Below are 137,836 nucleotides of genomic sequence, written 5' to 3'. Positions count from 1 at the left end.
CCACTAGGGGTGAGCTAAATTCCTACATTGGTCTGAAGTATTTCTCCCAGAAAACAGTCTGCAGAGGTACACCTCTGTGGCCCTACTACAAAGATGACCTTTCAATATATTGTGCAAGACAGCCTGGCTTCTCCAGGTCACAGCGCCTCAAACCTCTGCACACTGGAAGAGGGTCTTTGCAGGACTTGTGCAACTAAAGAGCTGCAGAGAGATTGCTCAGGACAAGGAGGAGAGGTCACAGGGCTAGCTTCTTACACTACAAACTGTTCTGCTTGTAGGTCCAAAGGTACAAAGTTTGGATTCTGACAGGCTTGCTGGTTCGTATTTTCTCCAGCAGAAGGAAGGACTGATTGCTGCTGTTAGGTATCTATGGCTGTATATGTATGCTTAGAGAAAACTCCAGAAGGCAACACAACAAAATGTTAAAAGTCGTCATGGCCAGGGCTTGGAATTAAAGTATTCTTATTTTCTTTTATTGTCACCTGCGTTTCCCACAGTAAATGTTCTTTCTCTACTTTGCCACAGAAATCAAAACCATTGTCTTGAACTGCCTCAAAGTCCTGTTGCCTTCTACCCACCCCATGTCTATACCCACCTCTGTGTCCATATTCGTCCTTCCCTCCAACCCTCCAAACCAGAGCCCAAGGCAGACTCTCCTTCTGTGTCCTTACTGCCTCTTACTGTGTTCTTACTGTCCCCAATATGTAAAATTGGTTTATTAATACACTACAGACATGTCATCAATAGCCATACCCCAAATAAACAAAAAGTACTCAGTAAATAATAATGATGATAGTTGTTTTGACGCTTGGTACCTCAGTTTACCTCATCTGTAAAACGGGGCAATCATAGTACCTACCTCATAGGCTTGTTGTGAGGATTAAATGAGTTAAATTTATGTTTAGCACTTAGAAGAGCCCCTGTACCTAGTAGGTGCTCTGTAGTGTTTGCTAGTGTTAGTATCACCAGTACTAATTAGTATTGTTAGTACTTGTGTATTCCTCCATTTCTGCCAAAACTTTGACTCCTTCGTTATCTCTCCTCTTTTTTTTTTTTTTTTTTTGTCTTTTTGCCTTTTCTAGGGCCGCTCCTGCGGCATATGGAGGTTCCCAGGCTAGGGGTCAAATCAGAGCTGCAGCCGCTGGCATACACCAGAGCCACAGCAACATGGGATCCAAGCCGAGTCTGCAACCTACGCCACAGCTCACGGCAACACCAGATCCTTAACCCACTGAGCAAGGGCAGAGATCAAACCCGCAACCTCATGGTTCCTAGTCGGATTTGCTAACCTCTGCGCCAAGATGAGAACTCTGTCTCTCCCATATTTTAAGCCACTCTCTGTCCTCAGATTCCTTCCCCTAGTTTATTCAGAGTCATCTATGTTCCCACCCCAAATCCACCCTGAAATTCCTGACCTATCTCTGTCCACCCTTCAAGTCCAGGCATCTGAAGAAAGCGGGTTTGGAGATCCAGTCTTCCACACTGGCTCACAGTCCGTTTCCCCATTGCTCCGTGACCTGGTGCAATTGTACCCTGCCCTTTACTTTCCTGGTGAAACTCCTCCAGCAAAGACAAATGACCTTCCTTGTCCAAACTCAAAAGACCCTAGTCAGTTTCTACCTTTCTGGACTTTTCTTCCTTATCCACTGAACTGTCTTCCCTGAAACTTTTCTCCTTGTGGCTCCTGTGCTCCTTCTCTGGACTCAGCTTCCTTGCCTGGGTTCTTTCCACTTTGTCCTTAAACACTGATGCTCCCCAGGGTTGATCTGCCACTGCCGCTGCCCCAGCAGCCCCAGCGAAGCGCATGCACTGCCACGTGACTCATCCTCTTTCTCCTGTAACAAACAAGTCGGCACTTCCAGCTCCAGCATCTCCCCTAAGCTGTAGACCCATATATCTTAGCACAAGCTGGATACTTACACCTGGAGGTCTCACATTACCGTCTGAAATGACACTCATCATCACCTTAAACCTATGTGTCCTTCAGGGTTCCTACTTAAACAGGTAAAATATTAGGTGGTGACTCCACCATCACCATCCTCCAGTAGAGGCTCAGAAAACCTCCCCAGCTTCTCCCTCTAATCATGCCTCCACAAGCATAGCTCATTTTCCCAGCTTTTCTCAAGCTTGTCTACGTCTCTCCACAGTCCATGTCTGAAACAGGCGGTAGAAGCATGGCCTCAATCTCTCTACCCATCCTCCTCCTAACCTTCTTCCTTCCACATTCCCCTCTGTTTATTCAGTCAGTTATTCAGTCAGTGCAAGTGGCCATCACCAACCCCAGTGTCATGAAAGATGGACACACAAGGAGTTCAAGAGTCCTTCTGTCTGAACTGAGTTATGTAGGTGTGGATTATAACATTTTTACTGTAATATTGCAAATAAAAGACATCAACACATCTAACATCTAGGCACCTAACACCTAGCTTTATGAAATTCTGATACTTATCTTTCCCCTGTGTGTTTATACTGCACTATATACATATATATACATACCATATATAATAACCATGTTTTCAAACTTCTTCTAAAATGTATCATACTCTACATGTCATTTTATAAGTGATTATTTTCTCAACATGATGTTTTTGAGATTTTTCCATATTTATATATGTACATTTTCACTGCTCTGTAGTATTCCATTTATTTATTCCTTCTCATGGTGGTTAATATGTAGATGATTTCTAGTCTTTCCCCAATATAAGCAGTGTTGTAATGGATTCCTATACATGTCTTGCCCTGTCTCCTTGTGCACATGTGAGGATTTCTCTAGAAGTTGATTGCAGGGTTGAAGGACCTGCACACCTGAAGTTTATCAGACATGACCAAACAGACCTTCGAAGTGATCGTACCAGTTATTCTCCTACCAGCAGCCTATGAGTTTGTCTCCACACCCTTGTATTCACTGGGTAGTGTGCCCTCCACCCCTTTTTTATTCTCTGGCCATGCCTGCGGCATGTGGAAGTTCCCAGGCCAGGGATCAAACCGCACCACAGCAGTGACAACACTGAGTCCTTAACCTCTAGGCCACCGGGGAACTCTGGTAGTCTCCCTTTGTAATTACTTTCCCAATCTGATGGATGTGAAATGGTATTTCATGTTGTTTTTAATTTTTTTTTAATTTTTACTTCCTTGATTATCAATGAAGTTGCCCATTCAGATTTTCTTTTCTCTTAATTGCCTTTTCACACTCCACATGAATTTTTCTGTTGTGTTATTTATCTCTTTCCTATTTAATTTGTAGGATTTTTTTTTTTTTTTTTTACTAATTCTAGGTACTAATCTTTTGCCAGGTCTCTGAGTAGCAAATACGTTCCCCTAATCTGAGTTGTATCTTCAAGTTCCCTTAAGATGTCTTTTTTGAAACAGAAGTTATTAATTTCAAACAGGTAAGATGTCATTCATCCCTTTTATGATCCAGCTTTGTGTCCTGTTTAAGAAATCATTACCTGCCCAAAGGTCATAAAGATCACTGCATATTTTTTCTAAAAGCTTTAAAGACTAGCTTTTTAGTTATTTATATTGGAGTATGAAGCTAGGAGTCTAATTGGATGTTCTCCCATGTAACCCATATTCTAAGTATCATTTATTTTTAAAAATAATTCCTTCCCCCTACTGGTTTGAAACGTCAGCTGTCATCTCTCATCTCCATCTGTGCGTGGGTCTCTTCCCGGCCTCTCTGCACTGCATCACCACCCAACTCCCTAATTACTATTCCTTCACTGTACCACCAAGTCTTCTTATCTTGTAGGTTAAGTTCTCCTTCCATCCCACCTCCTTGTGTTCTTTTCCAAAATTATCTAGCTCCTGCTCTTCTATATGAATTTTAAGATCATTTTGTCAAATTCCATCAAAAAAAATAACTTCATTGAAATTTTGATTGAAATTTAATAAAATTTGTAGATTATCTGGGAGAAACTGGCATGTTTAGGACACTGAGTCTTCTGTTCCGTGAACATATGTCTCATTTATTTTCAGGTCTGTTTTGGGTTTTTTTTGGGGGGGGGGGATTTTTCTCTCAATGCTTTGTCATTTTCTTCACGAAAATGCTCCTGTCTTCTGTTAGATTAATCACTGGGCACCTCACACTTTATCTTGCCGTTATGAATGAGATCTTTGTTTTTCGCATTATACTTTCTAACTGGTCATGACTGATGACTAATCTTGGAAGACTAGCAATTTTTCTATGTTGACTTTGTCTCTAGCAGCATAGCTGAATTTATTTTGTACTTTAATAGTTGATCTGTAAATTCTTTTGAATTATCTATGTAGACCATTATAGTCTGCAAAAGCAAACACTTGCATTTCTTCCTTCCCAATTCTTATGCTCTTTCTTTTTCTCCTTGTGTTGTTGCATGGGTGAAGTTCTCCAATGTGGAAAGGAAGTGAGGAAAGTCTTGTCTTACTCCCAAGTTTAAAAGAAATGCTTCTGAAACTATGCTATGTGAGTATGTGTGCTCTTGATTATTGACATGGTTATTAATTATTGTCACGTTCAAAAACTTTCCCTCTCTTCCCAGTCTGCTAAGTTTTATCATGAATGGATTTAAAATTTCACCACATGCTTTCTCTGCATCTTTTAAGATGATTATATATTTTTTTCTTTAATTTTTAATATGGTGAATCACATTAATAAATTTTCCCAAGTTAAACATCCTTGCATTCTTGGATACACTCTAATGATATACCACTTAAATTCATTTTGCTAGTATTTTATTTATGACTTTTGCATCTAGGTTCTCAAGTGAGAGTATCAGTTTTCTATTGCAATAATAGCAATTATCCCAAATTCATTGATTAAAACCATAAACATTCTATCTCAGTTTTTGTGGGTCAGGAATATGGGAGCAACGTAGCTGGGTGGTTCTGCCTTGGGGTCTCTCAAGAACTGCAGTTAAGACATTGGCCAATGCTACAGCCACCTGAAGGCTTGATTATGGCTGGACAAAACACTTCTAAGATGACCTGCTCACATCACCAGCAAACTAGTGCTGGCTGTTGGCAGAAGCCTCAGTTCTTCCTCACGACGACGACCTCTCTACAAGAATGCTTCAGTGTGTTTATGACATGGCAGCTGGCTTCCTCCAGAGTAAGCTGTTCAAAGAGTAAGGCAGAGAAGCTCTAGGGGCTTTTATGAATTAGCTTCCAAAGTCATATTCTGTTACTTCTGCCACACCCTAGTGGACACATAGACAAGTCATGATTCAGTGTGGGAATCTACAAAAGGATGTGACTATCAGGAGATCAGCTACCAGTGAGACTGGTTTATGATGTTCTTTTCTTTTTTTTGAATTTTTTTTTCTTTTCTTTTTTTTTTTTTTTTTTTGATTTTTAGGGCCACACCCACAGCATGTGGAAGTTCCCAGGCTAGAGGTGAAATGGGAGCTGCAGCTGAGACCCTACACCATAGCCACAGCAATGCCAGATCCAAGCCACTTCTGTGACCAACACCACAGCTCATGGCAACACTGGATCCCCAACCTACTGAGTGAGGCCAGGGATCAAACCTGCATCCTCATGGATACTATTTGGGTTCATTACCTCTGAGCCACAATGGGAACTCCTTTTTAAAATTTTTTTAATTTTATTTTTTTAATTGGAGTATAGGTGATTTACAGTGTTTCTTGTTTGGGGGTTTGTTTGCTTTTGTCTTTTTAGGGCTGCACCCATAGCAAATGGAGGTTCCCAGGCTAGGGGTCAAATCAGAGCTGTAGCCTATACCACAGCCATAGCAGTGCAGGATTGGAGCTGCATCTGCAACTGACACCACCGTTTACAGCAATGCCAGATCCATAGCCCACTGAGTGATGCCAGGGATGGAACCTGCCTGCTCATGGATACTAGTCAGATTCATTTCCACTGAACCACAATGGGAACTCCTACAATGTTATATTAATTTCGGATGTATAGCAAAGTGATTCAGTAATGTACATATTACTGAAAAATAATATATGTAAAACCTTTTTTCAGATTATTTTCCATTATAGATTATTGTAAGATACTGAGTATAGTTCCCTATGCTATACAATAGGTCCTTGTTGGAATAATTTTCTTTTTTGTTGTTGTTGTTTTTGTTTTTTTAGGGCTGCATCTGGGACATATGGAGGTTCCCAGGCTAGGGTCAAATCGGAGCTGCAGCTGACAGCCTACGTCACAGCCATAGCAATGCTGGATCCAGGAGCCACGTCTGCAACCTACACCAAAACTCATGGCAAATCTGGATCCCTAACCAACTGAGCAAGGCCAGGGATTGAACCCATGTCCTCATGGATACTAGTCCAGGTTCATTACCAATGAGCCACAACGGGAACTCCGTTTTTTTTTTGTTCTATCCCCACTCACAGCATGCAAAAATTTTCAGGCCAGGTATAGAACCTGTGCCACAGCAATGACCCAAGCCACAGCAGTGACAATGTTGGATCCTTAACTGCTAGGCCACCACGGAACTCCTAATTTTATTTTCTTAAATTCATCTCATTTGGTTTGTATCAAGAATGTACCAGCCTTGGAGTTCTTGTTGTGGTGCAGCAGAAACAAATCCAACTAGTATCCATGAGGGTTCGGGTTCCAACCCTGGCCTCACTCAGTGGGTCAGGGATACAACATTGCTGTGGCTGTGGTGTAGACTAGCAGCTGTAGCTCCAATTCGACCCCTAGCCTAGGAACCTGCATATGCCATAGGTGCGGCCCTAAAGCAAAAAAAAAAAAAAAAAAAGAATATATACCAGCCTCAAAAATTAATATCCCTTGTTCAATACTCTGAAGCAGTTCTTGGAAGGTTCAGTAAAGCCTTCCTGTAAAATTCATGTCTTTTGAAGGGAGAGATGTTTGATTAACTGTATAATAATTATTGGTTATTTCAAACTTTCTATGTCTTCTTGGGTCAAATCTGATTATTCATATTTTTTTAGAAACATATCCATTTCCTCTGTTTTCAGTTGCATTGACTTGAAGTTGTTCTATTGTTCTCCTACGATTTTTTAAAATTTCTACTTCATATCTAGGTAGGGCTATTTTTTGTTTCTAACATTATTTATTTATGGCATTTTTCTTTTTTTCCCTTTGATGAACCTTGCTAAAAGTTTGTGTGTTTTGCTTTCTTTTCTTTTCTTTTTTTTTTTTTTTTTTTTGCCTTTTTAGGGCCGCACCCACAGAATATGGAGGTTCCCAGGCTATGGGTCCAGTCGAAGCTATAGCCACCGGCCTACGCCAGAGCCACAGCAACGCCAGATCCGAGCTGCATCTGTGACCTACACCACAGCTCGAAGCAACCCCAGACCCTTAACCCACTGAGCAAGGCCAGGGATCGAACCAGTGTCCTCATGGATGCTAGTTGGGTTCATTAATCACGGAGCCACAATGCGAACTCCTGTTTTGCTTTCTTTTTAACTGAACTACCTTGGCATTTTGTATCTTTGTGTTCTACTTTGCTAACTTCCATTATTTTTATTATTCTTCTCCCCTACTTTCCTTAAGCTTCCTCTGCTGTACTTTTTCTAGCTCCTTGTATTGCATGCTTAATTAATTTTAAATCTGTCTTGTTTGTAGTAAAAGCCTGAAAAGTTAGAATTGTTTTGGCTTCATCCTTTGAGTTCTGATATAAAGTATTTCTGTTATCATTCAATTCTAACTACTTGGTAATTTCCATTGTGTGATCTTTTAAAACTCATTTATTCAGGAGTGACTCCTTACAGTACTAAACATGTGGGAAATTAACATTTTTTTGTTGTTGTTAATTTCCAATTTACTTGTTTGGTGGTTGGAGAACACAATATGTGTAATGTTGACTCACATCGTTTTTCACCTAGTATGCAGTTAGTATTTCATAAGTATTCCATGTGTTTACACGCTTTTGTTCAAAGTCTCAAAAATCCAACCTGTATTGCACTGTAAGTGTAATACAGCTCACTTTTGACCAGCCACATTTCAATTGCTCAATAGCCCTATGTGGCTAATAGCTACCATATTGAACAACGAAGGTCTAAGGTTTTATTTTTACCTGTTATTTAGGACGAGAAAGTTGCAAATTTCCAATTACCTAACTCCTTCCCAATCTCTATGTTAAAATTTCTAAAAAAGTTGGAAACCGGAAAGTAAGTGGACAAGGAATAGCAGACCCAATATGCCAGAATAAGCTGACATCAAAGCCAACGGTATAGGAAATTCAAGAACAAACTGGTATGAGGGGGAGTTCCCGTCGTGGCGCAGTGGTTAACGAATCCAACTAGGAACCATGAGGTTGCGGGTTCGGTCCCTGCCCTTGCTCAGTGGGTTAACGATCCGGCGTTGCTGTGAGCTGTGGTGTAGGTTGCAGACGCGGCTCGGATCCTGCGTTGCTGTGGCTCTGGCGTAGGCCGGTGGCTACAGCTCCGATTCAACCCCTAGCCTGGGAACCTCCATATGCCGCGGGAGTGGCCCAAGAAATAGCAACAACAACAACAAAAAAGACAAAAGACAGAAAAAAAAACCTGGTATGGTATTTAAAGGGCCTTTGTGAAAAGTCACCAAAATGAAGACACCAGCTATTCCTGAGATGAGGGATGTCCGTGGGACTAAACAAAGCATGACTGATTTAAAATCTGTATGAGAAGGATCATCCCAGTGGGCTCCCAGAACATGGCAGCTAACACCTCACAGTCAGCAGAATAGAAAATTTCTCCCTGGGGAAGCTGGCCAACCCTAGAGAAAAGACCTACAGGAGTTCCCTGTTGGCTCAGCAGTTTAAGGACCTGGCAGCACTGCTGTGGCTCAGGTCGCTGCTCTGGGTGCGGGTTCAATTTCTGGCCTGGGACCTTCCTCATGCCAAGGGTGTGGCCAAAAAATGTTTTCAATTAAAAATTTAAAAAGTCTTACGTATGTTGACATTGGTGAACCCCTGAGAAAATGGGCCAGCCAGACAATCCTAAAGTGAAACCCACCTGGGACAAACCTTACCCAGGTACACAGAGCTTCCAGTCAGATTTTTAACATTTATCCTAAATATTAACAAGTATCCCCAGACATTTGAGCTTGCTTTGTGAAGAAACAAAAACAAACAAGCAAATACAAAGGAATTTTGAGGAAATAAAGGCAATTTGAGAACAAGAAAAAAAGCTTTAAAATCTATAATTAATAACCTCAGAAATAAGCAGAGATGTGTGGATAGTAAAAATAGAAAATAAATGAAAGGAGGTTTAAAAATAAAACCAAGGAATCTGAAGTTTCAAGAGCAAGAGAGAGAGACAGAGATTAAAAATAGAATGGTGGGAGTTCCCATCGTGGCACAGTGGTTAACGAATCCGACTAGGAACCATGAGGTTGCGGGTTGGATCCCTGGCCTTGCTCAGTGGGTTAAGGATCCGGCGTTGCCATGAGCTGTGGTGTAGGTTGCAGACTCGGCTTGGATCCCGCGTTGCTGTGGCTCTAGCATAGGCCAGTGGCTACAGCTCCGATTCGACCCCTAGCCTGGGAACCTCCATATGCCGCGGGAGCGGCCCAAGAAATGGCAAAAAGACCAAAAAAAAAAAAAAAAAAGAAGGGAATTAGTTCTGGCTGTGGCTCAGCAGGTTAGGGACCCAGCATGGTCTCTGGTCTCTGTGAAGATGCAAGCTCGATCCCTGGTCTTGCTCATAGGTTAAGGATACGATGTTGCCACAAGCTGCAGCATAGGCTGCAGATGTGGCTCAGAACCAGTGTTGCCATGGCTGTTGCATGAGCCAGAAGTTGTAGCTCCGATTCAACCCCCTAGCCTGGGAACTTCCATATGCCAAAGGTGCAGTGGTATAAAGAAAAACAAAAAAACACCATATCAGCAAAGTGCAATAATGCAAAGTGCAGTAAAATGAGATACACATGTATTAATTATCTGTTGTACAAATCATCCAAAACTACTCAGCTTAAAATAAAAATAAACATTTGTTATCCCATTTAGTATCTGTGAGTCAGAAATTCAGAAGTTTAGCTGGGTGGTTCTGGCCCAGATCCTCTCATAAGATCACTGTCACATCCCAGCCAGGGCCATAATTATCTGAAAGCTTGACTGAGGCTGGAGGACAGCTTTCCAAAGTTGTCCACTAACATGCCTATAATTAGTGCCGGTTGTTAGCATGAGGCCTTGCCACACAGACTTGGGGCTGCTTGAGTATCCTCAGCACAAGGAAGATTCCTTCCCCCAGAGCAAGTGAGCCTAGAGAAAAGCAGGTGGAAGCTTCCATCATTTAACCTCAGATGTCACAGACCATAATGTTCTGCAATATCCTAACTCTATTCAGTGTGGGAGGGTACAGCAGAAGGGCATGACTAGGAGGCAAGTATCATTGGGGGCCATCCTTAGGACCTTTGAGAATTAAATGGCTTTTAAATGTATATATACACATATAACTTTTTTTTTTTTTTTTTGGCCATGCATGTGACATGCAGAATTTCTTGGGCCAGGGATTGAACCCTTGCTGTAGTTGTGACCAGAGCTGCTGCAGTGACAACACCAGATCTTTAACCCACTGCACCACAAGGGAACTCCTATATATGTACATCTTTAACAAAGATAAGAATTTTTTAAATTTTGTTTATAGTTATTGCTCGTTATTATTATTTTGGTCTATTTTTTAGGGCCGCACCCATGGCATATGGAGGTTCCCAGGCTAGGGGATCTAGTCAGAGCTGTTACTGCCACTTCACGCCAGAGCTACAGCAACGCCAGATCCTTAACCCACTGAGAAAGGCAAGTGATCGAACCTGCATTCATGGTTCCTAGTGGAATTTGTTTCCTCTGCGCCACGACGGGAACTCCATATAGTCATTGCTCATTTAGAGTTAACATATCTTTATCACTTTTTGTCCTTAACTTTGTTTCTTGTACCCTTCCCTTTCTTTCTGGATTCATCTTTTATTCCTAAAGTATATCCTATAATAATTTCTTCAAAGAGGGTCTGTACTTCATATGTATGGAAATGCCACTTTTTCTTTTATTTTTAACTGTAAGTTAGCTGGGTATAAAAGTCCAGTTGGCACTTTAAAGATACTACTCCAACATCTCTGGCCTTGGTTTTTGCTGAGGCCTTTGTAAGTGATATTTTTTCTCAGGTCTGCTGAAAAAATCTTTTTCTCTTTGCATTTGCTTATCTGCAATTTTCCCCAAAATATTCTCTGCTACTACTTCCTCATGTATTGCTTCATTGTGATTTCATTCATTTTCTTCTTCCAAAACTCCTATTAGACTCGCATTGTCCTTCATGCAAACTATCCTTCATGCCTCATAGCAAATTTTATATTTTTTAATCTTTTCTCTGTGTACTTTATTAGCATTCATTCCCAGGTAATGTCTTCTAACTCCCTAACTCTCTATTGTAGCTAATCTACATTCATTCTGTCTACTATGTTTTTTTAATTTTTAATTTTAATTCAGAAAAAAATTTTTAATTCAGGTGTAATTTAAAAATAAGAAAACGCACAGTTATCTGCTCACTTTCATAAGTTTTGATGATTTTATGTACCCGTGTAAACACTACCAAAACAAGGTGCAGAGCATTTACATCACACTAGAAAGTTCACTTATGCCCCTTTGCAGCCAGTCCTCTCCCCCAACTATTCTATTTTCTGTCAGTTCAATTATGCCTTTGGTGATACTTTTGGTAGGCTGTATTTGAGAAAGCTGTATCAGTTATATCTGCTCCAGCAATGAATGAATTTGCTGGACTCTCCTTACTCTAGGTATTATGTGAGTATTTATGTGTTGTAATATATCCCTGAAAAAAGACACAGTATTCTTTGCCAGTTTCTACTTTGCATTATTTTGCATTTCTTTGTTCACTGGTAAAGTGAACTTTTTAAGTATGTTAACTGGCCATTTATATTTCATTATTTGTCCACTATGTTTTTTAATGACCGAAGTTCTTATTTCCAAAAGAAAGACAAATACCATATGATATCACTTATATATGGAATCTAAAATATGACACAAATGAATATATCTGTGAAACATAAACAGACACACAGACATAGAGAACAGACTTGTGGTTGCCAAAGGGGAGGGGGAAAGACTGAGAGTTTTAGATTAGCAGATGCAAGCTATTATATACAGGATGGATAAACGACAAGGTCCTACTATACAGCACAGTATGTATATTCAACATCCTGTGATAAACCATTATGGAAAAGAACATGACAAAGAATATATATGTATATATATTTGATATATATCAAATATTCTTCGATAAAAATTTTTTTAAAGTAGTTTCCAAGATCTTGATTCTTTTTATCTCTCCTTTTCTCATTTCATTTCTATCTGCCTCCGTTCATTTCTTACTAATGTTAAGCCTTCATTTGCCTTTTTAGGCAATCTTAACATTATTTTTAATTCTTTATAAGATTTTCACAAAATTAAATTAATCTGGAATGAAGTCATATTCCAAATGTTGATTCTGTTGACTGTTTTTCTTACCATTAAGTATTTTTTGTGTATTTTGACTTGACTCTCAGCGAGTTGGAGAATTTTTTAATTTTGTTTTCATATCTATGTCTCACTCTGTCTCTGTCCTGAGATGAGACCCCAGGCCCAGTTGAAAACCGGGTCCTAGAATAGCACTTTAGGGCTCCCACTCAGCTGTGGTATGAGGACATCACGGACCCAGGCACATAGCCAGAGGGTGGCTTGGCTCAGCTCCTGGGCAAGAGCCTATCTTCATCTTCCCACATTTCAAGCCCCAGGCTGTACATGGACAGCAGGCTTTTTTTTCCCCTTGCCTCTTTTCACAAGCAGAGGGAGTCTCATTCCACCCCTGACTTCAAGGAGCCCGGCTATTGTCCCCTGTTTTAGCTTGCAGCCAGGAGCTATGCCTCTGGCAGCTACCACTGCTTCTAGACCCTGAGGCCACCAGGCTCTCAGGCCCACTCATCACACTGCATTTTTGATCTGCTTCTGGTACACAAAGATATGTATCTTGGTTTAGGGCCCAACTATGTCCTTTTGTTTATCATTTTTTCTATTTTATTTATTATGGTTATGTGCTTGGAACAGAGGGCGTAGGCCACGGCATGAACTCACCATGCCATCTCAGCTGGAAGTTGAGAATAGAGTTGTGTGGTTGCCGTCCATAAAAAGAAGTCTCATGTTTCATTTTATTAAATGTAAAAGAGGAGAGGTTTGTTTTTTTTTTTTTAATTCAGTAGGCTCTTGTGCATGGGGGCTTTGCTGTGAATAACTATCTGTGATTCTCAGAACACGTTGCTCCCTCAGGATAAAGGAGGTAGAGTGTGTGTGTTCCCGAGGCCCACTCCACACACATACACTCTGCAAGTTGTTCTTTGAAAGGGGAGGCCACAGGACCCGGAAGAGGCCTTATTAGCATCCACTCCTCTCTCCTAAGAGTGGAACTGGGCCTGAGCCCAACAGCAGTGGCCCTGGGACCACCAGCCGCTAAAGGGGGACCCAGGTATGTCTCCCCCTAGTGGCCACAAGAGGAAGCTGCTGCCCCCACAGCCAAGGAAATGCCCAGGGGAGTTAAGTTTTCCCCACATGTCCAATCCCAGCGATGGCACAGGCAGCCCCAAGGTCTGGCTTACAGTGGCCTCAGGGTGGAATTCTCTCTACTTTCTCTCCTGCTGTGCCAGAACATAGCCCACCCCACTCAGGCCAGTTCTGTAAAGGCAGCTACTTCCTGCCTGGCACTTCTGAGCATCAGAATTGACTCTAGGTACCACTTGGTCCAGATATCTATTGGAATGAATTCCTTAGCTCTAATGCCCAGCAGAGCCCCACCCTCACTGAGGCCACCCAGAGGACTATGGGAAGGTAGTCTGTGCAGGGGTCAAAAATGGGTTTGGGATTACATAGACCTGAGTCTGAATCACCTCTGTCACTGACTAGCTGTGTGTCTCTGGACTAGTTACTTAATTTCTCTGTGCCCCTGCTACTTTATCTATAAATAAGGGTAATAATTTCCTGCTTTAATAGGTTGCTGTGAGACTAGAATTAGGTAATCAAATAACTTCTTATCTCCCCTAGATGTGGCCCCTGTTTTGGAGGTCCCTGGGCTCTTAGAGCCCCTTCCTATTTCTGGGAACGATAAGCTTCAATCAGCCTCTTCTGCACCTTGGGTAGCAGCGATGGGGGGGTTTTTTTGGAGGAACCAGACCCCAACAGAGTCCATACAGCAGAGGAGGCCCCACAGGAGGGCCAAAGTTCTTCAGCCTAAAGCTGTCCCTGAGAATCACAAATTCACAAATATACCCTCTGGCTCCTAGGGCCTGGGACGCTCCTGTTTAACTATTTCCCATCCAGTGGCCTGTAGACCATACTCTCAGGGACCACACGCCTGCCAGAGTCATAATTCAAGAGCAGCCAAGCTGGGCATTCACCTGGTCAGTCTGTGAATTATTAGGTACCTGCTGTGTGCTCAGCACCGAGGTTCTAAGGGATCCCTGTGCTGAAGGCATCCGTAGCAGGTCAGGGAGGCTGAGTGCAGACCCTCTCAGCAGGCCTCTGATGATGTTGTAAAGAGAGGTTCAGCGCAGAGTAGAAGCACCGATCAGGGTCAGCCTGGGATCATCAGAGACCGCTTCCCAGAAGAGAGGCTGCTGGCTGGACTCTTGAATAGGCAGTACAAATGTGCCAAGAGCAAACTTCATCAATTCATTCAACATGTTTTTGCTCAGCCCTTGCCACCCTCTCCTCCAGCACCTGTTCTGTGCACTAGGGATTCCATGATGCTAAAGAGAACAGCAGTCTCTGCCATCCAAGTCCTGTCCTGGCATCCACACCTAGGCTGTGGCGCTCTCCAGTGGAATATAAACAACTCCACAGAACATCAACCTCAGACAAGGCCACTGTGTGACCGTGATGGATCTAGATATAAACAAGCCCAAACCCTGTAAGTCCTTTCTGACACCCCCACACTGAGACCTTGCCGCTCCCAGTGGTGTGTGTTCTCCTCCACTGCAACAATCAATAAACCCAACTTGCTCCACTGCAGGTGAGTTCCTGGTGGTCTCTGGGTGGAGGCTGTTACGGTAATGATATAGAGGTAGGATCTGAGTGGAGACATGGAGGAAGAATGTTCCAGGCAAATAGAATAGCCAATGCAAAGGCTTTGAGGAGAGAAGATGACAGACATGTTTGAAAAATAGCAAATGGGCCAACCTAGCTAGAGTAGGAAAGTCAGAGTAGGTATTCCAGGCAGAGGGAATAGAAGATACAAAACTGCATGTAAAAGAAAGTAGGGCAGGAGTTCCCAGGTGGCTCAGTGGGTTAAGGAGCTAGCATTGTCACTGCTGTGGCACAGGTTTAATCCGTGGCCCAGAAACTCCCGAATACCATGGGTATGGCCAAAAAAGAGGGAAAAGAAAAGAAAGTAGGCCATTGCCTGGCAAGTTCTATGTGGTTGAACAGGACACAGTCAATGTATCTTTGTGGGGCTGCATCCCTCAGGCCTGCAAAACCAAAGCTTTCCCAGCTTCCCAATGGAAGAAAGAGTCTAGAGTCAATGACAGAGGCATAAATGGGTTTTTTTTTTTTTTTTTTTGGTGTTTGCTTTTCTTTTTGCAGCCTCACCCGTGGTATATGGAAGTTCTTGGGCCAGGTGTTGCAATGGAGCCATAGCTGTGACCTATACCACAGCTTATGGCAATGCCAGATCTTTAACCCACTGAGCAAAGCCAGGGATCAAACCTGCATCCTCACAGAGACAACACTGGGTTCTTAACCTGCTGAGCCACAACAAGAACTCCTCAATGGTTAATCGATGGGGGGACTTATAGGTCTGAAACAAGGTCCTGCAGCAACACCCCACCATGTGTGGCAGACAGCAGGCAGGACATTTTCAGGGACTTTTTTGCGTTTCTAAATAGCTAATTCATTTTAAAGGAATAACAGTTACAGACAATAATACACATCATTCACTCACATGCACATGCCCGACTTTTAGAGGAACGGGAATCAGCATTCAAGTTAATCTTCCCCTCACTGTTAGTTCATCCTCTATGGACTTTTTTTTTTTTTTTGTCTTTTTGGGGCCACACCCACAGCATATTGAGTTTCCCAAGCTAGGGGTTGAATCAGAGCTGTAGCTGCCGGCCTACACCACAGCCACAGCAACATGGAATCCGAGCCGCATCTGTGACCTACACCACAGCTCACAGCAATGCTGGGTCCTTAGCCCACTGAGCAAGGCCAGGGATTGAACCTGAATCCTCTTGAATACTGGTCAGGATCATTACCACTGAGCCACAGTGGGAGCTCCACCTCAAGAACTTTTGAAACCAAGTCCCCCTAAAATCGAGCTCCTCTGCCAAGTTTATGACTAACCTCTCTATCCAAAATGTTATTCCCTTTCTTGTTCAACATTTGTTCCCCCCAAAATTTTTAAAAATTTTAAAAAATTTTCATTTTTAAAAATATTTTAAAAAAGAGGGGATTGAAACTAAGCAGGACCCAGTGGGGCCCTCCTGGGCACAAAACCCATTCCATGTCCCCTGTTCCCCTGTCTCTTTCTGTCCTTTTTTTTTTTTTTTTTTGTCTTTTTAGGTCTACACCCGTGGCATATGGAGGTTCCCAGGCTAGGGGTCAGATCAGAGCTGTTGCCACCAGCCTACACCACAGCCACAGCAACACCAGACCCAAGCCATGTCTGCGACCTACACCACAGCTCATGGCAACGCCAGATCCTTAACCCACTATTGCAAGGCCAGGGATCGAATGTGCATCCTCATGGATACTAGTAGGGTTTGTTACCCTTGTTTCTTATCTGCAGGAAAAAGGCTTCAGCCTCCTAGACCTTCCTGGTTACCAAAGAGCAGATTCAAACGGTTGCTAATCAGGGAAGTAAGGGAATGCAGAAACAAAGGAAGAGGAATCAAGAAACAATAGTTTAGCGCTTAAAGTGGGGTCCTAGTTCCTCCTCAAGGAATATGCAGAACAATATCTTTGAGATCTTCTGCAGGAACGAAGGCCCCTACCCAGGGGGAGGATGGTAACCTCAGGCTGAGCACCAGACTCCTGTTACCTCACCTCCAACCGATCAGAAGAAAGTCACACACCCTGCAGCACTCACCCCAAATTTTGCCTCTAAAAACTTTCACCCCCCCAAAAAAACCATCAGGGAGTTTGGGGTCTTGAGCAGGAACCACCTGTTCTCCTTGCTTAGCCCTGCAGTAAACATTTCCCTGCTACAAACTCCCATGTTTTGGGTTGTTTGGCCTCACTGTGCATTGGGCACACGAACTTGTGTTCTGTAACATGTTGGGGCTCCACGTGTTAGCAGACGGCCCCTGCAGGATGACCCTTGCGACGGTCATGCCCCATGCTAACAGCCAGCGCCCCCAACTTTCCACTCCCCGTCCCTATTTCCAGACATTGCGCTCACAGGCATTTCCTCAGTCTCCTGGCGGCTCCACCCATAGTTGGGCTGCACCCCGCAGGCCTACCAGCCCTGTGCTTGCCCAGCTTCAAGTTCAAAGAAAGAGACCGAGTTAGTGAGAGACATCGGTGGCTGAATGGATGGGGGAGCTTACATGTCTGAAGCAAGGTCCTGGAGAGACACCCCACCACATGCAGCAGGCAGGACTCAGTGGGGGTGGGCTTCACTCCTGCGGGGGGGGGGGGGAGGTTACCAGTTAGGGGGGAATTGACATCAGGTGGGCTCCTGCGTGACCTGGGAAACTAGCAGAAGGGCATGCCCCTCACCGCCCCTGGGATAAGCTCTCAGGTGGAGATGTTCTGATCTAAAGCTACAACAGTCACCGGCTGGGGCAGGGGCAAGGATGCAGGAAGGTCCATCAGGTGAGTAGGGCGTAGGCGAAGCAGGCACTGGGGGAGCAGGGGATGTACAGAGAGCAAGAGAACAGCCATCTTGGGGGGGCCAAGCCTATATTCTTGTTTTGAGGAAGAGGGACAAGAGCCTTTCCAAAGAGAATTTTTACAAAGTCACCATGGGTCCCAAGGCTCTGTTGGAGCCACTCATGATAGCATTTTTCTTTGCTATGATAAGAGAGTATAAATAGGTAGATATGTTCTGTCTCTGAGCATGGTCCACCAAAGGGAGACCCCCCCCCCACATTTGGATGATCCTGCCAGGTCACCCTGTGGATATATGTCTCTCTAACCATCTAGGGGAAAGCCTGTCCCTTTGGAATAGCTCTAATGGGCTAACATAGGCCAAGCATTTGTGTGGTCCAGTGTGATTTAAGCGTGCAGTGGAGTGAACAAAATTTTATCACCAGCTGCAATTTATGCCCCGGAAAGAATACCAAAAAAAGAGTCTGCCTCCTCATTGCTGGCAAAGTAAACCGGAAATTCCCTGCACCAACTCAGGGCTTCGGGCCACAGGTGTGAACACATACACACACCCCACACACACCACACCATCACTGAGCCCCAACCCCAGCCAGTTCAGGGCTCAGGACCACTCAGCAACTAAAGTTCCTCAGATAAAAAGGGCTTTAGAAGTTATGCAAGTAATAGCCAAGTACTGTTTTAGCTTTGGCATGTAACAGAGAACAAAAGTGAACTTTGAATTCTTTCTCTAGGTCCTGACACTTGTTTCATTAAAATTAATAGAATTAAGTATAGTCTAGTCCATGAGAAGAGTAAACTCAGACTTGGGGCAGAGCCTAAAAAATGCCATGCACTAGATTTCTATTTCTGAATTTGCGGTGAATCAGGAGCCATGGAAGTATTTTTGAACAGAAGGGAGATATTGTCTTTAAATGTTAGAAAGATCACTCTGGTAGCTTAATGGTGGTGGGTTGGGCCCACGCATTCAACTCCACTGCTTTTTGAAACCCTTTTTTTTAAAAAAACATTTTTAACTCAGTGGGTTAAGGATCCAGCATTGCCAGGAGCTGTGGAGTAAGTCGCAGACACGGCTCACTCAGATCTGGCGTTGCTGTGGTGTAGGCTGGTGGCTATAGCTCGGATTCGACCCCTAACCTGGAACCTCCCTCCATATGCTGCAGGTGTGGCCCTAGAAAGACAAAAAGACAAAAAAAAAATCTAGACGAATTTAGGAATGGTGATGACTCTATTGATGTAATATCTAAGACACACTTTGTGAAATATACAATTGATAAGCTGTATGTTATTAAAATTTAAAAAATAAAAAATATGTTAAATATTAAAATCCATAAGGAAAGAGAGAACAGGAGAGATGTCAAAAGCAGTATTTTGGAAGCTGGAAAGAACGAGGCAAACAGAAACCAATGCAGCAAAACAAAAAAAGTTCAATCCTGAGCTGTGGAGCAATAAAGAAAAAAATCCCTTGTATATCCCAGAACTGTCAGATGGCTCAGGAGTCACTAGCACCAGGTACCCTTGAAAGTGGAGAGGCGAGAGGGATGCTGGTGGAGGTGGAGCCAAACACAGGAGAAGTGAGGGTTGATTCCTGCCCCACTCCCACCCCATTCCACCTCTCATTCCAACAGACACTGGGGTGGATCTTGGGGTCTGAAAAGGTAACATTGAAGGCCTCTGGACTGGCATGCGAGGCAGAGGGAGGGAAGAGCCCCACACTGAAAATGGGATCAAATTTCATGCCTCGTCATCCACAGCCTCCTCACCCATCTGCTCCCTCAGCCTCTGGAAGAGCCACCTGCAGGAATCTGAGCAGCCCAAGAAGAAAGCCCCAAAGATCCTGAAAGCCACCCTGGTGAAGCAGCCCTGCCCAGCCCAGCCCAGCCAGCAGCACTTCCTACAGCAAGCAGGCTAGACCTGGCGACTCCCACAGTGGGTGAGGGACAGAGAAGCCCAGAAGGTGCCTTGTTTCTGTCCATCTGGTCCCCAAAGAGACAGACCCACACACCTGCTCACACCAATCCTGTCCTCCTGGCTTGTGACCTTTTCCTCCCTGCTCCAGGTCTCTTAGGCCATCACACATCTCTTGTCCCCTAGGTCCAGGGGGGGCATAGGGCCCGGCAGGCACTGAAGCCCGGGATGTGGGCCTTGGGTCCCGGGGAAGGACAGTGACCATCCCTCAAGGCCAGGAGAGATGGAGCTGCCCACAGGGGTGAGGGGGTGGGGCCCGTGGTCTCTCCAGTATCATCCAAGCCAGGACCTCCCCTGGGGGAGGCAGGCCTTGGACAAAAATTGTTGCAGAGCCTCATCAACCTAAACATTTTGACTTGCTCATGTATCACCGGAATTCATAGGCCCACACGAGCCACTGATGGATTGAAGAGGCACTTCTGTATTTGTTTATTGTCCACTCAGAGCACTAAAGACTCCATAATATGGACAGGCACTATCTCTTCCTGTCCAGTCTTGGAACCATCTCTTCAAGTCATCTATGGCCAAGGCTGTCATTCTTGGCTACCTTCATAAATTTCACCTCGAAGGAAAGGTAGCAAAGCTGTTATTACTCACAAAACCATGCCTCTTTGGAACCCATTTGTATTGAAACAAAATAGCCCTCCCTGACTCTGCGGTTCTCAAATAATATTTATTTAGTGCCAGTCCCATCTCCTACTCATGACATTGCACAATCCATGCTGCTTGTGGCCATGAGTATTGGCTTCCAGTGAGCCTCTCCAAAGTGGCAAAGATGCTTCCTTGATAATGATCAAAAATGCATGTCTTTTTTTTTTTTTTTTGGCTTTTTTAGGGCCGAACCTGCAGCATATGGAAGTTCCCAGGCTAGGGGTCAAATCAGAGCTACAGCTGCCGGCCTACACCACAGACACAGCAATGCAGGATCTGAGCCGTTTCCGAGACCTATACCACAGCTCGCCGGCAAAGCCAGATCCTTAACCCACTAATCGATCCCAGGGATTGAACCCGCAACCTCATGGCCACTGGTTGGATTCATCTCCACAGAGCCATGATGGGAGCTCCACAAATGCATGTCTTACCCAACGTATTAAAAAAAAAAGCAGGAGTTCCCGTCACGGCACAGCGGAAATGAATCCGACTAGAAACCATGAGGTCGTGGAGTCGATCCCTGGCCTCACTCAGTGGGTTAAGGATCCAGCGTTGCCATGAGCTGTGGTGTAGGTTGCAGACGCGACTCAGATCCGGCGTTGCTGTGACTGTGGCTGTGGCTGTGGCTGGCAGCAACAAATCCGATTAGACCCCTAGCCTGGGAACCTCCACATGCCTAGGGTGCAGCCCTAAAAAGAGAAAAGACAAAAAAAAAAGGCAATTATTTATTTTCACATTATGTTAAATTTACCCCTGGGGATTTTACAGTGTGAACATAGAACAGCACATTTTCTAACCGTGAGCCCTCTTTAGGCCATAATCATGGAATTTTTAGAATGTGACCTCTGTTGACCACACCTCTGCCGTTAACACACCAGGAAAGAGGAGGGAGCCCCTGGCCAGAGTGAAAGGAACAGTCTTGTCTTTTCCCCTTTTTTAGGCCTGCACCAGGGGCATAATAGAGGTTCCCAGGCTAGGGTTGGAAGCAGAGCAACAGCCACCAGCCTATACCAGAGCCACAGCAACGTGGGATCCAAGCCATGTCTGCGACCTACACCACAGCTCACAATAACGCCAGATCCTTAATCCACGGAGCAAGGCCAGGGATCGAACTGCATCCTCATGGATACTAGTCAGAGCCATTAACCGCTGAGCCACAACAGGAACTCTGAAAGGAACAGCCTGGTTCAAGCTCCCCATCACCTCATAGCAAGTGCAGACCCCTGTGGGAAAGGCCCCTTGTTGTGGAGCTGGTCTGAAACCCTCAGAGGAGATGGCTGGGCCACTCAGAGGATGGCCTGACAGGTGCTGGGAGGCCCCTGGCAGGGCAAGGAGGGCACCCAGGGAATGCTCACTGCCCCCCCAATTCCTCTCTGCTGCTGTGGCCCTGGAGGCAGCACTGTGATTAGAGTAAGAGCTAAAACATGGACACACGCAGGCCCCAGAGCTGGCAGAAGCCCAAAGCCTTTAATTTGTCCTGAGTCCTGGGTGACTCAAACTCATGTGATCCCACATGAAAATACAGTGCTGGTCAGCAGGAGTCATCCATTCCCAGGCTGTCCTCCGGGAAGTGGGGCCCATGAACAAGCCCCAGGGCCACACCATTGGTAAGAGTTCTGGAACTCCTCAGGGCCTCTGGTTCACCCCACAACCAGAGCAGGGGGTCAGAGACACTGCAGAGGAGAGAGACAGGGCCCGGGGCCCACATGGGTCCTGGTCCTAACTCATAGGTTCTGCCAGGAGGTAGCTCTGGCTGGTCTAGGTCACTGGAGTGAAACCAAAAAAAAAAAAAAAATTTTTTTCTTTTTAGGGCCACACCTGTGGCTTATGGAAGTTCCCAGGCTAGGGGTCAAATTGGAGCTGCAGCTTCTGGCCTACACCACAGCCACAGCAACGCCAGATCCAAGCTCTGTCTGCAACATACATCACAGTTCATAGCAGCACCGGATCCTTAACCCACTGAGCAAGGCCCACAGATTGAACCTGCATCCTCATGGACACTAGTTGGGTTCATTACTGCTGAGCCACAGTGGGAACTCCCTGACAAAAATTTTTGAGGGGAGTTCCCTTGTGGCACAGTGGGTTAGGTATCTGTTGTCGTTACTGTAGTGGCCCAGGTTCCTGCCATGGCTTGGGTTCAGTCCCTGGCCCAGGAACTTCCACATGCTATGGGATCTGCCAGAAAAAAAGAAATTTTTTTTTGAGGAATAAGCTTCTGGAGACCATGCCCCTCCCAGATATCCAAGTGGATTTAGAATAATCTTTTTTTTTTTTTTTTTGTCTTTTTGCTATTTCTTTGGGCCGCTCCCACGGCATACAGAGGATCCCAGGCTAGGGGTCACATCGGAGCTGTAGCCACTGGCCTACTCCAGAGCCACAACAACGCGGGATCCGAGCCGCGTCTGCAGCCTACACCACAGCTCACGGCAACGCCGGATTGTTAACCCACTGAGCAAGGGCAGGGACCAAACCCGCAACCTCATGGTTCCTAGTCGGATTCGTTAACCACTGCGCCACGACCGGAACTCCGGATTTAGAATAATCTAAGGAAAGCACTCAACAGTACTGGGCTAGGAGTTCCCATCGTGGTGGAGCAGAAACGAATCTGACTAGGAAACAGGAGGTTGCAGGTTCAATCCCTGGCCTTGCTCAATGGGTTAAGGATCCAGCATTGTCGTGAGCTGTGGTGTAGGTCGCAGATGAAGCTCGGATCTGGCGTTGCTGTGGCTGTGGTGTAGGCCAGCAGCTGTAGCTCCGACTGGACCCCTAGCCTGGGAACCTCCAAAAAAAAAAGCACTGGGCCCTCTGAGGCCCAGCCCAGGCAGGAACCTACTTGCCCATATCTAAGGGCCACACCGGCTCAAGGAGATGGTTCACCTCCTATCTCTCCTCGCAGCCTTGATTCTTCTGGGGCAGAGGCCTGTGACGTGCAAAGCCCTCCCTACCTCCCTCAACCCCCCACCTCATATTCCTTCTCCCACCCCACCGAACCCATGCTCTCCCCTGGCAGTCTCCCACCCCAGGGCCCAGGGCCTTCCCTCCACAGGAAATGTCCACAGCTAAGCCCCAGCAGCGACCTACACCACAGACTCTGTGCCTAGCTTGGGAACTTCCGTATGCTGTGGGTGCTGTCATAAAAAAAAAAAATAGAGTATGCATTGCATAAGGATACTCTGGCCCCTAGAAAGTACCTGAGGGTGCCTGCCTGGCTCATGGTGGTTCTCTCTGCCTGTGAATCCCTCCACCACCTACCTACCCGCCCCCCATAAAAAAAATAGAGTATGCATTGCATAAGCATACTCTGGCCCCTAGAAAGTACCTGAGGGTGCCTGCCTGGCTCATGGTGGTTCTCTCTGTCTGTGAATCCCTCCACCACCTACCTACCCGCCCCCCAACACACACACACACACACACACAACATGGGACCCAGGCAGCCACAGTTCTCCCATGTGACTCCCTTCTCTGGCCAAATTCCCTGTCCAGGGATCTGGGGTTCAATCCAGCCAGGAAGTACCTGAGCACAGCTGGGACTGCATATAACCCAACCCTCCCACCTCGGGCCGGTGCGTAGACCAGCTTATACTTGGAAAGGCAGCCAACACCAGTGACCAAAAGAGGGAACTGCAGCAGATGAGCCGCGATCAGGGGTTTTGGCCAGGTCTCGTTAAGAAACAAGTGACAAACCCAGATCAAGCCAGCTGGAGCGAGAGGGACAGCTCTGCGCGGCAGCTGCCAAGCGCAAGAGGGTCACGCCCCCGCGCCAGAGCTTGTTCTTCTCTCCACTTCTTGACTCTCCTTGGGTCTAATTCTTTCCCATCATAGGTGTAAAGGCCTTCAGAAATGTCAGGGAAGTGTGACTTCCTCCCCTCAGGCTCACGGCTCTGCCCACAGGAGACCCTAACTGACCTTGGACCACACCAGCGCTGAGGGAGGAAGCGGCCAGAGAAGGTCTGCGTGAACCAGGGGTAGCGGCTGGGAGAGAGGCCCCCGAAACGCTAGAAGCTGGGTGGGGCTGCACAAGCGTGGTGAGCTGTCCAGAAGCCCATTGACCTCAGTGCTGTTTGAAGCAAAGAGCAATGTCTGGCTCCAGCCTGGGAAGGTCAAGCACCATGTTTGGGTGGAATCTCTTTAATCCTCCAAACGCATTTTTTCCTTTTTGGTAATTCTTACAGAGGATGATTTCTATGATTTGTGACCAGAAAAGCCAGACGGCCCCAATCATGCATATCTATAACAGTGCAGGAAAAAGCTGGGTGGTTATACCAAAATATTAACAGGAGTTATTTCTGGGTATTGAGAGGATAGATTATTTTAGTTTTCTTCTTTCTATGCTTTTTTTCTGCTTTTTTTTTTAATAGCTCCAGTTCCCAGGCCAGCGGTCAAAGTGGATCTGCAGGGGCCGGCCTGCACCACAGCCACAGCCACGCAAGAAACTAGCCCCATCTGGGACCTACACTGCAACGTGTGGCAATGCTGGATCCTTAACCCGCTGAGCGAGGCCAGGGATCAAACCCACATCCTCATGAAGACAACATCAGGTCCTTAACCTTCTGAGTCACAACGGGAACTCTTTTATATGCTTTTTGAATTTTTCCCAGATATTTATTTTACTTTTATTATATAAGTACAAAATACCTGATATAGTAAAAATTGTAAAGAAAAATAACAGATTTTTTTTTTTTTAGAAAGAATCTTGACACTCATGGATTGTGATGATTAATGTTTTGGCCTCTTACCTTGGACACACATACATTCTGCGGCCTGTGGAGTGAAGTGACACCACCCTGGAGGTACCCTTGTGCCAGTGAAGTGGTCACAAAATGTTTGGAAACAGTAAGTGTTTTGCACCCCATGCAAAATAAGTTGAACTCTAACCACATTCAAGGTTCACACGTGTACAGACAGCAATAACGCACAGTTGGGGGTTGGTGAGGTGATCAACTGGGGCCCGTGATCCACACCTGGAACCCCAGGAAAGAAAGCACAGTGAGGGAGGAGGTGGTCTGGACTCAACACCACAGTGCGAATGTCGGGGCAGTAGTGAGAGGAGGCAGCTCCTGAATTCCAAACTCACCTCCTGCTGCATGCAAAGATCTGAAGTTTCAGAGGAGGGGAGAGGTAGAGCATGAGGAACTGACCAGCTGCGTTACTTTGGAAAATGACTTCTAGGTACCTGTTTGCCTCATCTGCAAAATGGGGATGAGATGAAAATACTAAGGACCTCACATGGTTGTCTGGAGGACCACGTGTATGCTTAGCTCTTACCATACGGCCCCTTGGTTCATGGTAAGTATTCAGTAATGGGTCATGATGCTGATGAAGGAGGCATGCCTCACGCAGGGGGCTACAGAGTCAAACCAGGGCCAGGGTGGCACAGGGAGGAATCACCATTAGGAACCCAAGCATGGGACGCATACATATACGCCCCCTTCAAAAGCTAAACTGAAAGAGGACTGCATGCCCCAGAAATCGGGGCAGGGGCGGGGCGGGGGGGGGGGGGGACACAAGGCGCTCTTAGGCATGGAAAGAAGAGTGAGCAGTGCCCATGACTCAAGGACAGAAGGTGAGGGTGGCCATCTCCACATGGGCAGCCAGCACCAAGACAGAGGTGCCCAAGGAGCCAAGAGCAGAGACAGAGACCCACAGCAGGGAGCAGGGAGACAGTGCACCACAGAGCAGAGAGGTGGTGAAAGCAGCAACTGGGACGAGGAAGTCCAAGCATCACAGGGCCGCTCTAATTTAAATGAGCCTCCCCCACCCATCTCTGTCTCCCTCCTAATCCTTTTTTTTTTTTTTCTCTTGGCCACATGTGGAAGTTCCCCAGGGCAGGGACCAAACCCGAGCCATAGCAGCAGCGACCCAAGTCACCAGATCTTTAACGCACTGCGCCACAAGAGAACTCTTCCATTCTCATCTTTGATTCCAGGACACCTAGAGAAACACAATATCAGGAAAGGCATGGGCCCTACCTTCTGGCAGGTGATCACAATTGACCTCTTGCTAAGGGAAATCAGTAATCTTACCCAGAACCCACAGGTGTGGAGGGTTTGGGATCCTCCAATGGGAAACCTCTGAGCCCTCTGGCACCATCGAGAACTATTTCCTCCTGGGCATGGATAACATCATGACCATGGCTCCCTTGACCACAGCATCCCTAAGTTGCTGTACCCTTCCAGGCCAGCAGCTGAGGGAGAGCTCTGTGCTGAGGAAGTGCCAGTCACATCTCCTGACCCCCGCCTCCAAAGCCTGCCCTTGTCCTCATCCCTCTCCTGCATCAAAATCCCCTGGGGCTTTTTAGCACTTATTGCCAGGAACCTCATCCCCAGAAATTCTGCTTTAGGAGTTGGGCATAAGTATTTGTAAACACCCCCAGGTCAGAGCTACTCCTCTAAAGAACCTGTACCTTGCAGACCTCTTAAAGAACTACTACTATGGGAGTTCCCGTTGTGGCGCAGTGGTTAACTAATCTGACTAGGAACCATGAGGATGCAGGTTCGATCCCTGGCCTCACTCAGTGGGTTAAGGATCTGGCATTGCCGTGAGCTGTGGTGTAGGTCGCAGACGCGGCTCGGATCCTGCATTGCTGTAGCTGTGGCATAGGCTGGCAGCTACAGCTCCGATTCGACCCCTAGCCTAGGAACCTCCATATGCCGTGGGAGCGACCCTAGAAAAGGCAAAAAGACAAAAAAAAGAACTACGATGAAACAGGTTTGACTTGCTAGAGTATGCTGTGAAGGATAAGGCCCCATGAGCCTTCCTCGAAGGGACCTGGCTTCTGGACACGGAGTCTGTGGACACTTCAACATCCTGTCCCCTCTCTTAAAACTGAAATGATCCCTTGAATCCATCTTCATGAGTCAACCCTGCATGTGAACCCTGGCTCAGCCATTTAGGAACAGTGTGTCTCTGTATGCCCTGCCTCTGTTTCCTCTTCTGCAAAGTGGGAAGAACCATACCTACCCTGGGGCATTGTGGATGAAATTAAGAATGCATGGCACAAGGCAGGCACTTAAAAAATGACAGCTGTTGGAGTTCCTGCTGTGGAGCAGTGGGTTAAGAATCTGATTGCAGCAGCTTGGGCTGCTGCTGCAACTCAGATTCTGTCCCTGGCCAGGGAACGTCCATATGCTGTGGGAGTGGCCAAAAAAAATAAAAAATAAAAAGTGGGAGTTCCCATCGTGGCTTAGTGGAAAGGAATCTGACTAGCATCCATGAGGAGGCAGGTTTGATCCCTAGCCTTACTCAGTGGATTAAGGATCCAGCGTTGCCCTGAGCTGTGGTGTAGCTCGAAAACTTGGCTTGGATCCTGTATTGTTGTGGCTGTGGTGTAAGCCTGAGGCTACAGCTCTGATTCGACCTGGGAACCTCCATATGCCTCGGGTGTGGCCCTAAAAGACAATAAATAAATAAATAAATAAAGCTGTTGTTGCTCTTTTTATCACTACCCCAGACCAGGAAGGACAGAATGAGCCCATTAGCACATCTGCCACAGCAAACCCCCCAGCATACCACCACCTACCTCCACAAAGCACAACAGCAGAGGAGCCAGATAACACTGCCTGCAGTGCGGCAGCATCAGGACCAAATTAGAGACCCTCCCTTTGAACCAGGACCAGCCTCCCTAAGGAGGGCTTGCCCTGAATTCTTTCCTCAGCTTTGTCCATCTGCCTCTACTTACTTCCCTCTTCGTATTCTTTCCCATCTTTACTTCTATTTTCCTATCTCCTCATTTCCACCTGCTCTTACTCTATTTGTATTATCAAGTTTCCTGAATTGCAAGCAACAGAAACTAACACTTGCCATTGTAAGCACACTAAGAATTGGTAGGATAGGAGGAGGAAGCAGGGAAGGTCTCCAGAGCAGTAAGAAGAATGCCAAGGTCCCGGCACAGGACCATCTATCTGTCCACATGCCGCTGCTGTGGACACAGCAAAACTCACCTGCCACCATCCTCAAAGCTTTTTGATCATGAATTCTCAAGATTCACTATCCCAGGAGAGAGTATCTGATCCATTGAGCCCTGATCAATTGCCCACTCACCGCTGTTCCAGAGAGAGGGACAAGTAGTCCCTTTGGTTTACACAACAAACTGTGGGCAAGTCTCTGATCAGGACTCCTGAGGGTGAAAAACTCAGACACGTTGGGTGATGTCTGAGAAGGGTGATCACCCGGCTGATCTTGGAGCTTGGGAGATTTGATTGGCAGCCTCAAAATGATGAGTGATCACTACACTATTGTTTTTTCCCCCAATTGGTATAAAGGTATAATTTACATACAATCAAATCTGCCCTTTTTATTTTTTATTATTTTTTTGGCCATGCCCACAGCACATGGAAGTTCCCCGGCCAGGAATCGAACCTGCCCCCACAGAGGCAACCAGAGCTACTGGATTCTTAACAGATAGGCCACCAGGGAACTCCCTTTTTAATATCTAGTTCCGAGAGTTTGTGCTAAATGCACACAGTCATGTAAAAACCACCACAATTCAGATATAGAATTGTTCCGCCACCCATAAAAACTCCGCTGGGCTCCTGTGTCGTTAATCTCTCCCCAGCCCCAGTCTCTGAGAACCACTGATCTCTTTTCTGTCCATATAGTTTTTCTTTTTCTAGAAGATCACATGACTGGCATCACACTGTAGGTCGTCTTTGGGGAGTGGCTCCTTTTGCTGAGTGGAATAATTTTGAGATTCATCCACACTGCGGCACCTCTTCATAGTTCATTACTCTTTATTGCCAAGCAGGTGTGGTTCCCTCGATGCTGTAGCATGGTTTGTTCATCTGTTCACCCGTTGCAAACATTTGGGCTGTTCTCAGTTGTTGACAGTTGTTAATACCTCCATAAACATTGATGTACTGAGTTTTGTGTAAATATAGTTTTCATCTCACTGGGTAAATACCTAAGGGGGCAATTGCTCAATTGGGTGATAAAAATATATGTTTAACTTTCTAAGAAACTGCCAAACTACCAAACTGCTTTCCAAAGCAACAGTACCGTTCTTCATTCCCACCAGCAATGAGAGTTCCAGTTGCTCCACATTCTCACCAGCGTGTGTCAGCAATCTTTTTTGGGTGTGTGTGCTTTTAGGGCCACACTTACTGTACATGGAAGTTCCCAGGCTAGGGGCAAATCAGAGCTGCAGCTGCGGGCCTACGCCACAGCCACAGCAACTGGGGATCCAAGCCACGTCTGCAACCTACACGGCAGCTTACAACAACCCTGGATCCCTGATCCCCCTGAGTGAGGCCAGGGATCAAACTTGAATCCTCATGGGAGTTCCCGTCATGGTGTAGCGGAAACAAATCCAACTAGGAACCATGAGATTTCGGGTTCGATCCCTGGCCTCGCTCAGTGGGTTAAGGATCCTGCGTTGCCATGAGCTGTGGTGTAGGTCACAGACGCGGCTTGGATCTGGCGTTGCTGTGGCTGTGGCATAGGCTGGCAGCAACAGCTCCGATTAGACCCCTAGCCTGGGGACCTCCATATGCCATGGGTGCAGCCATAAAAAGAAAAAAAGAAAAAAAAAAACTTGAATCCTCATGGATACTAGTCGGATTCGTTTCCACTTTGGCACAACAGAAACTCCCTGTCTGCAGTATCTTTTTTGTTCTTTCCTCACCGTATCCATAGCCCAGCAGCACTGTAGACAAACATTCCCTGGGCATCAGCTGAGTACAAAGCCCAGAGCCAGGCATGGGGCCCTCTCTTCTCACTCTTTACTTTCCCCTTCTGTCCAGGATGCAGCTACCACACCTCCACCAGCCCTGCCCAGTTAGCTACAAAAGCCTCATTTCGGAGCCCTGGGCAGGTCACGTCCTGAGGGCTGCCTGGAGGGGAGAGGGGACACTCTCCCCAGAGAGCCTGAACAAGGAGCATTGCAGCCCCTGACAGTTACTTCCCTATGAAATGCAGCTCCAAGAACTAATGATTGGCCAATGGGGACCTGCTGTATAGCACAGAGAACTCTCCCCAATATTCTGTGATGATCTGTGTGGAAAGAGAATCTGAAAGAGAGTGGATGCGTGTACATGTATAACAAAATCACTTTGTTGTACAGCAGAAATTTAGCACAACCTTGTGAATCAACTATACTTCAATAAAGCTTTAAAAAAAAAAAAAAGCAGAAGAAGGAATTTCCATTGTGGCTCAGCAGAAATGAACCTGACTAGGATCTGTTAGGATGTGGATTCGATGCCTGGGTTAAGGATCTGTCAGCTACAGCTCCAATTCAACCCCTAGCTCAGGAACTTCCATATGTCCCAGGTGCAGGCCTAAAAACAAAAAAACAAAAAAACAACAACAACAAAAAAACTCTAACCCTAATAAGCCAGGTACCTGCCTGGTTCCTTCTCAGAGTAGATTTATGTTTAAGAAGTAGAATTTGTGCCTCCTGATATGATCCAATGGGAAATATAAAGCACCCCTGTGAAATGTTCCTGTGGAAGGTGAACGTGAATCTAATCAAGAATGTCTTTCAGTTTACAGGAAATATAGGGGATAAGGAGGAGCACATTAAATGGCCCTACAGGGAGATAATACATAAATCTAGAATGTGGATCATTCTCTAGAGACAAATAATCCAGTTTCCCCAATAAGTCAATGTCATGAAATAAAGAGGGGGAGGGCCTATAACAGAGTAAGAGGATTTGAGAAACACAATAAGAACCAAAGATGCACAAAAGGTGCTTTTAAGAGGCAATCCTAGGTTAAACAATAAAATCAACCAGCAAATCCATTTCTAGATATATGCCCAAAGCAGGGACTCAACCAAACACTTGTACACAAAAGTTCACAGCAGCATTATCCACAATAGAACAAAGGTGGGAACAAACCAAATATCCATTAACAGGTGAGTGGAAAACAATGGAGAATATAGGAGTGGCTCATCAGGTTGAGAACTCAACTAGTATCCATAAGGATGCGGATTTGATCCTTGGCCTTGCTCCACGGATTAAGGATCTGGCATTGCCCTGAGTTGTGGTGTAGGTCGCAGATGCAGCTCAGATCTGGCTTTGCTATGGCTGTGGTGTAGGCTGGAAGCTGCAGCTCAGATTTGACCCCTAGCCTGGGAAATTTAATATGCTGGTAGGTTCAGTCCTAAAAAAAAAGGAAATGAAATTCTGATGCATGATAGTACATGAAAGACCTATGAAAACATTATGCTAAGTGAAATAAGCCTGACACAGAAGGCAAATATTGTATGATTCCACTTCTGTAACGTACCTAGAACAGGCAAATTCATAGAGACAGAAAGAAAGCCGAATACCAGGGACTGGGGGCGGGGGAATGGGGACTTATGGTTCATGGGTACAAAGTTCCTGTTTGGGATGATGCAAAAGTTCTGGAAATGAGTAGTGGCGATGGTTGCACAACATTGTGAATGTACTTAATGCCACTGAATTGTGTACCTAAAAATGGTTCAAGTGGCAAATTTTGTTTTTTATATTTTATAAAAATTCAATGGTTTTTATATTTTATAAAAAAAAATTTTCTAGGGAGTTCCCGTCCTGGTGCAGTGGTTAACGAATCTGACTAGGAACCATGAGGTTGCTGGTTCAATCCCTGGCCTTGCTCAGTGGGTTAAGGATCCGGCGTTGCGGTGAGCTGTGGTATAGGTCACAGACACGGCTCTGATCTGGCATTGCTGTGGCTCTGGCATAGGCCGGTGGCTACAGCTCCGATTCAACCCTGGCATATGGAGGTTCAGCCTGGGAACCTCCATATGCCATGGGAGCGGCCCTAGAAAAGACAAAAAGACAAAAAAAAAAATTTCTAGGAGTTCCCATCATGGCTCAGTGGTTAACGAATCCTACTAGGAACTGCGAGGTTGGGGGTTCGACCCCTGGCCTTGCTCAGTGGGTTAAGGATCTGGCATTGCCGTGAGCTGTGGTGTAGGTTGCAGACGCAGCTCGGATCCCGCATTGCTGTGGCTCTGGTATAGGCCCGCAGCTGCAGCTCCGATTAGACCCCTAGCCTGGGGAATCTCCATATGCCGCAGGAGCGGCCCTAGAAATGGCAAAAAGACCAAAAAAAAAAGGAAGAAAAAAATTTCTATTTTACCACACAAAAAAGAATTCCACTTTTTATTCATAGCTCAAAAAATATTCAAGGAAACCCAGCATATAGCAACATATGAGAATCTCTTTTCTGTGGTGTCCACCCCCCTTCCCCCCCCCCCCCTCTCAGCCCGCATGCGCGTTGCTGCACGCTCCGCCCCCTCACTCGCCCCTCCTCCCCCCTCCCCCGCCAGAACCCCCATTCTCTCACCAGTTGATTAGCTTCACTCCCAGTAAGAAAGAATGCTTCCTCTGGGCTGGGAAAGGAGAGGGAGGACTAGGCTGGGTACGAAGGGCTCTTTGACGGTCGGTGGAAGCCCGTGGACGCGTCTACAGTAATCATTTTCATCCCTTCCCGCAATGGAGACCTTAGCACTCCCTTTTTTCCCCTCCAGAATAACCTCACCCTTTCACAAGCACTCCTAGCATTTTCCACTCCCCTAGTGATTCTCACACCACCAGATCTAATGATAATGAAGTCATTGAGTGCCAGCTACGTGCCAAGCACGTTCCAGACCTTCTCTATACTGCTTATAACAATCATGACTGAGGCTCAGGTGTGTTAAATGACTTGCCCAAGGTCACGCAACCAAAACCATCAGGCCTTGGATTCAAACTACGATACTAAGCTGCTGCTAGTTGAGGATTGGCCACAGTTCCGGGATCTTTTCCAGGGCAAAGGACACTGAGGCGATGGAGGTCAAGTAACTAGGAGGGTTACTCACAAAGCAGGCTTTCCTGGCTCCCCAGGTCCCTTTTCCCCCACACTCCCTCAATTGCTCCCTTCTCCTCACAAAATGTCATCTACTGAGCCCACATCCACTCAGCTGAACATTCTTGGCAACCGAAATGAATACACACATTGCAAACTATTAAGGTGACCACAGCTATGCAGGGAGAGTTTGGTCCAGCTTTGGAGCTGCTTTTTTTTTTTTTTTTTTTTTTCCCTTGCTTTTTAGGGCATAAGAAGTTTCCCAGGCCAGGGGTCAAATCGGAGCTACAGCTGCCGGCCTACGCCACAGCCACAGCCATGCCAGATCTGAGCCGAATCTATGACCTACGTCATGCCACATCTTCAACCCACTGAGCAGGGCCAGGGATGGAACCCGAGTCCTCATGGATTCCTTACTGCTGAGCCACACTGGGAACTCCTGGGGCTGCTTTTGACTGACCTCGGGGAGCATGCCCCCCAACCCCACCCCCATTAGCATCCCTGCCCCCCTCTGACTGCCACCTTCCAGTGCCCTCCTGGCTACGGCTACCCCCCAACTGTAGGTGTCCAAACCTATTCCTTCCTCATCTAAGGCACCAAGTATCGCCAAGTACTTACCCCGCTGTTATCTTCCTGGACCAGGACCAAGGGCCAAGTTAATGCCACAGAGAAGGCGCTCAGACTGGGGATTTTCAGCTTATCCCTCGGCCTCTGTGTCTGGCTTCATCCAGATGTGACAAAAACAGGCACTGTCTCTCTTCAAACTCTGACAATCCACGGCAGGAGCTCATGAGATGTATGACATTTGGGCCAAGTGAAGAAAAGAGGGATAAGAAGCTATAAACACAGGGTAAACAAAGCCCACAGAAAAAAGACAATATTTCAAAAAAAAACTTTGTATTCTCTACAAAGAATTTCGCCTGGTTTTTTTCTTTAACCAAATTGTCTACTTCAAGCAAACATTATTTTTATAATTAAAAAAGAGAGTTCACTAGAAATACCATTTGAAATGTTCAAATAAATCATAGTCTATTCATGTGCAGGAAAAAAGATTTGGGGAAAAAATCTGAGGTAAGTGAGGGTTATTTCTGAGCTGGCATTTTAATTTTACTAAGTAATTAACATGGAATTTCCTCCATTTTATCCTGTTCTGTTTGCCAAAACAAAGCATTATATTTATGAAGAATGTAGAATCATTCTTGAAGAATCATTACATTTGATCAAACAAAAATAAAACACTACTTCATTTATTCCTGTCAGGAAGTCCTCTCATTCATCTCTGGAGGAGGGAAGAGAAAAAAAAATTTTTTTAGTGGCCACACCCACATCATATGGAAGTTCCCAGGCTAGGGCTTGAATCAGAGCTACAACTGCCAGCCTATGCCACAGCCATAGCAACGCAGGACCCAAGCCACAGCTCACGGCAACACCGGATCCTTAACCCACTGAGCGAGGCCAGGGATTGAACCTGCAACTTCATGGATACTAGACAGGTTTGCTACTGCCGAACCACAATGGGAACTCCAGGGAGGGAGAATTTAAAAGCTGCTTCTGGGAGTTCCCATCGTAGCTCAGTGGTTAACGAATCTGACTAGGAACCATGAGGTTGCGGATTCAATCCTGGCTTTGTTCAGTGGGTTAAGGATCTGGTGTTGCCGTGAGCTGTGGTGTAGGTTGCAGACGTGGCTCGGATCCCGCATTGCTGTGGCTCTGGCATAGGCCGGTGGCTACAGCTCCGATTAGACCCCTAGCCAGGGAACCTCCATAAGCTGCAGGAGCAGCCCTAGAAAAGGCAAAAAGACAAAAAAGAAAAAGCTACTTCTGAAGGTATTCTCTAGTGTCATTGCCAGGGGTACCTCGGTTGGAACCTATGAGAAAAAGTTCCTTCATGATGACGTCAACCTTGCTTTTCAAAAAAAAAGCCTCTAAAACTTATGAAAAACACAGTTGATGTGAATCATATGTCTGAGTGGCTGAGTTCCCGCTAAGCTGAGAGAGCACACAGATGTGCAGGACAGAAATTCCACCCTGCACAGCGACTACTCCTCCGTGGAGCTGCTGAAGGTAAAAACAGCCTGGCCCTTGTGAATGTCCCGCCTGAAAAGTGGGCTACGAAGTCCCCATTTCTCTACCTCCTCCCACTTCAGTTTACCTTTTTTTCTAATCTTCCCCTTGTCAAAAAGGAACAGGATTTGATGATAATCATTTACATTTGTCGACTGGTAGTTTGACTTTAGCAGGTGACCTAATGTCTTAACCAGTGATGTGCATTTTAAAAATCCCCTCTTTCAAAAACGTCTGCTAAAGGAATTTCAGGCATCAGCCAGCAGGTGCAGGGGGGAGGGGGATGAGTCCTGGATGTAAACGTGATTTCAACCTCCTGGAACCTGGTGACGTGGTCAAAAGGAAAGGCACTGGGCCTCCCCCCAGGTGGGCTCCCCATTCCTCTAGAAGATGAGCTAGAGCTGGTCTGGTTCCAGCTGCTTGGGGGAAATGAGGCATCTTTTGTCCTCCAAGCTCTGCAGCCCAACCTTCCAGGATGGGTCCATCAGATCCTGCCCCCTACCAGCCCCCACCATCTTCCCTCTGCTCCCCTTCCTTCATATCAACCCCTTTCCTGGGAGTTTCCTAGCATGGTGCTTCTTTAGGTGGCCTTCAGTGAGATTTCAAACTGCAGCCGGCCTCGTCTGCCAGCCTGAAAACCTCTTCATGTTTCGTATGGCATTTTGGCCTCTAACATTTCCAACCACAAAATATGTACTTAAATTGCAACCTCTTCCTTGGTAGAGATTTTTGCTGTAAGGAATCTTCTCCAAGGTGAATAGAAACCTCCTCCCTTCTTCCTCTTGGGCCAGACTCAAAAATGCTTGGGTGAGTTGTATGATGTAAGCAAACCCCGTGCAGGCAGAGCTGGCACATTAAGGTATGTGACCTAATTGTACCAGGTGGTAGTTATTTCTTTAACTCTTAGTCTAGTCGTACTTCCTCTTTATATAGCATATAATTCAAATGTTAGAAGAAGAGATTTCCTACCCCTGAATCAAGACCTCATGCTCTATTCTCGTGGAGGTCCACTTCTTAATATTCCAAGGGGGTCTTTTTCCCAGAATCCATTCTCTGAGTTTAAATATCTACCAACATATTTATTTCACTGTATCTCACAATTATGCAGGTCTCTTTTCTTCTTCTCTCCTAATAAGGAACTTAGGCCTACTCAGAATTGTTTTTAATTATTGCATATTCCTGGAGTTCCCTGGTGGTGCCGTGTGTTAAGGATCTGGCATGGTCACTGCTGTGTCACAGATTTGATCCCTGGCCCAGGAACTTTCGCATGCCACAGGTGCAGCCAAATAAAATAAAAATAAGGGACCAAAAAAATATATTACACATTCCTATGGTTCATTCCCTCCCTTCGCTCAAGTCTTTCTTCACATGTCTCCTCACCAGAGCATTCTGTGGTCATCCTTATTAAAACTCATTCAGATCCTCCTCCCCTAGAACACCCAGTTCCCCTGTTACTGCTCTATGTTTTTTCCATCTTTTCCCAGCACGCTATACACCTATTGTTATGTTTTGTCTGTCTTCCCCCTCTAAATTATAAACTCCACACAGGGGGGACTTTTAGCCAATTTAATTCACTGCTGAGTCCCCAGCACCAAGAACTGTGCCTGGCCAAAAAAAAAAAAAAAAAAGATGCTCAATAAATTAGTTGAGTGGCATGGCACATTTGCCGAAATGTGAAGTGATTGCCACTCACAGTGTGTTTCTGGACCAACAGTATCACATCCCCTGGGTGCTTGTCAGCAATGCAGAATCTTAGGCATGCACTCTAGACCTTCTGAATCAGAATCTGCACTTAAACAAGACTCCCAGGGAGTTCCCATTGTGGCTCAGCAGTTAATGACTGACTAGCAGCCACAAGGATGCAGGTTCAATCCCTGGCCTCGCTCAGGAGATTAAGGATCTGGCATTGCTGTGAGCTGTGGTGTAGGCCACAGATGCAGCTCAGATCTGATGTTGCTATGGCTGTGGTGTAGGCCAGCAGCTATAGCTCCGATTGGACCTCTAGCCTGGGAACCTCCATATGCTGCAGGCACAGCCCTAAAAAGCCAAAAAAAAAGAAAAAAGAAAAAAAGAAACAGCAACAAAAACAAAAAGACTCCCAGAAGATTCATATGCACATTCAAGTTTGAAAAGCCCTGATCTATATCACAACAACACAACTTAAACTTGGATCTTGGACAACCATTCTTCAGAGACTTTCTTGTATGCAAGAAATAGGTAACAGGGGGTCTCTGGAGAGGGGACCCACTTGGCCAAGGCATAGGGATGGAAGGGAGAAACTCTTCCCTAGGAATATTGGGCCTTTTGCATGCAATTAGTAGCTATTTAAAAGCGATTAAATTGATTACTTGTGAGATATATAGTGTGCAATAAAGGTCCTGCTGCTGCTTCTCCATGGGGTGTTTCTCCCTGACCTTCTTTCTTTGTAGCTTCTCATCTTGCTACTTACAATCTGCTCCCCCCGCCAGTACCAGTACAAAGAATATATCTCTGCCACTACCCACTTAGAAAGCAGAAAGGACTACAGAAGGTTTGGGTTTTAAAGAACAAGTTTAGAGAGTTCCCTGGTGGCCTAGCACTTAAAGATCTGGTGTTGTCACTGCTGTGGTGCGTTGTCACTGGCCCAGGGAACTTCCACATGCTGCAGGTGCAGCCAAAAAAAGAGACACAAACTTACTTCTGCTTTCCTCTCATCTGCCCTCATCTCCCCTCAGAGTAGGGCTGGTCAGGATCCCACTTCTCCATGGTAAGCACCAGGGCCACCAAAGCCACCAAAACCAGGGGCAGCAACAACAGGTGATGCACGTCGCTCTTGCTGTGAGGCAGAAATTGGCAGCATGGCCACCTGCTCCAGCTCATGTACTCCTTCATCAGCTACACCAGGCTCATGAGGTCCACCAGCTACTTGGCAGACTGTCTCCGCAGTCCCTGGACAGCAGCCTCACCACCGCCTACATGGAGAAGGACTCAGTAGGATCCTTGTCACAACCCCCCCTCACACCAGCACCTGCTACCTCCACCTGTCCCCCCTCTTGTCCCACTGCACAAATGCAGAGTGAAGAGTCTCTATCCCTCACAGTAGAGGGGAACCCAACCATGCATGAGGGGCTCTGAAAGAGGAGGAAAAAGCCTGGCATCTCACAAGGATGCCATGTCTCAGCCTAGAGTCCAGCCCAGCCAAGGCAGGTAGACAAAAAGCAACTGCGGGATTTCCCGTCATGGCTCAGTGGTTGACAAATCCGACTAGGACCATGAGGTTGTGGGTTTGATCCCTGGCCTTGCTCAGTGGGTGAAGGATCCAGCGTTGCCATGAGCTGTGGTGTAGGTCGCAGATGTGGCTTGGATCTGTTGTTGCTGTGGCTGTGGTATAGGCCAGCAGCTGTACCTCTGATTTGACCCCTAGCCTGGTAACCTCCATATGCCATGGGTGCGGCCCTAAAAAAAAATAAGAGAGAGAGAGAGTGAGAGACTGCGAATGACTGTGAATGACTCCTCCCAAGGGACACCTGGGGCCCTGGCCCACCAAGAGACAGCCCCCCTGGCCAACTTCCGCTGCCCCCAGAGGATGGGACAACACTCTGGCCTCTCCAACACCCATCAGCTGAGGACCTGGGACCCCACTGGTGGGCTCCAGTTAATTTGCTGATAGACAAATCACTGAATGCTAACTTGCCAAGGTCTCTGAGTTGGTGAGGATTTTTTCAAAATTTTGGCAGTATTGTCTCCCCTACCACTTTTTTTTTTTTTTTTTGGCCACGCCCGAGGTATGCACACGTTCCCCAGGCTATGGATCAAATGTTCGTCACAGCAATAACCAGAGTCATAGCAGTGACAACACCACATTTTTAACCCACTAGGCCTCCAGGGAATTCCCTTTGCCTGACACTTTAATTTTTTTTTTCTCTTTTTGCCTTTTTGTAGGGCAGCTTCCGCGGCATATGGAGGTTCCCAGGCTAGGGGTCTAATCAGAGCCGCAGCCACCGGCCTACACCAGAGCCACAGCAATGCAGGATCCGAACCGAGTCTGCAAACTACACCACAGCTCACAGCAACGCCGGATCCTTAACCCACTGAGCAAGGTCGGGGATTGAACCCACAACCTCATAGTTCCTAGTCGGATTCGTTAACCACTGAGCCACAACGGGAACTCCCCCCTGACACTTTAAATGCAGAGGGTCAGGGAGTTCCTACTGCAGCTCAGCGGGTTAGGATTCCTACTAGTATCCACACGCCGAGGGTACTGCCATAAAAAGGAAAAAAACGTTTAAATGCAATCTCCTGCTTTCCCTATTTATGCAGATTTACATCATACCTGCTTCACAAGTGGGAACAGAAGTGCTGCAGGACAGGACCCCGAGTGGGGCTGGGGCTGAGCAAACAAAAAAACCTAGGAGAATAGTGATTTTTTGATAGCCATTATCTAGGGGTTGGACTTCTTTCAAACAGGTGAATTTTTCTTTGTCACACATGTGTGTATTACCATAATTGTTCACAGCAATTTACTTTTTTCTTTTTTCTTTTTTTACAGCCACACCTGTAACATGTGGAAGGTCCCAGGCCAGGGATCGAATTGGAGTTGCAGCCACAGTAATACCCAGATCAGAATCACATCTGCAACCTGTGCTGCAGCTTGCAGCAACACCAGATCCTTAACCCACTGAGCAAAGCCAGGGATCAAACCCACATTCTCACAGAGACAATGTTAGGTCCTTAACCCACTGAGCCACAATGGGAACTACTGATCTACTTTTGTTAAGCAAAAATCTTTCTAGCAACTCCCTTTGCTCGTGAGATCATATATCAAAGCCAGCGGTTTCTTTGTTTTGTTTTTGGGGTTCTTTTTAGGGCCACACCTGCGACATATGGAGGTTCCTAGGCTAGGGGTCTAATCAGAGCTATAGCCATCCGACTAGGAACGATGAGGTTGCGGGTTCCATCCCTGGCCTCACTCAGTGGGTTAAGGATCCAGCATTGCAGTGAACTGTGGTATAGGTGACAGATGCGGCTTAGATGCCATTCTCAGAACACCATAATCATTTCACAATCCCTAAGGATTTTTACCCTTTTGTCACCAACAGCAATATATCTCCAGTATTTCAGAAATTTCTGTTTTCTCCCTTCGGTCATCCTCTTTGACTACCTAAAATCTGATAAGCTAAAATGTGCCCCCTTCCAGAATGCCTGGCAGACTCTCTTCTTGTCCCAGTTGTGTTACTTTATGCGACTACCCCACCTCCTGTCACTTTTGTTGCTGTCAGAAGTGTCACACTTTTGGAGTTCCCGTGGTGGCTCAGTGGTTAATGAATCTGATTAGTATCCATGAGGACACGGGTTTGATCCCTGACCTTGCTCAGTGGGTTAAGGATCCAGTCTTGCTGTGAGCTGTGGTGTAGGCCGCAGATGAGGCTCAGATCTGGCTTTGCTGTGGTTGTGGTGTAGGCTGGCAGCTACAGCTCGGATTGGACCCCTGGCCTGGGAATCTCCATAGGCAACAGGTACGGCCCTAAAAAGACACAGAAAAAAAAAGTGTCACACTTTTATTTTCCTACTTCCCATTCTTTTCATAAAAGACTAAAGGTGAAATGTGATGAAACAGTTGTTCTGGAAACTTCTCTCTTTTTTTTTTTTTGTCTTTTTGCCTTTTCCAGGGCCGCTCCCGGGTTAGGGGTCTAATTGGAGCTGTAGCCCTGGCCTACACCAGAGCCACAGCAACTCAGAATCTGGGCTGAGTCTGCGACCTACACCACAGCTCACAGCAATGCCGAATCCTTAACCCACTGAGCCAGGCCAGGGATCGAACCTGCAACCTCATGGTTCCTAGTCAGGTTCGTTAACCACTGAGCCACGACGGGAACTCCCTTTTTTTGCTTTTTTAGGGCCACACCTGCAGCACATGGAGGTTCCCAGGCTAGGGGTCAAATCAGAGCTACAGCTGCTGGCCTACGCCAGATCCACAGCAACACCAGATCTGAGACGCATCTGAGACCTACACCACAGCTCACAGCAATACCAGATCCTCAACCCACTGAGCAAGGCCAGGGATTGAACCCGAAACCTCATGGTTCCTAGTTGGATTCGTTTCTGCTGCACCACGATGGGAACTCCTGGAAACTTTTTTGAAAGCAACCAACTCTTCTTTAGAATACAGGCTCTCCTAGAAGCTGAGCAGCTGATGTGCCTTAGAGCAGCAGACCCTGCACTCCCCACTCCCAGTAAGCACCTGGGCTGCCTCTCTCCAGCCCTCACGTCGCCCTCTGCCCGGGGAAGGCAGCTTCACATGTCTATCCTCATCAATTACTCAAAACCAGCACTGACACGGACTTGGCCCAAAGTGAACTGGAGGCTGCCAGCAGCGCCACCACGCGATGGCTCCGAGTAGCTGTTTCTCATCCGACATACCCCCAATCCAATGTGTCACATAAAAGATGGCAAAGGGGAGCCACTGGAGATGCTGAAAGGTGGTTGACAAGTAAAAAGTGGCAGAGTGGAAGACTGCACAAGAAGGAGTTTTCTCTTCAGAGGCCAGGAGTATCAGACCCACTCCCATTTCTCCTCTGGCCAGAGCCCCTGTGTATTACCTTCTGTCTCTTCCTGCTAGAGAGGCTGGCAGGCCCAGTCCAATGCTCTGCAAAGTAGGAGGCCTACTCTGCAAAGTAGGTGACAAATCAAATTTTAAATTCTAACAGCAACTGTTTTGAGACTGTATTCTGCAAAAGTGCCAGCCATGGGCAGGCCAGTGGAAACTAAACTTGCATCCAAATGCTGCTTCAGGTTGCCTGAGTTCTTGCAGCTCTGTTTAAAGACAGCCCAAGGCCCTCTGCAGAATCCTGGCATATGCCGCCTGTTGCCAAATGCTGCATTGTCCCTATCCCCAAGGATCGGAGGGAAGCCCCTGTACCAGGGGTCATCTCTCTCCTGCCCACTTCAGACCCTTCTCCACGGGGGCCCACTCAGGCCCATGGTCACAAAGAAACAACCATGAGCCCAAAGACTGAAAAAAAATGTTTTAATAAATACAAAAATCTCCAGTAATGACTCTGCTCAGCTCAGGGGCAGCAGGAGTGAAGTGGAGGGACCCTTGGTGCTGAGTGAGGATAAATTAAAAATCCCAACAAGCCAGTGACATTATGTACAGAAGGAAAGGGGTTGGGCTTCCAAGGCAGAAGCCAGAGGGCAACAAGGTAGGAGCTGGAGTGGACATGGCCTTTGTCTGCCCTGGCTACCCCTCCCCCTTGTGGAGTTGTGGTTCCCAGAGGTAGTGGGGGAGGGAGAAGAGGCAGAAAAGAGGGGCCAAAGGCACTGGGTTTCCCACAGGAGCATGCGGGGTCCTCGGCACCACTCCTTCCCCCGACCCAGGCCCCGTCCTCTTGGTCATGTGGCCTTCCGACGGCTCCCTAGGAGCCTTCAGCATCTTTCTCCAGCTCTGGAACGGTCCTGGTCTCTGCGGCTGCTGGAGACAGAAGGGAGTGAACTCTGGAGGAGGGGAGAGGGAAAGGGTGGCACAGAGGGCACGGCAGCACATCTCTGTTCGGGTCCCAGCGAGGTCAGGGTTGTCAAGCAAGTCAGCTCGCAGCAGTTGTGTGACTTCAGTCTAACTGCCTGCTTCCTCTGAGCCTCAGAAATCTCATCTGTAAACCAGTGCACTAGGTTGCTGTGAGAGGGGGGGAGGATGGGATGACACACGTATAGCAGCAGATGCTGTCTGGGGACAGGGCAGGTCCCCCCTCCCTTTCCTCTCCACGTGTCCCACCGGCAGACCAGCCCAGAGCTGCCGCCCGAGCCAGAGCCCTCACTTACGCCGCCGGGGTGTGCAGTGGGAGCAGCAACGGCTTTCCTTCCCTGGGCCGCAGGACAGTGGTAGTGAACAGTCATCCCGCTCGCAGTGGGGCACCCCTGCCTGGTGCAGGACAGACCACATCCTGAGGGTCCCCAGAGCCACTGGGGCACAAATGCCTTCAGCCTCTTGGGGGAAGCCCACTCCCAGGGGCCTGCCCTCCCTAGGAAGCTCCCCGCCCTCAGGCCAGGCCCCCAATGCCCACCTCACATGGGCCCCCACTGCCCACTCACCCCACATCTGCAGGTGATGCAGCTCATCTCCCCAAAGGGGGGCACTGAGGGGTGCCAGCTCTGGCTCTCTGGGAACCACTGCCCTGCAAAACGGCAGCCCCGGGGGCCATCAGCCTGCATGGGGTCCCCCAGTTGGGGGTGGGACCCTGACCCTACTGTTGGAAGGGAGAGAAGGGAGGGAAGGAAGACAAGATCAGTAGATGAGAGCTCAGTAAGGGCCCTCCAGGTCTTATTTGTCTTTGAGTCTCCATCACCCAGAGACTTAGTAGGTGGTTAATTTGGATGGATGTGTGGCCGAATGGGGCAGGTACTGGATGCCGTCACAGCCCACTAACACACGCACATTCTTCCCGCCGTGTGCAGATCCTTGGCTCCAGGCTGGCACAGAACAGCACTGGATAAAAGCTGAATTAGCTGAGGAGCCCCTTCTATCCACCACCCCCCCGAAGCATCCCCTCACCACACACCCCCTGCCCGGGACAAGGCAGCAAAGAGCCTTCTCTGCCCCAAGAGGCCTCCGCGCCCACCCCCCTCACCTGGACACTGTTTGCAGCAGTCAGTGGGGTTGACACGGACAGGCTGGGCACAGGCCAGCCGGGGACACTGCACCTTCTCACAGTGCACCTCTCCAGTGCCCCCCTGGCGGGATCCATTGCATGAGGGGTGTCAGGAAAAATGAGAAGCACATAAGCCTCCTGCTCCCCACTTCTCCTTTCCCATACCTCCAATGTCATATGTCCGTGGGCTTTTGCTCAGAGGCCCTGGGCTGGGGCTTTATATTTCTGAGCCCAAATCCTCATTGTAGCCCCGCAAGGTAGGTGCTACCCCATCTGCTTATAGGAGAGGAAAGGGAGACTCAGGGACATACTGAAAGTCCCCAGGGCTACATGGAGCTAGTCAGCTGGCAGAGCCCAGACCCAGGTCAGCCCTTGCCCTTTTCCTACAGGAAGCCAACTCTCAAAGCGCAAAGGACTCCTCTCATTGTACTTTGATACTTGAGCCCTTCTCATCAAGGCAGGGCTTTCCTCTCCTGGCAGCCTCCTCCCCAGCTCTGCAGACCCAGCTGGGTTCCAGGGCCAGAGACGATCAGACAGGGGGTGGGGGGGCATACCTTGCAGGTGCAGACAGCACACTTAATTAAGCCAAATGGGGGCACGACAGGGTGCCACCGGGTGCCCGCTGCCCGCCAGCTCCGATCACCATCAAAATAGCAGCCTGGTGGGGGACAGTGCCCAGCTGCCATTAGCACCGAGCTCACTGGCAAGGTCCACAGCCAAGGATTGAGCCTCAGGCCAACCCCATGCTAGTTAACCCCAGGGCCCACTGGTGAGCCACTGACATTAGTGAAGCCTATCAGGTGTCACTTGTAACCTGTGCCCCTCAGCCTCCTTCCACCCCTCTATACACTTTGCTCTTCCCCATCCCTCCCGCTCTCCCCCCCACACCCCTGGCCTCACCCAACAGCATCTCTGGACTCCATACCCCTGCACGCACACTTCCAGCTCACCCTCTCCAGGGTCCCTGTTCCTCGGCATCCCCGGCAGGTCTCTAATATCTTGTTTCTCTGTGGATCCAAAGAAACAGTGAAGGCGGAGGGTGGCCCCCTTATCTCCTCCCCAGAGGCCTCATCCCCCACGGTGGACCTTCCATTACCCTCCCCACTCCTGCAGGGCACTCACCGGGGCACACAGGGCAGCACTGGTCCGGTGCCTGCACCGGGCTGGGGCAGCCGGGTGGTGGGCATACCACAGGGTCACAAATCACTGTGCGTCTCTGCGGGGAGAGGCTGGGGGTTGACCAGGGTCCTGCCCCAGAAGCCAGGCCCCGGTGTGCCGTTCCGGGGCCTCCTACCTGGCAGGTGCAGAGCGAGCAGAGCGGGTCATAGTTAGGAGCCCAGCGAGCCCCATGGGGGCGCTGCTGCCCCTCGAAGAAGCAGGAGTTGGGGTCTCGGAGCCGCCCAGGGCCACCAGGTTTGGCTGGCACTGGGGCATCCGGGCCTGGCACAGCAGGCAGCGCGGCCGCAGGGGCCACCATGGCATCCGGAGCCCCAGGTACCTGCACCTCCTCAGTTCCTGCTGCGGCCAAGCGCAGGCCGCCCACCTCGCACTGGTTGGCGATGTGCACCTGCAAGGAGAGGCTGGTTGAGATGAGGGACCCCCCTCATCTCCACCAGAGGCAGCCAGCCAACCCAAGACACCCTGAGGGCCTCACACCCCAGGAGGATGCTATTAGGCACAGCAATCATCCCGACCACCAAGGACAGGTGGTCAGCTGCCAGCTCATTAAGTACTTTGGCTTCACCCTCCCTACCAGCCAGGGAGTGTGATTCTGCCTCCCCTGGGATTCAGAGAGAGCAAGTGACTAACAGGGCACAGAGGGCTTAGGCCAATTCTGGACCATCCTCCCATGCCCACACCCTGGCCCCCTGGCCCACACTGCTGGCCCACCTGCCCTCGCAGCTCCCCTTGGGGGCTCCCCTTGGTGGTGATCAGCAGGGAAGCAGTGCCCTGTGCTAGGTGCCGCAACAGCTCAGGCTCCAGATCCTTCACCACACCCTGGGCCTGTGAGCAGACAGGATAAGGCACAGGAACAAGACACTCAGGCCTGAGCCTACCATTCCCAATTTGCAGATGAGGAAACTGAGAGCCGGGGAGGTTAAGGAAGGACTCTAGGATAGCAAAACCCATCAGCAATGGTGTAGAGCTCAAAAGCCAGGACTCCCTGGCCCCAAGTCCATGGCAACCCACCCCACCTCAGGAGCTTGGTCCATCCCACCTACCCCCCTGAAGGTCCAGGATATTACATATGATCCATGGGATCCCACCAGAGCAGGACACGGGAAGGAAAATGGACAATAAAGGGCTGAGTCAGATTCATACCCGGGGCTGTCTGCCTCCTGCTCTCTGCTTCCCCTGCCACAGGCCCACACAGCCTTTCATGGTCAAAAGCAGATATTCTTCAAACGGCCTCCCACCATCACGTCCTCACCTCTGGGCCATAGAATCCCTTCAGCAACCGCCGGGGCCCTGGCATCCCAGGGGGCCCGAGGAGGTGGGCAGTGATGGTGCCCTGTTCTGAGCCACCAAGCCCAGCTAGCAGCACTTCGTAGTGTAGGTGACAGTGGGTATCCAGGGAGAGCCAGGCGTGCCCGGCTGCCTGGCTCTGCACCGGGGGCAACACCAGGGCTCCTGCCAGGGGCACAGGTAGTGCTGGATCCAGACAGAGGAGAGGTGACAGATGAGAAGGCGGCCCAGAGCAGCTACTCAGTCCCACATTCCCCATCTCCCCCAACATGTGTATCTCCGCAAGCAGACAGGCATGGTCCATGGGCCCAGGGCAGAGGGAGCAGCAAGTTAAAGGCTTGCATCACAGTAACAGGGAGGATCTCCCCGCAGGGCCACCTTATATATCCCCACCCTCTCCAGATGCCAACCTGGAGTGCAGGCACAGAGAAAGACACGCCAGGCTCTGGCCCTCCAGCACCATCCCTCATGTGTTTGAGTCATGGGTTAGTGGATGCCGACGGGCAGAGAGAGACCCCCACTCACTGTCATGGCGGGCGCTGTGCCCACTGTAGGGCAAGGCAGCCACGTGCCCCCGCAGCTCTCCATCTGGGAAGTCCTTGGTGGCCACGTTTAGGAACAGCTCATTCTGCAGCAGCATATGAGCCCCCCGGGCACCCAGCCCAGGGCAGACACCCACAGCCTGGGGGGCAGGGAAGGGCGAGCCTTAGCTGCAGCCTGCCAGGTCCTAGACGAACACACAGCCCGAGATTTTGCCCCCACGAAACCCAAACACACTTCCACACACTGCTAGAGAAGAACCCGGTGGGCCCAGGTTCAAGTCCCTTCTCTGCCACCTCCTACCGATGCAACCATCCTGAGGAGTTACTTAACCTCTCTGATCCTTCACTCCATCATCTATTAAACGAGCAGTGGGAGGGCCAAAAATAACAAAAGCAAGGAAACCAGTGCAGTATGTGGCACATAGAAAGGCTTGATAAATGGCAACCATTGCTCTCACATTTATTATTATACCATCTGCTGCACTGGGCTCCCTGTGTAACTCCTCCCACTTGACATGAGCTTGCTGAAGATAGGAGTCCCATCTGATTTTCTTTGTACTGCAATCATTAGCCTGAGGCTCCCAAAAAATGCACCCAGTCAATCAATGTGTTCATGAGAGAGCCTGTCAGTGACTGAATGATGCTGAACACGCCTGCTCATCCAACATGGCTTCCCTCAGCCCCCGCGCTGTCAGCTGTGGTGCCTGGGCCCTGCAGGCCAGCTCTGCCCAAAGTACTCACTGTGTGTCCTCCCGGCTGGAATCCAGCCATGTGGCACAGGACAGTGTGCTGGTTCCTCCGCTGAGGCTTGGTCTCCAGCGTCACGGCCACCACCTCACTGCTCGTGCCGACCACCTGTACCTGGTGGGCAGGGCCAGGGAGGGCAAATTGGAGTATCAAAGAAGGCCTGGGCCCCTGAACCATTGCAGGGCAAAGCCCTACACCCCCTGCTGCCCTCCCACCTCCTGCATTCCCTGACTCTTACTTGGTAGATAAGGGAGCCGTTTCCTAGCAGTGTAAGGCTGGCTGAGCCGGCTGCACCCGTCTGAACTGGGATTAGGGCATCGGCCCCACAAAGGACACTTTGCAGGACTACAGAGGGCAAGACAGGCAGAGGCAGGGTTGCCCCACGACCATGCACACCCCCAGCCCCCAGGATCCCTCCAATACCCACCCTGGCCCCTCCTCTAGAACTTCTCTGTGCCTCTCAGTTGTGCATGCCCAAGGTGCCAGGCTTCAGCCTGCCTCACCATCACAGCTCTGCCTGGCAGCAATGTGTCCACTGATGCGCAGCCCTGGCCCACTTGCCCTCTCCAGGGCCATCTGCAGCTCCCCCAGCACCAGCCAGTCCATCTCCTGGGCTGTCAGGTTGGGCAGCACTTCAGCAAAGCCCAGCTCCTGGGGGCAGAGCAGGATATGGTGGGCACAGCAAGAGGCCAGAGCGGGTGGCAGCAAGAGTGAGACCCTCACTCACCTGTGCCGAGGCGTTGGCCTGGAGCTCTCGCAATACCTTCCCCTGGTGGAGAATCTGGAGCCGCAAGGGAACCTGGGCTGCTCCTACAATGGCCGCACATGTGGACTGTGCACCTCTGAGAGGCAGGTGTTCTCCCCAGCCTCCTCACACGTGCGCCCTCATCCTGCCTACCTCCACTCCTGGATTCCAGCAGCCCACGGAAGAGCAGCAAAAAATGCAAGGAGTCCTCTGTGTCACTGAGAGTGAGTAGGGCAATGCCCCCTATGCCCTGCTGTGGGGGGCCTTCCAGGGTCAGGATGGCGCTGAAGGTCTCTGAGGGAGGAAGAACCATAGGAGCCCACCAGAAATTTCCCTCCTCAGCACCCCTCCCATTCCTGGGGGAGAAGACTCCCAACTTCACTTCCGGGGCCTGTTTGCTCCCCTCACCTGCAGCCAGGGCCCGGTGCCGGATGAGAGGCCCCCAGACCTCCCCTGAAGGGTGAGTGGGTGTCACGAGTGCCACATGCAGCTGTTCTGCCCTAAGGAGCCGCAGAGATGACCGAGGCACTGCCCGCCACACCCCACAGACCTGGAGCAGAGAGGCAAAAAGGCCCTATTCAGACCGTATGCAGGACAGGTCTGCTAAGAGGTCCACCTCTGGTGAGGAAAGAATATGGGAAGATGCCCCCAGGCCCTCCTAGGAAGTTTAAGAAGGGGACCCTGGGGCCAGATGCCAGGGTCCAAATCCTGGCTCTACCACTTACTAGCTGTGTGACCATCAGCAAGTTACATTCTGCTATTGAGCCTCAGTTCCCTCATCTGTAAAATGGGCATCATAATATCAGTGCCTTTCTCGTACTGGGCTGTTGGGAGGACCCAAGGAGGCAATGCAGGCTATGCTCTCAGCACAGTGCCCAGACTGGATAAGCACTTATAAACGGCATCATCTCACCAAGCCATCTTGAGTAGGGGATGCAGGGTGTTCAAACAGGATACCGCCAGTGGAGTCTGAGAAGCGGATTCGGGTAGGGCGGTCCAGCCTGGTAATGAGGGTCTTGTGAGAAAGACTCTGAGCCTGAGCCAGAAGCAGCCCCTTCAGCCTCTCCCAATTCTGCTTCCCTGGCCCCCAGCTGACCCCTCCTCGCCCCCTTCCCTTTTCTCACCGCCGGTAGGAGATGGAGAACCTCAGACTAGAGCGCAGCAGCGACACTCGGGCCCGGGCCGCGGCTTGCGAACTTGGCCCCGTCAGCAGCGCCACGAAGTCTGCGAGGGAAGAAGGAAGATATCCCTAGTACCGCCACGCGCTGCTTTCGACCGGCCCCAACCAAGATCCCAGTCCCTGCCAGCCCCTGCCTACCCGTGTGGCCGTCTCCACGCGCCCGATCCTCAGCGCCCGGCTCCCCGCGGTCGCTGTAGCTTCGGTGCTCTGGGTCCCGCGGATACTCGAAGGCCAGGCCCGGCGCCTGCTTTTCCAGACCGCTGCGCTCTGCGCGGGGTGGGGGGAGTAGGGGGTTGGGAAACGGGAGCTTCAGCTGGGCACTGGGAGGGACACTTGGCTGCGCTCCGACAGCCCCTTCCGCGTGGCCCAGGTCCAAGCATCGCAACCCTGCTGCCCTCCCCTCACCACGGAGCAGGTCTTACCCGGGGGGCAGGTCTGACAGCAGTGTCCGGGCAGCTGGCGGGGCTGCCCGCAAGCCAGGGTTGGGCACTCAGGTTTAATGTTCTTGCAGCTGACTCTCGCCGCGCCCCTCGCGCGACGACCCCATTGAGGCTGCTAACAAAAAATGGGAAAAGAGTGAGGGCAATATGTCAGCTGGTGAGACTCAAAGGTGAGCCAGGAAGAGACATGGTCCCAGGGCAAAATCGCTCCAAGGAATCAGACTGCTCTGCTACTTACAGGCTGCTGACTCTAGACAAGTTACTTAACTTCCCTGGGCTTCAGGGTCCCTATCTGGAAAATGGGAGTAACAATGGTATTTATCTAGCATGGCTGTACTAGGAGTTAAGTGAGAGGAGAAAGGGAGCTGGCAAAGAGCCTGACACACAGTGGACGATCAATAATAGGCAACACCTGAGACTTGAAGGAGGCGCTTCCTACCCTCTTCCTCCGCCAGAAAAATATTCTAAATATCTGCAGACTAGCTTCTTCAGCAGCTCCAAGTCCACTCCGATAACCCAAGACCCCAGCGCTCCCCCAACCCGTGAGGGCCCTGGCCACGGTCACTGGGTCCACTCACCGCCTCGCAGGCGCACAGCACGCAGCGCATCACCCCGAAGGGCTCCCCCAGGTCCGGGTGCCACGTCTCGTCCAAGGCATAGACCTTCCCGCCGAAGGAGCAGCCTGCGGGGACGGGCTTGGCTGGCAGCCGCTGTCCCGCTCCTACCGCGTGCCCGCCCCGGGCGCTGCGGGCCGGGCCCGGGAGCCTCGGGCACCACGCGCCTCGCGGCCCCCGCCCACCCCTCCGGGCCGCCAGCCGCGCCGAGCCACCTGCGCCCGGCGCCCCCTCCGGGCGGCCGCGGACTTGCCCCGAGCCGGACTTCCAGACCGTGCCTCCCCCGGGGCGCCCACCTACCTGCTGCTCCCCGAATAGGCAGCGGCTCCTTCTCGGGCCGGATGGGCAGCGCAAGGGACTCGGGGCCGGCGCCGCGGGCCAGCCGGGAGCCGAGCAGCAGCAACCCGAGGAGCAGCAGCGGGGCCGGCGGGGCCAGGAGGCTCGGCATGACGCGAACGGGACAGCTGAGGAGGCGGGAGGGAGGAGGGGGCAGGAGAGGGAGGAGGGAGACGGGAGGAGGGCCGGGTCGGGGGCGGTACGGCGGGAGGGGGCCGGGGCCAGGGCCCGAGCAGTGCGGCGAGGGGCTCGTCGAGCGGCCGCAGAGTCGGCGCCGGGCCGGGCGGGGCAGGAGGAGCGGCCGGGAGGAGCGCGGGCGTGTGGGCGCTGACCCGGGCCGTACGCGACTCTAGTGCCCCGGGCGCCGGCTCTGGCCCGTTTTATGCCCCGCGCCCGGCGCCCCGGCCGGGGGCCTCCTCCTCAGCAAACGGGGCGGCGGCGGCGTCTCGGCGAGGGGCCGGGCTGAGCCCGGGGGGTCCGGCCCAGCAACAGCGGCCCGGATCGCGAGTGGGGGAGGGGAGGGAGGGGCTGGGACCGGGCAGGGGAGGAGGGAGGGGCTGTAGGGGAAGGGGGAGCGGAGGGGGGAGGGGGAGCGGAGGGGGATGGGAGGGGAGGGACCAGGGGGCGCGAAGAGGGGAGGAGAGGCGGGTCTGCCCCCCCCCCCCCCCCCCCCCGCGCGCTGCCGGCGGCCACAGGGTGGCTGGACCAGGAGGTGCGTGTCCGGCCCAGGATGGGAGTCCCAGGCCAGGGAGGGGCAGAGACTGGGCCTGAGGCCTGGGCCGGCCACTGAGCTAGGACTTAGTTCCTGCCGGAAGGATGAAGAATTATCTTTAAGGATGACAACGTGCAGGAAAGGCCTGTCAACTCATCTTACCCTGCCTCTGGGCCCACAACACCTCTCAAACCCACACCACCCTCCCTGCCCAGCCCATGTCCCTATCTCTTCTCTGACATCTTTTCTGTTGCACTGTTCCCCAGGATGGGGACTTAGCCAGAAACAGACTGTGTCCCCTTTCTGTCTGGTGACAGTGTTTCTCTTCCTCCTGTTACCTGTGCTCAAGCCCACCCAACCATCACTGTCTCCAGCCTGACATGCTCTCTCACTCTCTTTCATCACCCAGGGGACCCTCTGGCTCTCCACCCCACCCACAACCTCTATTGTCTTGGTTTTCTGATCATGACAGCCTCCCAGCCCCCTCCTACCCCCACACTCCCACCGCCCTCCCAACCATCCCAGCACCCTCCTTCCTAATCTTGGGAGGCATCTCGTCTGGCTGAACTGGAGAATTCCGGGATCTAGGCCATACTCCTTAGCAGACAGCCCCATCCTTGGGAGGAGGAGCAGGAGACAGCCTAAGGAAGAACAGGGAGGGGGCATGAGAACAAGGTCAGGCCAGGAGGCCCCCGAGGACAGACTATGGGGAGATTGGGACGGAGGGGAAAGCAAAGGAACTAGAGCCAGGGCCAAAGGAAGAGGGGGGCCAGTGGGAGGTATTTGCGGGGGAGGCTCAGCAGCTGTCTTTCCTAAGACAGGGACACATGGGCCTGGTTATTCCTCTTGTCACATGTGGAGTGGTAGGAGATGGAAGAGGGAGAAAGGGCAGGCAAAGGAGGGCACCAGCACAGAGATAAGCAGGCTTAGCCGTTGGAGCCACTGAGCTCCAGCAGAGGGGCACCTGAGCCCAGCTTAATCCAGCCCACAGACCCCTCACCTTGACGTCCTCTCAGACCGCCCAAACTCCTCCTGATAACACTGACCCCTGACAAGGTCTTCTCTAATACAGGCAATACCACATTCCCACTTATAATGGAGGAATAAGATGTGCCCCCCCCCCCAGGAGAGTTATCAGAGAGAAAAGCAGGAATGCTAGAGCCCTACTAGATTTTAACAGCAGGTGTGGTGTCCAGGGAAAAGAAATTTGGACAGCAAGGAACTGAAAGACCCACCAGTCTAAAACCAGACCTCTGTGCCTCTTCCTCAGGGACAAAAATGTCCTGCCAGATTCCTCCTGGAAAAAAAACCTGTTTCCCTTCCATCTCCTCCTCCAGCCAGGTCCCAGATTTCCCATCTCCTAGGAAAAGACAGACCCCCCTTTTCAAATCCTCCATGTGCTGTGCGTGGGTGGAGGAGCTGGGCTCTGCTGGTGGACCATGGTCCAGGAGGGGGCTCCAAGTCCTGCGCTGGTGGGAGGAGAAGGCGTCACTTCCGGGGGCCATCGCCAGTGTCTGGTGCTCCCTGCTCTGATTGGGCAGAAGTGGCCTGGGCAAGCGTGTGACCCTACTGCCCTGGAGGGGCTGTGCCCCAACGCCACCTGTCTTCCTACCCATCCGCTCCCGAGAGGGCTGCCCGCTCTGCACCTGAGTCCTGGAGCCCTTCTCCACCCGGTGAGTGGCAAGCAAGATTTGGAGTTAAGTGAGGGTAAGAAGGACAGGAGAGAGGAATTGGGCTCTCTGCTGGGGGAGGGGCAGGCAAACTGGAACCTACATGCACTGACCTTTGTCGAGAAGCGTGTAGCCTTCCCAGAATGGGAGGAGCAGGCCAGAGCAGGGTAGGGGGTGGGGTGCTGGTTCTGAGGGAGTGATCACAGACTTGGTGACCACAGACTTGCTGTAGCACAGTCCTGGCTGGCCCAAAGGAAAGGGGACATGGGCCCAGGGAGGAAATAAGAAAGGAAGTACCTTTCGCGCCTAAGGAACACAGCCCCAAGCTGCACACAGCCTCTATCCCTATTCTCACCCAGTCACGCCTAGGTAGCTTATGGGGTTCAGAATCCTGGGGGCTGGGGAAGCTGGGCCAGGCAAGCCGGGAGAGGGTAATGAGAGGAGGGCTCCTGCATGTTGACAGACCTACAGGAAATCCCAATATTGAATCAGGTGCAGCCCTCTTTGCACAACTTGTGAAAGGAGGAGGAAGCCATGTGGGGGGTCTTGCAAAGGAACCGGAAGGGGTCTGCGGAGGGGGCAGGGAGGAAGGTGGGGGCTATAAGAGATATGTGGGTGTCTAAGGTGGGGTAAGCCCTGTGAGGCGGACATCACCTCACCCAGCAAGTGCTCATTCCTGGGCAACTGGCTTCAGGAAGGAAGTTCCAGGACCGTTGGCCCATCCCTTCACCTTGGATAACTATTTCAGACCTTAGAGTGTGAAGAAAAATTCCAAGAGGCTTTATGTGTCGGGGTAAAGAGAAAAAGAAAGAAATTTCTCCCCCCACCACCTTCTTCTAATCTCAAGGTTGAGATCTTTTAATCACTGACCTCCAGTAATCCAGTTTTGTTTTGTTTTGGCTTGTCATAGTTTGTCATCGCTGTCATCATGCAGTGGCTTGATATGAGATCTCAGTTCCCAGACCAGAGATTGAACCTAACCCTGGTCTGGGAACTGAATCCTAATCACTAGACCACCAGGGAACTCCCTTTTTTGTTTAAGTCCAGTTTTATTTTTTGCCCAATTCCCCACCTCAATCCCACTACCCAAGCTACCCCTGAGCACATTGTGCGTGTTTGCTAGGTCCCCACCCTGGCCCTTTATGCCATTTCTATATCGTGTTTCCAGTCTCCAGGCTTGTGCCACAGTATTTCCATTCTCTACCCCCATCCGAGATTTTTCTCCAACCAGATAACAGGGGTTGCTCAGGCCAATTAAGATGTGTGTGTACATATCCTGTCCCATTTCCCTCCCCCCCCCCGCCCCCACTCTCAGTAGGTGGCAGGGGCACCAGACTTCCCTCAATTATATTGAGGAACCCTGACAGACCAGAGACACCATACACTACAATCACAAGAAGACAGGGGAGCAGTCTGAGCTTTAGCAGTTCTAGGCTGGTCAGCATCTCACACCCCCAGCACCTGTTCCCCCATCCAGGCAGAGTCTTTTCCTCGAATCTAGATTAAATGTTCCTTATTCCTGTCACTTGCAGGATAGATTCTACACCCTCTTCCTCACCCCACTTGTGCCCCACCCACTCTGCCCAGAAGTACAAGAGCCCAAGCCGCCTCCATGGCCCCAGGAAGGATTCAGGGGAAAGGCCCCATACAGGGAGCCATTCCAACCAGACAGCCTGGCCAGAATGGAGCTGACTGGTAAGAGGAGTTCCCTTCATGGCTCAGTGGTTAACAAATCTGACTAGCATCCATGAGGACGCAGGTTCGATCCCTGGCCTCCCTCAGTGGGTTAAGGATCCAGCGTTGCTCTGAGCTGTGGTGTAGGTCGCAGATGTGACTTGGATCTTGCATTGCTGTGGCTCTGGAATAAGCCAGCAGCTGCGGCTCCGATTAGACCCCTAGCCTGGGAACCTCCATAGGCCTCCAAACACCCTTGAGAGGCTTAGGGCCAAATGGGAAGTTGGTCAAGTGGGAAGAGAAAGGAGATGTGCTGTGGTGGGTGGAGTGGGGGTGGGGGTGCGAGGACACCCAATCTCCCAGGGATAGGGCCTCTGAGTGGGAGGTTCCCTGGATTTCAGGTCTGGGTCCTAAAGGGGAATTCCTGGACCACCGCCCAACAAATGATTTCTTCCTTATCCACCCCTTTCAACCTCACCTCCTCATCTAAGAATTGCTCCTCGTGTTCATGCTTCTCCTAACTCCAAGACTAACTCTGTCCAGCCCGGCTCCTCCTGCCTGTGACCCCCGGCTCCTAAATAAACTGCTTCGTGATTCCCATGTCCTTCACGGCAGACTGGTGAGAATCCCCGAGCACTCTCCCCTCTATCCACCTAACCGGTGAGATACCCTCCCTCCCATCACTTCCTCTCACTCCCTGATTCAGTTTCTACTCTTCCAATATCGTCTTGGGTAAGATCACCACCTCCCGATCACAACCTCTTGACAAGGATTATGGCTGGCAATCAAACCCTCTTTTGAAAGCTCCAGTCTGGCCATATTACTCATGGGAGCCTATCCTGGTCATTGGGCCACCATACCCTCTTTTCCTTCAGCACCCTCTCCACCACCTTCCCGCCAATCTTTTTCAACAGAGCCAGTGCCCAGACATTAACCCTTTGTCCACACCTGTCCTGCTGCCTGCTGTGGACTTCACCTTGGGAGAATGGAAAACCCAGACGGTAAGAAAGCCATCTTTTCCTTTGGTCTCCCTAATCCCATCTTCATCTATTTCCTACTGCTTCCCATAGATTCTTCAACATTCCTGAGCTCCCTAAAAAGATCTCACCTTCAGCTTGGCCACCCTAACCCAATCTACATTCTGCTATGGGGATATCCTCTGGACAAGATAATGGCTTGTGGTCCAGTATGTTAAACAGAGTCAAAGCTGACCACGATGAAGAGCTGGATAGAAGTCTCTCATGGCTATCCCTTTGATCTATTTCCATTCAGTCTTAAGTCAGCATGAAGAAGCAAGACTGATTTGTCATCCTCAGATGACACAAAACTGGGAAGCACAGCCAAAATAACAAAAAATAGAATTAAGGAGCAAATTGTTGGAGTTCCCGTTGTGGCGCAGTGGTTAATGAATCCGACTAGGAACCATGAGGTTGCGGGTTCGGTCCCTGCCCTTGCTCAGTGGGTTAACGATCCGGCGTTGCCGTGAGCTGTGGTGTAGGTTGCAGACTTGGCTCGGATCCCGCGTGGCTGTGGCTCTGGCGTAGGCCGGTGGCTATAGCTCCAATTTGACCCCTGGCCTGGGAACCTCCATATGCCGCGGGTGCGGCCCAAGAAATAGCAACAACAACAACGACAAAAAAAAAAAAAAAAAAGGAGCAAATTGCTAAAATCTAGGTCAAAAACAGGTGAAATTTAACAGAGATGTATGTAAAATTCTACATGTGTATAAAGTAATTGAATAAAGTCTTATTTCACTTTCAGGCCATAGTGCCACTGCTTCCCTTGTATAAACTTCTAGCCCAAGTACTTACTATGAAAAAGATCTGGGAGGGTTGGATTGACGCCACACTTAGCCTTATAACATTACTGAAGCAGCTACCTTAGAAACTAGGAATTCTAGGAGTTCTTGTTGTGGCTCAGTGGTTTACGAATCCGACTAGGAACCATGAGCTTGCAGGTTCCATCCGTGGCCTGGCTCAGTGGGTTAAGGATCCAGCATTGCTGTGGCTCTGGTGTAGACTGGCAGCAACAGCTCCATAGCCTGAGAACCTCCATATGCCGCGGGTGCAGCCCTAGAAAAGACCAAAAAAAAAAAAAGCAACTAGGGATTCTAGGTAGGTTTTGTTTGTTTGTTTGTGAGAATGTTTGTTTGCTTGCTTGCTTTTTAGGGTCTGGCCCGGGACATATAGAACTTCCCAGGCTAGGGGTCAAATCAGAATTACAGCTGCCGGCCTACACCACAACCATAGCCACGCCAGATCCAAGCCGAGTCTTCGACCTACACTACAGCTCACAGCAACACTGGATCCTTAACCCACTGAGTGAGGTCAGGGATCAAACCCACATCCTAGATTTAGAAGATTAACATCCACATTCTAGAAATATTCCTTAAAAATTCTGTTCCAAGTGGACTGCACTTGAACTACTGCACTGAGAACTAGCCACACTCTTTTAGACATGTGCTAATTTTTTTCAGAGGGACTATATTAAACTAGCATGTTCCCAAAAGGAGGAAGCAACCTGAACCATAAGAGCTTAGAAAATTTGTTATGTGAGGACTGGTTTTAAAAAATAATAAAGCTTGTGTGATTAGCTTGGAGAAGAGTGGCAGTCTTGTGCCACTCAAAGTGCTTTAGTCTGAGACACAGGAAACCTACTGGGAGGGAGCATTTCTTACAAAGTCAGCTCTCTTCTACCCTCAAGATCCCTAGAATTCCCTCCCTTCCCTCAGGTCTTCTGGAAGGAAGGAAGGGCAATTGTTAGGGATCCCTTGTAGTGCCAACTCTGCCATTTATCAGTAAGCCCCTTCCTTTCGTCTTCATAATCTTTATGATGGTCTCATCTTTTATTTTATTTTATTTTATTTTTTTGTCTTTTTGCCTTTTCTAGGGCTATTTCTGCAGCATATGGAGGTTCCCAGGCTAGGGGTCTAATCAGAACTGTAGCCGTCGACCTGCGCCAGAGCCACAGCAACTTGGGATCCGAGCTGTATCTGCGACCTACACCACAGCTCACGGCAACGCCAGATCCCTAACCCACTGAGCAAGGCCAGGGATCAAACCCACAATCTCATGGTTCCTAGTCAGATTCGTTAACCACTGAGCCACGATGGGAACTCCCACTCATCTTTTAAATTTTTAAAAAATCATATGATCCTAAGATTTTGTGGCAGAAAGAGTAGATGTACAGCACTAGAACCAAGAGGTAATAACTGTGATAGAGTAGATTTCACCATAATGTAAGGAAAAACAGGAGCTTTTCTGACTGAAATCAAGTGTAAGACCAGGCTGGGTTACCGGACACTAGAGTTATTGGAGTGGAGGCCAATGACCAATTGTCGGGAGACTGTGAAGGAATTCCTGTGCTGGGTGGGACCCAGGTCCTGTCCAGTTCTCAGCTCCTATGATTCATTCTGCTGGCTACTCCTCCAGGCTCCCCACCCGCTACCAGCATAGCCTTTGAAGCTGTCTGCCTCTTCCTTCCATCTCTTTCCCAGGAGCAGACCAAGGCACAGGACGTCCTGGGAGCCACAACCCTTCTGCTGGAGGCAGTGATGACAGCACGGGGACAAGTGGGACCCCCTTGCCTCTCATCCCTGCTGGTGCAGCTTTCTGGACAGGTTCGCCTCCTCCTCGGGGCCCTGCAGGACCTCCTTGGAACGCAGGTAAGTCCCCAGTCAAGAAACTAGAGAAGCTGTCCTTTGCTGACTTGGTCCCCTCAGAAGACCTGAGAGAAGAAAGGGGAACTCTAGAAATCTTAGGGTGGAAGAGATGACCTGCCAAGAAGCACTTCCTCCCAGTCACAAAGCCCGGGTGCTGGTACCTTATCTTTCCCACATAGACCGGGAGGCATGATTTCTGGCCCAGGTCTCTGGCCTCAGGCCCATCCTCTGCCCTCAGCTTCCTCCACAGGGAAGGACCACAGCTCACAAGGATCCCAGTGCCATCTTCCTGAACTTCCAACAACTGCTCCGAGGAAAGGTGCGTTTCCTGCTCCTTGTAGTGGGACCCTCCCTCTGTGCCAAGCGGGCCCCACCCGCCATAGCTGTCCCGAGCAGCACCTCTCCATTCCGCACACTGAACAAGCTCCCAAACAGGACCTCTGGATTGTTGGAGACAAACTCCAGTATCTCAGCCAGAACTACTGGCTCTGGATTTCTCAAGAGGCTGCAGGCATTCAGAGCCAAGATTCCTGGTCTGCTGAACCAAACCTCCAGGTCCCTAGACCAAATCCCTGGACACCAGAATGGGACACACGGACCCTTGAGTGGAATTCATGGACTCTTTCCTGGACCCCTACCCGGGGCCCTCGGAGCTCCGGACATTCCTCCAGGAACTTCAGGCATGGGCTCCCGGCCAACCTACCTCCAGCCTGGAGAGTCTCCTTCCCCAGCTCACCCTTCTCCTGGACGATACACTCTCTTCTCTCCTTCACCCATCTCGCCCTCCCCCACAGTCCAGCTCCAGCCTCTGCTTCCTGACCCCTCTGCGATCACACCCACCTCTACCAGTCCTCTTCCATTTGCAGCTCACCCTCATTTCCAGAACCTGTCTCAGGAAGAGTAAGGTGCTCAGGCCCTGCCAACTTCAGCATCACCTCCCACGTACAATCTCCTTACTTGGAGGAGAGGCCCTGGGAAATAACTGCAGCTATACAGGCGTACCTCGTTTTTATTGCGCTTCATTTTATTGTGCTTCGCAGATACTGGTTTTTTTTTGGTTTTTTTTTTTTTTTTACAAATTGAAGGTTTATGGCAACCCTGCCTGCATTGTCAGATGATGATTAGCATTTTTTAGCAATAAAGTATTTTTTAATGAAGGTATATACGTTGCTTTTTTAGACATAATGCTATAGCACACTTCAGAGATCACAGTATCATGTAAACATAACTTTCATACGCACTGGGAAACCAAAAAAATTTGTATGACTTGCTTTATTGTAACAGTCCCTTGATTGCAGTGGTCTGGAACCGAACCCACATCTCCGAGGTATGCCTGTACCAGATTTCCTGCTTTTACCTGAAACCCAAAGCACTAGTGAAGGGCGACAGGCAGGACAAAAAATTTTAATTTTTTGGAGTTCCCATTGTGGCGCAGTGGTTAACGAATCCAACTAGGAACCATGAGGTTGCGGGTTCGGTCCCTGCCCTTGCTCAGTGGGTTAACGATCTGGCGTTGCCGTGAGCTGTGGTGTAGGTTGCAGACTTGGCTCGGATCCCGCGTTGCTGTGGCTCTGGCATAGGCCGGTGGCTACAGCTCCGATTGGACCCCTAGCCTGGGAACCTCCATATGCCGCGGGTGCGGCCCAAGAAATAGCAACAACAACAACAACAAAAAAGACAAAAAAAAATTTAATTTTTTACTATATGTCATAAAACTACAAAACTTCAAAAAATTTTTAAGCCATTAATTCATTAGAGCAGTTAGTTATCACTGTTCTATTTTCTGCACAAATTTACAATTTACTAATTCTCTAGATGCTCCTTTTCATATGCTAATTATGCAAAGGCCTGAACTGGCCTGGCTTCTAAACAGAGGTAGAGACCAAGTTTATGTCAGAGAAAAAAGAGCTCTGGTTTTCTGCTCAGAACTAAGGTTAGTTTCTTTAACTCCTTTACTGTTACTCTTCTTTTTTTTTTTTTTTTTTTGGTCTTTTTGCCTTTTCTCCATATGCCTTTGCCTCGGCATATGGAGGTTTCCAGGCTAGGGGTCTAATCGGAGCTGAAGCCACCGGCCTGCGTCAGAGCCACAGCAACATGGGATCTGAGCCCTGTCTGCAACCTACATCACAGTTCATGGCAACACCGGATCCTTAACCCACTGAGCAAGGCCAGGAACCGAACCTGCAACCTCATGGTTCCTAGTCAGATTCGTTAACCACTGCGCCACGATAGGAACTCCTACTATTATTCTTAAAGGGGCTCTGATCTCCTTTTCTGAGGTGATCCTTACTCTTGAGAAATAAATGAGAAATTGTCAAAAAGAGCAATCCCACAATAGACAAAACAGAGCCTGTATAAATAAAGAATAAGTAAGACCACCCAAAAGCTACCTGAAAAGCAAGTGGAAAATGTGTTCTTGGGATAACAGATCCCCCTTCCCTGAAAAAAAGCTAACAGGAAGGCTTGGACAGCCTCACACTTCAGGTAAGGCTGTGCAGATGGGTCCATCAAGACAAGACCTAGATGTGACAGCTGAGCAAACAGCCAGCGCTTGAGCGGCTCAGCAGGAAGCTTCACCAGGCACGGGTTCCTGCCTCCCTCCTGTGGAGGTCAGGGGGAAGTGCAGGAAGTGGCAAGAGTCAGTCTCCTAGGGCTCACACAGCAGGAGAGCCAAGTACAAGTTGAAGGCTCATCTCCCAATTCCCAGAAGTGGACAGTATCTAAAATGCAACCCTGTGCAACCACCATAAACTCTGCCAAGGGATCTCTAGAAAAGAAGCCAGGCTTATGGGGCTTTGCAAATAAATGCCACCTTGGTGTTTAGGAAGAGGATATTTATACTGCCCCAAACAAAAATTCCATCGCAAAGGTCAATGCCACCTCCAGAGACTCCTGAAGGAAAACCAATGGAAGCTTTTTCTTTCCCACCTCAACCCCTCAAAGGAGAAGAAAAGCTACCATGTAGGTGGAGGACCAGAAACCTAGGGTTCCAAACACTGCCACAAATCCCCCAGGATCTTTTTTCTTTCCTTTTTTTTTTTTTTTTAGGGCTTCACACATGTCATACAGAGATTCCCAGGCCAGGGATCCAATCCCAGCTGTAGCTGCCAACCTACACCACAGCCACAGCAACACAGGACCCAAGCCACGTCTGCAACATACGCCACAGCTCACGGCAATGCTGGATCTTCGACTCACTGAGCAAGGCCAGGGATCAAACCCACAACCTATGGTTCCCAGTCAGATTTGTTTCCACTGTGACACAACAGGAACTCCCCCAGGACTATTAAAGCCATTCCAAAACAGAAGAATGAAAGCCAGTGCGTCAGGAACCTTACACACATCACCTATTTTAACGCCATACATCTCTATAAGATAGGTATTTATCATCTCTACATTGCAGATGAGGAAACAGGCTGAGAAGCCAGGGAAAGTCCCAGTGGTTTCGCAGCCTGTGAACAGGAAAAGAAACACCCTAGTCTGACTTAGTCTGGAGCCATACTCTCCCCAGTGTGGTGCACTGTCCAATATATCAGTCAGTGACTCTACTTATTAGGAAAGATTTCCAAGTCCTTAGGGAGTAACCACGCCAACAGTTAGAGTTCTGAGCAGAAAACCAAAGCTCTTGGTGGGGTGACCAATTTATACATCTCCAGGTATCCGTCTTTCCCCTCCTGGACAGAACAGTTGCCATGGAGAGGAAAAAAAAAAAATCAACAAACGCACACAAGCTCCAAAGTGCTGTCCAAATTTCGGATGGTGTCAGTTTCTGCATGGAAATGAATCCATTGATCCACACTACAAATTCCAGCACACAGTCAAGGGAATGGTAAGTGGAGATTTTAACTTACTGAAATACTTAAGTAGATTAAATCTAATCAAATGAAAAACTTTACAGCACACGAAAGCTAACATCCAGGACAAGACATGCCAAAGGGACCAGAGACAAAAGATTAAGGGTTCTTAGCACAGCCAGATAGAGACAAAGATGGTAAAACTGAATGAAGTACATAGTCAGAAAGTCCCAGGCTCCCAGCATTGGCATTTGACTTTCCACAGGACAAATGCAACAAACTCATGGGCTTTTCCAGTGTGCACTAAAAATGCCCTTATTAAGGATCTAACCTATTCCCAAATCATTCTATCTGGCTGATTCTGTCCCTTATTCCCTTTACAGAAGAGAAAAAAGAAAAAAAAATAAAACTCCGTTACAACAAAGATACTCCTATCTCTATCCAACTCTATGCCAGTTCCGTTTCTTCTGCCACCCCAAGGCACCTAGGACAGTCTGCTGTTACCCCACAAACTATTACTGGTAATTAGATTCTCCCACTCCAACCTAAATGTATCCTTCTCCAACCCCTACAAAAAAAAAAAAAAAAAAAAGTGTGATTGCACAGAAAGGTTCTAAGATTCCACAAAAATTCATCCCAACCCCAGCTCCATCTCCTATTTCCCTGTCCCCTCACCTCCACCCCACAGTAAAGCAAAAGAAACACCTCTTCCTCCCCCCTGCAGAGGCCATTCATTTTCAATCCATTTCCCTAAATACTATTTCTAACACCTTCCTAAAGACCTGAAAATGATGGGGAAGGAAATACCTTAGGCAACCCAGCAGGAGGACCCGCCCTCACGGCAAAACCACGAGATCAAAAGAGACCACTGCTTGCCACACACACTCACAATCTTTCTGGATTGTTATCTAGAGGGGAAATCAGGGTCCCACATATTTCTGAGACCTCAAATGCCTCTCTGAAGACCCAACTCCTTCGTTAGAGTCCTTGTAAGCTTCACCATTTCCTCGACTTTGTTCCTCCCCCACTGTTAAATGAGTGACTGCAGTGGGGCTCCTGTATTGTCCCAGGCACTGGCACTGAACTGCCAACCGCATTGGTATTGCTGCCTTGTCCACTTCACTGGTCTGGGCGGCAGCTCCCTCTTCAGCGTCACTGGTAAAATCCACCACCACTTATCCTCCTCCCAAGTTACCACTAGAATGTAGAGCAGAGAGCCAGCTCCCCCACCTGCTTTCATGACCACCAAAGCGCTCTTCCGCTCTTCTTTCGGGTCATTTCCCAAGTCTGTGTCTAAAAGCCTCAACTCAAAGCTTCCATAAAAATGATGATCAGGCTATGCAAGCAGCTCATTCAAATAAACGTGATCTGACTTCCTAAGAGACTGAAAGTGTTGGAAGAACATGAGCAGGGCTCCTTGTCTATTCAAAGTTCTATGCCAAATGGGTGGTATGTTCCGGGCCTGGGGTGCCCTCAGAAGCCAAAAGCACAACACTCTCTTTCCCAGATAGAAAATCACATTGGAGGATAAATGTTGAGGATAGTCAGCCAGGAGACTGAGTTCACCCTGAGCCCAAAGACTGAAAGGCTGGGATAGATCCTACATTGACATGTGATCATCTGGCTATGGGCCAGAAATATAAATGTACCATAGGCAAGTTGAAAAAAATAATTTTATTGTTACCATTTTTTTTTACAGCTGCACCTGTGTCATATGGAAGTTCCCGGACTGGGGTCAAATCGAAGCTGCAGCTGAGGCCACAGCCACAGCCACACCAGATCTGAGCCACATCTGTGGCCTACGCTGCATCTTATGGCAACACTGGATCTTTAATCCACTAAGCGAGGCCAGGGATCAAACCTGCATCCTCACAAAATACTATGGGGTTCCTAACCCACTGAGCCACAATGGGAACTCCCAGAAAAAATAACTTCAAAGTAAACAGAAAAAAAAAGGTTTTTTAAAGGAAGGAGAAGAGTTCACTGGTGTCTCAGGGTTAAGGATCTGGTGATGTCACTGCATGGCTTGGGTCACTGCTGTGGTACAGGTTTGATCCCTGGCCCAAAAATGTCGGCAAGCTGTGGGCATGGCCAAAGGGGGTGGGGGGAAGAGTCTGAAAAAGTAAAGTTTAATTTAAAAATCATATACACAGAACAATTTCTGATTCATTTTAAGCTTGCCAAAACACTGGGTCTTTCACAAACAGGTGTTTCCCACTGAGTCCAAACCTCCTAAAGATACACGCACAGTGACACAGAGCCAGCCCTCCCGAACAGGTGACCAACAGCAACTGCTACTCAGGCTTGAATTAATGTCCATGACCTGAGTGACTAAGCAACCAGGTAGGTTTCCTGGGTAGTTCAGAAGGCCAGTTTCTTCATCAGCAGATAAACTCTGGAATCCACTTCAAATCCATGCAGGTTGTTGGCATCACCCTGCAGCCTCATGAGCAGGCCACCATAGGACACATAGGCAGAGCTGAAAAAGACCCAGTCCCATAAGTCTGAGCACCAGAACAACTGATTCAGTGGGTCTCCATCCCAGCCCAAGAAAAAGAAACACCCTTTTAGAATTTTGCCATCAGAACCAAAATTCAAACAAAGATGAATGCATAGATATAGATATGTGCAAGGCAGTGTTCTTTATATTAGCAAAGGTAGAAAACATTCCATGACCAGAATAAGTGAAATGACCAAATGGATTAAGATATATCCATTTATTGAAATGTTATATAGCTATTAAAATGTCCCCAGTAATATTTAAAGACATAAAGAAACATGTTTTACATAACATTAAGCAAAAAGAACAGAACAAAACACTGTAATAAACAACATGATTTCAAAGAAAAAGTACACAGAAAAAAAACCTAGAATATTCAAGAATGTTTATGTAAAAAATTCCCTCTGGGTATAGAATTATAGGTGACTTTTTTCCTTTCCTTTCACATTACTCCTATGCTTTTCAAATTTCTTACAAAGGGCACATATTGTTTTAATAAGATTTTAAAGAAGAGAAAAAATAGTTGGGCAGAAAAACCAAAGAACTACTAGAGATTGGATTGCAGAGTAGCAAAACATACACACACACACACACACACACAGAAGCCTAGCCGTTTAATCACTTGTGCTGCATTTAGTTCTTAGAAAAGTAATCTTTCTTTGCATTTCACACAGCAAGATTACCAGCTTCTCATTTGGACCACCAGGCCCTGAGGTCCTCACAGAGTGCAAAGTGAGCAGCCTACATTCCACACTGAAAACTGTTCCCAGAACAGCTTTTCCAGGTCCTGCTTAGGTCTAAGGTGCTTGGGGAGAGAGGCCCAAGAAGCCTGAGCCTGGCCCAAATTTTCAGAGCATAGTCCAGATTCTCACAAAAGGGAAGGGGGAGAAGATTCTCACAAGACCATGGAACTTACAGGCGTGTTGCTGCCTCAGTAGAAGTTTCATCTCCCTCAATCCTGTACACTTTCCCATACATTACATATTCAAATTGGTCAGCCCTGTGGAACAATAATAAGAGACCCTTTAAAAATGGTAACTGATAACTAAGTGCCAACATCATAACAACAGGCACTTTCCAAACATCACGTCATTTAGTCCTGACAGCAACCCTGTGAGCAAGGTATAACTGTAGGTATTTCACTGATGAAGAAACTAAGGTTGAAGGAAGTCAAATGTTATTCAACAAGTAAGTGATAGAGATGAGATGTGAACTGAGTGGGGCTCTAAAGCCTTTCCTCACACAAAATTCCCTCCCAAGACACAAGACTCACACAGCCTACGTCATTCAGTGGTCATTTCCTCAGCCATCAAAAAGCTACAACTCGAGGTTTCCTGGTGGCCTAATGATTAAGGATCTGGCAATGTCACTGCTGTAGCAGAGGTTCGATCCCTGGCCCAAGGACCTTCTGCATGCTGTGGGCATGCCTCCCTCCCCCCCAAAAGCTACAACTCATGCTGTAATCACTGCTCTGGATAAACACCTGGATGTCTGAACTCTCCCTTTTATTTATTTTTTTGGGGGGGCCACACCCACAGCACAAGGAAGTTCCCAGGCCAGGGATCAAACCCAGGCCACAGCAGCAACCCGAGCCACAGCAGATCCTTAACCTGCTGAGCTCCCAGAGAACTCATTGTTTGTATCCTTCGTTGTTGTCTTTTTTTTTTTTTTTTAAGGGCCGCACTCAAGGCATATAGAAGTTCCCAGGCTAGGGGTAGAATCAGAGTTGCAGCTACACGTCTATACCACAGCCACAGCAACACCAGATCTAAGCTGTGTCTGCAACCTACACCACAGCTCACAGCAACGCCAGATCCTTAACCCACTGAGCAGGGCCAGGGATGGAACCTGCATCTTCATGGATGCTAGTCAGGTTCATTACCACTGAGGCACAACAGGAACTCCTGTTTGAATTAAGTGCGGCAATTTCCTTAAGTTTACATAGATTCTGTTCATAAACATTTATTCTATGAAGTAACTAAGGGTCTTTCTGTACTACTTATCTATTCAGTCCTCAGGCATATTTCATCTACTTCCTCACCTGGAAGGCCTATCATCCGTGGGGTTGTATTCACCATCATCCAGGGTACCATCTTCATACAAAGTACTGGCTATCACCAACCGGAACTTGTCACCTGAAAATAACAGCAATATCAGAGTCTGAAATGCAAAAACACTTGCTGTTATTGTTTGTGTTCAACACTTACCCAGGTCAACAGGATAAATCTGAATGTTTACATCTAAGATGAGGTCCATCTTGAAAGATTCACTCTCACAATGCAATCGAGACACTGGAGGGAAACAGAAAAAGAGCAGCAGAGGTAACTGCCTGGCCAAGTAGACCCTAAAGGGCAGGGCAGACCCCACTTTGAGAAACTGTATGCACAGAATACTTAATCTGTATCCAATGGCCTCTCATCTGCTCTCATAAAAGTGGAGGCTCAATAAGAACCACATATACAAGCAAAGGGGCAGAAAACTATGGCAGGTGGACAGAATGCCCAGAAAAGAATCAAAGGTCCTCTGGCAACAAATAATATCACGTTCTAGGCCTGCATGGGTGACTAAGAAACAACCTGCTCTGGGGCAAGTCAGTCATCCAAAGGTTTTGCCTTTCCGTGCCAGGCGCTGTGCTAAGGAGATTATCAAGAACTGCTGTTTGGGGAGGTCTTGTCCGTGGCTCAGTGGTAACAAACCTGATTAGTATCCATGAGGATGGGGGTTCAATCCCTGGCCTCACTCTGTGGGTTAAGGATCAGCTCAGGGGATTAAGGATCTGGCGTTGCTGTGGCTGTGGTGTGGGCCTGCAGCTGTAGCTCTGACTGGACCCTTAGCCTGAGAACCTCCATATGTCCTTACGTCTGGCCCTAAAAAGACAAAAACAAACAAACAAACAAACACCTGCTGTTTGTCCTGAAGAATATCTCAGTCTCTAAGCATAGGAAGAGACACCAAGGACAAACAATTCTTGATCAACGTCAGAACAAGGAGGTGTACACCAAGCAGTCAACTCTTAGAGAGGATTTCACAAAGAGCTAAGACTCTGAGGGCAACAGGCCCTGAGGTCGGATTATTTGCTGTACAGCCTTGGGTGGGTTGCTCAGCCTCTCAGAAGATGGGTAAGACACCACCTACCTCGTGGAGACTCTCGAAAGGAATAAGTAAGGCAATGTGTGTAAAGTGCACAGCACAGCGCCTAGCAGAGTGGGCAGCGATTAAAAAGATGCCAAGGAGGTTACCAGCACTATGAAGAAAGGCCACCCAGGCACCGGGCACAGCATGTGTGAAGCCAGGGAGAGCGCGAAGTCTCCGTTTTCTCATCTATAAAATGTTTCCTGAGAGAGGCCCCTAGGTCAGGACCTGCCGGTAGGGGAAGACCGCATGAAATGTGTGGACAAGAGGCCCAGGGGCGTGTCCCTGAGATCAGCCGCTTCTCCCAAACCGCCCCTACAAACCTTACTCACCTCGGTCAAACTTCTTGCCCTCTGGGTCAATGTCTTTCACATCAAAAATATCCTCGAACAGAATGCCCGCCATGGTGAGGGGGCCACGAGAGAAGCAGAGGTGCTGAGCGCGTGACGAAGACTACGGAGCAGGGCACGGCCCCGCGTGGAGAAAAAGGAGAGAGGAAAAGGCAGCGCCTGAAGAGCGGCAGCAAAGAAATAGAAGGACGCATGCGCACAGACCAGCATTAACGAGGCCACTTCCGCCGCCTAGCTCTCGGGGCTTCTTAACTTCCGCCCCGAACGATTGTTTCCGAGAGGCTTCAGTGTTTAGGGCGGTCTCACGTCCAGATAACTCCTCCCAGGGCGGGAACACGATAGGTCCCACCTCCAGTCGGGGGTGGCTTGGTGTCCGGCTCTCTCCGGAGGCTCTAGTGCGCCCTCTTCAGATGCCGGGTTAGGAAGACTGGAGTTCTTGGGGGCCTACCCCAGCCAGGGACCTTGATCCTTGGCCCAGAGAATCCTGGCCCTAGCCCTACCCTGTTGGTCCGCGGGTCTGCCGAGGGCACAGTCCGCGCAAAGGGCTAGCGGAGCAGAACCACGCCCCCAGGGCGATGGCCAAGCAGGGTGCCGTACCCAGTCCTTCTAGCTGGCACTGAGGAATCCCGGGCTGGCCCAGGCCGGCTGGGCCCAGCTGGATGTCACCCGACCCGGTGATATCCACTTTGGGAATTTGCCATGATGTCACCATGGGGAAGAGGAAAGTCTGCACTGTCTCCTCCTCTGGTACTGCACCCTCCCCACCCCTGATTTCTTACCTCGCACCGCCCCTTCAGCATGGTATTAACCCCATCACACTGCTCTCCTCAGTACTGCCCCTTCGGCTCGGTTCTGGCCTTTCCTCCACCACTGCGCTCACCTTCTGGACACGTTCTCCTAAGTGCTCCTTCATCCCGGCACTGTCCTCTCCTATGGATACCACCTCTTCCTTTACACTGCCCGTTCCTCTAGGGTGCTGGTTCTCACACTGTCCCCTTCCTGGGCACTCCCTCCTGGGAACCCCCTCTGCCTCCCACGTGCCCCTTCACCCTGGTACTGCCTCCTCCTGCACAATGCCTGTTTTCCTGGGCACTGGCCTGTCCCCTGACTCTATCTCTGACTGTGTTCACCCCACACTTGTTCACCCCACCCTTTGCACTTTTCTTCTCCGGAGCCTGATAGAGAACGCAGAGCCCCAGCAGGCTGTTCCCCCTTGGCAGCTAGACGTCAGCAGCTACTCGGGTTTCTTCTTCGGCCCTGCCAAGGAGAAGCGACCTCTGTCCCCCCACGCCCGCCTCCCAGGAGCGGCCTCCCCAGCACCTAGACCTCCCTTCCCTCCGGCTCCACCCACGCACAAGCCTCAGGCCAGCTAGCTCCAGGTGCACCTCCCCGGGAGAGTCGCAAAGAAAGGAAGGGGGATGAGAGAAACCGAAGTTTCCAGTTCCAAGCACCCCTCTTCTGGGCCTAGCGTCCCCCTCCGAGTCTCCCCAGTTCTGTTTCTCACCCCCCACGGAGCAGAGGGGCCTTGCCAGGCCGGTCTGAGCCGTCGGCCCCTTCAGCAAAGCAAGTGAGGGCACCGCTCTCGAGAGAGAGATTGGGCCCGAAAGTCAGCTTTAGACGGTTCAGCAGCCTGCAGCCCCAGGTCCTACTGAGCGCCGACCTCGGTAGCCGCCCCCGGCCGGACGCTGGGAGCCGCAGACACTGCCCAGCCCCTCCACGTGCCAGCGGACCCGCCCCCACCCAGGCCCGGACGCCCCTCTCAGCCACCCGCCTCCGCGGAGAGGGGACGCGGGCTCTCGCGTTGCAAGCGCCCCCTGCCGCCTCTCCAGAGCCCGGGAGGCGGCCCCAACGCGGACCCCAGCCGGGCTGGGCCGGCTCCGGTGGATGGGCCGGCGGGCGGAGCAGCACGGAGGGCACCGCCCTCGGCCCGCCCGCCGAGGAGGGGACGCGAGCGGGAGGCTGCGCCGGCGGCGCCCGCCCGGGGCCCGCCGCACTCTGCACTCGGCGCCCCGACTGCGGGGACGGGACGGGACGCGAGTGGGCGCGGGCTCCGCGGGCTGGGAGGCGAGTCCAGTTCAGACCCCGAGTCGCAGCGGGAGGCCAGAGGGCTGTGAGCGGAGATGGCGGCCTCGTCGGCGGCGGCGGCAGCGGCCACAGAGGACGGGATGGAGCCGCGGGCGCTGCAGTACGAGCAGACCCTGGTAAGCCGAGCCCTGAGGAGTGTGCTCCCGGACCTCTGCTCCTGGTTACCCTTCTCCCCGCGTCGGGCCTACCCTCACCTTGCCCCAGCCCTCTGAGCTGGGGAAACTGAGGCTCGAGGGCCTGAGAGGCTGGAGGGCTGGGGAGCTGGGGGTGGGAGGCTGCACGCAGGTTTCTGGCTGAGGCTGGGGGCCTGCGGAGGACAGGACTTCAGGTGCTAATCCCAGGTGTCCTTCCGTTTACTCTCCCCACCAACGTTTCCTTGCTCCTCCTATCATCACCTGGGTCCAAGCCTCAGCACCCCACTACCCCTTACCAGCACCACTCACATCCTTGAACTCTCTCTGTACTCCTGTCCCCGCCATCCAAGACATCACCTGTGTCTCCACTATGTGCATGGTACTGTGCTAGAGGGAGAAACCCAAACCCGGCCCTTACCCCTGGGGGCTGGTAACCCAACATTGGCAGGAGGAACCCCTCAGTCAATTTTCTGGAAAAATGTGGCCTGCCATCCTGGGGGACAGGAGCTTTACTGGAGGATGGGTCAAGCAGGAAAAGGTGTGGGAATTGGGACCTTTGTCCATGCTGACCCTGGGTATCCAGCCCCACCCACTCCAGGGCTATCCCTTAGCATCATGAGAAGCAGGGGTCCTTGGGATCGGAGCTGACTCTTGGTCACCATTGTAACTTAATGTTTGAGAAACCTTTTGCCTCTGTTTGTGTCACTGGGGTGGGGGAAACCAGACTCTAGAGAAGGGAGTGGGCCCCGAAGCCCCTTTTTTATCCCTGTGGCCTGAAATTTGCCCAGGAAAGAGGCAGGAAAGGAACTCTCCAGGAAGATGGGGCCCGGGCTGTAACTGAGACTGGGAGGGAACCAGTTACAAGAAAGAGTGACTGGATGAAACAGGATGACAGGGAGAGGTAGCAAGAGTGGGGGTGGAGCAAGGGTAGAGGGGTAAGCCTTTGCATAGGATTAGAAGTGTCGGTCAATCTGCACAGGCTGAGAATGGGCCATTGGTCAAGAAAGCCAGGCACCAGCCACCTCTCCATCTCCTTCGACTGGGTCTCTATCTCTGGAATGACTTCTCAGGGTCAAGTTCACTCTCTGCTCCCGTGTCTCCCCCTTGTCCTTTGGATCCTTTGTCTTTCTCTCGAACACTCACCTCCCCCTTCTATGCTATGTCTGCCTCTTTAGATGCTACTTTCTCTCCTTGCTCTTCCCTTCTTCCCCTCTGGTCTCCTTTCTCTTCTCTGCCCCCTCCCCTGGCCTCGCTTTTCCCCTCTTCTTCCTCTCTCTAGTTCCCTCTCCTCTCTCTCTTTCTCTCTTTCTCTATCTTTCCCTCCCTCACCCCCCCACCCCGGCCCCAACAGGAGCCCTTTGTGTCCTGAAGCTCTGCGGGTGGCAGCCGGAATCTACTCCTCCCCACCCCCCAACACATGCCCAGCTTGGCAAGTCTAGCCATGGCTCAGCCACTCTCCCGTCCCGTCCCATCACCCCAGCATCCACAGTCACAGCCCAGCCACCAGCTTCTGCTGTCCCCCAACCCACCACTGGTCTCAGGGTAGGTCCAGAGTGGGGCTGAGGCCACTAAGCACTCTCCACCCACCCAGAGAGACTTTCCACTCCCAGCTGGGCTGGCAGGCTGGTGGGGGGTGGAGGTGGAGAATGGGGACAAGGGGATTAGGGTGGGTGGGAGGGGTGCAGCTGAGTGGGTCACAGGCCAGAGGCCCAGCAGGAACGTGATAAGGATTGGGGCCCCGCCTGTTCCTAGGCCCAACTCAGCTGCCCCCAGTTCCGTGAAACCTTTATTGTTACTCACATGCCCTTGACCATCCCTTATTCTCTGACCTTCCCTCCTCCCACTTTCAGACTGCCTTAGGTTTTTCCATCTTTTCCTCCTCTGAAGACTTCCCTCCCACTCTGCCTCAGTGCTTCTCCCCCCTACCCTCCCCAGGCCTGTGAGAAGAGGACTAATTATTCTGCCACCCCCAGAGCTGTGTCTCTGTACCTTGGCTGTCCCCATCACTCTGGCCAGGACAGCCCCCACAGTCTGCACTGTGCATTGTTCCCACACCCCAAGCCAAAAAGGGAACTGTGGATTCAGGAGGGGGTATATAATGTGGGGGCTGGGAGGAGAGTTGAGGCCCCAGGAGCCCTCCCTGCATCCCCTCTCAGCCCATGTCTGCTAACCCCCATCTCCCTATTGCTTAGATGTATGGCCGGTATACTCAGGACCTTGGGGCGTTTGCCAAAGAGGAAGCCGCTCGGATCCGCCTGGGAGGACCCGAGCCCTGGAAGGGTCCACCTTCCCCTCGGGCTCCCCCCGAGCTCCTGGAATACGGACAGAGCCGTTGCGCCCGATGCCGCAGTGAGACCTGGGTTGGGGCGAGGGACTTGGCTGTGTGTGCCGAGCAGGACAGAGACCATTAGAGTTGCCCATGGGGGAGGGGGGCGGGGGGAGGAGCACTTTGGTGCCAACCTCTCCTTCTTTCCTCCCCTGCTCCCAGTCTGTACCGTACACTGCCACAAGTTCCTAGTGTCCAGGGTTGGTGAAGACTGGATCTTCCTGGTCCTGCTGGGGCTCCTCATGGCGCTGGTCAGCTGGGCCATGGACTATGCCATAGCTGCCTGTCTGCAGGGTGAGGACAAGGGCTGGCGGGGGAGGACTGGGAAGAACCAACCTGCTTCCCCTTGCCCCACTTGTCCGACTGTCTTGGCTGCTTGGCCACTGACCACTTCCCCCAGCCACTCTGACTGTCCCATCTTCAGGCATAGTCACGGCCACTCCCATGGGCCACAACTTGCCTCCCCTATCCAGCTGACCCTCTTACCTCTTACCTCTGTCCCAGTGAAGGCCCTCTAGCCCCCTCCTACCCCTCGCACCCTGGTTCTGTACGGCACTCCCTGGGGTAACTTGTCACATCAGGATGGCCACTGGCCAGGCAGGGACTGGATGTTTGTGCATCAGAGCTCCAGTGGCACGTCCTCTCTCCACAGCTCAGCAGTGGATGTCCCGGGGCTTGAACACTAACATCTTGCTCCAGTACCTGGCCTGGGTCACCTACCCCGTTGTCCTCATCACTTTCTCGGCCGGATTCACACAGATCCTGGCTCCTCAGGCTGTCGGTACACTAGGAGAGAACCGAAGGGTGGAAACGGGACCTCCTGAAACGAGCACATCAAATGACTGTTCCGGGCCTGTGGGTTTCCAGGGTCTGGCATCCCTGAGATGAAGACCATCTTGCGGGGAGTGGTGCTAAAGGAATACCTCACCCTCAAGACCTTCGTAGCTAAGGTCATCGGACTGACCTGTGCCCTAGGCAGCGGGATGCCCCTTGGCAAAGAGGTAACTGGGGGATGAAGAGGAGCCTCCAAATGGAGGGAGAAGCCAGGCCAAGGTCAGGGTGTGCACCTGAGTCACCACCTGCCCCCACCCCACAGGGCCCCTTTGTGCATATCGCAAGCATGTGCGCTGCCCTCCTCAGCAAGTTCCTCTCCTTGTTTGGTGGCATCTATGAGGTAAGGGGGACCCTGGGTGGGGAAGGCAGAGGGGCCGGGTGGGCTGCTGGGCTCACATTGACTTGCCTTTCCCCACACTCTCGCCAGAACGAATCCCGCAACACAGAGATGCTGGCCGCTGCCTGTGCCGTGGGAGTGGGCTGCTGCTTTGCAGCACCCATTGGAGGTAGGCAGTCAGACCAGCCCCAGCCCTGCCCTTGAGTCTGAGACCATAGGCCAGGCCCAGGCCTCAAGGGGCGCTCCCCTCTCCTTGCCCCCACAGGCGTGCTGTTCAGCATCGAGGTCACTTCCACCTTCTTTGCTGTGCGTAACTACTGGCGCGGCTTCTTTGCTGCCACCTTCAGTGCCTTCATCTTCCGCGTGCTGGCAGTCTGGAACCGCGATGAAGGTGGGGGAGACCTGGGGCAGGAGGGGAGCCTTAAGATGTCTCAGGTGGGGATGCTCAAGGCTACACCCCTTCCCTCTGTGACTCTGCTTCCCTACAGAGACCATTACAGCTCTCTTCAAAACCCGGTTCCGGCTTGACTTCCCCTTTGACCTCCAGGAGCTGCCAGCCTTTGCTGTCATTGGGTGAGGAGCTGAGGGAGCTGGGGTGGGTCAGAGAGGAGGAGGTAAAAGAGGGAAGACCTCCTTTTTTTTTTTTTATGACAAAGCCTTTATTTTTTTATTTTAGTTTATTATTTATTTACTTATTTTTTTTATCTTTTTAGGGCTGCACCCAGGGCATATGGAGGTTCCCAGGCTAGGGGTCCAATCAGAGCTACAGCTGCCAGCCTATCCCACAGCCACAGCCACTCCAGATCCGAGCTGTGTCTACGACCTACACCACAGCTCTTGGCAACATCGGATTCTTAACCCACTGAGTGGGGCCAGGGATCGAACCTGTGTCCTCATGGACACTAGTCAGGTTTGTTAACCGTTGAGCCACGGCAGGAACTCCAGGAAGACCTCCTTTTATCCAAGTACTTCTTCCCTTTCTAGAATCGCTAGTGGCTTTGGGGGAGCGCTCTTCGTCTACCTGAACCGTAAGATTGTCCAGGTGATGCGGAAGCAGAAAACCATCAACCGTTTCCTCATGAAGAAGTGAGTTGGTTCTGGGTTGTGTGCGGGTCACGGCCCCGGGGCGGGGTGGGGGGGGGGCGGCGTGGGAGGGAGATGACAGGTGAGATGGCAAATAGGGGCCCAGTCCAAAAACAGTTACTCGGTTGAGAAGAGTGTTTTCCAGACCGATTGAACATTTTGTTTTTTATTTAAATTACCTGAAAATTGACACTTTTGAATTTTTAGTCAGTGGCAGAGGGCTTTTTGGATCAAAGACTAAGGCTTCCTGTAGGCCCTTGGCCCGGCCCAGATAGCAGTGCTCCCTGGGGAATGTTTGAGCTTCAGTTCCTCTGCCATTCGGCACAGCTCTCTCAGTTGTAACCGCAAGGACTGGGAGTCGGGAGGCCTGAGCCATGACTTCTGTTGGAACCAATGTCCTTCAGGGAAAGAACAGTCAACTGAACCTGCTCTTTTGGCATTTTCAGTCAACTTCAACTTCATGAGTGACACCAGCTTCCTCCAACACTGACCTCTTAAGTACCACAGAGAAACAGAGAGAGGCAGAAACTTCTCCACACTCTCACACAGTGTGCCCTTCAGGCAGGCCTTCTGAGGGCAGGGGAGGAGTCAAGGCTCCAAAGTGTCCGAAGAGGGCTGGGGGGAATGGGTTTTCTGCTGCCGCTACCTGCTTAGGGAGTCAGGAGCCTGGGCTCATTATAACCTTGGATGGCCATCATCCTCAGGGTCGTCTTATCATGAATGGCAAAAGGGGCCTTCTCTTAGAACTGTGTTCTTTTATGGGAGTTCCCGTCAGTGCTCAGCAGTTAATGACCCCAACTAGCATCCATGAGGACTCAGGTTCGGTCCCTGGCTTCGCTCAGTTGGGTTAAGGATCCGGCATTGCCGTGAGCTGTGGTGTAGGTCGCAGATGTGGCTTGGATCCAGCATTGCTGTGCTGTGGCATAAACCAGTGGCTACAGCTCGATTGGACCCCTAGCCTGGGAACCTCCATATGCCAAGGGTGCAACACTAAAGAGAAAAAAAAAAAAAAAAGAAAGAAAGAAAAAGAACTGTGTTCTTTTATGTAAGAGCCAAGGCTCTGCCATGACCTCAGCCCTGAGATATGTGAGGGCACCCAAGCCTATCACCAGTCTGCATGCAGTAGGTGTTTGATGCTGTGAAACCTACCTCTCTAGACGCCTGCTCTTCCCGGCTCTGGTGACCCTGCTCATCTCTACTCTGACCTTCCCCCCTGGCTTTGGACAGTTCATGGCTGGACAGGTAACCCCAGGCAGAACTGGAACGTGTACTTTCTCTTGGGATGTATCCCTCCTAAAAACCATCAGCCCCTGCTGTCCTGTGGGCCCCTGCCCTTCATCTTGTCTGTCCCCCAGCCTGAGGCACCCTGTTCACCAATAGCTCTCCCAGAAAGAGACGCTGGTCACCCTGTTTGACAACCGGACATGGGTCCGCCAAGGCCTGATGGAGGAGGTAGAGCCACCCGGAACCTCACAGGCATGGAGCCCACCACGCGCCAATGTCTTCCTCACCCTGGTCATCTTCATTCTCATGAAGGTGGGGCTCCTCACACATGTACAGGCAGAATAGGACCACTAGGTGATGGGCACTGTTCTAAGTACTCTCCATACATTAACTCCTTAAGCCTCACGACAATGGTCTGAGAAAGGTACTTTTAGTATCCCTGTTTTAAAGATGGAAAGTTGAGGCCCAACAAGGTTAAGTAACTGGCCCAAAGTCACTCAGCTAGATGGCAGAGTGAGGACCTGAACCCATGTCTCCTGGTTCTGGAGTCCTTCCCCTTTCCTTCACCTCTGGGGGATTCCGAGATAGCTGGGATGCTTGTGCCCGATGGATAGGCAAGGTAGGCTTCGGGGTGGAGCTGGGGGGCCACCTGGGGCCGGGTGGCGCCTCCACCTGTTTGAACGACCTCCTGCCTGCAGTTCTGGATGTCTGCACTGGCCACTACCATCCCAGTGCCCTGTGGGGCCTTCATGCCTGTCTTTGTCATTGGTGAGTCCTCAGCTGCCTGTTCTCTCAGCCTGCACCCTCTGGCCACCCGCTGGCCATCCCTTCTCTGCCTGGGAGCGGGTTTTGGTCCAGCCCAGCCCCAATCCCCACCCCTGCAGGGCAGTCCCCTGCACTGAATGACCCACTGGCCCCCTTCCCCACCCTCTGACCCTCTCTCTTCCTAGTGTCCCTGCCCTCCCCCTCCACTACCTGTTTCTCTTCCCACACCCCTCCCTGAAGGAGCAGCATTTGGGCGGCTGGTGGGCGAGAGCATGGCCGCCTGGTTCCCAGATGGGATTCACACAGACGGCAGCACTTACCGGATTGTGCCTGGAGGCTATGCAGTGGTCGGTGAGTGCTCCAGGTCCCAGTCTGTCTTGATAAAGCCCTGGCGGGCCGCAGGGCCTAGGCTCTGGTGCCCCCTGCTGGCAGAAAGCAGGCTTCCCTCAGATGCAGAAGCCCACTCCTCAGGATTATACTGGGCAGCCCTGAGGACCTCTGCATAACTATGAGGGCTGGGAGAGGGGGTCATCTGGGGCCTGGGCACCCTGAGGAGACTGAGGGTGGCTGTCCCCAGGGGCGGCTGCGCTGGCAGGAGCAGTGACACACACAGTGTCCACGGCCGTGATCGTGTTCGAGCTCACAGGCCAGATCGCCCACATCCTGCCTGTTATGATCGCCGTCATTCTGGCCAACGCAGTTGCTCAGAGCCTACAGCCCTCACTCTATGACAGCATCATCCGGATCAAGAAACTGCCCTATCTGCCTGAGCTGGGCTGGGGCCGCCACCAGTACGGAGAACCGGGTGACAAAGGGGGCTGTGGGTGAGGGGCAGAAGGCATCCTATGACCCCCTCAATTCACCTCCAGCATGGTCCTTCGCCAGTGACGCTGGGAGACCAGCCATCCTGCTCCCTTTTGGCCACTGCCACCCTTGTCCCCTCCCTGCGGGAGCAGCGGATGACCCACCTACGTAGAACCAGGGCTGTGGGTACTCCCTGGCTCTCTGCCCTGGGCTCTGGGGCCTTCCTCATGGCCCTGAGTTGTAGTGCTCCAGGCTACCCTTCCCTTGCTGACCACAAACCAAGTACCTCTCTGTGCCCTCAGGCAGTACCGGGTGCGAGTGGAAGACATCATGGTGCGGGATGTTCCCCACGTGGCCCTGAGCTGCACCTTCCGGGACCTGCGGTTGGCACTGCACAGGACCAAGGGCCGCATGTTGGCCCTAGTAGAGTCCCCTGGTGAGACCAGGAGGGGGCCCAGGTGCTAGGGTCATCTCCCAGGGTTGCGGCTCAGGAGGGCGAGGGGCAGGAGCCAGTCTCCTAGGTTCCAAGGGCAGTAAGCCAGCAATCCCAGCCAGGCTTCCCTCAGATGTAAGGCATGTGTCCAGGGCCTCACCCCTGGCTCCTGAGTCCCCTACCTGCTCTATCCAGAGTCCATGATCCTCCTGGGCTCCATCGAGCGCTCACAGGTGGTGACATTGCTGGGGGCCCAGCTGAGCCCAGCCCGCAGGCGGCAGTACATGCAGGAGCGTCGGGCTGCCCAGACCTCTTCACCCTCTGACCAGGAGAGTCCCCCCAGCCCTGAGACCTCCGTCCGCTTCCAGGTGAGGGGGAAAAGCTTCAAAGCAGCATGCAGACCTCCGAAATGTTGTGTGGACTCATTGGCAGGGTGACATTGGGTGGTCCAGGGACACTGGCTCCCCAACCCCTTCCTGGCTGTGCAGGTGAACACAGAGGACCCAGGCTTCCCTGCAGCCCGGGGGGAGACTCACAAGCCCCTGAAGCCTGCTCTCAAGAGGGGCTCCAGTAGCACCATGAACCTCAAGGAGAGTCCCACGGGTGAGCCTATCTCCTGCCAGCATGGCAGGGCCGGGGCTGGGGCCTGACCCCTGAGCTCACTAGGGCCCCTGCCCAACCTTTTTACTGGAGCACGTCCTGGCAAAAAGGCGGCCCGGGTGGGCCCGGGGTAGAACCAGGACACCTCTCCCCTTGCCCTCGTCACTTCTCCTGGTCCTCTCTGGCAAAGATGACATTGCCCTCGGGGCCTTGTGTTTGGGAACACAGGGAACGTGGAGCAGGCAGGCATCGCCCTCAGAAGCCTCTTCTGTGGCAGTCCACCCCCCGAGGCTGCCTCAGAGGTGAGTGGTTGGAGCCTCTCCATCTGGCTCTTTCTTTCCAGCTCTCTCTCTGACGCCGAGACCACCTCTCCGTTAACCCTGCAGTGCCTGCCTCCATTCTCCCTGCCCTTCTGCCCTCCTGGATGTCAGCTCTGTCCCTGCAGTGTGCCCTTCCTCCTGGCCCCACCACTTTCCCTCACCTCCCTCCTCCCCATAACATCAACTCCTCTTCTCTCTGGTTTGGCTCTAACAAAGTTGGAGAAGTCGGGAAAATGTGACAAGCGCAAGCTGAAGCGGGTCCGAATCTCTTTGGCGGTAAGTGCTCACTTTCTTCCCGCAACTCAAGAGCACTAGACAGGGAGAGCCAGGGTCTAGGCGGGGTAAGCTTTCCCTGCACTGGGGAGATACACCCACCTCCTCCCAGCCTCTGGCTGCCAACCTTCCTTCCTCTCTCCTAGAGCAACTCAGACCTAGAAGGCGAGATGACCCCTGAGGAGGTAAGGTGTGACTGGACTCTGGACTCTGTTTCTTCCTGGGTGTGTTCAGTCATCATCTTGGCCACTGTCCCCATGGGAGGGACCCTGTGGGAGGGGGTAGGAAAAAGGGCAGGCCAACTTCCAGGGAGGTGAGAGCAGCTCTTGGCACGTGCTTCTTAATCCTTCTGGTCTTTCCCTCTCAGATTCTGGAGTGGGAGGAGCAGCAACTAGATGAGCCTGTCAACTTTAGTGACTGCAAAATTGACCCTGCCCCCTTCCAGCTGGTGGAGCGGACTTCATTACACAAGGTAGGGCCAGAGGCCCAGGGCTGCCTGGACTCTCAGGAGTGCAGGGTGGGGATCTAGGTCCTCCCACAAGTTTGGACTCAAGCCAGCGGGGAAGAAAGAGACAGCAGAGAGTGGGCTCTGAGTTGTTTTTCAAACACATTGCTACAGACGATGGGTGGCCTGGAGCCAGGGCCCCTTAGTCTGTTCCTGCCTACGAAGGAGCCAGGCATCATTTTTCCCCTGCTCAGGCTTGCCCCCAGGGAACTCTGGACCAAAGCAGCAACAAAGACAGGGCTTGAGCTGGGTGGAAGCCAGAAGGCCTCTGACCCTCTAGAGTCGGACCTAAGCGGGAGGCTGCCAGTGCCCGACAGGGCTGATACACCCATGCTGGAAAAAACAGGCAAGAAACAGGCAGGCTAAGAAAATCGAACAAACAAGCTAACAAGCATCCAAGTAGGGGTGGGGACACTGCAGAGAAGAGATAAACAAAGATGAGAAGTGCCTAGTGGGGGGCTTGGAATGTCAGACCCCAGAAAGTCTGACTTAATGTAGGCCAAAGGAAAACTGTAGGAACATAGGAAAATAGCTCAGCAGAAGGGCAAGACAGCCTGTATCACATATAAATGGGGAGAAAACTGGAGCGCGGATAGGTTGGTGCTGAGTGAGGCCGACGCTAACAGAGATGGGGACTCTCTTTGGAGGACCGCCTCAGGCTCCCCAGGATGGGGCGGCTGGCATCAGTGGGCACCTCCAGGCCTCTAAGTAAAGGCAGGGAGTATAGGCACACCCAGCAGGCTGCTAGGGCAGAAGCCAGGGGGTTTTAGCTAAATTGTTGACAGATTCAACATGCAAGCCTCTGAGGCACAAGGAAAGGGGGGGAACTCCCAAGGTCTGCAGCTTGGGCAGCTGGCTTAGATGCAGGCTATGCCTAAGAGCCAGCCTAGCACAGACCAACAGGGGCCAGGGCAGGAAAGATAGGGAACAGAAACCACAAAAAGCCAAGGTAATGAAGATACTTATAAGCCTTTGGGTGAAGACCTCGAATCAAAGTGGGCGGGGAACTGCAATGTAGTTGCAAGAAAAAAAAAAAAAAGATAGGCCTCTGAATAATACATTTGGCTTTTATTTAAAGCCTTTTCCCTAAGACTCTAAAGCTTTTCCATCATCTTACTTAATCCTCAAACATCGCAGGATGATGATGATAACACTGGCATTTTTTTTTTTTTTTACTGCCTGCTGTGTGCCAGGCAGTGGGCTAAGCTCTTCACATGTTTAATTTAATCTTCACAACCACCTTGTAAAATGGATATTGTGATACTCCAGTTTTTATAGATAAGGACATTGAGATTCAGAGAGGTTAAGCAGGTTGCACAAGGTCATACAGCTAGTAAGTAGCAGAATCAGGCCTGGAATCCAAGATGGTCTGACCCAAAAGTCTGTGGATTTAACCAATTTAATACCTGGGGAAACTGAGAAAGTGAGGCGGTCACTTACCCGAGTCAGGATAGCACCAGTCAGGCCCAGATTTCCTGGCCCCAATCCCAGGAGTCTTTCAGAAGGCCACACTGTCCCTCTCCCTGTCAAGTCACTGTTCCCAAGCCCCCAAAGTGCAGGCCCTCCAAAGGGCTCGCTGGTGTCTAATTAAATTAGAGTGAAAAAGAACAAAGTAGGTATTTGTTACAAACTTAAACAGAAGAGGAAGAAAAGTAGCCTTTGAGGTACCAGCTAACAAAAGTACAAAGATTTGGAACCGATAAGAACATAAAAGATGAGGATTCAGAATGTCCTTGCAGGCCTGAGGAGCCAGGAGTAAGTAGTAGCCCAATTAAGTCCAGGAAAGGAACATTCAGAAGGTTGTGCAGCTGGACAGCCCTGTACCAGTTCAGTGCCTCATTCATTCAGGGGCCGCCTACAGGGACATTCAGAGCAGCTGTGGGTGGAGGAGGGAAGCTGGAGCGTCAACAGGAGGCCAGTGGGCTGAACCTGAATCTTCATTCCACCACGTGGTGGCTGGCTTTTTAACCTTGCCACATTTCTCAGCCTCTGTGTGCTTCACTTTCCTTAGCTGTAAAATGGGATCACTGTACCTACATCAGAGGGTTTTCTGAGGATTAAAGTTGATAAGGTCTGAAGCACTCAGAACAGTGCCTGGCACATAATAAGTATTTGATATGTTAGGAATTACTATTACTACTTACACTGAGAGGTGAACAACAGGGGACTTTATTTTTTATTTTTTAGGGCCACACGTGTGGCACATGGAAGGTCCCAGTCTAGGGGTCGGATCAGACACGCGGCTGCCAGCCTACACCATGGCCACAGCAACTCAGGATCCAAGCCACATCTGCGACCTACACCACAGCTCACGGCAATGCCAGATCCTTAACCCACTGAGCGAGGCCAGGTATTGAACCCGTATCCTCACGGATACTGGTCAGGTTCATTACCGCTGAGCCACAACAGGGGACTTTAAAAGACGTGTCATGAGGGAAGTGCCGAAGTGTGGAAGAAATGGGTGTTTTCAGTAAAGGATGATTATGTGAGGCTGGAAGCTAGGGTGCCTGGTGACATCTGGGGCTGGAAAAACAGGCTGGAGTGGACTTGGGGAGGGATTCTGGAGTCTAACTCAAATTTGTGGGAAAGCTCTTAGAATGGCAGGGCCAAGTTGGAGGGAAGGGAGGCTAAAAGCAGAATCTATTAGAATGTTGCAGCCCTGTCCTGGTGAGGATGGTGAGGGAGTTGGAGAGAATATCCAGAATGTTCGGAAAGTACATCAGTAGGGTTTAGTGGGACAAGTGGTTTCCAAACCTAAAAAGCATATAGTCTGCCAGAAGCGTGCTCTGATTAGGATTGTGGAGAACAGAAAGTCAGGGGGAACTTATTTAATAGGATCCTTGGGAGATGAGAGGGACTATTAAACCATAAGCAAGTAAGGCTAAGGGATTTTTGGAACCGGAAATGTTCTAACAATGATGTGTTTCCCTCCAAAGTCAGATAAAGAAATTAAAGATAACTTGTAGCTCATGGGATTCAAGTTAGACATGAGGAAGAACTTGATAACATTACAGTTATGACATAGTTATCGGAAAAGCTTATGCTAAAACTGAACTTCCAGTTCCTTTTATAAATACTGTCATGTCTTGGAGAAAGTGAGGGAAGTTCTGGAAGTCCTCTCCTAAATAATTTAGCAACTGGATAAGAAAACCTTTTTTCTTGGCCACACCTGTAGCATGTGGAGGTTCCTGGGTCAGGGATTCAACCTGCACTGTAGTTGTGGCCTGCATCACAGCTGCAGCATCAGATCCTTAACCTGCTGCACTACAGGGGACCATCCAAGAAAAGATTTTTAAAATGTTAAGATGACTAGAATGAGTACTGAGTAAACTCAAAATTGTGAGATTAAAAACAATAGGCCAGGAGTTCCTGCTGTGGCACAGTGGGTTAAGGATCTGGTATTGTCTCTGTGGTGACGTGGGTTCAATCCCCGGCCCAGCGCAGTGGTTAAAGATCTGGCATTGTGGTGTAGGTCGCAGCTGCGGCTTGGATTCAATCCCTGGCCCAGGAACTTCCATATGCTGAGAGTACAGCCAGAGAAGAAGAAAAAAAAGGCCAAAAATTTCAGGAACTGCTGAGTCAGTAGTGTTTTTCAAGACAGCTGGCCCAAGAAAATCCACTTAGAGCACAAGGGGAACTGGCTGACAATTTCTGATTTAAAAGCTTGGGGGAGGGCCCAAAACAAGAAAAACACAAGGGGATAGGAGTGACTGTTGGACTGTAAGCTACATCTCAGAAGGACCCAGATGCTGCTTGGGCCCCAGAAAAGGCAGTCTATGAGGGATGTAGGCCAAAACTGCTGCAGACCAAAACTAGAGTATCAGAGCCAGGGTAAAGGGGCACCCAAACCGGCCAGCCAGTGAGGGAAGCCTGCGTCAGCCATGGAGATGAGTTAGAGGCAGGGGATTCAGGGCCAGTACCCCTAAGAGGGAGTGGGGTGCCTGTGGAGCCTCTGTCCTGAATATATCCATGACTAATCAGACAGCTGCACAGGACAACTGGAGCTCTGCTTCCTCCTATAGTGTGATGAAAAGTGGCCTGGGAGCAGCAAGGCCACTTCTTGCTCATGCCCCTGAGCACTTTAGCTCTGAGCCTCATGCTGCCTCTTCTGTAGAATGGGTATCTCAGGACACTAGTGAAATTAAATGCTAATGTATAAAAGACATAGCTCGGTGCCTGGCAAATTACCTACCACGTGTCGTACTTGAACAGTTGTTCTCTCCTCTGTCCTCCTCTCTAACGTGAGACAAAGAAGCCATCCCCCATCCGCTGCTTTCTCAACATAAGCAACATAAAGATTTCCACTATCAATTTTCTGAGGCCTGGATACAGAAACATTCTCATTCTTCTTCATCTTCCTCTAGAGGTCCTGTCCCCTTCCCCTCACCATCCATAGCACCCCTCTACTCCCCACTACCACCTTGTTCTGGGTCCCTCTGGCCTGTCATCTAGAGCTGTCCCCTCACACCTCAAGACCAATGTGTTTTCTCCCCATCCCACAGACTCACACCATCTTCTCACTGCTGGGAGTGGACCATGCTTATGTCACCAGTATTGGCAGACTCATTGGAATTGTCACCCTAAAGGAGGTGAGATGATAATGGCCATCAAAGCCACTTCCACTTCCAAAAAGGCACAGAGGCTTATGTCCAGTTCACCTGGGGAGGAGTCTGGGCAGGGAGCTTGAGTCCACACATCTGACCCTCTCACCTTTCCAGCTCCGGAAAGCTATCGAGGGCTCTGTGACAGCACAGGGTGTGAAAGTCCGGCCGCCCCTTGCCAGCTTCCGTGACAGCGCCACCAGCAGCAGTGACACGGAGACCACTGAGGTGCATGCACTCTGGGGGCCCCGCTCTCGCCACGGCCTCCCTCGGGAGGGCAGCCCTTCTGACAGCGACGACAAGTGCCAGTGATCCCCTTGAGGGACAGCCCTGGATGGCAGTAGCCATGGCTGTTGGCCCAGATCCTGCAGCTCTCCTATTCCTTCTGCCTTGGGAAGGCAGGAGCTCCAGCCCCACTTCCAGACCTGGAGTGCTAGCTTCTCCTGGCTCATCCTACCTGGAATCTGACCCAGTGCCCACCTGCAGCAAGTGTTCTAAGGGCAGAAAGATGAGCACTGCCCTGGTAGGATGGGAGTGGAGTTGCTTGACCCCTGCTCCCCCTGTGATGGGGGAAGGGGTAGGACTAAGATGGGTTTATACTGGAACCTCCAATGACCAGATGTATATAGAGATTTACAAAGATTTTTATATTAATTTAATAAAACAAATTCTTAAATAGAATAAAATAAACACCTAATGAGCCACTTATATATAGAATGCCTCTGCCCATCGGCTCTGTTCTTACCTTGGGCCCTCTCAACTGCTAAAGCCTACGAGGCACCAAATTCAGCAGCCACACACACCCCTCCCCCTGCCCCACCCCATGGCCATAAAACTCCAGAGCCTGCTGTCCATGGAATGCAGGATCTGCTGAGGCTGCCACCGCTTGCTCACCAGCACCCTGGCTGGGGCGCAGGCCCCCAGTAAGGTAGCTTTGGCCTTTCATTCAGCCAAGAAAGGCACCACCCTCTTTCCTCCCCACGGAGAGCTCCTTCATGACTATCACTCCTTGGCACAATTCCTGCAGACAACTGCCTGGCCACCATGTGGCCCCCTTGTGGCCCTCTCTGGAAGAACATCCAAATCACAGCTCTGTGGTAATCAGGGCCACCCCTCCCTCCAATTCTACTCCAAAGAGAACTCTGAGTGAATGGGGCAGCCACGGGCTGGGAGCCTCCAGGGCCCAGTCCCTGGGGGGGGGCAGGAAAAGGGCCAAGAATACAGGCTTTCGTCGCCCTGATGCCTCCCAGAGAAGATCCGACTGAAAGAACAGACCAAAACCCCTCTTTAGGAAAAACAAGATTTAGAGACGACGGAGGTGAAGCACAGCATGAGCCCAGCTGGGCAAGGGGCCCTTGGGGGACGGCTCAATCCAGAGGATCCAGGAGGGCCAGAGCCAGCCCCCTGGGCAGGGGTGATTCTGTCAAGCACTGCACATGGACTCGGAGGTGAGGAGAAAAGCGGAGAAGAGAGAAGCGGTGGCGGGCAGGGGAGGCAGGTCTCCCTCCCACTCTACCCCACACAGCCCAGTCACAGCCACCCCCTTAGGGGTTCACATCACCCGAGGAGGAAATGTGTATGTGGTGTTTTTGATTGAAGAACATGAACATCACTGTCTGCCACAGCTGTAGCCATGCCCCAGGGGCCCCGGGCAACCCCCGGCAAACCCCCGGAGTGGGGGCAGGACATGCGCCCCCAGCCTGGCCCCTGCCTCCTCTGAACACTTTCATGCAAACACACAACGAAGAAGTGAGTGCTCCCAGGAGCCCTCCAGGCTGTGGAGCTCTGCTGGAAGCCTTGCCCGTGCCTGGGCACAGAGGCTCTGCCCCCAGCAGCAGCCAGGGGACACATGCCACCACCGGGCATGATTTGGGTCACTGTTCCTCTGGCTCCACCTCATCCTCGTCTAAGGACACCACCCCAGAAGAAGCTACGTCAGAGGCTTGCCGCTGCCGTTCCCAGCTGCCCGCTGGCGGCGGGCAGAGCGGCTGGCAGTCCTTGCAGGGGGCTGGCTCCTCCTCGGCGGGAGAAAGGCAGGACTCTGTGAGGGGCGAGTTGTAGAGCGAGTCCTGGGCCTCCAATGGGCCCAGGCTGCGGAAGGCACTTTCCCGGCTGGGGGGCAGTTTGGCGAGGAGCAGCTCGTCGCCCAGCAGCTGGGAAGCCAGGCGGGCTGGGGAGCCCAGCAACCCGTCCTCCAGGCTGCACAGACTGGAGCACAGGGTCTCTGGGGACACGGTCTGCGAGCAGTCGCTCTCAGGTTCCACGGAGCCCTGGCGCATAGGCCGGGAGAACCGGTGGCCAGTGAAGAGGTCCTGGAGGTGGGGCCCCAGGGGCAGCTGCCCAGCCAGGTCTGCAAGGGGAGAGAAAGAAGACAGCCCTGCTGGCCTCATTTCAATTGGCCAACTGTCCTCCTCATTCCACCCTCATAGGAGCCTAGGAACCTTGGAGCAAGTCACTTAACCCCTCAGTGCCTCGGTCTCTTTGAAGGTGAAATGGGGTTTCCAATGTTACATGGTTGTTGAGAGAACAACACAGTCTGGCACCAAGTAAGAAAGCAATAAATACAGGGATGACATCCATGGTCACGCAGGTTGTTCACTGCACGAGAGCAGCCTGCCAAGGTGGTGACTGAGGGCTGAAATTCAGCCCACACTGCTCACCAAGCAACATTCCCTAGCAGGGGGCTATGCCCACCAGAAAAAGGGGAGTCTTTTTCTAATTTGCACAAAGATTCCACACGGGCTACTAGTGGCCTTGGATAAATGTTAGTTATTATCATTATACTAGGGATCAAAGCAGGCCTAGAAGTCAAAACAAAACCGATTGTGGTTTAGGGCTTCATCTTAGCCTCATACATCCAAATCAGTCCCCTCCAGACCACAGCAGCAGTCTCCAATGGGCTCTAATGTATCACCCACCTTGGAGAACTTGCTAATTAGCTGGAGGGGTCAGGGTGGGTGGAGGCAATCTTCAAAGGCGAAGAGGTGGGGGTGGGGGAGAGCCTGTGAGGCTTGAACCCAGAAGCTACAGAGAAAGTCAGCCATGTGGTTCAAAGAGTGGAAGATGAAAGGAGGGCCTTTGCACAGCTGCACGGCCCCCACGGGGTCCCCTCTGCAAGCCCCAACCCAGAGAATGGCCCACAGGCAAGCCTCGGCTGGAAGGCAAGGATGCTGAGCTGAAGCCAGCAGCCCTGTAGGTGGCCCAAGCCCAGCAAGCCTTCCTGTTTGCCTGGGCCCCAGCCCTGTGATGAGCTATGTGCTGCTACACTGTGCCTCCTCTGTGCTGCCGGAAGGCTGCCTTGAGAAAGGTAAGGCACAGACCCTCCCAGAGATCAGCCCCACAGAAGGTATGGCTGAGGTCTCTGGGATTTTTCTTGTGGAGGACTGCAAGGCACAACTGCACAAATAGGCAGAGAAGGCTCAGTGCCTGTGGGAAAGGAAGCACTCTATTTCCAACTGCTGATTGCCCACCCAGTGGACAACCCACCCTGGAATGTCAAGGACCGCCTGGACAGAGCCTGTCCCTCTCCTCTTCCGCAAGCTGAGGACATTCTGGATCTCCCCTACCAAAACTAAGGCTGAGCTCTGAACCACAAAGCCTATCAGGCAGTTCCAGCCCAGGTGGCAGCACTAGCAGGAGATGTCCCCTCACCTGAGTCAGTTCCCCCAACAAAGTCCTCATCATAGGATTCATCGGTGGAGTCCTCACCATCCACCGAAGACCACGCCCGGAGCTTGGCTTCTGCAATGGCAAACTGCTCGGCCACTCCTGACAGGAAGGGCACAGAATTCATTTAGCAGAGAGGGCGTGTGAAGACTAGGGCTCAGCTTGGACACACAGAAGGGAAGACACAGGGGTGTAGAAAGACTCCGACCCCCACATCAGGCCTGAAGAGATGAGCGCAAGCATCCCTATGACAGATGGGTGGCTTGACCCTCTTTCTGTACCTACCTGCTGCAAAGCGAGCCTCTTGTTCACCCTCACTGAGGTCCGAATAGGAGGAAAAGGCTGATTCCAGGGCTGTGGGAGAGTCACTGGGCTTGCTCCAGCCCTTCCACTCAATGAGGTGAGCCACGCGGCCCTGGGCCATAGCAGTGGGCTTGGTCACGTGGTCCTTCACCACCTGGGAAATACCTGGAGGCGGGGCAGAGTGAGAGAACTTGGTAAGGGCCCAGGCCAGGGAGCATCTGGGAGGGAAGTGGAAGGGTGGCGGTGGTTAGGGACCACATGTGCCTTTGGGTGGAAGAAAGGGCATGGGACTCATCTGAAAAAGGGAGTGAAAGGGTGATCCCAGCAAGAGCTCACAGGAAACAGTCCCCAAGGGCATGTGCAAAAGAGAGAGGAAAGGAGCAAATGGCCAGAGGCATGGGAGGGCATGCCTACCATGCAGGGAGGATCTGGCCAGCGCAGCAATCTCCTGGATAGTTAGGGCTCTCCGGGACTTGGGCAGCATCGCGACTGTGTCTCCAACATTCACCTTGGGGGACAGCAGCAGAGGGTAAGTGCCCCCCGCATGCCCACACTCCACCCAAGGCATCAAGGGGATATGGGAGCTGGGAAGAGATGCTAGGGCAGCACTTATGTCCCAGTGGCTGCTGGAACATGTAAGAGAGTAAGAAGCCAGGATCAGCAGACTGTGTCCTCCCAGGAAGCAACGGAGACTCAGGCAGGCCCCAAGGAGCAGAGCTGCTGCTAACCCGCCACGTCTCAGCTCACAGAGGGGAAGGCAGCAGGCTGGAAGTAAATGGAGTAGGGTCTTGGAGGAGAAGAGGAAGAGAGAAGGGAATGGCATCGGACACTTCCTCCAGGTCCTCTCCCCCTTGTCCCTCTCCCTCCTCTCAGTTTTCAGAACCCCATTCTAGCTATTTCTAGAGCCTACCAGGGCCACCAACTGAGCATGACAAAAACCAAGCCCAACACCTTCTCCCCACATCTGGCCCTGCTTCCAGACTTCCTTACTTCGCATCACCCTACCACTCTCCCATTCAGCCTGGCTCCAAACCTCAGCATTGCCATCAGTTCTCCCCTAAGCCTTGCTGACCTGCACCTGTTGTGAAGACCTACTGATTCCATCTCCCAAGTGCCTTTTATACTACCCTCCCTGCTTCTACTCCCGCCGCCACTGCTCTTCCTCAAGAGCAAGCCCTCAGTGCCCTTTACCCAGATTAGTGCAAGTGGTTGTCCCCCAGGCGCCAATTCCATGCTGTTTTCTCAGCCCAGAATGTTGGGTAAGTGTTCCCCTCCCCTCGTTCTATGATCGTCTGGCTCTTTCTCATCTTTTGGGTTTTGGCTGAAATAACATTCCCTCAGAGAACCCTCCTGGCCAGCCTACCAGTTGTCCATTCTCCTTCTGTGGTCTGTAACAAGTCACCATCCTCTATCAGCGTACCCTCTCTGTGTCATTATGGTCTATTTCGTGTGTTTCCTTACTTCTTGTTGGTCTTTAACTCTTTGAGGAATTCAGTCTCTTTTGGTCACTGTTGCAGCCTTGTGTTTAACACAGTGATGGTAGAGTGGTCTCTCAATATACATAGGCTGAATGAACGAGGCAGAGTATAAATGTAAAAAAATAATTTTCCTGGAGTGCAACTGGTAACAACACGTCCCTATTTAGGATCTTTTCTGGGCTCCTCCAATGCCCAATAAACTGCAAGCTTCACAGTCAGGCACTGAAGGAACCCACTCGGTGAGGCCTCGGCCTCTCCAGGCCTGCTTGGAATTCACCACTGATCTCCTCTGCCCAATAAAAGCCCACCTCTCCACCTCCCCTGTCAACAAGCAGCCCCCAACCCCCACCCGCCTCCAGGCAAAGGAACTCAGCTTTCTCCTAGGCTAAGAATACTATCCTTGCCTAACAAAACACCCCTACCTTTTAAGGCTTCAGTCCACAGTTTCTCTGTCTTGGATACCTGCAACCCCACCCCAGCAGTGCCCTTGAATCTCTCCTGCGGGATCTTGGGATGGCAAGGCCTGGTTCACCTTGGTTCCTACCACCACCCAGCACCTGCCTCAGTGTTCCCTGGCAGTCCAGGCAAACATTTTCCTCAATGAATGAACAAAATCAGGACACGCCCCTTCCCCAGCACTGCCTAGGCTCTCCCATATCACCTTCCCACCCTCAGAAAAGGGACTCCACCTGCCCCTCGAACTCAGGTCCACCCACTGTCCCTCCCCTTCAGTACCTGGCTGACAGGGCCCCTAGGGTGGCGCCGGCAGCTTCTGGCCAGGCCTGGGAGGAGGAGCACCTGCTGGGTGTTTCCTAGCTTGCTCTCCCTCCCTCCCATCACTTCCCCCAGCCACTGCCATCCTTGCCTGCGCTCTGCGCAGCTGCGGCCCAGGCCCAGAGAAAAGGTGTATGTCTCCCTGGCAACCCATCACCATGCAACAGGGTCTCCTGGGATACGGCCTGGGATGCGCTGACGTCAGGGCCCAAGGCGCAAGCAAGCCCGCCGTCTGGCACGAAGCCGAGCGGAGCAGACCGGTGCGGGGGCGACATTGCCCCCCCCACCCCCCGCCAAAGCCGGATAGCGCCTCCGCTAGCAGGAAAAGGGAGCTAGAAGCAGGCTGGGGAAGCGGAGGTGGGGCACACAAATCCCCTTCACGTGGATGCGGGTCCCCGTCCCCCTCCCAACACAGGGGCCCAGCACCTCCGGCAAGTCTTGGCTGTCCACGGAAGAAGGGCGAGAGGACCGGCTCCAGCCTCTGAGGGTCCGAGCAGATCCCAAGGAAGATAAAGAGAGGCCCCGAGGAAGTTCGATCCACTCCACAGCCCAAGCGGGGTCCGAGGCCACTGAGGGTTGGGGAAAAGACTTTTCAGCTGGACTCCCACTTCTGCCAAGATCCCCATTTTCATCAGATGTTGCCATATCATTTCTCCTCACCGCTTCCCCCACCTCCCAGATATAAGGACCCACCTGGTGCTCACCACAAGTCTGAAAGCCCCTATCCCACAGCCTTGCCCTGACCTTCAAGCCTCTGGGGCCATTTTGTGGCAGCCATTCCCCACTGTCCTCCTCAAGATATGTTCTGCCACCAAAACCCTAGGTATGAAACCTAAACTTTGACAAATTCTGAATTTTCTTGGGTGTCTCAGCCTCTCCTGGAAAGCATACCACATTCTTCCACTACCACCGTCGCCTCCTCCCCACAGTCACCTTGGAAGCTTTGCAGGCTTGCTTTGGTTCTTTTCCTCTCACCAGCCTCAGTTTGTATGAGCTCTTTACTCTTCTTTTCTGATAAACCAGTGATTTTTTTCTGACCTTTGCCCCAGTCCCCTAAGGCTTTTTCCAGATGCCTTGTCCAGCCCCAGCCTCATTGTTCCTGTTTAGCCTGGTTCCCAATATCTCAACCAGAGTAATTTTCCTCTTGCCACCTGAGCACCCTACTCCTCAGCTTCCCATCACCTCCCAAATCATATCTATGTCTCCAGTCTCACCTCTGCGACTTGTCTGACAAGTCCATCGTCCTCCAGGCCCTTCACGCTGCCACAGAAACATTTTGCCCAGCACAGAAATCATAGGCATGCTGGCTGTGTTGATGCAGAGAACCAAAAGCCCAGAACAGCTCCAGGCTCAGCTCCCAGTTCTATTCCTATTTTGGCTCCGGATGCTGAGCCAGTCCCCTCCCCACTTGGAACCTGTGCCTAGTCACATAAGGAGAACACTTCTGCCTCATGGCTTTGAGGAGGTGGGAGTGCTGGGGCCCAGCCGAGCTCTCTGGAGCTCAGGGAGCTGAGACCCATCCCTTAGACAATGCCAACAGGCAATGTACATCACAACTGACCTTTAGCTGGAGCAGCCGTCTCTGTCCCTGAGCTTCAGCCAGCTGGTGGTCCCCAGAAATGCTACCAACCAGAAGGAAGACACAAAGTTACAGGCCATCCCTGGCCCCTAGCTGGTACCTAATCAGGGCTCTCAAGGCCAATCATGAGGCCAGCGAAGCTCTCCTGACTACAGGAGAGAATGACTTCCTGAACTCCAAGCCTTAGCAGGACCAGAAGGATCAGAGCAGCCTGCTGCTTCTCAGCTTCAAAAGTCAGGAGATTAATTTAGGACTACAAATCCCAGAATTCCTCATGGGAACTCAAGTACAGCGTAAATCTCAGGAGTTCCCACCCGCACAGTGGGTTAAGAATCTGACTGCAGTGGCTTGGGTTGCTGTGGACACATGGGTTCGATCCCAAGCCCAGTGGGTTTTAAAGTATGCAGCGTTGCTGCACCTGCAGGGTAGGTTGCAGCTGCAGCTTGGATTCAATCTCTGGCCCAGGAACTTCCATGTGCAGCTGGTCCGACCGTAAAAACCTTTTTTTTAAAAAAAGAACAAATCTCAGCTAATGTCTCAGGGCCAAAGAACCTCAAGTAACAACCATACCAAGGCCTGTGTGACTGACCACCTGCCCTGAAAGCCCAGGACACATTCCAAACCCAGCCCTAATTATCACAAGTTCCTGCCTGGCCTTGAACTTGGGGAAATCCACGACACTAGAGTAAAGCAGGCTGGCCCACCTCAGACACACAGAATTAAGGCCAGGCAGGCCCCTGTGTGCACCACCATTCATGGGAACCAAGGTCCAAGCAGGAGTTAGCAGTTGTGGGAAGTATGCCCTGATGGCCTCTCTCTGGGCTCCTATTTCCCTCCATAGGGTATGGTGATGTTTTTTGGTGAGAGTAGGGTAAAGAACTAAAACAGTTTTAAGAAGTGAGAGGTGATCAGGTGCTCACAGGTGCCCCCAGTGGGGCTGCGGTCGCCTTCATCAACCGGCAGACTCTGAAGGAGGTAACGAAGCCAAAAACTCCGTGGAAGGATGCTTGGCCAGCGTTTGCAAGCTACCTCCTGAAGGGGGCTGGGACACTGCTAAGGCAGGTTCCCAGCATAGGGCCACTCCCAGGACTGTGAGAGAAGAGGTGTAGGCAGAGGGGGGTGACTGTGAGTGGGCGTGCAAGGGCAGTAGCCACGGGTTGAAGAAGGTTAACCAGCCCCTCCCTTAAGCTGTGCGCCTCCTGCCACCCTCAGCAGTGGGAATGCAGACAGAAAGACCACAAGTCCACCCTGCAAAGCCCAGAGGCAAGAAGGCCTTTGGAGCGAGCCCGACTCAGTTTAGCCCCCTCCCCGCTCGGGCCGCTCCCTCCTCTTGCCGGCCCGCCTCCCCAGTGCAGGCTCCTCCCTCTCCCAACACCGGCCCCCTCCTCAGGCCCCCCCTCCCCAACGGCCCGCACCCCCCGCCCCCAGCCGCAGCCCGGCTCCCCAACACCGGCCTCCGCCTCTTACCCTGACCCGCCGGGCTCCGAGAGCCAATACAGCCCATGGCCGGGGTACCTAGGCACGCTAGCCCGCACTCGGGGCCCGGGCCATCGCCTTGCAGAGGGTCGGGCCGCGGTCGCCGCACCGGGGAGGGGAAGAGTCGGTGAGAGGGGAGGGGGTGGGAGCCGCTCGTCCGCCAACGCTCCCGGGAGAGGGAACCGGGCCAGTGACGTAAGTGTGGGGGCGTGGCCTTCACGTCACTACCCAAAGAAGGCGGGGCGGAGCCGACGTCACAGCCACGCAGAGGCTGCCAGGGGCAGAGTCCCGCAGCAAAAAAAAACGCTCGTCTGCTGCTTCCAGACCCAAAGGCAGGGGAAGGTGGAGACTGGCAGGCTTGGATAAAGACTCACAGAATCCGGGCTGCCAGTCAAACTGCATGGGGTCAGAAGCCGTCGGTGCATCCAGGCCCCTCATTTCATAGATGAGACCTCAAAGCCAGAGGGCTTCGGCTATAAACACCTCGAAAACCAAGGCTTCCTCCACACACTGGGGTCTGCATCACATTTTGATAGGAGACCAAGACCAGGAAGTGTGTTCTGTCTAGTACTTCACAACTGTGTTCCCCTTCTCCCCTCAGCAAGGAACCCCCACCACGTCCACTTTGATTTCCTAGCCCTTGCAATCATGGACAGGGGAAGAGGCAAGAGGGGGTGCCAAGTTTCAGGGAACAGTGCTACGGTGCCAGCTCTGGAAAGGAGGCTGCCCACCTATCCAGACCCCTTCTCCAGAGGGAGCAGGCCATAAAGCAGAGAGGCAGTGAGTTAATTGAATTCATGTTTAATAATTACAGGCACCGTGCCCCCCTTCCCCCTGCCCAGGCAGCAGCAGGGGTGGTGCAGGGGCTGGGGCATTATGCCCCCAGCAGCGAGGACGGCAGTCCCAAGAGTGATTTTCAGAAAATAAAAAAGGACCCCAGGGGCAGGCGGTGGTGCCCCCCCCAAGACACACCAAATTTCAAGACTTTATATATAATATATCTCTGTGCCCCAGGGGGAGGAGAGGGACACCTGGCAGCATCCTGGAGGGGGGCCCCAGGCAGCCCCAAGCCATCCTGCCTCTTCAGCCACTTTATTAGCTCAAGACACATCGCACTACAGGCACCCACTGCCGCCGCCACTGCTGCCGCCGCCCCCCCTTGCAGTCCGGGCGGCTGGCTTGGCCATCCGAGTGTCCATGGGGCTCTGAGGCCCCGACCCCACCCGCTCTCAGTTGTGGTCAGACTCCTCCTCCTCCGCCTCACGAAGCCACTTGAAGAAAGCTGTGACAGATTTAAGGGCCACACCCTTGCCCTGCTGCTCAGCGGGGTCCTTGCTACTCTCCCAGCTATAGAAGGCGTCCTCCTTCACCACGTCCTCATCATACAGCGCATCAAAGAACGTCCGAAGCAAGTCTGTAAGCAGGCAGGACAGTAGTTAGAGGCATACTGCCCACAACCAGCCCATCCCACCCCCCAGGGATCCCTCCCCTAAGCTCCACTGTTGAGATAAGACCCTGACCCACTGTGCTGACATTTGTGTCTGGCCATTCCAGAGTGGCTAGGTCTCTGACAGGACGCTAACCTCATGATCTAAGAGACGGTGCACAAGAATGAGTCACTTGGACAAAACTTAGAAACCTTCCCAGCCTCACCTCAGCAGCTTCAAACTTCTCCATTCATGATATACTTAATGGGCAAAACTGTAGAGTTGGTACTCCTGAATTTAGGAAATCACAAAGGCCTCAGATGTATCTCTTAACAAAAATCAAGGGTACAACCTGGAACATTCACTGGCCCTCATTACAGATCCCAACAAACTCCCAATCTTCTCTTTACTTTCCACACATCTCCTAAACATACACACCACCTCTGTGCCTTAACACTTTGTGCTGTATCCACTGCCAGGAACATCCTTTCTCTTTCACCTTTTATCACCTTCCTAGTGAATTCCTTTAGGCTCAACTCAGGCACCCCTTGCTCTGACCCTCTTTCTCCTTCACCCAGAGCTACTCCAAATTCCAAAGCACCCGAATAACCCCTGAATATCATCTATTCCAGGAGTTCCCGTCGTGGCTCAGTGGTTGACGAATCCATCTAGGGACCATGAGGTTGCAGGTTCAATCCCTGGGCTTGCTCAGTGGGTTAAGGATCCAGCGTTGCCCTGAGCTGTGGTGTAGTTGACAGACACAGCTTGGATCCCACGTTGCTATGGCTATGGTGTAGGCTATGGTGTAGGCTGGTGGCTACAGCTCCAATATAGAACCCTAGCCTGGGAACCTCCATATGCCGCAGGTGCATCCTAGAAAAAGCCAAAAAAAAAAAAAATATATATATTCCACTACCAATACATCACACTGCCAGTCCTTCCAAAGCAAACATGATATATATACATGTCTTTTTAGGGCTGTACCCATGGCACATGGAGGTTCCCAGGCTAGGGGTCTAATCAGAGATGTAGCCGCCACAGCAACACCAGATCCGAGCTGTGTCTGTGCCTTACACCACAGCTCACGGCAATGCCAGATCCTTAACCCACTGAGTGAGGCCAGGGATCAAACCCGCAACCTCATGGTTCCTAGTCAGATTGGTTTCTGCTGCGCCACGACGGAACTCCAAACATGACATTCTTAAGAGCAAAGGGAGACTGAGTAGTGAATGCATTTCCTCTGAATAAAGCAGAGAATCTAGAGTCCAGGCCTGGGTTAAACAATGCCTGAGCCGTCTATGAGAAGCTGCAAGCCAGGACAGCTCCTCAGGGCACGCACACCCTCAAATACACAACCACTGTCTATGGGTAGCCTCCCACCCTCATTCTGCAGCAATGGCAACAGCAGATCATTTATCCCAAACCTGTTCTCCAAATCCCATGCAAACCAACCCCAAGGACCTTACACAATCATTTATCCACTCTACCGTGGATAAATGATGTATGTGTCTTCAAGCCCAAGTTTCTCCCATCTAAACACAAATGACCTCCTTTACAGACACTACTTCTTGACGGCCAAACAAAGATTTTATCAGCACTTACTGTTTTCTTGTTGATTCAGTGAGTATTAACACTGTCTTTTCCAATCCAGGTTCTGCCCCCTGCGCCACCAAATAATGTTCCTGCCAGGGTTGCCTCCGTGTTTTCACACTCTAGAGGCCCTAAATTACGTCGTCCTGTGGAACTCAAGCAGCATCTAGCACTACTGACCACCTCTCTCTCCTAAAAAATCACTCTGTCCTTTGTTCAAAGGGTCCTGTCCTCCTTTGGTCCCTACCTGTGGGACCGCTACCTTTTCAAGGCTCTATTCCTCGGACAATCCCATGCCCTCGTGTGTTTCTTTCCTTTCTTCCTTTTTTTTTTTTCCGCTTTTTAGGGCCACAGTTCAACATAGGGATGTTCTCAGGCTAAGGGGGTGAACCGAACTGCAGCTGCCGGCCTATGCCACAGCCACACAGTATCTGAGCCACACCTGCAACTTACACCACAGCTCACGGCAACGCCGGATCCTTAACCCACTGAGAGAAGCCAGGAATCAAACTCGAATTCTCATGGACACTAGTTGGGTTCATTACCACTGAGCCGCAACGGGAATACCCCCCTTCTTATGACTTGCACGTGTGTTGTCCTGTACCAGCAACTCAAGAGATGGGCCTCCAGCCCTGACCTCTTCCTCCTCCATGAATTCAGATACCACGTCATCTACCCAATTGACATCTCTGTTCACCCTCACCAAGGACTACAAACAACTCAACCTGACCCAATGTTCCCTTCCCACCAGGGAATGGCACCTCACCTGCTAAAACTCTCCTGGGAGTCATACGGCTTCCTATCTCACATCATGCCCTCCCCAGGCCAGTGTACTGTATGTCTAGAGTCTGCCCGCTCCTCCTCCCATCTCCACTGCCACCAGTAAGGCTAAGCCACTACCAACGTGCTCCCTGATCTGCTGATCTGCCATAGTCACACTCAGCCCACTCCAAACCACTCCTCCCACTAATGGCCAGGATGACCTAAAAATTAAAAAAAGGAGTTCCTGTCGGGGCTCAGTGGTTGACAAACCCGACTGGCGTCCATAAGGACACGGGTTTAATCCCTGGCCTCACTCAGTGGATTGAGGAGCCCACACTGCTGTGGCTATGGTGTAGGCCAGCAGCTGCAGCCCTGATTCAACCCCTAGCCTGGGAACCTCCATATGCCTCAGGTGCAGCCCTAAAAAGCAAAAAAAAAACACAAACAACAAAAAAACAAACCCACAAAAGGCCTTTTCTCATCCTTAGGTTAAAGCCCAAAATCTATCCCATGACTTACACTGCCCTGCATGACCTGACCATGTCCATCTCTCTACCCATGTTGCCTCACATACACTAGGTGCTGTGCTTCCCTAGGTGCTGAGTGTGACTATGGCAGATCAGCAGATCAGGGAGCACGTTGGTAGTGGCTTAGCCTTACTGGTGGCAGTGGAGATGGGAGGAGGAGCGGGCAGACTCTAGACATACAGTACACTGGCCTGGGGAGGGCATGATGTGAGATAGGAAAACAAACCCGACTGGCGTCCATAAGGACACGGGTCTTCCTCCTTCAACAGTTTTTACCTTGTGTCATATTTTCCACCTCAGGCACCCCTTTATACAGTTTTTTCCTGTGAAGTCTCCCCCCTCCCATCTATCATTTATCTCCCACGTGTCAATTTCCATTATTCTCTCTGACTCAGTATATTCCCCCAGAAGTACCCTACAGGACACATCTTCCAACATCCACCTGACTCATGCCAACAGAACTACACTTGACTTAAGCACTGCCACCACCCCAATGCCTTGGCGCATGCCTATTTGCTGAATACATAATCTCAGGCATGTTACATTAAGCCTCAGCCTCCCAAAATGGAAAAGGGGGCAACACCATCTACCCTAAACAACAGTTGTGAGAAGTAACTGAGGCAAAGAAAGAAAAGCAGCTCAGCCCTATTGTCAGGCAGAGGGCCCACACTAAGAAAATGTTACCATTTATCACCTCTGCACTTCTAGGCACAAAGTGGATGGTCAATTAACCTTCAAGGCTAAGTCTGACTCCTTTCACTTGTAGGTAAGGACACCAGTGTTGCAGGGGAAAGGGCTCAACCATCAGGATATTTTGCTCCAATGACCACCCACCTTTCTTGAGTTGAGACTCCTTCACAACTACCCCTACTATCTGGCAGTTCCTCCAACCCACTCCCACTCCTGTGGCCTGGCTCTTACTGGCGGGCTGTTCTAAGGTCACTACAAGGGCCTGGAGAGCATAGAGCGCCTGCAGCTCCTTCTGCTCATCACACAGGTATTTCTGTAGCAGTTTCGCTCGTGCTTTCAACACTGCAACATCCACCCGGAGAGGCGTCTCAACTAGAGAGAGGAAGACAGGGATAAGTGGAATAATGCACTCAGCCTGGTTCAGAACTGGAGGCAAAGACCAAAACCTCCCTCCCTCCCTCCACATGGCTGCTGGGCCCACCCTTGCCCCACCCACTCCCTGGCTTCTCTTACAGATAATTGCAGAATAGCAGACAGTTGTCATGAGGGCTCGAACCAATGTGTTGGATGCTACCTGCTGCTCACTCAGGTTGGCCTGTGCAGGAGAAAAAGCAACGAGCAGATATAAGTTAATTATGCTGGAAGGATCCATTCTTGCTGCCCCCACCCACACATCAATAACCATCTCTCCTTTATCCAGGAAAAATATACCTCTATCCAGTCAAACACCCGCTGGTTACTGCTGCCCTCCTTCAGCAGCTTCTCCAGCTGCCTGCTCAGCTCCTCAGAGGAGAATAACCTCTGGCCAGGGGCTTCTGACTCCTCTCCCAAGGTATACTCCACCTTCTGCAAGCAAAAAAGCCCAGAGTTGGAGGCAGGTAAGTGCATCTCATGAGATGAGGGAAGAGGTGTGGACTGGCTGGCCCCAGATGTGAGAGAGAACCTAACTGCAGCCACAAACCTGTGCAGTGATGAAGGCGCTGACATCCTGGCCTTCAGGTAGGAATTCCTTCCAGCTGAGTCCAGCCTCTCGCCACAGTGATCCCACCTTTTTGGGACCCTGAAAAACATAAAACATAAAACTCAGCAACTCTTTTTCTCTCCAAGAATACAACGGCTCCACAAATGTCAACAAATAAATACACACTGGAAGCCCACTAGGAGCCTGGATGCCACAGAGGCACTGAATGGGAACAGACCCTCCATGCCTACCTACAGTCTAGTATTGGGCACGGACATCAGTCAAATAATCACCCAAAGTCACAAGAATTCATCCACTACAGTGTTATGAGACCTGAAGGATGGCCTAAGAGCCTCCAGAAAAATGTCAATTAGCTGTCACAGGATTCTCAAAGAATGAATGGACCACAAAAAGGTCAATGACCAAATCCAAGTAACTCATCCTAGTCTTCCACACTTCTTTTCCTAAAATAGCTTTGTTTTCCATTATTCAAGTAACAAACACTTATGGGAGAGAATAACTTTTTTTTTTCTTTTTCTTTTTAGGGCCACACCTGCAACCCCACACTAGAGGTCCAATCAGAGGTACAGCTGCCAGTCTATACCTACAGCCACAGCAAATATCTGAGCCACATCTGCAACCTACACCACAGTTCACGGCAATGCTGGATCCTTAACCCACTGAGTGAGGCCAGGGACCAAACCCGCATCCTCATGGATGCTAGTGGGGTTTGTTACCACTGAGCCACAGCGGGGAACTAGAAAAGAACAACTTACACGTATGCTTATTTGGTTCCCAAATCCAGAAAATTTTAGAAGCAGATATAACTTCCATCCCCAACACAAATCAGAAAATCTTCACATACACAGCAGTCTGAGTTCATTTTCTGTAAGGGGCATGATATTCTGAAGGCATCACTGTTTTACAATAACAGATATTCAAACCCTTGACAAAATTACTATAACTCCCGGGTTTTAAGAATGCCCATCTTGGAGTTCCTATCATGGAGCAGCAGAAACGAATCCACCTAGGAACCATGAGGTTGCAGGTTCGATTCCTGGCCTCGCTCAGTGGGTTAAGGATCCAGCGTTGTCAGGAGCTGTGGTATAGGTTGCAGATGCGGCTCAGATACTATATTGCTGTGACTGTGGGCGTAGGCCGGGCAGGTGTAGCTCTGATTCAACCAGTGTAGCCTGGGAATTTCCATATGCCATGGATTCGGCCCTAAAAAGCAAAAAACAAAAAAAAAGAATGCCCATTTTAACACCACTAAAATTGAACTGTCTCACAATTGACACATCACATTTTAAAACTTTTTTGTTTTATTGACATATAGTTGTTTTATAACATTGTGATAATTTCTGCTGCACAAAAAGTACTTCAGTTATATACATTGTTTTTATTTCTTATTTTGGCTGCACCTGTATGTGTGGAAGTTCCCAGGCCAAGGATCAAACCCATGTCACAGCAGGAACCCAGGCCACTGCAGTGACAATGCCAGATCCTTAACTCACTGCACCACAAGGGAGCTCCTCACATTTTAAAAATATGACCACAGTCTCTTCTTTCTTAATAGTGCATAAATATGATATCGTATAATCTGTGGTACCTCAGGGTCAGTGAGAAACATAAGTAGTTCAAAATGTTTTTTCTTTGAAACAGAAATTATCCTGGCATATATTTCTACCTAAAAGAATTAACATGATACTAAAAGGACAATACTTCTCAATTCAAAGATTCATTCCTCCAAGTTCCATGTAGCTGAACTGCAGCATATGCCACAGCTTGTAGCAACATCAGATACTTAACGCACTGAGCGAGGCCAGGGATCGAACTTGCATCCTCACAGAGACAACGTCAGGTCCTTAATTCACCAAGCCACAATGGGAACTTCTAGCTGAACTCTTAAAACTACTTTCCAACAGCTCACCACCAAGCACCACACCCAACCTGCCTTTCCCATCATCTCACCTTTCTACTCACTAGTCAAAATTAACTTTCGGAGTTCCCGTCGTGGCGAAGTGGTTAACGAATCTGACTAGGAACCATGGGGTTGCAGGTTCGATCCCTGCCCTTGCTCAGCGGGTTAAGGATCCAGCGTTGCCGTGAGCTGTGGTGTAGGTCGCAGACGCGGATTGGATCCCGCGTTGCTGTGGCTCTGGCGTAGGCCGGCAGCTACAGCTCCGATTCGACCCCTAGCCTGGGAACCTCCATATGCCACGGGAGCAGCCCAAAGAAATGGCAAAAAGACCCCAAAAAAAAAAATTAACTTTCACAAAGCAGTTTGTCATGAACATTACCAAACAGACATCCTTTTGCAACCTCACAATACTTAAGGCACTCCATTTCAACTACTTTATTTCACACTTTACTTCACACTGTTGTTTTTATTACGCTGTCATTTATTTCTCACATTTTTCTTTTCTAACTTGTTTCCTGTTTTATTCACTGCTTTGTTTCCAGCACTAGTATGTGGTAAATGTTCTTAAAAAGTGCTAGTTGAATCAATCAATGAATCAAGGCCTAGGTTTCCATTTTCCTCCAGCCTTGGCCAGAACACATGACAGGAACTGGTCGGAGAGTGTGTGCTAGCCTCGACATTTCCTCTCCCAGGTACCAACGCAGCACTACCATCACCAGCAATGCCATCCCACCAAAGGGTCATGGGGCCTCAGGGTCACTGCCAGCAGCCCAAAGCACACAGTGGGAAGAGAAATCCTCAACATATCACCTCTGAAAGGCTCTCACTCACCATACTTTTACATAAGAGCCCCAGGATCTCCAGCAACAGAGAAGCAGCTTTGCCCAGGGGTCTGAGAGGTTTTGTAATCTCCCTACAAGAGAAAAATTCAGTGTTGATAGCCTCCCACGCCCTCTCAACAAACACACTAAGCTACCTCTCTAAATCCAGGGGTCTAACCTGCCACACCTCCCTTCCCTCTCCCAGGCTTTTCCAGTCTTTACCTCCCCTGAATTCCACCCAAGGGGCTTACCTGAACAGCTCCCCCATGGACACCCCACCTTCCTGCAGAATGGGCGTTACCAGTTCTGCTAGGTAGAGCCACACATGAGGGATGTCAATTTCCATGTCTTCGGCCAATTCTAGGATTTCATATAGCCTGTAAAGAGAGTTCAAAGTCAGGGCAATCTAGTAAAGCTAAGCTGCACTCCTACCCATCCTCTGGGACACCAAGTCATGGCTAAAAGATCAACCGTGGAGCCCCTCAAGAACATTTCCTAAAATGGGGCAATTATTTCAGGCACAGGCCACCTTCTCATTTTTTTTCTCTTAATAGCCACACCTACAGCATGTGGAAGTTCCCTGGCTAGGGGTTGAATCGAAGCTGCAGCTGCCGGCCTTCACCACAGCCACAGCAATGCCGGATCGGAGCAGCAACTTTGACCTATGCCGCAGCTTGGAGCAACCCACTGAGCAAGACCAGGAATTAAACCTGCATCTTCGGACACTATGTCAGGTTCTCAACCCGCTGAGTCACAGCAGGAACTCCAAAGGCCACCTTTTCCTTAGACGGCTCATCCCCCAAAATAGCATTGACCAGCATGGCTGAGGAGCCTACACGCTTATCCAAGGTTCCACAGGTGCTACGAAGGAGAGAAATTAGTGGGTATGTAAAAGCGGTCATACCCTTGGTAGTACTGAGCAGTGGAGAGGTGTCCAACACAGAGCAGCTGGTGCAGCAGCCTCCCCATATGCTCACGGGCAATGGCGCTTCGCTCTAGCGTGGACTCAATGCCGTGCCGCACAAAGATGAAGAGCAGTGAGGGTGAGGCCAGCTCCTGCACACACTGCACTGCCTCCTACAGGGCACAGGAGGGAGGACAGTCACCACCTGGTCCAGATCCTACACCCACACCTGTCAACACAGTCCCCTCCCCACCCACCCTGCCATCACTCAGACCACTCCACCATTCCCACTGCCTACCTTCATGTCATTGAGATGGAGGTATTCCTCAATGATGGCCTTGGATTTCTTCTCCAGCTCCTCTTCGGACAGTGCTGCCTTCGGGGGGCTCACAGGCGGTAAGGTGGCTTCTCGCTTCACTGAGAGAGGAAAAAATAGATTTTAAGATTTTTCAGACCAGACTTTCTAGCACAGGATCTAGAGCTCTGAAGACACTGACTGGGGGGACTGGCTAGTCCCCAAAGAGCTCACACCCTTCCTTTCCCCTTCCAGTCCCTTACCAGCATCCCGCCCCCGGTCCCGATCCTCCGTGAGGCTAGCTGCCTTGCGCAGTCCCTCAGGCTGGGAGGGCCGCTCTCTACTCCGCTCTTCCACTTCCTTGCTGAAGCTCCGCTTGGTAGCAGGCGTCCGTGCGCGATCAAGCCGGTCCCCACGGTCACCTCCCCGTTCACTCCGCTCTAGGCGATCTCCTCGGTCCCCAGCTTTCTCACCTCGTTCCCGGCTCAAGCTACTCCTAGAAGACAGATAAGCACATCCTCTCTTATCTGTACTGACGAGGTACCCTCTTATTTAACTATCCAACAAGCTGAGCAACTGTCAGGCCTTGGTCTTGGCATCAGGAATAGATCCCAATGTCAGTCAGGAGCTCTGAGCATTACAGGTGTGAGGATTCCTATGGCAACAGTCAAAATCCAATCAGGGAGTTCCCGTCGTGGCGCAGTGGTTAACGAATCCGACTAGGAACCACGAGGTTGCGGGTTCGGTCCCTGCCCTTGCCCAGTGGGTTAACGATCCGGCGTTGCCACAGAATGTGGTGTGGGTTGCAGACACGGCTCGGATCCCGAGTTGCTGTGGCTCTGGCGTAGGCCAGTGGCTACAGCTCCGATTAGACCCCTAGCCTGGGAACCTCCATATGCCGCAGGAACGGCCCAAGAAATAGCAAAAAATAAATAAATAAATAAAAGGCAAAAAAAAAAAATCCAATCAGTATTCAGTGTGAAGAACAAAGACACCAAGGAAACCTCACCTCTGTACCACACGTCTGTTATCTGTGCTTTCTGTAGGTACTGCTTGTTGAAGGGCTGAGAAGCGGTTCAAGGTACTAGTAGCTGGGCGAGCAGCTTCTGATGCTAGGGAGGCAGAAAACCCAGATTAAAATCTATTTCCTTACATCCCATATCCCACTGGCCAGTTTAGGACACCTGGTCCTAGTCCTGACCCTAAAGCAGTTCAGTCCCTAATTCTAAGTATATACTGCCTATGTTATCGAACCACTTCTGTACGGAAAGCCTCCTGCATAGAGAAGGCTCTGCCCAGAGTTCCCGTTGTGACTCAGTGGTTAACGAATCTGACTAGGAACTATGAGGTTGTGGGTTCGATCCCTGGCCTTGCTCAGTGGGTTAAGGATCCAGCGTTGCCGTGAGCTGTGGTGTAGATTGCAGACGCGGCTCGGACCCCATGTTGCTGTGGCCCTGGTGTAGGCTGGTGGCTACAGCTCCGATTAGACCCCTAGCCTGGGAATCTCCATATGCCGTGGGAGTGGCCCTAGAAATAGCAAAAAAAAAAAAAAAAAAAAAGGGGAAAAAAAAAGGCGGCTCTGCCCTCTAAAGAGCTGATCAATAACCACCCAGCTCTTTTTTGGGGAGACGAGGGTACTGCAGCATATAGTGGCTTGATGTGGGATCTGTTTCCAGAACAGGGACTGAACCCCGGCCACACCATTCATTGAAAGCAGCTGAGTCCTAACCGCTAGACCACCAGAAAAACTCCTAATACCCACCCGGCTCTTTACAGTGGCCTCCATACCTGCATCAGAGGGCTTGGCTCCTGAGCCTCCACTGCTGCCCTTGCCCCAGCTCAATCGCCCTCCAGGTGCAAACAACTGGTTGTTAGAATCGATGGAGCCAGGCTGAGGAAGAAAAGGGAGTGGAGAGTGGGTCTAATCTAACCAAAGCTCCCAGCCAGCCTCTACCATACATAGCTGCAAGTAGCCTGGACCAGGACCAAGCAGACGTTTTCCGTAAAGGGCCAGATGATAAACATCTTAAACTTTACAGATCACTAAGTTTCAACAACTCAACTTTGCTGCTATGGTAAAAGAGCAGTCACAGACAGCACATAGAAGGAATGAACATGGTTGTTATGTTCCAATAAAATTATGGAAACTGAAATTCAAATTTTACATAATCTCTTGTCACACAGTTTCACTTTACTTTTTGATTTTTCTCAACCATTAAAAAACATAGCAAACTTTCATTCTTAGCTGGTGGGCTATACAGAAGCAGGGAATGGCTGGGTCTGGCAATGCATGCCAGGGTGCTGACCATTAGTCCAGACCAATGTGAACACACCCCTTAAAATCGGCAGTCCCGTCTCCAGCAATCTAACCATCAGTCTAAAGGGAAAAATCAGCTGTCACCTTCCCAACCTCAGCAAGTAAGGGAACAAAGATCCAAACCTGTGCTTAAAACCCACTTGACCCCTCCCATCATTGAGGTCACCCCCTCCAACATGCACGCGCGCACGCGCGCGCACACACACACACCCACCCACCCACCTTTGTGATCTTGGTGAGTCGTGAGGTGTCAATAGGGCGGCTGCCCTTGCTGATGGGGACTGTGTTCCAGCCACCATCATCCACAAGTGGAAGGCCACGGCCTGGGAAAAAAAAGGAACGCATGATGGAATGATAAGTAAGTCCCAGCAACCGTGTTGCTTTGGGATTTTCCCCAGATCCCTTCCTCAGATCCTCAGTTCCATCATGGGGTCTCAGTGGCCCAGACACGTGGCACTAACAAGAAGTCATCAGTGGAAAGCACAACTCCTCAAACTGTCCCTCCCCAGTCCCAGCCTCAAACTCACTGATGGGTGGGCCTGGAGGGCCACCCCGACGCTTGTCGCTGCCCTTGGCCATTAGCTGCTGCACTTTTATGTGCTCCCGATGCTCCTCCATCTCAGCTTCCTTGTGGATCTGGTCGATGGTCTTGGGACCCTGGTCCCCTCGGCGCGGGACCCAATTGCTCTGTGGGGACAGGCCAGTCACAAGGGAGGTAATGACATCAGAGCAGGCTATACAAACCAGTGTCATGAGCTGTGACTGTGGGGTCAGAGGCAGTAGACTAACAGTAGGATAAAGGGGACACGTACTCGTCGCAGATCCAGCACATCTTGCAGCATAAAGCGGATTCGGGATGAAGTCTTCTTTTCCTTAATGATTTTCTCCATCTGGTTGAAATACTGATCCATTCGGGGCTAGTAAGAAGCAAAGGGATCAGGTCAGGAACTTCAAAACCTCACCTCCAGCTGTGGGCCCTGCTCCTCCTCTGACCCTTGGCTCCACCGCTGCAGCTCAGTGGCACACAGTGCCACTCAGACAGCAGACCCGAGGTGCTTTAGCCTGTTCTCTGCCATATCCCAGGACCCCATATCCCAGGACCCCTACCTTGGCCTTTTCAAAGTCCAGGTCTTTGCCAATGGTGGTGAGCAGACGGCAAAGGCATTCGAGAGACTCTTCATCATGGTTCTTAAGGAGTTTAACCACACAGTCGTGCATGATTGCCTCTGTTAACATCTTCAGTTTGAACAACTCTCCGATAAATTTGATATTCCCTAAAGAGCGCCGCCGGGCTGTGTCTCGAGCTTCTTCCAACTCTTCCTTCAGGCGTCCCCGTTCTTCTGCCTGCCAGTCATGGGACAAGGATCACATCAAAGGCACCCAGCCACTCAGCTCAAACCCTTCTCTCCTCATCTAGATCCTAAACCTAGCAGCAAGCAGTCCCATCCAAAAGCAGAACTCTCAAAACACCACTATCCCCCTACCCCGCCACTTCTGCAGCGGAATGGCATCTGGGTGAGCAGTGGTGTTTTTTTCTCACCGTGGCAGCTTCATCCATCTCTTTTTGCTTCTTCTCAAAAACCTCATCATCATCTTTGTCTTTTTCAAACTCCTTCTGACATCGATTCAACAACAGTTTTCGAAAATTCACAGTCACTGTTGGCTTTTCTGTAGTGGGCACTTTCAGCTGTTGTGTCAAAGAGAATGTCACATTCAGACCAGTCCAGGGCAGGGTAAAACCCTCCAAGAGTCTTCAACTCCTGGCTCAGGAACACCTCTGGCTGGCCCTGGCTCTGCCTCCTCCTGGCTGCCCCCAACAGCACAGGCTGGAGGAGAACCAAGAAACTAGACTCAAAGCAGCTCAGGAAGACAAGCGGGAAGCTAGACCACAAGGTTTAGAAAACAGTGGAAACTAACCGCCATGAGGCAGCGGCACATGTTGGCATAGGCCACGGAGAAGTTGGGCTCTGAAATGGCCTTTTCAAAGATGAGGTCAATGACCCCCTTGAGCCGTTCCTCAGTGTCGATGGCCAGCTGCGTCACCTGCTTCATCAGCTGCTGGAACATCTGGGGTGTCAGCTTATTTAGGATGGAGCGCACTCTGCGGAACAGGTCCTAGAGGGGAAAGGAGAGAGAAGACAAAGGATCCAGTGAAGTTCTCAGAAGAACAGGGGCTACTGGGAAAGATGAAGAGGGTGGTAGAGACTTAGGTGGTAGGGATGAGAATGGACAGAAGCAAAGAGGGCAGACCTTGAAGAGAAGGAACGGAGGCTCATAGGACTTGGAGGTACCTGGGTTTTACTGCCATCAGCATCCTCTTCCCCTCGGTCCTTATCGGCTGCCGTCCGCTTGCTGCTGGGTTTCCAGGCCTTCTCTGCTTTATTCAGCTTTATGTCTTCAGTCATTGATACTGTGGCAATGATCTTGCGTGGTTCCTTTCGGGGACCCTGCTGAGACCGCCGGGGTCCGAGGCCAGCCTGCTAAGCAAGGAGCAGGGACAAGACACAGAATGAGTCAGCCAACCTGTGACACCATCACCACACATCTCCAGGGCTGACTTCTTCCTACTCCACTATGAGATACAGGGACCCAACTCCCTCACTCCCCTTGCCAGTCCCACTCACCGGCCCTCGGGGCAGCTCCCCACCTGGCCCACCCCTTGGGGGCCCACGGTTGCTAAGGGCTGGTCGGCCAAGGTTGGCAAAGGATGGAGTGAAGTCTGGGCCACAGTTTATGCCTTGAGGCCGAGTGGGATCCAATGGTCGCAATGGTGTCTTATTGGCCTGCAAAAAGGACAGGAGAAGTATCAAAAACAGGCTAGTTAGGGCTACAGACGACTCTTTCAGGACCTCTGGCTCCTCTCCAGCCAGCCAACCAGCCCAAACTTAACCTCCCCGTCAAGCCTACCAACCTTATCCAACACCACATCACTGATATGGGGCAATCCCTCAGGCTTCTGCATACTGGCAAAGATGAACTGAAAGCCAAGCAGGAACTCACGGTCATAACGCTTTTTCTCTTCAAGGTTTAGAGGCTTCCACTGATCTGCAAGGAAAACAGGATGAACTAATCCCAGTGCTCTCTCCTGAGGCCCTGATCAGATACTCAGCCCTTTCCATCCCCTCCTTCGGCATACCTGACTTATATTCATACTTCTGTTCAGCGGGCTGGATGTTCTCAGCATTTTGAATCTTGTCCTCCTTTGAGTCCCAGGTCTCATCCGTTTCCGCAGGCTGCAGGGGCACACTGTTGCCCTCAGGTTCTGGGCTGGGATTATTCTCTAGAGGAGGCTGGTTTTCCACCTCTGGTACTCCTGGGTTCACCTGTAACCATTGTTGGGACATTCCGTTTTGGTTGCAGTGAGACCACTGTTCCATACCCAAACTTAGCCCTTCTCCCTCTGCTACTTTCTGTTCCCTTACCTCCTTGAAGGCATCTAGAAGGTCTCCTACAGTCTCCTTTTTATTGAGCTCCTTAATTTTCCGTCTCCTCTTTGGCACAGATACTGCCACTATTTGGGGGGGGGGGGAAGGAGTGAGAATAACTTAAGAAGCAGTTCTAACCCCTGGGAAAAAGAAAAGGCAGCCACTGTACAGTATTTCTTACGTCACTCCCTCTCTAGACTTAAAATTCCTAAATCTAGCCCTTAGGTTCCATTACCAGGGCCTCTAGGACCCAGACGAAATGGCACCAATGGGAGGTCACCAGTGAAGAACAAGAACCACACCCTCCCAGTCTGCCCCACCTCTACCACTCAGCCACACCTTACCTTGGGTGGCTGCTGCTGCCTCCAAATTCTGGGACAGGTGGGCTGGAGCAGGGGTGCTCTCTAGGGGGAGTGGTTCCTCTCCTCCCTTCTCACCCTCAGCTTCTCCTGCTTCTCCTTCCTCTTCCTCTTCTTCCTCTTCCTCCATGTTCTCCTCCTGAGCAAGGGAAGCAGCTGGAGGAGACACAGCTGAAGTGGCAGAAAGGATGGTGGGGGGAGCCACTGATGCTGAAGCCTCCTTGGCCTGTTCCTCCGGCTCACTGACTGGGCTTAAGTCCACAGCTGGTGGCGAGGGGGCTCCGTTGAGCAGTTCCTCGGGTTGGGCAGTTGGAGCAATGGGCATGGGGGATTCAGAGGGGCAAGCTGGGGAAGGGAGAGGGGCAAGCTCCGGGCTTGACTCCACCTCTGGTTCCAAATTCTCAGATGTGACTGTGCCATTAGGCTCAGGAAGAATTTCCACCTTGTGAGATGCCAGGGGGGTGGGAACCTGGAGAGGACTGGAAGAGAACTCAGATTCCAGAACTGGTTTGCTAAGCGTCACTTCTACTTCCAGTATGGGTTCAGCCAGGGGAGTGGGTTCTGGAGAGAGACAGTATGACTCCCCAGTTTCACGGGTTATGGGAGTTGACTCTTCCACAGACATCTGCATCATCCCCGCTGTCAGAGTGTCCCCAGGAATAGAGAGGACTGTAAGATCAGGCTCAGACCCCGGTTCCAAGATTGGAGGTGGTGATGGGGTCGGAGAAGGTGATGAAGGCTGGGATTCTGAAGGGCTGTGCTCTGGGCCGGGCAGCCCTGACCGGTCCCCAGTGCTTGCTCCCTGCGACCGGTCATCTGCAGCACAGGAAGAACGAGTAATTAGAGGCAAGTCCTTCACTGCTGTTGTTCTTCCTCCTCCCAGCCTAGCATTCCCAACCTAATACCCAGCTGCCATGATCCAGATCACCACCATACCATCCGTCTTCTCCTACCCAGGTCTTTTCCATTCTTACTCGAAATCCTACTGCCTAAAACCTACGTCATTCTCCTGACACCCGGTTCAAGTCACTCCACTTCCGTGGCATATTTTTACCACCACCCAGGACATGCAGAAGTTCCTGGGCCAGGGATCAAACTCACACCACAGCAGCGACCAGAGCCACAGCAGTGACAATGCTGGAACCTTAACCAGCTATACCACAAGGAAACTCTTTCCTTGGCATTTTTAAGTCACACTCCTTTCCCCCGTTAAAGCTCTGCCCCACTTACTTACCTGGCCGGACTACAACAGCAACCTGGGGTGTCTCCCCATTAGCCTGAGGCTCCAGACCGCCTCCCATCTGCAGGACACAAAGGGTTACCAAGTTTGCCCTAAAAGGGTCCCGCACCCCTTCTTTATTAGAGTCGCTTCTACATTAGCTGCCTAGAAATCCAGGAAAGCAAGGAAATAAATCCCTTAGTTGAAGAAAAGATAAGGGACCTAGGAGTCCAAGGCATCACTCAAAGAACAGACAGTACCTGGGGAGGGGTGGGTGTGGAGGCAGTTCGGGCCCCAGACATGATTTCCTCCGTGATATCCTTCCCTCCTTGGTTTGGGTCTCGAATTCGGATCTGGGGAAAGAAAGCTAAGGGATGAGTGGGAAGCTGGAGGAGCCCACCTCTCTACCCTGCCCCACTCCTAAGACTCTAGGCCAAGCCCCCACCCCCCACCAGGAAGCAGGTGGGTGGGTGCAAGAAATCCCATGAGTTCTACTGTCAACCCATCGGCTGCTCTTGTAGTCCCTGCCCTAGCCCCCACCCCTAAGACATCACTGACCTCACAGAGAAGAGACAGAGAGTACATCACAATGCCCCTCCCTCCCTCATCCCTGCCCCACCAGCAGTCCCCAAGGCAATGGCTGCAAGCCCTGGGGCCCAAGACCCCCATCTAGCACCCATCCGGCTCACTTGTGGCTAGTCTGTCTGATCTCTGGGGGCAGGGCCCAGATCCAGTGGGTGGAGCCAGGGTGACTCAGCGGCTTCCCCAGCCCTGGCACCCTATTCTGGGCACCACGCCCAAGGCTTGAGGATTGAGCAGAGGCGGAGGCCTCAAGAGCTTCCAGGACTGGGGGGTGGGGCCACAGAAAACAAACCATTTCCAAGGCAAGCCACCAGAAACCCCAAACCAAACTTCTATCTTATGGACCACAGAACTCGGGTCTCTCAGAAATTTCCCCAGCAGGCACTTCAGTCTTTCCTATAAACTTCTTTTACACTGGTACCTTTATACCTTACAAAGAACTAGAGCACTTCATAGACCCCCATTCTCTGCCTTCTCTCAGCTGAAGATCTCCCTCAACTTCCTGCTCCCTGACCTGCAACATGCCTGACCTTGACTCTCCCTTTCCCAGATGTCCTAAAGCCCCTTGCTATTACTCACAGTCTTCCGCTCCCTCTTGGGAGCAATCTGGGGTGGCTGGTTCATCAAAACTGGGGCGGGGGCCACACCAGTGGGAAACTGCTGCACACCCTGGGCTGGGTAGTAGGCGCCAGCTTGAGGAGGGAAAAAACACACAGGGAAAAGAAGAACAGTGGCAGGGTTAGGGCCCAACCACACAACAAATGTCTGCCTAAACACCTCCCACCCCTTCCCCACCCACCTCTCCTCTCCCACAGCCCGCCCCTTGCCCTGCCCTACCCTCCTCCCCAAGGGAATTAGGTGTCTATCAAAGCTGGGGAACCAGTCTGAACGGCGTTTACAAGCATTCCTAACACTGACACACACACACCCCTTATAGGCAGGCACTCGCTCCCCACCACGCTCCAGCCAGACTATGTCTGTTCCTCTTCTACTCCATAAGGTACCATGTATGCACCCACCAAAACATACACATACACTCAGAGAGCAGCTACTACTTAACCTGAAACAGAATCAGGTCTTTGGCTGGGAATGATAAAACATCTGCCAGCCCTGTTCCATTCAACCTGAGTCCAGTTCCAGTCTCCAGCCCTTTGCTAAGGGGCAAGGAAACAAAAAGTCACATTATGAACTGGGCCCAGGATGTGGAAAATTCCTTAAAGCAATGGTCTCCAAAATGAGATGCATTCTTTAATATCATCTATAGCTTCCAGTTGTTTCTGACAAGCAACATAAGTGGTATTTGTTTAAATGATGCATACATATAAACAAACAGAAACATACCCGTATTAGAGGTACATACTCAAAATTTTTCCTGATGATCAAAAAATTTTGGAAACCACTGCCATAAAGAACAGACTAATCCTTTCCTAGAATATAAATGAAAAACAGCTACAAAAACTTCCCAAATCCATGTTACATGGGCTCCCCCCAAGCATGGAATGAGTGTCACAGGGAATATTTACTCAAAGGCCCTCAAACTGGTGCCTGAACTATACTCCTTGATGTGGGGAGGATTCCCAACTCTCAGCGATACTGTAAGACCCTCTCCCGCCACCCCCACACCAATTACATATTAAGCACCAATCCCTACTACCTCTACCATTTTTAGACCAAGAGACAAACCTGGGAAGGGTCTTAGGAATTAGTAAGCAAGTTTAGATGTTCCCTGGGACTCACTCTCACCTAACTCCCTCCCCTGCTTACCGTAGGTCCCAAACTCTGTAGGGTTTGCACCTGGATAGAAGCTTGGGGCTCCCGGCTGCACAGGATACTGCTGTGTCGGGACAACATATGTGGAACGCCCCTGGTGGAGGGGAAAGGGGAGGATGAGAATGAAGGAGTTAAGGGAGCTATGAAGACCATATCAGACTACAAAGAGAATGTAGGACAAGACAGGACAAGCCAACTCTAGGCAATGACCAGAAGGAAGTCCCACCTCTGGAGAAGAGATGGGACTGGAGGGGAGGGGGGGGAGGGGGGGAGGGTACAAGGTTCTGTGGCTTCCAGCCCCCAAGCCTCCAGCCTCACCTGTCCAGGGATGTAGTAGGCCCCCTGGGAGGCTGGGTAGGAGATCTGGGAAGGGATCATCATTACTTGGGATCCAGCAGGGTAGACATGGGCAGCTGGGCCAGGGCGGGCGGGGGCTGCACTCTGCACTCGGGAGGCTGCACTGCTCGGGGGCTGGGCCCGGCTAGGGTAGAAGTGCTGTCAGGAGGGAGGAAGGCAGTTGGCAATGGGAAGGGGAGGAGGTGGACAGCAAAAGGGCCATTCCACTATGTCTCTAGTCAGGAGAGAAGTACCAGGGGCTTTGGAGCATGAAGACCAACACTTCCAAGACTCACTTGACCAAGTGATGGCTAAGTGCCCTCTTGTACTCACATACGCCCTCCAAACTCAGGCATACACTTGGCACTCTGTATATTTACTCCCTCCCTGCCATGCATACTCAGATCACCTCACCAGGCTATCCTTCAGCAGAGGCTTCCTAACACCCAGATGCATCATGCCTAAGTAAAGCCTTTTTCAGCAACATACTCCCCAGCATGCACTGCTCCACCCTAAGGTACTGAGGAGCTCACCGCTAACATGCAACAGTCTCCCAGTTCCCAGATGTGAGCTACACAAGATTTAGCCCCTAACATGCATCGGTCAGCCTCAGACTGAGGACCCAGACTGAGTCTAGCCCCTGACTAGGGCAGAGTGTAAGGGTGAGACCCGGAGAGAGTTCAGGATTAGCAATGGGGTATTACCTGCAGAGACCTGAATCCTCCCTGAGAGCACATGGGGACAGGAAAGAAAAGAATTATCCCCAAGGTGATGAGGAGGGAAAGAAAATGAAGGAATCAGGACAAGAATCCTCTTCCACTTAGTGAGGAAGAATTTAGGGAACAGAGAAAGGCAAGAACTAGCTGGAGTGTTTATCTTGCCACAGTCCAAAAGAGAAAGATGGATGGGGAATGGAGCAATGGCAACCTCCCAGTAAAAGAAGGAAACAGGAAAACAGGAGTTGGCAGCAGGGCCCAAAGCACTGCCCCCAAGGCACCAGGACCCCTAGGAATGCCATCCCCACCAACTACATACTCCAAGGGGCCAGCCACCGTAAGTAATCAACAGTGCAAAGTGCAGAACCGCATGAAAGCAACTGTCAGGAAGTTGGGGCAGGTACAAGGCCTCCATAGTTTCCATCCTAGGCCCAAACTGGCCTAAGCTTCACATGGTTCCCACCCAGGCCCCCTACTCCCCTCCCCACAGCCCCTCACCTGGCGGGGCTGAGAAGGCGTGTTCATTTGTGTCGCTTGAGGCGTACTGAACACCACCGGTGCTGTCTGCCCCGGGGGAAACGCTGGCTGAAGGGGGGAGACCAGAATTCAGCAAGAGGGGAAACCCAGGTGGGGCAGAAACTCAAGCTGGTGAAGTAAGGGGAGCAGAGCTGTGGCAAGAGCCTCAACAGTCCACATATACCCTCCCCAAGACAGCCCCTAGGAACAGCCCCGGGGCCCTGCCTCAATTTGGCAGCAGGAAGCTGCACTTTGCCCTGACACAGAAGGGGGTGGGAAAATCCAGAGGTTGGAACCTGTTCCTGACCCGGCTGCCTGGTCTCCCCCACCCCCACCCCAGTTGCTGCTAATTCCTCCCTAATTACCTGTGGGAGTCCAGGGGATGGGGCAGGTGGGGGGCCTGTGGGCTGTGGAGCTTTGTTCATTTCATTTGGTGCCACATCAGGGTCCCCCCAGCACCTGTTGGGAAAGAGCGGAGCTCGGAAAGGGGAAGGGACCCAAGCTTAAGGCAAATGGAGTGGGGGAGGGATGAAGCAAGGTCTGAGTCCCACAACAAGCCCCGGAATCGCCAAAAAGGTGAAGGAGCATAAAACCCAGCCTATGTCCCCACCGACACCTTGTCAGACCCGCAGCTCCAACCACCCCCCCTGATCTGCTGAAACAGCCCCTCACTCACCCCCTCGGTTAAGAATAAATCCACGGTGCGGCCTACAGGTTCTGGGCATCCGAGGGCCTGGGGTTGGGAGGTGGGGGGTATCAACCTGGCTCCGCGGGGCCCAAGACCAACCAGACCGGAAATTCCAGGTCTCGCTGGCACCAGGCTCCCGGATCACAAACGGAGCTAGCAGCTTCGGCCGTGGTGTCCCCACCCCCCCACCCGGGGACACCGGGTTCGGGGCCTGGCCCAGGGGCACACAAGGCACGCCTGCCGCGCGGGTGGCCGCGGGTGCACCCGCACGGGGCTAGAGGCGAGGCCTGCCGCCGCCCAGGAGTGGAGGGCAGGAAAAGCGGCAGTCGGGCCGTAAAAGGCCAGGCGGGTGGCGGCCGAAGAAGAGCCGGTTTGAAGCAAGTGAGGGTCGGCCTGGAGGGCGGGCGGGGCCGGGGGCTCCTCCCTGCCCGCCGCCGCCGCCTCCCTCCCCTGCGCCCTCCCTGCGCAGCGCCGGCCAGTGCCAAAGAACAACGTGTCACTTCCCGGCGGCCGGGCCGCAAAGGGGGGAGGGGGCGGCGGGCCGGGAGTCGCGGTGCCTGCGCCCGTGGGGCCTCCTCGGGTCGGGCCGAGGTGGCACTTAGCAGCCGGGAAACCCGGCGCCCTCCCAGCCCGCGGGGACCGCATATTCCGGCCCCGCGCTCCCCCACCCCCACCCAGCAGCCAGGCCGGGCCAGGCCGGGCACACGTGGGCCCGGGATCGGGCCTTGGCGGCCCGGGGCCCGGGCTTGGGCCGCGGAGCCAGGGCGCCGGGGAGGCGGCGCAGGGTAGCCGGTCCCGGCCCGGATGGCGGCGGATGCGGGGGGAGGGGATGGGGGGGCCGGGTCGGGCCCGGACATGGCGGCTTTACCTTCAGTCTCCTTCAGTCCGCGCGGCCGAGCCCCACGCAGCCGCACAGACGTAGTCCACAACCATTTCCGGCTCCCCGCACGGATCCCGCTCGGCGGCCACCGCTTCTCCGCAGGCGCAGCCGGCGCCCCCACGTGACCGGCGCAGAGGGCGGAGCCTTGCCCGGTGCCGCGAAGCACATGGGATTTGCCCCGCCTAGTCATGTGACAGCCACTGCCCGCCCCCGTGTCCCCTCCCGAACTTTGGAATTCCCAGACCGATCCCCCTCTGCGACTCTGTTCCGCGATTCTTTAGTTCATTCATACTTTGAGCAGGCATTTATTGAGTGCATACTGAATGCTAGGCTAAGTGCTGGCAGGGGGCTGAGAATACTGAAATTAAAGACTCAGTCCTGCCGAAGTAAATCATGGTACAAATGCGGAAAGAAACATACGTTAGGCAGCCTTTGAAAGTAATGTAGATTAGATCAATAAAAGACTTATTAAACTGAATGTTTATATGTTTAATAAGGATTGAAACATTCTAACTAGGGAATTAGTAAATTTGTCTCTTTTTTTTTTTTTTGCCACATCTTCCAGCATATGGAAGTCCCCTGACCTCGGATGCAACCCGTGCCACAGTAGCAGCCCGAGCCGCTGCAGTGACAACGTGGGATCTTTAATAAGGGAACTACTAGATTTGTCTTTTATAAAGAATAAAAATCGGCCACTCCCAGGGAGGAACTAAAAGCAATCACAAACTTCAAATAGTGGTGGAACAAGTAATCCCAAGACCCCTCCCTGCCCAGTAGCCAAAAGATTTTAAACTGCCTGAAGGGACATACTAGAGTCAAATCTACTTACTCCTAGTCAGCCCCAGAATTTAATCCAAACTCTACTACTTACTCCTGATGATATACCTACCCCCCCACCACCTAATTAATAGGTTGTAAAATGGAACTATTTGGAGTTCCTGTGTGGCTCAGCCGGGATCCAATGTTGTCACTGCATTGGCTGGGGTCACTGCTGTGGCACAGGTTTGATCCCTAGCTTAGAAATTAGAAACTGCAGGAAGCCATGGGCATGACAAAAAAAAAAAGGAAATACTTGAAACTAGGCAGTCTAGCTCAAGTTTGAGCTTTTACCCACCATTGTGAGGATTTAAAGGAGTTAATTCCTGTGAAAGTGCTTAAAACAGTGCCTAGGTGCCTAGCAAAGGCTATTTCTTCTCTCTCCTCCACATCTGCCCCCTTCTGTATCCAAACACATATAATCTCACAGGAAAACAATTTCTTTGGCACCAATGATGAACTGGTCATTCTGAATATATGACCCTTGTGATTTCAATCCTTACAACTTCTTACAAAATGGATTGTATCATTATTCCCATTGGATGAGTAACTGATGCTCCAAAGAAAGGAGAGCAGAATAGACACATAGAGGAGGAACCATAGAAAAATGAAAGATCTAGAGTGTTCTCTGTGACGCTCTTCATTTGAGTTCTGTGACTTTATCATGTCTGACTGGCTGGCTCCCTTCTCTGGTCTTCTCATTTCTCTTTCTCCCTAAGCAAACTTATAAATAAAAATCAATTACTGCCTACATGCCAATTCGTTCCCAGCTCAGAAATCACTCTTGAACAACAGTCAGAACCAAGGTACTACCAGAGATCCCTTGTGGCAGAGCAGGTTAAGGACCCAATGTTATCACCTCAGTGGTTTGGGTTGATACTGTGGTAAGAATTTGATCCCTGGCCCAGGAATTTACACATGTGGTGAATAGGCGGGCCTAACTAGGAAATCTGGGATTCACCCCTAAATTCTTTCCCATCCACATGTTACATCATCTCAGCAGACATCAGTTCCTATTGATGTTTGGATCAAAATCAAGTCCTGTTGATTTCATCTTTAAAAATTCTTCTGGGAGTTCCCATCGTGGCACACCAGAAACAAATCTGACTAGGAATCATGAGGTTGCATGTTTGATCCCTGGCCTTGATCAGTGGGTTAAGTATCTAGTGTGGCTGTAAGCTGTGGTGTAGGTCACAGACTCAGCTCAGATCTGGCATTGCCATGGCGTAAGCTGGCAGCTGTAGCTCCAATTAGACCCCTAGCCCGGGAACCTCCATACATCTTGGGTGCAGCCCTAAAAAACAAACGACAACAAAAAATACATATATATATACAACTTGATGAGTTTTGAGATATATATCATCACTACCACTACCACTGCAAATCAAGATACTAATTCCATCACTCTCAACTTTTACCCCTTTCCTTTGGAACCATCTTTCTCTCCACTCCCATCCACAGACAACAACTGACCTTGTCACTAGAAATTGTATAAAAGTGAAATTTTGTATGAATTAACAGTGTACTTTAAAAAACTAGATTCTTTCATGCAAAATAATAAATTTGAAATTCATTCACGTTGTTACTTGTGTCACTTGTTACTTTTTATTGTTGATGAATGTTTCTTTGGATGGAAGTCACTTTCCAATTTGTTTTAACATCACCACCATTAGAAATCAGGTAAGGCAATTACTATAACCCTACTATAATAGAGGCTCATCATTCTTAAGTGCTATATGCTTAAGACTATGGCAGTTCCCATTAAAGGGGCTTTACAGGTCTGTTGACTCCCAAGTCCAGCATTTCCACCTTTTATAAAGGTTTTTACACAGGCTGCCAAGTGAGAGCAGAGAGAAGGCAAAGGAGACACTCAATCCAAAGCCGCTGTTTCTTTTCAGCTAGCCAAAAGTTTGGACTGCAATAGGGTCCACAACTCTTCAAGGCTACAGAGGCTGATAGTGAATAAGGGAATGTGTTTTGAAGTCAGATGGACTTAGATTGCTATCCTGGCTCTACTACTATGCGACTTTGAATAAGTTATTGAACCTCTCCAAACTTTACGTTCCTCACCAAAACACAGGGATAATACTGACCTCTCAAAGTTGTTTTGACATCTCAGAAGTATAACTGTTCATTCAACATTTATTGATGATCTATTAAGTAATGGTCACTGTTCAGAGGTTAAACCCACATTGTTTGTTAAATGAATGCCAGCAATTATCTGACAGGGCCACATGTTCTCCTCTGCTGTATGGAGGGGGTCCATGTCCCCAAGGGCAATGTAGCTATACTCATACTAGCCCTACCAGGAAGGAGTACTACAGATCAAGAGTGATTATATTCCAGGAAAGAGGCCATTTCTTTCTCATTACTAAGAGGAAGGTCAGGTTCAAGCTTTCTTGCACCTTTTCTGCAAGGATATAGCCCAGAGGTAGATGTTAACATTATCGAATCTCAAATAGCAGCCTCCCAAAAAGGACAAGCCAGTCATAAGAGGTAAAAATGTCCCTTTCACTTAACACCACAGAAATTAGAGAGTGGGGCTAACTCTGATGCCCCTTAAGAACACAGTCTAGGAGTTCCCGTTGTGATGCAGTGGTTAACGAATCCAACTAGGAACCATGAGGTTGAGGGTTCGATCCCTGGGCTTGCTCAGTGGGTTAAGGATCCAGCATTGCCATGAGCTGTGGTGTAGGTTGCAGACATGGCTCGGATCCCACGTTGCTGTGGCTCTGGTGTAGGCCGATGGCTACAGCTCCGATTAGACCCCTAGCCTGGGAATCTCCATATGCCACGGAAGTGGCCCTAGAAAAGGCAAAAAGCTAAAAAAAAAAAAAAAACCAAAAAACAAAACAGTCTAAAGAATGATGGGCTTGAGGAAGTTGTGCACTGGCAGGCAGGAATGGGGGTGTATGGGACCCACGAGCCCCTTGTAAAGCTACTTGTAAGAGTATGTGTAAAAATCCGTGTACACAGAGTTTCCCTTGTAGCTCAGCAGAAACAAATCCAACTAGTATCCACGGGGATGCAGGTTCAATCTCTGGCTTGCCCAGTGGGTTAAAAATCTATCGTTGCCATATCACAGATGCAGTTTGGATCCTGTGTTGCTGAGGCTGTGGCGCGGGTCGGCATCTGCAGCTCCAATTCAATCCCTAGCCTGGGAACCTCCATATGCCGCAGATGCGGCACTAAAAAGACAAAAAAAAAAATCTGTGTACTTACATCTCCTAGAAAGACCTGTTATATTTATCAGCTTCTCAAGGGCTCACCCACTAAAGACGAAGCATTGTTTTTATGATTAGCAAGGAGGGGAGAAGGAGAAGGGGCTTAGTTTTTTCCATTCAGGGCAGCCTCCCTGCTAGCCCAGACTCAGAGTTGCTACAAACAATACCCTCTCACATCCACTCCCCACCCCAGTCTGGCCTCCAGCCACAATACCCCAGAAAACAGACACAGAGGAACCTCGGGGATAAAGGTCTTTATTCAACAAATTTATCTCATTCAGTAACAAAAGAACAGGAGGTAACAATTCCCCCAAAGGTCTGGAGCAGTATCCACCCGCGGCAGCAGGAAGCATGGCCTGCTGACATACCAGCTGCAGCTCAGAGTCTTTGGTGGCCACTTAGAGGTCATAGTTGGGGTTCTTCCGAAGGATAACAAAACCTTCCAGGATGGGGGTGACGGGAAGAAACTCCTCAGTGGCCAATTCTGCCCGCTCCCCATGAGCCAACAACACTGGGGTTGTGTGTGTCTGGAACCCTGTGATGGTCTTAGGCTTGCCGGCCTGGCCCACCACATCTACTGCCTGTAGGGTAAGAAAACTAAGATGAAGGGACTCTGGATAGAAGTGCAGCAGCAATCCAGTGCCCGCACCAGTTTCAGAGAAATAGGTACACACATGTTCTAGAAGTTCTAAAGTACAGCCTAAGCTTTTCCCTCTGTTCAGCCTCTCACCTGGCCCACACGGACAGACACTGGCAATGGCCGCAGCTCCTCATCAAATGTGACCAGCATTCGGGGCTGCATGGCAGCCACCAGCCCATATAATACATAGTGTGACTTGCCTAGAATGACTGAGGAAAGAACACAGGACAAGTATATTTTAGAGGCATCAGGGCAGCCCTGGCTTGAACCTTAGGACCCCACTCCAGCCCTGAATTTTTTTATTTTTTTTGGCTGTGCCTGCAGCATGCAGAAGTTCCCCCCAGGGACTGAACCCATGTCAAAGCAGAGACCCAAGCTGTTACAGTGACAATGCTAAAGCATCCTTAACCCACTGCCCCATTAGAGTCCCAGCCCCTTTTTTTTTTGGCCTTTTTGTCTTTTTAGGGCCGCACTCACAGCATATGGAGGTTCTCAGGCTAGGGGTCTCATTGGAGCTGTAGCTGCCAGCCCACACCACAGTCACAGTAGCACCAGATCCTAGCCGCAACTGCGACCTACACCACAGCTCACAGCAGCACCAGATCCTAGCTGCAACTGCGCCCTACACCACAGCTCACAGCAAAGTCACAGCTCATGGCAATGCTGGATCCTTAACCCACTGAGCAAGGCCAGGGACTGAACCCACGTACTCATGGATGCTAGTCAGGTTCGTTAACTGCTGAGTCATGACAGGAACTCCCCAGCCCTGACCCTTTAACCCCTCAGTTACAATGCTGAACCCACACACCTTCCCTCAAATAGCCTACTACAAACTGGAGATGCCACCATCTTACTCTGCCTATAGCCTACAGACTTTTTTCTTTTTACAGCTGCACCTGCAGCACATGAAAATTCCTAGGCTAGGGGTCGAATCAGAGCTACAGCTGCCGGCCTACGCCCCAGCCACAGCAATGCTGGATCCAAACCACATCTGCAACCTACTTCACTCATGGCAACACCAGATCCTTAATCCACTGGGCAAGGCCAGGGATGGAACCCACATCCTCATGGATACCAGCCAGGTCCTTAACTCACTGAGCCACAGTGGGAACTCCCAGCCTGCAGACTCGATAATCACTTTTCTCCAGTCACTCAGGGACAGAAACTGGGCTCAGTTCTTCATCTTCAAAAGAAAATCTCTTTGGGTCAGTTCAAAAGTGTGGGAGATGCAAGTCTTGTGATATTCAAAGAACCTCAGGAACCCAGAGTGGTACAGAGTTAATTTGGAGTCTGGCTCCCAAATCATCAAGGAGGCCCTGATAGGGGTGGAGAGAGGGCACCATGTGCCACCATGTAAGCTTCCTGACAGGAACTCACTGTTGCGAACATCCAGGAAAGAGACAAGCACGGTGAGCAACCCCGCCACAGCCACTTGACTCATAAGCTGCCGGTCACTGTGGTAGGGGCAGAGGGTGAGTGTGCCCTTCCCCAAATGTGTCAGGCCCTGAAAAAACAAAACAAAACAAAAAAAGCCAAAATAAAACAAAAAAAACCCAAGAGAACTGGAAGTGAGGAGTTGCATCTGAGAAGAAATCACCTAACCCAGCCACAAAGAAATCCCACAACTCATTCACATTGTCCCTTCTAGGCTAATGGTCCCCTTCATGGAGCCTCATGTCTCCTCCCTTCCATCACACAGACACCTCCCTTGGCACACTCACTCTAAGGAGGAGAGTTGTATTCTTTACCTGTGCCAAGCGCACCATGAAGAGGTTGTTGGGGTCCTTGGCATGATACTGGGCTAACTGGCGAAGCATTGCAGCCAGACGGGCATTATTGGTACCTGGAAATATTAACCATTACAGAGGCTTGAAAAAGGGACCTCAACTTTTCCCCTAAGATGCTCATGATGTCTTTCTGACTGATACTCACCACTGCCCACCATGCCCATGGCAAAGATTGAGTTATAAGAGACCTCCGGGTCAGCATCATGAGAGAATTTGCTCAGGGTATCCAGGATGTTGAGTCGCGGATTTGAAACAGAGATTAAGGCCAGTGCTAAAGGCACAGCCCTTCGGAGTGTTGGCTCCCCGTATCTCAGCTGGCGATTAAAGAGGATAACAAAGGTATCATAGAAAACAGGAAAAACAAGCTCGGTTTCAGGAATAGACTACTGAGCAGAAGGAGCCTTAATTTTTTGTAGAAAGGGCACAGCAAAAACACCATTTCTCCACCAAAAAGAAACTCATCAGGGAAGTCTCTTAAGGGAAGCCCAGACATCAAAACCAACACATTCCAATTTTCTCCATGTGATACTCACCAGGTGGCCAAAGGTTCGCAGTGCCATCTCTGCACCAATCTCCTCCCCCATAGCAATAAGGGCAATGCCCAGCACAGCCACTCCCTGCAATTGAAGAGGTAGCAGAACTCAATAAGCTCAAGGAACAAAAAATTCACCCTTGACTCAAGTCCCACCTAAGAAGAAAAAGCTGTCCTGTGAGGCACACGCCTCAAGCTCTCATGTACTGTACCCAGTCTCGTGCTATTTCAATACAGTGATACAAAGAGGGACTCTAAACCAAATCCAAAGCCATGCTTATCTTTTCTCCCTCGGAGTGTGCCCAGCCGCCCACAGAACCTGATGTGCTCCCATGTCAGCAGGGGCTTCCTTCTTGTCCTTGTCCTTCTTTTCCTTCTTGTCTTTGTCTTCCTCCTTTTCCTTGGAGTCAAAGTGTTCACTGCAAATATGGAGCAGCTGCTGCACCTTGAGTACATTCCCAGAGCCTGGGACAGGGTGTTAAGGGTGAGAAAGGGTAGAAGTGAGAAGGCACCAAGGAAAAGCCTACTTTAGAAACTGAGGCAAAAGTATCTAAGGCAGTTCGGACAATCTGAGAAAGGAGAAATGATCTGAAGCAAGGTCCAGGAGAGAAGTGAAGAGTCACTGGAGAAGATCAAAGACACAGACCTGCATAGGCACACACATCCACCAGTGTGTTGGCAAAACTGCGGAACGGTTCTGACACAACCTCTAGCGCAGCCAGGATGGCCTCGATGGCCTCTCCCTTCCCTACAGGAGAGATTCAAGAGGTCAGAGGATACACAGTCCCTTCTAGCACAGCCTGATATATTAACTCTTAACTCTCTCTGTTGCATCCAGTCACTACCAGTCTTTTACCCAAATAGACATCCGCTCACCCAGGTGGTTGAGGCCAAGTCCAAGAGGAAGCCAACGAGCATAAGTGTCCTTAAGCTCAGTCTCTGACTTCTCCATGATGGTCTGAAGGATAGTGGAGGTGACATCTCCATTGCAGGATCCTACTGCTATCATTCCACAGGCTAGAGCTGTCACACCTGCTACCTAAAAATAGGGAAGAGCAGTATTACACATGGTAAGTTATTAAAATAGTTGTTTACTTATCTTGAGTACAGATAGCCAATTCCTACAGTCCAGTGAAATCACATTAGGTGATTTCTTTCTAAGGGTAGGTCAAAATAACAGCAGCAGCATGGGGGAGTTCCCATTGTAGCTCAGCAGGTTAATCCCTGGCCTCACTCACCTGGCCTCACCTGAAAGCTGCGGTGTAGGTCAACAACTGCAGCTCCAATTCAATGCCTAGCCTGGAAACCTCCATATGCTATAGGTGCAACCCTTAAAAGAAAAACAGCAGCAACAACAAAAAACAATAGCAGCATAGCCATGGCTCAGTGGGTTAAGAATCCAACTGCTGGAGCTCCTGTTGTGGCTCAGCAGAAATAATCCAACTAGTATCCGTGAGGATGCAGGTTCAACCCCTGGCCTCACTCAGTGGCTTAAGGATCCAGTGTTGCTGTGAGCTGTGGTGCAAGTTGTAGACATGGCTTGGATCCTGCCTTGTGGCTCTGGTGTTGGCCAGCAGCTACAGCTCCAATTTGACCCCTAGCCTGAGAACTTCCATATGTCACAGGTGTGGCCCTAAACAGAAAACAAAAAACAAAAAACAAAAACAAACTGCTGCAGCTTGGGTCACTGCAGAGGAGCAGGTTTGATCCCCGGCCCAGCACAGTGGGTTAAAGAACCTGGTGTTAGTAACTGCAGCTGCGGCATATATGGTACCTGTAGCTCAGATTCAATCCCTGGCCCAGTATGTCGTGGGTATAGCCATAAAATAAACATAAAAATTAAAAAATAACAATAGCAGTAATCATTCCAATACTTACTACATGTCAGCCACTATGCCAACTGCTCTGTGTACTACTAACATTTAATTCTCAAAACAATGCCACAAAACAGGTCTTGTTGTTATTCTCCTTTTTACTGAAGAGAAAAATGATGCCTGAAGAGATTCTGTTATGTGTCCTAGATCACACTGCTTGTAAGCAGAGGTGGCAGGATTTAAACTGAGGTCTTTCTTACTCAAATCCATGCTTTTAGCCACCATATTATATTTACCCATCACTAAAACAATTTTGCACAAGTAAGAAAATTTAAAGTTGGCTAATGACTCGGAATTCCTATTGTGGCTCAGTAGTAACGAACCCGACTAGTATCCATGAGGACATGGGTTCAATCCCTGGTCTCACTCAGTGGGTTAAGTATTGCTGTGAGCTATGGTACAGGTCATAGATTCAGCTCAGATCCTGCTTTGCTGTGGCAGCTGTAGCTCCGATTAGACCCCTAGCCTGGGAACTTCCATATGCCACGGGTATGGCCCTAAAAAGACAAAAAAACAAAAAAATAAATAAAGTTGGCTAATGACTAAAACAGTGAGTGAGAATAATCCACCCCAAGCCAGGTCAAGTTACTCCCCACTCTAATCTGGTACTTCCTATGAATCCCATGGGCCAGAACTCAATACCAAAATCACCTGAGGCTGAGAAGCCCAATTCCAAGCAATTTCACTGAAATGATACACCTCCCCCTCACACACACACATTTTTTCCCCACCATTTATCAGAGACTGTTAGAACTCAAAACACCTCTCACTCTCCCCGAAATGACCAACAGCCTCTACTCACCTCCATACTAGATTTGGAATCTCCCATCACAGGTAGCAGCAGTGTTAGAACATCTTCGCGATTGGAGCCGGCATAGGCCAGGCCAAGCCTGCAAGCCAGGGAGAGGGAGTCCCAACACACATCCGAGGATAAGGCAAGGAAGAAACAAAAAGAGGACTGGTCATTTCAACAATAACCAAGAGCCAAATACTCAACAGGCACAGTGGTTGTCTTTGGCAGTACAAAGGTAAAGGGGCCTGATTCTGTTTTCACAGAACTTACAGGCTGAGCACTACCAGAACGAGAAGCAAGAAGCCTTACCCAAAGATGGAACCAAGTCTCATAGTGTTGCTATTGTGGAGGACATAGTCTGAGAGCAGTGCTAGAGCAGGGTCACACTCATTTCGGACACCAGAGTTCACGATGCCACAGGCCAGGAGGGCTCCTGACTACAAAATGCAAACAGATTCTTCACTCAGGCTGCTCTACCTTCCTGACCACAAAGGATGCAACACGGGCCTCATGAGAGCACCTGCCTTAAGTGGAGTTAAACCCAGGTGGACTTTATCAGTGGAAGGGAAGCCCTGAGGGCCCTAAAACATGGGGGACGGATGTCTGCATTGGCAGGCTGTGCCCAGACCAACCTTGATATAGTCCTCAGAAGAGTACAGGTACTTATCGATCTGGGTAAGGCCACCATCCACATCCCACAGCAGAATCATGCCAAGGGATGCAGCTGCACTCAACATTCCTATACCAGGGGGGGGAAAAAAAAAATCTATCAGTCTTAAAATGGCCCTACCATGAGAAAACTTACAAAGAGCTCTCCAAGAAAAAGAATGTGTATATATGTGTGTGTGTGTGTATATATATGTACAGCAAAAACTGATAGAACATTATAAATCAACTAGAATTAAAAAAAAAAAAAATAAAGCTCTTGAAAGAATTGCAGTGGGGATCGTCAGGTAACATGTGAACCTAGAAAGGAAACAACAGTGACTAAAGCTACATAAAGGTAGAATAGGAACAGAATTATACCATGGTCCTTGTTCTTATAAAGCCATTTGTTGCCATCATCAGTCAGCAACTTGTCTTGGCCAAAGGCTGCATTCACGAAGCCGTTCACAAAAGAGGAGGCCAGGTTCATACGGGCAGAGTCCACTTGAGAGCCACTGCCCCCAAACCCTGCAAAGTAGGGAAAGGAGGAAAGGGAGGTTTAGAGTACACAAGAAAGGAACGCAGCATGGCAGCTGGACTCCGATTCTGAGCTGGCCCCTTAAGATCCTCTATCTACAACCACAACAGTGACCAGAGAAAAGATATGTTAAGAATTTGAGCTCTTACAGGACAAGCATGTTTAGGCCAAGCCATCATTCCCAATACAAGGGGCATAATTAACAATCCCCAATCCCCACATACATGAGATGGCTACTTACTGTTGTTCTCTAGGTGGGTTTTATAGATGTCATCAGGCACCTTGGGCTCCATGATGTCCAGCTGAAGAGAAGTCAGAGGGTCATAACTGCTTCCCCAGTCCTCCCCTAGCTGTCCCTTCTGTTATCCCATTGAACAGCAATTTTAACCAAGGAGAGCCTAATCAGAGGCGTAATCGAGAAGGTGAAATGCCAAGTAGAACCACAACCAAAAAACCCTGATGAGGAGTTCCCGTCGTGGCACAGTGGTTAACGAATCCGACTAGGAACCATGAGGTTGCAGGTTCGGTCCCTGCCCTTGCTCAGTGGGTTAACGATCCGGCGTTGCCGTGAGCTGTGGTGTAGGTAGGTTGCAGATGCAGCTCAGATCCCACGTTGCTGTGGCTCTGGCATAGGCTGGCGGCTACAGCTCCAATTCGACCCCTAGCCTGGGAACCTCCATATGCCGCGGGAGTGGCCCAAAGAAATAGCAAAAAGACAAAAAAAAAAAAAAACCTGATGAAAAAGGGGGAAGAATCTCACCTCCCGAGCTAATGCCAAGAAGTTGCTGTTGAGCTGTACATTGGACATGATCTCTGTCAGGTCCTCATACTCCTCCACATCTTCACTCAGCTCTAAAAACACTCCATGCCGGCCTAGCATGAATGCCATTTGCTTCTGTACAACCCTGAGGGAGAAAGTGAACACATCTGCTCAGCCCCCATCCACCAAAGGTGCAGAAAAGCCCTTCAAGCCCTAGTCAGAAACTACAAGTCTCAGCACTTCATGTGAATGTCCCATCCAAGAGCTTAGCTCTTTCTTTGCCAACTTTTTCCTTTACATACACATCCTTGCAGGAGGTGAAAATATCTTCTACCAGCTCCATGTCATTGAGCATCAGTGCCAATCTCAGAGCTTCAGGGAAGCGACTGAACTTTCGGAACACACCCAAGGCGCAACGTAGTAGGGCGGAGTTCTCAGGCTCGGGCACATAATTCACACAACTATAAAGATGAGAATAATAAAGGAATCAGAAAGTACCAGACCTTCATTTGCCCAGTTTAATTTACTTACCCAAAATTAAACACTGAATGCCTACTATATACCAGGCATTATGCTAGTTATTGGGACCAGTAGGGAAACATGATGTCTCTGCTCTCAAGAAATTCACAGATGCTGGGAGTTCCCGTTGTGGCTCAGCAGTAACAAACCCAACTAGTACCCATGAGGATGCGGGTTCAATCCCTGGCCTCGCTCAGTGGGTTAATTAAGGATCTGGTGTTGCCGTGAGCTGCAGTGTAGGCTGCAGGCACGGCTCAGATCTGGCACTACTGTGGCTATGGCATAGTCCAGCAGCTACAGCTCTGATTTGACCCCTAGCCTGGGAATTTCCATATGCCGTGGGTACAGCCCTAAAAGTACCAAAAGGAAAAAAAACCACCCACCCATACAAAAGAAACACACAGGTGTCAATGAATTAACTACAGCCTAATTGACTGCTACCTTTGAAGCAGATTCTCTCAGAGAATAAAGAAGACACAATTGAGAAAGAAGTGCTGGGAAGGGTAAGCCTGCCACCATTCCCAACCTTGTTCACTCACCTAGTAAGATAGAGGCAGACTTTTGCATATGCATTTTCATCAATGTCTTTCTCCAGCATATCCACCTGCTCAATTTCCATGAGCAGGTCACAGGCCTCATGCTCTGCATTGTGGGCCATGTTGTACGGGACAATCTCCTTTACCAAGGTCAGCAGTGGCTCCCGCTGAGTCTTCTCCGCATCATCCAGCTCCTGCCACTCCTTAGCCACCTCTCCTGCCAGATGTCTACGGATAAGCCCAGACTATTAGGGGAGCACAGCATTAAGGGAAGCATTTTTCTATGGGTCAAGGAATTCACTGTATGGGAAACTAAATATACTAGTACTCCATGACAGAACTCAGAACTATACCTCAGAACCCCTTCAGATTCCCAAGAAAAAAAGGTCTTACCTGACATATTCATGACCCCATGATGCCAACTCCTCCTGGGAGCCCACTAGACGATATTTGAGGCACTCTCGCTCCCCGCTCATGGTCATGGCCAAAACAGAGATGATGTCAGCAGCAAAACGCTATAAAGAAAGCAGTCCTTTTAAGTCAAATGCAGGGTAAGGGGAATGTTACATTATGGAATCAAGATCACTGTCCCTATCCTCCAAATTAAATGTTAATTACATTACCAGCCTCCGTACTAAAAATTTAAACATGTTATCTCAGCCAAGCCTCATAATAACCCTAAGGTTACCTTTGCAACCTCCCTTTGAACCAACTGAAGGGTAATACCAAGGGGAAAGTGGAGAAAGATGGAAACTTTGATTTCTTTTTCTGGCTGCACCCATGGCATAAGGCCAGGGATCGAATCCAGAGCCACAGTTTGGCAATGCTGATCCTTAACCTACTGCACCACAGCAGGAACTCTGAATCTTCTGGGGTGGGGGGCCGTGCCCATGGCATGTGGAAGTTTCCGGGCCAGGGACAGAAACTGTGCCACAGCAGCAACAACCCAAAGTGCTGCAATGACAATGCTAGATCTTTTTTTTTTCTTTTGCCATTTTAATCTTGATTGTCTTATTCTGTACATATTTTTAGATATTAGCATAATATAAGCTAACAAAAAATTATGTAATAATAAATTTATATTAATTTTATATAATCTATAATTTGTATGAAACATGTTTTCAATAAGGCTCTGTATAAGCTTGTGTGTTAGATACTTTTTTTTTTGTCTTTTTGCCTTTTCTAGGGCCTCTCCCGCGGCATAAGGAGGTTCCCAGGTTAGGGGTCTAATCAGAGCTGTAGCTGCCAGCCTACACCACAGCCACAGCAATGCCAGATTCTTAACCCACTGAGGGAGGCCAGGGATCGAACCCGCAACCTCATCGTTCCTAGTCAGATTCGTTAACCACTGAGCCACAACGGGAACTCCTTCTTTTCTTTTTTAATAGTTATTTCCCCAATACAATTTTTTTTCTACTGTACAGCATGGTGACCCAGTTACATATACATGTACACATTCTATTTTCACACATTATCATGTTCTATCATAAGTAACTAGACACAGTTCCCAGTGCTACACAGCAGGATCTCATCACCAATCCATTCCAAAGGCAATAGTTTGTATCTGTTAACCCCAAGCTCCCCAACCACCCCACTCCCTCCCCCTCCCCCTCCCCCCTGGCAACCACAAGTCTATTCTGCAAGTCCATGATTTTCTTTTCTGTGGAAAAGTTCACTTGTGCCTTATATTAGATTCCAGATATAAGTGATATTATATGGTATTTGTCTTTCTCTTTCTGACTTGCTTCACTCAAGTTCCACCCATGTTGCTGCAAAAGGCGTTATTTCATTCTTTTTTATGGACAATGCCAGATCTTTAACCCACTGCACCACAAGGTAACTCCGAGATTTTGAATTTTATTCCAATCACAATAACAATTTTTTAAAAGCTTTTAAGCAGAAAAAAGTCACTCTAGAAAGATCACTATGGCTGCTGTATGAAAGACAAACTGTGTAAGAGGTCACAGACAAAAGGAAAAGGGCCAATTAGGAGGCTGCTACAGTGGTTTAGGTGAGAATTGAAAATTTCTTGGGTAATAGTTGAACCAACAGGCAGAAGTTATGAGCTGGAGCTGTATTTTAGAGTTAAAACAAATGAAAGTGCAGGGGATATAAAGAACAAAGTTAACAATAAAATAAGTTCATCATAAATGATAGAAACAATGTCTTTTCTGAAGACAATACTCCTACAAGCTCTTACGTAAGCATTTTGATTATGAGCTCCCTTCAACTAGCTCAGATCTCACATCATCAGGTTTCCTGAAACTCACCATTAGCCCCATGTCTAGATGGAAAGGAATTCCTAAACTAGGCTTCCATCAGCTTCCAAAATAGTTTTACCTTATTCTCCCCAGGGGCCATGTTCTCATAGATCTCCTTCAGTTTGCCATAGTGTGGACGCAGAAATTTAAGAGGCTTGGGTACTGATGTCATGGAAGTTGTAGAAGAACGAATCTGTCTCCGCAGTTCTTCCAGGGCTGGTCGGTACAGGGACGTGTCCTTCTCCTGATCAGGAGATGTTAGGGCTCAGACAAAAGGAGTCTCATCCCTTAAGTCATAATATAGAAGTGTTTAACAACTTCCCTAGGAAAGCAACTGTGTCTTATTCATCTGCAATTGCCCACCTCCCTGCACACGCCTGGCACAAAAACAAATGTCTCCAGGTAAGAGTTCAAGAATGGCTTCTCCCACAAGACAAGGCTATAAAATCTTTCAATTATCTTTTTCCCTCCCTTTCCTCACAACATGGTTCTAACACTGATGGACCTAAAATATGGTCCATCGTTCCCTATACCTCACCTGTGAGTTGTTGCCCCAAAGTGGAATAAAGCAAACAAGTGAGTAAGATTCATATATACACCAGCTCTTGCTGACATTCTGACTCACCCCAAGTCGTTCCACGAGCATCTCCAGTTCATCCTGAAGTTGTTTGTCCTCCTCAGACTGGAAGATTGGGGGAAGATGCGCATCAAGAGAAGGAATCCCAAACCCATCCTCCTCCCATTCACCCTGGGGCAGGTGGAGAGTGAGCCCGCCTCCTTAGGAGGCATCAGGTGGACAAGGGAAGAGAGAGGAATGGAAAGCCCTGGTGGGAAGGCCGCCTGGCTTCTGGGCCAGGCTCTGCTCGAACGCCGTTTTGAAAAGCGGGGGTGACAATGACACGCCCGGGCCCACAAGAGATGGTGATGAGGCCTGGTAGGGGCGGAGGAGGTAACAGCGCGGAATGGAGGATGGGGGGTAGAAAGGCAGGGCGCCGGGAGCCCCGAGGGTCGCCCTATCCGCCCTCTCCCCCGCACTGTGCGGCCGTTGGGAGTCGAGCCCGAGGCCTGCGGAGCCGTCGTGACTCAGCCCGCCGCGGCCTCCTCCGCCGGCTCCCGGGGCTGCGCCTCACCAGCTCCTGCTCTTTGTCCTTGTCCCCGGCATCTCGCCGCTCCTTGCTGCTCGACTTCTCGTCCCCGCCGCCGGGGGACGTCGCTGGGGGCTGCTGAGCCTGCAGCGATGCCTTATCCCGGCCGCCCTCCTCCATCTCTGCTACCACTGCCGGCCCGCTGCGCGCGCACCGTGCGCACCGCCCGGTTTCCCAGAGGGCCTCGCGCTCTTCCCCCACGGCGCCCCTCCTTCTCCAGAGCCCGCCTGCGACCGGAAACGCCGCGGCGCCTCACCTACCCCGGCGGCCTGGGAGCCCTTGCCCTCCGAAGCCGCACGGAAACTACAATTCCCAGTTTTCCGGGCGCCGGCTCGAACCTGGAGTTTCCTGAGCTGTCGGGATTTGGGGCGCCTGCTGCTGTAGGAGTTGAGCCGGCTGCGAGCCGAGACTGCCCCTAGGGTCCCTTATAGCGGTGTGAATAGTACCTACAGTGATACTCCAGTTTGCAACGTGGTGGGATCAACAGACAAGATTCTTGAACTCCAGGACGCTTGAATGCCCTCTGTGTGAAGTCTGTGTAATATGTGTTTATAACCCACAACACTATGGAATATTAACCTCATAACATCCCCCACCTCCCCATTTCACCCCCCTCCCCCGCGCCTTGAGGAAGGTGCTCTGATATTACATGTGGATACCATCTTAAAATCACAGGGTTGCCAGATGGAGTAGAAATGAATACATGAAGTCCTATGCACTAATGCAAAATCCTGGAACTGAAAACAAAAGAAGATAAGGGCTGTCTTTTTGACTTGTCCTCAGTCTGTTTTTTTTTTTTTTTTCTTTTTACGGTCACACCTGTGGGATATGGAAGTTCCCAGGCTAGGGGTCAAATAAGAGTTGCAGCCGCAGGCCTAAGCAACAGCCACGGCAACACCAGGTCAGAGCTAAGCCACATCTGCAATCTCTGCAGCAGCTTTCAGTGCCAGATCCTTAACCCACTGAGCAAGGCCAGGGATCAAACCCTCATCCTCATGGATACTAGTCTGGTTCTTAACCCACTGAGCCACAATGGGAACTCCTGATTTTTATTTATTTTTTTCTGCTTTTTAGGGCTGAACCCACGGCATATGGAGGTTCCCAGCCTAGGGGTTGAATCGGAGCTACAGCTGCCGGCCTACACCACAGCCACAACAACATCAGATCTGAGCTGCGTCTGCAACATATACCACAGCTCACAGCAATGCCAGATCCTTAACCCACTGAGTGAGGCCAGGGATTGAACCCACAACCTCATGGTTCCTAGACGGATTCATTTCCACTGCCCCATCACGGGAACGCCAGAACTCCTGATTTTAAATGACATACGTTTTTTTCCGCAAAACCTTTTGAGTCTGGTAGGATTGTATCCATTTTATAGGGGAAATTTAAAATAAGTGGTAGAATCAGAATATGAATCTTGATCTTTCAGACTCCCAAGCTCTTGGCTATTTTAGCAAACCTCAAAGTTCTTCAGTTAGGGCTATGTGTATGTATCTGGAAGGTGAGAAAAGAGGAAGTAACTCTTCTCTCCTTAATCTGGTGGGATCATTCACCATTTGGCCTGGAGTCTTATTTTATGGGTCCTGAGGCACTGAAGAATGCCAAAAGTGTTTGTTTAAAACAAACAAACAAACAAACTACCTGGCCCAGCGCAGTTAGCACTGAATGAACACTGGCTAAATATCTGTACAGATATAGATGTAAAGATCTGATGCCCTCCTTTTTTTCCAGGTGTGGCTGCAGCATGTGGAAATTCCCAGGCCAGGGATCAAACCCTCACCACAGCAGCAGTGGGAGCCACTAACCAGTGACAACAGCTAGATCCTTAACCCCATACACAGTGAGAGAATTGATGCCCACTTTATAACTTGTTCCTCTTTTCCATTCAGTGCTTGGATTCTGGGGATGACCTTCCATGGTCAGCTGACAAAAATTGGGCAATCCATAGCTGTTCTGCCTATTCTACATCTGGCTTCAAGATGTCCATACTTTGTCATGCTTTCTTCAATCATCTGCAGAGGTATTTCTTCTAAATTTCTTTTTTTCTGTGACTTCCTTCTATCAGATTATCAGATTTTGTGTTTTATATAGGACATAGCTCCACCAGCCCCTTAAAAGGCTGGCAGGTATTGAATGTTTGTTGTGCTATGTTTCAGCTTTTTTTTAGGTTTAAAATGTTTCAAAATATTTGAAAGAAAAAAATAAAATGTTTCAAAATAAAAGGTTGGGGATGGGTTAGAGAACATGAGCTTTAGAGAGGACAGATCTGGTGCTTAAAACCAAATTCTGGAGTTCTTTGGTGGCACAGCAGGTTAAGGATCCAGTGTTGTCACTGCAGCAGCTTGAGTAGCTGCTGTGGTGCAGGTTTGATCCCTGGCCCAGGAGGTGAACTTCCGCATGCCCCGGACCCGGCCGAAAAAAAAAAAAAAAAAAGAGAGAGAAAGGAAAAACACACACAAAAAAACCCCAAATTCCAGGAGTTCCTGTTGTAGCTCAGCAGGTTAAGAACCCAGCTTAGTGTTTGTATGAATGCAGGTTCAATCCCTGGCCTTGCTCAGTGGGTTAAGGATCCAGCATTGCCACAAGCTGTGGTGTAGGGCACGGATGTGGCTCAGATCCAGCTTTGCTGTGACTGTGGCATATGCCGGCAGCTGTAGCTCTGATTTGACCCCTAGCCCGGGAACTTCCATATGCTGAGTGTGGCCCTAAAAAGCAAAAAACAAAAACAAACAAAAACAAACAAACAAACAAAAAAAACCCACTGCCCTTCATCAGCTGTGATACTTGAGCAAGCTTCCTAACCTCTCAGCTTGGTTTCGCCTGTGAAATGTGGGTAATAAAGTATCTCCCTCATCATTTTTTATGAGAATGAAACAAGGCAGTGTATACAAAGTGCCCATCTAGGTGCCTGGCAACTGGAGAGGAGGCAGCTGTCATTTTCCAACTTCCTCAAATTTGCAGTGCTGCTCCTTACTCCCCATCTCCAAGCACTCAAGCCCCAAGCCTCCCTGGCCAAATGCAAATGTCTAGCAGTTATTTTCAAGGCCTCATGATAACACTGATATCCTGCCTGAAGTTTTATTTCAGTCCAGTTGCTCTCCCAGAAGCACCTCTTGCTACCATTTGGCCAAACTCCCAGCCTTATGACCAAATTGCTCTCTAATCAGGGGGGCAACCTATTACCTGTCCCTTCCTACCAGCTTCCTTCCAATTGCATCCACTAACCAGCCATGCTTCCCCCAAACTTCTGGCCTGAATTCTCGAGCTACACATTTTGTGGATGGCTCTAATCATCTGAGAATCCCTCAACTCAAAGTATCACTTATGTAACACCAGAAATGCTCCAGGCAGGACACAGAATTGCACTGTTCCCACTGGGTTGCTACTTTCTTTGTGTGGTATTTTTCAAAAACAGATTGCATTGTGGTCCTTCTTATTGTTAATTCCCAGGACTGAAAGCAGTTTTTACAATCCCCTCTTTTTCATGCCTGCTGTTACAACTTCCCATCTAAAGACTCTCACCTGCCTCCTTCTGATCAGCAGAAACATTTCACCATTTTTGAGCGTATCTATCCCTTTGAGATGAGCAGCCTTTTCACATTGCTATTCCTTCTGTACAGAATGCTCTTCACTGTTTTCAGCTAGCAAATTCTCCCATCCTCTGTACCTCAGCTCAGTACCACCTGTTTAGGAAGCCTTTCCTGTTTTTTTGTTTTGTTTTGTTTAGGGCCTCACCCACAGCATATGGAGGTTCCTAGGCGAGGGGTCCAACTGGAGCTACAGCTGCCGGCCTACACCACAGCCACAGCGACGCCAGATCCTTAACCCACTGAGCGAGGCCAGGGATCGAACCCGCAACTTCATGATTCCCAGCTGGATTCTTTTCCACTGTGCCATGAGGGAACTCCAGCCTTTACTGTTTTATCCTTCAAGTTATTCATTTCTTCCCTGTGCTCCTATCATGCTTGGTACATACCTCTCCCTCCCTCCACTGAGTTCTCAGAGGACAGGCACTGTGTCTTATTTATGTTTATGCTTCTAGCACTCAATTTAATACATGGCTCGTGGTAGGCCTTGACAAATAGTTGTTGAATAAATGACTGACTGAATGGATTTGTATCTATCTTCAGGTCGTCTTTGTGTATAATAATGACCCATTGGGGGCTCTCTTTGGAGCCCAGAGCCCAGCATTTGGAAACTATCAGGAGTCTCCATTTGTGAGTCGTGATAGGTCTACTAAAACTGTACTTATTTTATGGGAGACTCTATTCCAACTTGACACTTCCAGGGCACTTCCAAGTGTGAAATCACATTGTTTGGCATATGGTACCTCATTGCACATGGGAATTAGTTGAACTTCCAATGGGATGGTGTGGGGTATAGCCTAGAACCTTACAAATAACTCATGTGTCCACTCAGGAGCACCATCCTTTATTCTTCCTTCTGCCTTAATACACCAGAATATATCACAGATGCATATTTATCAGCTTGGGAGGCTACTGAGGGTGAAGGTCACATCTGTCACTTGATGTTCACCTTGCCTTGCCTCTGAAACCGAGCACCTGCAGAGTGCTCAACAAACAGTGCTACCTGGTTTAATTTCAGTTCAACATGTGCCTAGGTTTACTGAGGCTTCCTGGTTGCCATGTGTACCTGGCCCAGGTGAGCTTGGTGCCATGGAAATGCACCTGCTGGTGATGGCCTCAGTTGGAAGCATGATAAAATTGCCCAGAAGACAGATATATATGCTCAACTCTAAACTCTGTTATGGGAGTTCCTGTTGTGGTGCAGTAGGTTAAGAATCCAACTATAGTGGCTTGGGTTGCTGCACAGCATGGGTTCAACTCCCAGCCTGGCACAGTAGGTTAAAGGATCCTGTGTTGCTGCAGCTGTGGTATAGGTTGCAGCTATGGAGTAGGTTGCAGCAGTGGCTCGAATACAGTCCCTGACCCAGGAACTTCCAAAGGCTGCGGGTGTGGCCATTAAAAATAAATAAATATCAAACTCTGTTATAATTCAGAAGACTAAATGGTGGTGATTAAGAGCACCTGAGTT

General features: G+C 50.4%; 7 protein-coding genes and 1 non-coding gene across 33 annotated transcripts; 2 read left to right on the top strand and 6 right to left on the bottom strand.

The window, feature by feature from the left end:
- Positions 1-42,204: 42,204 nt before the first annotated feature.
- On the bottom strand, positions 42,205-51,394 carry CHRD (chordin). Of its 11 annotated transcripts, none has more exons than XM_047788066.1 (23): positions 50,874-51,393; positions 50,538-50,641; positions 49,942-50,074; positions 49,658-49,786; positions 49,464-49,563; positions 49,253-49,340; positions 48,748-48,889; positions 48,493-48,633; positions 48,322-48,404; positions 48,098-48,245; positions 47,833-47,939; positions 47,589-47,708; positions 46,831-46,987; positions 46,271-46,491; positions 45,730-45,843; positions 45,134-45,406; positions 44,962-45,055; positions 44,790-44,846; positions 44,394-44,497; positions 43,819-43,921; positions 43,283-43,437; positions 43,013-43,153; positions 42,205-42,665 (listed from the first exon to the last, which is right to left on the bottom strand). In XM_047788066.1, the coding sequence occupies exons 1-23, from the start codon at positions 51,019-51,021 to the stop codon at positions 42,435-42,437; spliced, it is 3,093 nt and encodes a 1,030-aa protein (XP_047644022.1). In that variant the 5' UTR covers positions 51,022-51,393; the 3' UTR covers positions 42,205-42,434. The 11 variants fall into 11 exon arrangements, with proteins under 11 accessions (XP_047644022.1, XP_047644041.1, XP_047644031.1 ...); XM_047788085.1 differs by having other exon boundaries at positions 42,205-42,662; XM_047788075.1 differs by having other exon boundaries at positions 49,942-50,071.
- Positions 51,395-51,587: 193 nt separating this feature from the next.
- THPO (thrombopoietin) lies at positions 51,588-59,781 on the top strand. 4 transcript variants are annotated; one of them, XM_047788056.1, is made up of 7 exons: positions 51,588-53,294; positions 54,824-54,986; positions 55,457-55,584; positions 55,880-55,966; positions 58,462-58,629; positions 58,877-58,945; positions 59,062-59,516. In XM_047788056.1, exons 1-7 carry the CDS (start codon positions 53,061-53,063, stop codon positions 59,443-59,445), a joined length of 1,233 nt encoding a protein of 410 aa, XP_047644012.1. In that variant the 5' UTR covers positions 51,588-53,060; the 3' UTR covers positions 59,446-59,516. The 4 variants fall into 4 exon arrangements, with proteins under 4 accessions (XP_047644012.1, XP_047644002.1, XP_047643988.1 ...); XM_047788046.1 differs by having other exon boundaries at positions 58,865-58,945; XM_047788032.1 differs by having other exon boundaries at positions 58,865-59,781.
- Positions 59,782-64,575: 4,794 nt separating this feature from the next.
- POLR2H (RNA polymerase II, I and III subunit H) lies at positions 64,576-69,129 on the bottom strand. 2 transcript variants are annotated; one of them, XM_047788019.1, is made up of 5 exons: positions 68,385-69,129; positions 67,128-67,211; positions 66,962-67,055; positions 65,837-65,920; positions 64,576-64,899 (listed from the first exon to the last, which is right to left on the bottom strand). In XM_047788019.1, the coding sequence occupies exons 1-5, from the start codon at positions 68,455-68,457 to the stop codon at positions 64,782-64,784; spliced, it is 453 nt and encodes a 150-aa protein (XP_047643975.1). In that variant the 5' UTR covers positions 68,458-69,129; the 3' UTR covers positions 64,576-64,781. The 2 variants fall into 2 exon arrangements, with proteins under 2 accessions (XP_047643975.1, XP_047643966.1); XM_047788010.1 differs by lacking the exon at positions 68,385-69,129 and adding an exon at positions 68,160-68,313.
- A 1,233-nt stretch (positions 69,130-70,362) lies between these two features.
- Positions 70,363-85,423, top strand: CLCN2 (chloride voltage-gated channel 2). 3 transcript variants are annotated; one of them, XM_047787957.1, is made up of 24 exons: positions 70,363-70,603; positions 72,814-72,970; positions 73,110-73,241; positions 73,600-73,728; positions 73,815-73,948; positions 74,044-74,121; positions 74,209-74,287; positions 74,384-74,509; positions 74,607-74,691; positions 75,103-75,204; positions 76,359-76,443; positions 76,582-76,737; positions 77,124-77,193; positions 77,431-77,541; positions 77,768-77,981; positions 78,297-78,430; positions 78,623-78,795; positions 78,916-79,030; positions 79,256-79,329; positions 79,564-79,623; positions 79,767-79,805; positions 79,988-80,092; positions 84,628-84,714; positions 84,844-85,423. In XM_047787957.1, exons 1-24 carry the CDS (start codon positions 70,523-70,525, stop codon positions 85,036-85,038), a joined length of 2,721 nt encoding a protein of 906 aa, XP_047643913.1. In that variant the 5' UTR covers positions 70,363-70,522; the 3' UTR covers positions 85,039-85,423. The 3 variants fall into 3 exon arrangements, with proteins under 3 accessions (XP_047643913.1, XP_047643923.1, XP_047643931.1); XM_047787967.1 differs by lacking the exon at positions 79,564-79,623; XM_047787975.1 differs by lacking the exons at positions 70,363-70,603; positions 72,814-72,970 and having other exon boundaries at positions 73,176-73,241; positions 73,605-73,728.
- Positions 85,424-86,012: 589 nt separating this feature from the next.
- On the bottom strand, positions 86,013-94,236 carry FAM131A (family with sequence similarity 131 member A). 2 transcript variants are annotated; one of them, XM_047787997.1, is made up of 6 exons: positions 93,994-94,236; positions 91,374-91,516; positions 89,110-89,203; positions 88,678-88,860; positions 88,378-88,494; positions 86,013-87,076 (listed from the first exon to the last, which is right to left on the bottom strand). In XM_047787997.1, exons 1-6 carry the CDS (start codon positions 94,028-94,030, stop codon positions 86,601-86,603), a joined length of 1,050 nt encoding a protein of 349 aa, XP_047643953.1. In that variant the 5' UTR covers positions 94,031-94,236; the 3' UTR covers positions 86,013-86,600. The 2 variants fall into 2 exon arrangements, with proteins under 2 accessions (XP_047643953.1, XP_047643943.1); XM_047787987.1 differs by lacking the exon at positions 93,994-94,236 and adding an exon at positions 92,162-92,456.
- A 551-nt stretch (positions 94,237-94,787) lies between these two features.
- EIF4G1 (eukaryotic translation initiation factor 4 gamma 1) lies at positions 94,788-116,839 on the bottom strand. 9 transcript variants are annotated; one of them, XM_047787872.1, is made up of 33 exons: positions 116,697-116,839; positions 115,817-115,873; positions 115,506-115,599; positions 115,123-115,209; positions 113,891-114,067; positions 113,567-113,666; positions 112,382-112,494; positions 111,481-111,573; positions 111,236-111,302; positions 109,987-110,817; positions 109,640-109,728; positions 109,354-109,540; positions 109,129-109,262; positions 108,842-109,000; positions 108,509-108,697; positions 108,135-108,332; positions 107,758-107,904; positions 107,325-107,561; positions 107,030-107,134; positions 106,745-106,904; positions 106,440-106,540; positions 105,689-105,791; positions 104,910-105,012; positions 104,164-104,396; positions 103,904-104,022; positions 103,606-103,778; positions 102,953-103,078; positions 102,712-102,793; positions 99,960-100,058; positions 99,710-99,844; positions 99,512-99,593; positions 99,230-99,370; positions 94,788-95,416 (listed from the first exon to the last, which is right to left on the bottom strand). In XM_047787872.1, exons 3-33 carry the CDS (start codon positions 115,563-115,565, stop codon positions 95,232-95,234), a joined length of 4,815 nt encoding a protein of 1,604 aa, XP_047643828.1. In that variant the 5' UTR covers positions 115,566-115,599; positions 115,817-115,873; positions 116,697-116,839; the 3' UTR covers positions 94,788-95,231. The 9 variants fall into 9 exon arrangements, 8 of the variants coding, with proteins under 8 accessions (XP_047643828.1, XP_047643858.1, XP_047643866.1 ...); XM_047787902.1 differs by having other exon boundaries at positions 108,509-108,694; XM_047787910.1 differs by lacking the exon at positions 115,123-115,209.
- Positions 106,621-106,696, bottom strand: LOC125114468 (small nucleolar RNA SNORD66). Its single transcript, XR_007131811.1, has one exon. It is a non-coding gene; the product is annotated as a small nucleolar RNA SNORD66 (small nucleolar RNA).
- A 4,148-nt stretch (positions 116,840-120,987) lies between the features above and the next one.
- PSMD2 (proteasome 26S subunit ubiquitin receptor, non-ATPase 2) lies at positions 120,988-132,958 on the bottom strand. Its single transcript, XM_047787857.1, has 21 exons — positions 132,764-132,958; positions 132,259-132,315; positions 131,713-131,877; positions 129,766-129,887; positions 129,376-129,600; positions 128,620-128,778; positions 128,318-128,462; positions 127,799-127,859; positions 127,401-127,547; positions 127,007-127,113; positions 126,684-126,811; positions 126,384-126,471; positions 124,584-124,746; positions 124,354-124,455; positions 124,027-124,172; positions 123,709-123,792; positions 123,321-123,489; positions 123,137-123,231; positions 122,766-122,892; positions 121,479-121,597; positions 120,988-121,329 (listed from the first exon to the last, which is right to left on the bottom strand). Exons 1-21 carry the CDS (start codon positions 132,896-132,898, stop codon positions 121,147-121,149), a joined length of 2,727 nt encoding a protein of 908 aa, XP_047643813.1. The 5' UTR covers positions 132,899-132,958; the 3' UTR covers positions 120,988-121,146.
- Between the last annotated feature and the right edge of the window lie 4,878 nt (positions 132,959-137,836).

The sequence above is a fragment of the Phacochoerus africanus genome, chromosome 1 (genome assembly GCF_016906955.1).
Source record: "Phacochoerus africanus isolate WHEZ1 chromosome 1, ROS_Pafr_v1, whole genome shotgun sequence".
Lineage (NCBI taxonomy): Eukaryota > Metazoa > Chordata > Mammalia > Artiodactyla > Suidae > Phacochoerus > Phacochoerus africanus.
The sequence above is the reverse complement of the archived record's forward strand: the minus strand, read 5'-3'. Positions and strand labels throughout refer to the sequence as shown.

What these genes read in the sequence shown, in the direction of transcription:
- CHRD (XM_047788066.1), bottom strand. Translation starts at nt 51,021, where the DNA reads ATGCCGAGCCTCCTGGCCCCGCCGGCCCCGCTGCTGCTCCTCGGGTTG. An exon ending in GCGTGGAGACGGCCACACGG is followed by an intron (nt 49,564 to 49,657) that starts GTAGGCAGGGGC and finishes CTTCCCTCGCAG; the next exon opens with ACTTCGTGGCGCTGCTGACG. An exon ending in GCACCGGGCCCTGGCTGCAG is followed by an intron (nt 48,634 to 48,747) that starts GTGAGGGGAGCA and finishes TTCCTCCCTCAG; the next exon opens with AGACCTTCAGCGCCATCCTG.
- THPO (XM_047788032.1), top strand. Translation starts at nt 53,061, where the DNA reads ATGGTCCAGGAGGGGGCTCCAAGTCCTGCGCTGGTGGGAGGAGAAGGC. An exon ending in ATGTCCTTCACGGCAGACTG is followed by an intron (nt 55,585 to 55,879) that starts GTGAGAATCCCC and finishes CTTTTTCAACAG; the next exon opens with AGCCAGTGCCCAGACATTAA. An exon ending in GAGAATGGAAAACCCAGACG is followed by an intron (nt 55,967 to 58,461) that starts GTAAGAAAGCCA and finishes TCTCTTTCCCAG; the next exon opens with GAGCAGACCAAGGCACAGGA.
- POLR2H (XM_047788010.1), bottom strand. Translation starts at nt 68,241, where the DNA reads ATGAGAAAACGGAGACTTCGCGCTCTCCCTGGCTTCACACATGCTGTG. An exon ending in ACGGATGATAGGCCTTCCAG is followed by an intron (nt 65,921 to 66,961) that starts GTGAGGAAGTAG and finishes ATTGTTCCACAG; the next exon opens with GGCTGACCAATTTGAATATG. An exon ending in ACTGAGGCAGCAACACGCCT is followed by an intron (nt 64,900 to 65,836) that starts GTAAGTTCCATG and finishes GGTCTTTTTCAG; the next exon opens with CTCTGCCTATGTGTCCTATG.
- CLCN2 (XM_047787957.1), top strand. Translation starts at nt 70,523, where the DNA reads ATGGCGGCCTCGTCGGCGGCGGCGGCAGCGGCCACAGAGGACGGGATG. An exon ending in CATGCCTGTCTTTGTCATTG is followed by an intron (nt 77,194 to 77,430) that starts GTGAGTCCTCAG and finishes CCCTCCCTGAAG; the next exon opens with GAGCAGCATTTGGGCGGCTG. An exon ending in CCTCAAGGAGAGTCCCACGG is followed by an intron (nt 79,031 to 79,255) that starts GTGAGCCTATCT and finishes TTGGGAACACAG; the next exon opens with GGAACGTGGAGCAGGCAGGC.
- FAM131A (XM_047787987.1), bottom strand. Translation starts at nt 92,249, where the DNA reads ATGCCTATGATTTCTGTGCTGGGCAAAATGTTTCTGTGGCAGCGTGAA. An exon ending in GGCCAGATCCTCCCTGCATG is followed by an intron (nt 88,861 to 89,109) that starts GTAGGCATGCCC and finishes CCCCGCCTCCAG; the next exon opens with GTATTTCCCAGGTGGTGAAG. An exon ending in TGTTGGGGGAACTGACTCAG is followed by an intron (nt 87,077 to 88,377) that starts GTGAGGGGACAT and finishes CTCCCCTTGCAG; the next exon opens with ACCTGGCTGGGCAGCTGCCC.
- EIF4G1 (XM_047787872.1), bottom strand. Translation starts at nt 115,565, where the DNA reads ATGAACAAAGCTCCACAGCCCACAGGCCCCCCACCTGCCCCATCCCCT. An exon ending in CGCCTTCTCAGCCCCGCCAG is followed by an intron (nt 114,068 to 115,122) that starts GTGAGGGGCTGT and finishes CCCTCCTGACAG; the next exon opens with CACTTCTACCCTAGCCGGGC. An exon ending in AACAGACGTGTGGTACAGAG is followed by an intron (nt 104,397 to 104,909) that starts GTGAGGTTTCCT and finishes TCTGTCTTCTAG; the next exon opens with GAGTAGCTTGAGCCGGGAAC.
- PSMD2 (XM_047787857.1), bottom strand. Translation starts at nt 132,898, where the DNA reads ATGGAGGAGGGCGGCCGGGATAAGGCATCGCTGCAGGCTCAGCAGCCC. An exon ending in AGACTTGGTTCCATCTTTGG is followed by an intron (nt 126,472 to 126,683) that starts GTAAGGCTTCTT and finishes CCTGGCTTGCAG; the next exon opens with GCTTGGCCTGGCCTATGCCG. An exon ending in TCATGGTGCGCTTGGCACAG is followed by an intron (nt 122,893 to 123,136) that starts GTAAAGAATACA and finishes TTGTTTTTTCAG; the next exon opens with GGCCTGACACATTTGGGGAA.